Raw genomic sequence first — 144,179 nt, 5'->3', positions numbered from 1 at the left:
CCGTTTCCAATTCCACCCTTCCCGGGGGTGCCCATAGCGCAGAAGGAAACAGGGCCAACCACTCAACACTGGCTTAATCATTGGACCACAGATTTTGAATCCAGTCTACCAACTTAAGCCATACTTTCTCTTTACTGCTAGAATCACACATTAAGTCCTGCTTACTCATATATATATAACACTTGTTTTACATTTCAGGAAGTGCGGTGGAAGGTTTGCCTTCCATGATTTACAAATATCTCTTCTTCCTAATAGAATTAATTAAAAAATTAATCTTGCATCTGATCTACTAATGGTGGTAGTGTTGTCATGGCGATACAAAAGGGGATGATGGACGGAGTGTTTGAGCAAATCAAACACTCACCCCCAGTCAACTGATCTGGGTTTACTCCATCACCATTCTTTAGCCCACTCAGCCACCCCATTTCAGACATGGCCATACGTAGTGTTGTCATGCCAAATTCCAAAAAAGACCAGGGCGGGACTGACCTTCACAGGAATACCTGTAACTTTGGTTAAAAATTGGCACATCTCGAACCAAAACTTCTCAATTTCAGGGCATGTTAGAAACATATGCATGTAATCAGCTACAGGATCTTTACATCTTGGGCATTCATAATGTGTCCCTAAAAACTTTTCTAGTCGCGCCGGGGACCAATATACCCTCTATACAGTGAAGAGGTGGTTGTATTTTAAATAGGCAGGTTTCACACTTTCTCTCAGCAGTGCAAAGGAGGCCAACCATGCTTCCCTCAAATTAATATTGACAGTTCCCTCCCCCTAGAGCCTCTGAATATCTCTTTCTAAACCATCTTCTGCATTGATCCCAGATTGGTACCACAGAGCTACCTCCTTCTTAATAATGCCAGTTTTAGTTGCTTGAGATAACCAAGTGTCATCCTCCTCTTCACTCCAATTTTGATCCCCCCACCATGCAGAGAGCTGATAATATTTAAACCTGGTTAAATTGCCCCCCGTAATTCGATTCAAAGTTTCCCCATTGACTAGCTTGGTACCCATCTTCAGATCCCCCTAGCAAAAAATGCCCAAAGCCTATAATGGGAGACTAAGTAAGTCATTCAAGCATTCCGGAGTCCCTGGGGATTCCCAAATCGGGGCCCTAGACGCCTAATATGGAATACCTAACTTTTTCTGAATATGAACCCAAGCTTTCAAACCACCCAGTAAAATCTTCAACCTTACTTTTTTGAAGAACTTCGGGTCTCCAAACTTAAACAAAAAATGTTCTCTGCCCTCCCTTAGTTCTCCAAGCATGGCTCCAAATAGACTGCCAACCCTATTTAAAAGCATACTGCAATTCTTAAAGAGAAAAGCATATAAATACATCCTCAGATCCACTAAAGCCAGCCCACCCTTCTCCAATCTCCTCCTCAATCTCTTCCAAGATATGTGTGAGCCCTTGGATGCCCAAATGAAACTTCCTAGGCTTCCTTGTAGTTTAGCAATTTTCATTCTATCAAATAATAATGGTATTGAATTAAAGAGAAACGTTATCTTGGGTAGAATGATCATTTTGATAAGTTTCACCCTACCGTACAAATGTAGCAGGAGATTTGCCCATCTGACCAGCACTTTCTCTACTTCTTGCCTAATCTTTTCCCAATTTACCTTAGTGACTTCGGCCAATTTCTGCGTGATAATAACGCCAAGGAAGCGCATGCTCGATTTTGCCAGTACTTGTTGTACTGGTTGGTTCCATTCCATAATTTCAGTCTTGTTTGTATTTACTCTGTACCCTGAAACTCTTCCAAATGCTTCAGCTTTAGCCATTAATATGGGGATAGACACTTGCGGATTTAGAGTGTAGAGTAAAAGATCGTCTGCGTACAGCGCTAACTTGATCTCAAGATTCCTGTATCTAAAAGGAATAATAGCAGGGTCTTGTCTGATCCATGCTGCTAACGGTTCAATATATATATTAAACAAAAGTGAAGACAGGGAACATACCTGCCTAGTAGCTCTCCATTAACCAAAACCTTTGCTCTTGGCGATTCATACAAAAGTTGGACGGCCTTTATTAAATTTTGGGGAAAACCGAATACCCTTAAAGCTTCCCACAGATATGACCAGTGAACCTGGTCAAAAGCCTTTGCGGTATCTACTGCCACCAGTGTTACAGGAAAATTATTGGTTTCCACTAAATCTATCACTCGCAATATTTGAAAAGTTAGTTCATTGATATGCCTTCCAGGAATAAAGCCCTTCTGGTCTTTGTGTATTATACCCTTAATAATCATTGCAATTCTGGGGGCCAAAATCCCCGCAAATACCTTATAATCCGAGTTTAACAGTGATATGGCCCTATATGAGTCAACCGCAAGGGGGTCCTTATTGGGTTTCAATATCAATGTTACTGTTGCCTCAGCCCAAATTACAGGAGGATCTTCTCCCTCTCTTAGTATTAAATTAAAAAGTTCCCTGAGCTCTGGTACCACCTCATCTAAGAGTTTAAGATAAATCTCGGTTGGAAGGCCATCCGATCCTGCAGCTTTCCCTCTGGCCATTTTCCTAAACTGTTGTCGGATCTCCTCTTCTGTTATAACTGCTGATAATGTTGCCTTCTGGTCTTCACTCAAAATTGGGAGTTCGATTTCCTTAAGAAAACCTTCGATGTTATCCCTCCCAGGGGAAATATCCTCATTATACGATTTACTCATATGTCTAGAGACCTCCAGCCCAATTTTAGCATTAGTGTCCAATGTGTCCCCTGTCATATGGTTAATCAGGCATATTATTTGATTACGCACTCTATCACTCTTAGCTTTCCATGCCAACAAGGCACCACTTTTCTCCCCATAAGCGAAATGCTGCAGCTTGCTAACCTTCCATTTATCTGTCAATATTTTATCCAGAGCTCCTTGATATTTTGATTGCAACAATTCTAGTTGTTTCCTAAGAGAGGCCACATTGCTAGTGCTCTCAAGGGAAGCTTTTTGTACCTCTTGATCTTTTATCTTAATGGTTTCCAGAAGTCTTTCTTCTTGGTGCCTCGCGCTTCAATTTTTGCTCGCCATAATACCCCTACCTATGGATCTCAAAAAGACCTTAAAGGAGTCCCATACAATTTGAAGTTTAGCTGATCCCCTGTTAGCTTCAAAAAAATATCACAGCCTCCGCTTTCATTTTATTGATTTCCACTTCATCCAACAAAATTGTCCCGTCCAAAGTCCATCTGGCTATACCTCTCTTATTCAGTGTTTTTAGTGATAGGAGGAAAACCGAGTGATCCGAAAGTATAGCAGGTATGTGCTTAATCGTTTCAACCCCAGATACCAGCTCATGAGTCAGTAAAAATTAGTCGATTTGGGAATGATGCCCATACTTTTTACTAACAAAGGTGAAATCTCTCTTATCCCCCATCTTATGTCTCCAATTAGATTGAGCTCCCTAATCATGTTTTTAAGCACTGCCATAGTTTTAGGTGGCGTAACATATTTGGTTTTGGAGGTTCTATCCAAGCTTTTATTTAATATATAATTGAAATCCCCTCCAATTACCACTGGGGTATTAAACAGCTTTAAGCATAATTCCAATTTGATTAGTGCGTCCGGATTATCCTCTATGGGCCCGTACTAACTAACTACAATTACGGGTGTTCCTTGTAATTTTATCATGGCTAGGGCCCACCTCCAAGAAGAATCCGTCTGCTGACTTTCTACTATGATACCTGCATTATTTCTTATAAGTATAGCCACCCCCTCGTGTTCCTACTGTGATCTGAACAGATGTTATCTTGCACCCGAGGCCATTGTTTAGAGGCATTCACACATTGTGTTTTGTTAGGTGCGTCTCTTGCAATAATATGACGCTCGCCTCAGATCTCTTCACCAACTCCATTGCTCGACCTAACTTCTTTGCCGACCTCAAACCATTTACATTCCAGGATACAAAATGCACTAAGTCCTTCGTCATCTATCTATCCTTAAACCTCTACCAATACCTTCTAAGTCAATCTTGTGTTGACCAACCCTTTGTATGCATACACTAATACACTAATCAGAATAAGTTAATAGGGAACACCCATCAAATAGCAGAAAGAGGACTATATTTTTTATTTTTTTCCCAAATGCTCCCAGCCACCCGTGCCTCACCCACCAATACCCCTGGGGAACCTCCCCCATCCTATCTCTAAGTCAAAAGGCCTTCAAGGTCTCGCCATGCAAAAAGAGAGAGAGTCTATTACAAAATTATGAAAAAATATATAAACAAAAATCTTATACCTTGTATATTCCTATACATTTCCTATTTATTTAATAACCTTTGTGTATCTCTTACGTATGTTGTGTCTTACTACTCAGCAGTGTGGATTCTCTATATACACGTATATACATAAACTGTCACTATTTCGGGTTTTCCATCTGTTTTAGCAACCCATCAACCTCCATATGGTCTCTGATCATGTGCATTTTGTTATGCCACATTATTTTAAGCATGGCAGGAAATTTCATTTGGACTTGGCCCCCTAGAACGCAACTCATTCATTTTAGAGCCCAGCTCCCACTGTCGCTGAAAGGTTCTTTTACCCAAGTTCGAACGTATTTGATACGTAACATACCCGTTCTATTTGCTCTCGTTCCTTTAATGCTCGCCCCAACACCATCTCCTTGATTGAAAAAGTTAAGAAGTTTACTAAAATTCTCCTTGGGCCCTTTCTCCCTGGGTGCAGTCAATAGTGGTCTCCCTGAACCCTTTGGAGTTCTTTATCCCAGTCAATGTCGCTCCTATCCTGAAGCAGATCTCCCAGGAGTTTGCATACAAAGCCCTTGATGTCCGAGACTTCTGTGTTTCGTACACCCCCACAATACGAACGTTGTTTCATCTATCATGGAGTTCCAACCATTCCAGATCTTTTTGTAAGGACATATTTTCTTCTCTAAGGCTATTTCTTTAGAATTCCCTGCTATGGCTTCGCCCAGCCCCTTCACGTCCTCCACCAATGCTGTCGTACAGAACGCAATCCCGTCCACCTTTTGCTCAAGGATCCCACATTTATCCTGTACAGCCATCTGGTTATGTTCTGAGGTTTCAAACTTAGACAACATATCCTGTCTTAAACTCAGTAGGAGATCTGTCCATGAGTTGTGAAAGGGGCCCCTCCCAAGACACCATGCTCCAACCTCACCCCTTCTTCATTGATTTCGGGGGGTCCCTCCCTGCTTGGGCCCTCCTCTAGCACAAGTTGTGGTGCAGGCGTTAACGTAGGCATAGGTTTAGGCCCAGGCTTAGGCATCAATCAATCAGAGTACTTGCAGAGCGCGCTACTTACCCGTGAGGGTCTCAAGGCGCTGAGGGGAGGGGGTGCTGCTGCTGCTCGAAGAGCAGGTCTTGAGGAGTGTTCTGAAGGTGAGTAGGTCTTGGGTCTGCCGTATGTGGGTAGGGAGGGTGTTCCACGTCTTGGGGGCGAGGTAGGAGAAGAATCTGCCGCCGGAGGTAGTTCGTTGGATGCGGGGGACAGCGGCGAGGGCGAGACTGGCGGAGCGGAGCTAGCGCGTGGGGGTGTAGAAGCTGAGTCTGCAGTTAAGGTAGGCTGGTCCGGCGTTGTGGAGTCCTTTTTGTGCATGGGTGAGGAGCTTGAAGGTGATCCTCTTGTCGACGGGGAGCCAGTGTAGGTCTCTCAGGTGTGGGGTGATGTGGCTGCGGCAGAGGACGTTGACGATTAGTCGGGAGGAGGCGTTTTGGATGCGTTGTAGTCGTTGTAGGTGTTTGACTTGGATTCCTGCATAGAGTGCGTTGCCATAGTCCAGTCTGCTGCTGACGAGGACCTGTGTCACAGTTTTTCTTTTTTTGGTCGGGATCCACTTGTAAATCCTTCAGAGCATGCGGAGGGTGTTGTAGCAGGAGGAGGAGATGGCGTTGACCTGCTTGGCCATGGAGAGGGAGGAGTCGAGGATGAATCCCAGGTTGCGTGCATGGTCGGTGGGTGTTGGTGCTGTTCCCAGTGTGGTCGGCCACCAGGAGTCCTCCCAGGCTGAGGGGGTGGGTCCGAGGATGAGTACCTCTGTCTTGTAAGATTTCAGCTTCAGACGGTTGCTCCTCCTCCAGTTGGCAACAGCCTTCATTCCCTCGCGGAGGTTGGTTTTGGCGTTGTGTGGGTCCTTGGTGAGGGAGAGGATGAGCTGGGTGTCGTCGGCGTAGGAGATGATGTTGAGGTCGTGTTGGCGGGCCACTTGTGAGAGGGGGGCCATGTAGATGTTGAACAGCGTCGGGCTCAGGGATGAGCCCTGAGGGAAGCCGCAGATGATGTTGGTGGCCTCGGATCGGAAGGGCGGGAGGCGGACGCTCTGGGTTCTGCCGAAGAGGAAGGACGTGGTCCAGTCAAGGGCCTTCTCTTTGATTCCGGCTTCTCGGAGGCGTGTCTTTAGAGTGCGATGGCAGACCGTGTCGAAGGCGGCTGACAGGTCCAGGAGGATGAGGGCTGATGTGCCGCTGTTGTCTAGTTGGCGCCTGATGTCATCTGTGGCAGCGATGAGGGCTGTCTCATAGGAATAGACGTGGGAAGAATTTGTGCAGGAGTACTCATAGTCCCTGGGGTGCCGGATATAATTTCTTCTAAGCTCTCTGCCACAATCCCCGTAAGAGGAAAGAACCGATTCTCCAAGCTCAGTGACTCACTCAAATTTTTCTGCCCTGTCTATAAAACTGGAGTGCCTGCCTCCTTCCCTGTATCCTGGAGACACTTCTCAGTCCTTGCTGGGCCGGCCACTTGCTCCATGATTTTACAGTATGACCTGAGCGAGGGTGGTGGTTTAGAGAATAAGGCTACTGCTTCTTTTTCCCACTTTCTCACTCTACCTCCCTTTGAAGGTTTCTTAACTGGAGTTATAGCTTGGGAAGTACTAACTTGTTTTACAGTGGGACTCTTCCTTTCCAGGACAGAACGCGAAAGATATCGACTCCTTCCTGTTGAGAGGGGCTGTATACGGACTTCCTCCAAGGCTCCAGAATTCTAAAGGTGTCTGAGAGTGTTTGGCCCCTCTAATGCAAGCTGCTCCTGCCCCCGAACTTGTTCCGTCTCAGACCCCCCTATTCCTTTTACTGCCTCTGGTCCTCCAGTCCTCAAAATATTCAGAGGTAGGTCTCTTGATGCAGGGTCCTTCTCCTTCTCCATCCACTCCTGGATAGCAATAGACATTAAAGTCTGCTCTTGTGGTGTTATTAAGGGGAAAGAAACTCCGAGAGCTCCCTGATCCAGCTTCTTTCAACATTCTTTTCAGCACCCTGTGCTTGCCCTGTACGATCACAAACAATGGAGACACAAGCCTTCCCCTCCTCCCCTCTATATATACATTGTACCCTTGTTATTGCCTTCCGAGCAGTCCTCACATAGGCTGCTGCCCGAACCCAGCTTCCTTGGGGGCGGAGTCGCTTCCTGCTAGAATTGAACCAGCATTAAGGCCCATAGGTGAAAGGACACCCGATTATGCAGAGAATGAAATTCAACCCAGAAAGTCCGGGGAATGAGCCCATGGAAGATGCAAACACAGGGAACACAAGATTTTCCTCACGGCGATCCTCACAAAGCCGCTGCTAGGACCGGCATCCCTAAGGGGGGTGGAGTCGCAACCTGGAGTCCGACTAGTGCCGAGGCTTAACGGTAAACACACACGATAAAGCATGGAAAACCACTTTAATCACTGATGTCCCAAACAGAGATAACCATCACACCCGCCACCTTGCCTAACTTAGTCACAGCATGATTCCGAAAAGTCCGCGAAGTTCGCAATAATTCACTCTCCTGCCACACGGCGCTCCTCCGACCAGCGTTAGCCAGCCGCCATGTTCCCCAACGGCGCAAAGGCATGCCAAAGGAAAGCCCGTCTCCGCCCGTCCTTGCCAAACGGGCCTAGGGGCCATAAACCCCGGCCAAACCATTGTCTATTCTTCTCTGGCACTGAGATCGTTCGCGCAACCGCAAGTCCCGTTAGCTCACGCTGTATATAACCGTATCCTGACCAACGGAATCCTACAAGATCAAGTGGGTCACTCCACTCCATAACCCAAGAGATAGCCATGTGACTCGAGCATTAAAAAGGGTAACCCATAACTTCCCAAATAAAGATGAAATTAAAATCGCCCTAAAAGAGGTAAATAAAAAATTAAGGAAGTTAATTTGGAGTGAAAAAACTGAAGATAATAACATTCTCTGGACTCAGATTTTTTACGCTAGTAACCAAGGAATCTCAAGGGAATTCTGTAAGATGATAAATAGCCTAACCAGGCAAGGTAAAGCGGTAGTCTCATCAGTATTGACTGAAATAGAATGGGTGAGTCACCATCTAATTCCACACTCAACAAAACTTGGAACCAAAGAGCATAGCCCTTGGAAGGAAATTGTGATGACAAAGCACGAACTAGTCCAGGAAATAACGCAAGAACAGATTGTTAAGCTAATAAAGAAACAGAAAGATGGAGCACCAGGACTGAAGGGTATACCCTTTGCTCTATATGAAGAGGATTCTGACGCATGGGCAGAACTTCTTGTAAAGGTCTTTAAAGAAGTAGTTAGTAAAGGAGAGATATCGGAAAGCTGGAGAGGATCTTTAATATCCCCCGTATTTAAAAAAGGAAATTGGGCGCTCCCGGAAAACTATTGATTAATAACTCTTCAGGACTCCGATGCAAAACTATTTGCAGCCTATCTGCTAACAATATTATCTGACTGGGTAAAGAAGAACAGCATTCTTCCACCGAACCAAACCGGCTTCATTAAAGGACTAGGTACAACTTCCAACATTCTGGCACTATCTGTTTTAATTGAAAAAGCAAATACAAACAATGAATCATTATTCTTATGTTTTGTTGATTTCAAATCAGCTTTTGACTGTGTCGATAGAGAACGCTTATGGGGAAAGTTACATCCACCTTGAACAAGGTGGTGGCAGCGCTTTGCGATATCGCTTGGGAAAGGCGAGCAGACTGCGAGTGATTCTCTTCTGCTCTCCCACTCTGCGCAGTATAGTCTCATTAGCCTTTTTAACCTTTTAAAAACGAATACGTTTTTATCACCCAATTGATTTAAAAATTGTGTTGATCTGCTTATTAATTGTAAGGCTTTTAAAATTACTTGTGTGCTGCTTTCCGGTCCCCCTGTGCCCTGGTCCACCGCGGCTTGCTTGTGCCGATTGTGTGGAGGGACAGGTCGGGCACCATCTTTGGAGCCCCGGACCCCTACTGGACTCGAGTTAGCGGTCCAGTTCGGGGAGGGGCTTGGGCCTCAAATAGCGATGCCTCCTAGAACGCGCAGCAGTCTCGCGCAGCGGGCACGCCGACGGAGCACCAAAGGAGGGCCCGTCTGTGCCCGTCCGTGCCTCGGACGGGCCCAGGGCCAGCCACCCTGCCCTTCTTCCTCATGGTCGATCCGGGCCCCACAGGATCACTTTTTCTCGCGGCGAACTTCTGAGGCTGCTTCCCCCCGCTGAAAAAAGTTGCTGTGTGCGGGTGAGACCAGAGTGTGTTATGGCAGTGTGCCCTAGCTGCGGCTTTCTCCCCCAGCCTATTCTACCCCCGCGCTCAGGCGCTGGTGCTGGTCATACAACGATCAGAGCCGGCCTAATCCACGCCACGTCTGTGGTGCAACACGCAGCTGACATCTTTGATGTACTGGCGGATGGCCAGCTTGAGCCCCTTTTTATCACAGAGACATGGCTTACTGATTCGTGTGCTCCGACCATTGAACTTGCTGTCCCCAGAGGCTTTAAGATTGTTAGAGCTGATAGACCTTTAGGTAGAGGGGGGGGGGTCTAGCGGTGGTTTTTAAGGAAGAGTGGCACTTTACCTCTGAGCAATTAGCGGCAGGGGTGGAGGGTGAAGTTCTTCATTTCTCCCTCATTATTAGTCCCCACTTCACTCTGAGGGGGTCTCTGATCTATAGGCCACTTTATTGAGACTTTGGAGGAATGTATAGTGCCACGGGCCCTGAGTTATCCCAAATTCCTTCTGGTCGGCGATTTCAACATTCACGTTGATGACACTGATTCTTTGGAAACGCGCCGATTGGGGGAAGTTTTGGATTTATCACAGCTCAAACAATGGGTGATGTCTCCGACTCATGTCGGAGGTCATCTCTTAGATCTGGTGTGTTCTAATTTTCCCATCGAGGTGCTAGGCGTAGAAAAGGTCACTTGGTCGGATCATAACCTCGTCAGATTCTCATGGGAGGTGGAAAACGTCGGCAGATCAGCCCTGGCACTGCCCGTTGGCCACTCCCAGAGAATCAACCGGGCTGTGTTCGGCCAGGAGCTATCAAAAACCCACCTGATGCTTACACCTGAGTTGGATAAGGCGGTTGATGAGTTTAATGGGAGGGTGCTGCAGACGGCGAATGCGTCCATTAAACACGCTACTACACCTAGGTTTCGACACAGCCCCTCTCAGCCATGGTTCTCGCCTGAGCTGAGGGAGTTAAAATTGGGTTGTAAAAAGTTAGAGCGAGTTTGGAGGCGTGGGTATAGTCCTGACGCAAAGGCCGCCCTGCGCACAGCCCAAAATAATTATTATGCTGCTATTAAAACTGCCAAAGGGATTTATTATGCGGGGAGAATTGCTAAAGCGGAAAATAACAGCAGAGAAATGTTCTCGATTGTTAAAAGTTTTGTTTCCCCAGCCGCAGAAACCACCATACTCCCGTCCACTGCGGAATGGTGTGAAGTTCTGTCTAACTTCTTTATAGACAAAATAGCAAAGATTCAGCAGGACCTGGTCTCTGCGCTACCGGCTGATAGTTTAGGAAATGATCCTTCTATTAGGCCATACCTCTCTGATACACAACAGCTTACCAACTTCTCGCTGGTGGCAGAGTGTGACATCTTGCCGCTTCTTCAGTCCCTTAAATCAGGCTCTCCCTCAGATCCGTGCCCTGCTCGGGTACTTTCGGAGGTAGCCAGCATTGTCTGTAGGGATGTCACCCAGATAGTCAACCTTTCTCTTTCTTCGGCAGTGGTTCCTGTTAAATTGAAGCAGGCAAAGCTTCTGCCGCTTCTGAAGAAACCAGGCCTTGATGCTAATGTTCCCGGAAACTACCGGCCCATTTCCCTTTTGCCTGCATTGGCTAAAATATGCGAGAAAGAGACTTTGTAGAGACCTCCAATGCCTTGCATCCAGTCCAATCTGGCCTCAGGGCGGCCTATAGTACGGAAACGGCGTTGGTAGAGATGACGGAGTCGATCCGGGAGTGTCTGGACGGGGGCGGCATAGCGGTCCTGATTTTATTGGATCTCTCTGCCGCCTGATACAGTCCCCCATGCGCTCCTCACTGCCAGGCTATCCACAATTGGCGTTGGCGGCAATGCCCTCGCCTGGTTGTCCTCATTCCTTTCGGGGAGGACACAACAGGTCTGGATGCCACCTCATGCCTCCGAGCCTAAACCTCTCCTTATTGGGGTTCCACAGGGATCTACTCTTAGTCCCCTACTGTTCAATATTTACATCACCCCCCTTGTTTATCTAGCGGAACAGTATGGGGCTAAGATTATAGGGTATGCTGACGATACGCAGCTACTATTTACCTGGCCAGACGACCATCTGGACACTGCAACGGTCCAGCGTTGTCTATCTTCAGTGTTCAGTTGGCTAACCTTGGCCCAGTTAAAATGTAACGAGGATAAATCGGAGGTCCTCTTTTATGGCTCTTTCCCTCTCAGTTTCAAGAATTCATTGTGGCCCCCGAATATTCCCTGTCCTAAGGTGATGGGTGGCCCTGCGAAAAACCTTGGGATCTGGTTTGGGGAGGATCTCAGATTTAAGGACCATATAAAGAAACTAACCGGGACATGCTTCGCTACCTTAAGAATGCTCAGAAAATTTTTTCCACTGCTTCCGAGAGAGGCTAGGGAGACTGTTGCTCGAGCACTCATTTTATCAAGGTTGGACTATGCAAACTCCCTGTTCAGCGGCATCTCTGCCTATTTGGTCAAGCGTCTGCTGGTCATTCAGAATGCTGCTGTCCGTCTCCTTTTTAACGTTCCGAGATGGAAGAGCGTTCGGTCTCATATGTCTAGCCTACACTGGCTCCCAGTCTCACAACGCATCCTTTTCAAAGCTCTAGTACTCTCCTTCAGAGCCACTCATGACCAAGGTCCGGCCTATCTGAAGAAGAGATTTACTCTCTACGCCCCCACTAGAGTACTTAGATCATCTTCACTGTTTAAAATGACCCTTCCCCGGTTCAAGCGAACCAGGTTAGGTGGCCAGTCCATTGCAGTTGTAGCGGCTCGAGCCTGGAACGCCCTCCCCTTTCACCTGCGTTCCAGTCAATGTGCAGCCCAGTTCAAGACAAAATCTAAAAACCCATCTGTTTAGAAGTGTAATATAAGATGATCCTTGTATGTTCTCCTCTGTTCGTTTCCACCACGCCAGGATACTCCCAAGTAACAGTGCGCGTTACAAAACAATTTATACATATTATACATATTCCTCACTTTTAATATATCTGATCAGTCTTCTGCATACAAAAACTTGGGCTAGACTACGCATTGGGAACGGCCGTTCATTAACTGAGGAAATACCAACGCTATGTGGAGTGAAGCAAGGGTGTGTATTGGCATTGTTATTATTTGATGTGAAGATAGAGAGGAACCCCTTGGTACGAGCAAGGGAATTGGGGTTTTAGACCTACGTAAGAAACAGATTGATTCCCTTGGGTTTGTGTACAAGAAAAGCTAGAAAATTAGCTATAACACAGTGTAATAATGCTCCTTAAATTAAAAATGTGCACAACATAAAGAGTACATAACAATTTATTCAAATATTAAAATAGCATACAGTACATTTGTAAAATAGTATGAACACACAATTAAAAACAAATATATATTTTTGTGACCTGCACAAAAGTGTGGGACAGACAAACCTAAATTGTAAAACATAAGACTTGAAAATTTACAAGGCGTACATTCTCAGATAAAGTTTCAAACTGCCCTGGTGTTATAACCTCACAATCTTATATACATCAGAGAGGAACAGCGTGAATTGTACTTGTATTGTATTGCGTATACGCAAATAACAGTCTTGATAAAGGTGGCACCGAATCACACGTAAAACCACCGAAACGCGTCGACGCAAGTTCAAGTACAATTCACGCTGTTCCTCTCTGATGTATATAAGATTGTGAGGTTATAACACCAGGGCAGTTTGAAACTTTATCTGAGAATGTACGCCTTGTAAATTTTCAAGTCTTATGTTTTACAATTTAGGTTTGTCTGTCCCACACTTTTGTGCAGGTCACAAAAATATATATTTGTTTTTAATTGTGTGTTCATACTATTTTACAAATGTACTGTATGCTATTTTAATATTTGAATAAATTGTTATGTACTCTTTATGTTGTGCACATTTTTAATTTAAGGAGCATTATTACACTGTGTTATAGCTAATTTTCTAGCTTTTCTTGTACACAAACCCAAGGGAATCAATCTGTTTCTTACATTGTTATTATTTGACCTGTTTTTAGCTGATCTAACTGAGGCCTTGAACAATATAAATGCACACCCACCCAAGCTTGCAGACAAACATATATCGAATCTGCTATATGCAGACGATGTCATCCTTTTAAGTAGAACAAAGGTCGGTTTGCAAAGGTTAATAACATGCATACAGGAGTACGCGATAGAAAATAAAATGGTAATAAATTAATCCAAATCCAAAGTTATGGTTATCTCTAAAAACTTAAGAAGGAAGTACAACTCAAAATGGTTCTTAGGAAAGGAAAACGTGGAGCAAATTAAAACCTATAGATACCTGGGAGTTGTTTTTTATGATAATGGTAACTTTAACCCTCAGAAATTGGATATCGCCAGGAAAGCGAACGCCCTAACAGGTGCATTTGGGATAATAAAAAAGTCTACCAGTAATTTAACTTATCAACCTCTACTTAAAGTCATATCTGCAAAATTGTTACCTTCCTTAACCTACGGTAGTGAGGCGTTAAACGGAAAAGATCAATCAATCAATCAATGACATTTATAGAGCGCACTACCTACCCGTAGGGTCTCAAGGCGCTTAGGGGGAGGGGGGTGCCGTTACTGCTCGAACAGCCAGGTCTTGAGCTTCTTCCTGAAGGAGAGGTGGTCTTGGGTCAGGCGCAGGTCGGCCGGGAGGGAGTTCCAGGTCTTGGCGGCCAGGTAGGAGAAGGACCTTCCTCCTGTTGTGGCTCTACGGATGCGTGGAACGGCGGCGAGGGCGTGGCTGGCAGATCGGAGGTGGCGTTTGGGAGCGTAGAAGTTGATTCGGTTGTTGAGGTAGCTCGGGCCTTGATCGTGTAGGGCTTTGTGTGCGTGGGTGAGGAGCCGGAAGGTGATTCTTTTGTTGACGGGGAGCCAGTGCAGGTCTCTCAGGTGTCCGGAGATGTGGCTGTTCTGTGGGATGTCGAGGATGAGTCTGGCTGAGGCGTTCTGGATCCGCTGGAGTCTCTTCTGGAGCTTGGCGGTGGTTCCGGCGTAGAGTGCGTTGCCGTAGTCCAGTCGGCTGGTGACGAGGGCCTGGGTGACGGTCTTCCTGGTCTCCGTGGGGATCCACCAGAAGATCTTCCGAAGCATGCGCAGGATGTTGAAGCACGACGAGGAGACGGCGTGGACTTGCCTGGTCATGGAGAGGGAGGGGTCCAGGATGAAGCCCAGGTTGCGTGCGTGGTTCGTCGGTTTGGGTGCGGTGCCCAGGGCGGGGGGCCACCAGGAGTCGTCCCAGGCGGAGGGCGAGGAGCCCACGATGAGGACCTCCGTCTTGTCTGAGTTCAGTTTCAGGCGGCTCGTCGTCATCCACTCGGCTACCTCTTTCATCCCTTCGTGCAGGTTGGCTCTGGTGGCGGCGGGGTCGTTGGTCAGGGAGAGGATCAGCTGGGTGTCGTCGGCGTAGGAGATAATGTTGAGGTTGTGTTGGCGTGCGATGGCCGCGAGGGGGCTCATGTAGACGTTGAAGAGGGTAGGGCTCAGCGAGGATCCTTGAGGGACGCCGCAGATGACTTCTGTGGCCTCTGACTTGCACGGTGGTAGGCGGACTCTCTGTGTTCTTCCGTCGAGGAAGGAGACGATCCATTCCAGTGCCTTCTCCTGGATTCCGACGTTGCTGAGGCGCTGCACTAGGGTGCGGTGGCAGACCGTGTCGAAAGCCGCGGAGAGGTCTAGGAGGATGAGGGCCGCTGTTTCTCCGTTGTCCATCAGGGCTCGGATGTCGTCGGTGGCGGCGATGAGGGCGGTCTCGGTGCTGTGGTTGGCACGGAAGCCGGACTGCGAGGGGTCGAGGGAACCATTCGTCTCAAGGAAGGCGGCCAGCTGTTTGTTGACGGTCTTCTCGATGACTTTGGCTGGAAACGGGAGTAGTGAGATGGGGCGGTAATTCTTGAGTTCGGTGGGGTCTGCCGTAGGTTTCTTGAGTAGAGCGCTGAGTTCGGCGTGCTTCCAGCTCTCGGGGAAGGTGGCGGTGTCGAATGAGGTGTTGATAATGTCCCGCAGGTGGGGTGCGATGACAGCGTCGGCTTTGTTGAAGACGTGGTGAGGGCAGGGGTCGGTCGGAGATCCGGAGTGGACGGAGTTCATCATGCGGACGGTGTCTTCGGTGCTGATCGGGGTCCAGGCTCGGAGGGTGGTGGTGGGCGGCGTTGCTGTGGTCTTGGCGTGGGTCGGATGGGTGCTGAAGCTGTTGTGTATGTCCGCGATCTTGTTGTGGAAGTAGGAGGCGAGGAAGTTGCAGAGGTCTTGCGATGGGGTGATGTCGTTGTTTCCGGCGTTGGGGTTGGAGAGCTCTTTCACGATGTTGAAGAGTTCCTTGCAGTTGTGTGCGTTGTTGTCCAGTCGGTTCTTGAAAGCCGTTTTCTTGGCGGTGTGGATCAGTTGGTGGTGTTTCCGGGTGGCGAGCTTGAGGGTGGTCCTGTTGTCCGGTGTGGGTTCCTTTCTCCAGACATTCTCGAGGGCTCGGCAGTTCTTCTTGGAGCTCTTGAGTTCGTCGGTGAACCATGGGGCTTTCTTACTGCCGGGTCTGCTGGGCGGGGTCCTCAGAGGGGCGAGTTCGTCCGCGCAGTTGCTAATCCACTTCGTGAGGTTGTCGGCGGCCTGGCTGGGGTTCGCTGAGCTGGCCGGAGGGTGCTGGCTCAGGGAAGCGGCGAGCTGGTCGGCTGTGATCTTGTTCCAGCTTCTTCGAGCAACCTGTTGCTGGTGGTGGTGGATCGTCGTTCTTCTGAAGGTGAAGTGGACGCATCTGTGGTCCTTCCAGTGGAGTTCTGTGGCGTGGCTGAAAGCGATGTCTTTGCTGGATGAGAAGATGGCGTCGAGTGTGTGTCCGGCGAGGTGGGTGGGGGTGCTCACCAGTTGCTTGAGTCCAAGGTTGGCGAGGTTGTCGAGCAGGGTGCTGGTGTTGCAGTCGTTGTTGTTCTCCAGGTGGAAGTTGAAGTCCCCCAGGAGGATGTAGTCAGCGGAGGGGAGGGCATGCGGGCTGACGAAGTCGGCGATGTCCTTGCTGAATTGAGTGCGTGGTCCCAGAGGTCGGTAGATCAGGGTGCCTCTGAGGGTGGTCTTCGGGTCGGTGTGGATCTGGAAATGCAGGTGTTCGGCGGAGGGTGGGGTGTTGTCGGTGCTGGTCGTGATACGGATGGTGTTCCTGTGGATGATGGCGATGCCTCCTCCCACCTGGATGGCGTTGCGGTCCCTCCGGGTGATCTTGTAGCCCTCTGGGATGGCGATGGCGATGTCGGGCGCTGAGGAGGCGTTCATCCAGGTCTCCGTGAGGAAGGCAACGTCAGGTGCTGTGGTGTCGAGGAGGTTCCAGAGTTCGATGGCGTGTCTGTGGACGGAGCGGGTGTTGAGCAGGATGCACTTGAGGTGGTTGCTGCTGGTGTTTGGCTTGGCGGGTGCTGGTGCCGGGCAGGTCCGGATGCAGGTGAACTTGCAGGCGTGGCAGCTGAAGGGTCCGTGGGAGCGTCGTGGGGTGGCTCGGTAGCATCCTGGGATTCGGCCGGTGTTGAGTGCGATGAGTGTTGCGGCGTCGTAGGTCCGGTGGGTCGTCTTGCTTCGGCGGGGGCCAGGGGTCCTGGCACTGGGCGCGGTCCAGGCGCGGACGGGCATAGACGGGCTTACCTTTGGCGTGCCTTCGGCGCACAATCGGCGCGCCCGCTGCGCGTGACCGCTGCGCGTTCGCACGGTCGCCATATATGGCGAAGTGCGCGGGGGGGCGGAGCAGCTGGGAGGCGGGAGCGGGGAGGGTACAGAAGGAAAAAAGGGGCGGGGTTAGCGGCGGTGGCGGGAAGCGGGGAGGGAGGGCGAGGGTCAGAGAAAAAGGCTAAACAGGAAGGAAATTACGTGTTACAGGGAGAAAAAATAAACAAGCAATACAGAAAGGCAAAAACACAATGCAAAACCGGCAAAAACAACAGGGGCAGGTCGAGCAAGCACGGACCACGCCGCTCTAAGGCAGGGGGCGTGGTCACGCGGCGGCAGCTAGGCAAACAGGCAAGGGAGGCACACGCAGCAGCTGGTGGCCGTGCGGCGCGGGGGTGTCCTAGAACTGGGTCACACTCACCTGCGTCGCAAGCCAAGATGCAATAATAATTAACAAAGAAATCTCAAAAACTTTTCGATCTCTTTTCTGTTTACCAAAATATGCTTCACAAACCCAAATTAGACTGGGATTTGGCTTGAATAACCAACTATATGCACGAATGGGTCACATAATTAAAGTATGGAACAGAGTAAAAAATTATAAGGAGAATTTCATTTAATTAATTAATTATGGAAAGAAATTGAGGGCAATAACAAATCATCTGCCTGGAAATATCTTGATAAGGCTTTGGATGAATTTGGGCTTAAGGGGATTTGGTCTACTACTATTACCCAGGAATCTTTTTAAAAAATTGTGAATAAAACAACCCATCTTCTATCGCTGATAAGTGATAAAGAGACCTTTGTTAAAAGGAAGCATGCTTGGTCCATAATAAACTGTTAGAAAAAAAAGAGGCTTCAACAATATTTGAATACAGCATGGTCGTGGAAAAATAAAAATATATTCATGAAAGCACTATTCGGAATATTACCTGGAGATTCCCATGCATTACCGTGGAAAAAACTCGAAAATAACATATCATGTCGGTTGTGTAACACAGGAGAAGAAAACATTATACATCTACGGTGCCTCTGTCCAGAACTAAAATACGAAAGACTAACATTGTTAAAAAGGCTATTCAACAAAAGAGCGATAAGGACTTGCAGACAAGCACTGCTGCAGTGTCTTTGCCCAGATGATGTATTCATTGATTCTGCTTTTATAAAATTTGTAATATTTGCATGGAAAAAACTTGAATTTTTATAATATTAATTGTCATACTGATTATATTATTCTCTCCCGAATTTTTAAATATATGAACTTATTTATTTAAAACAGTTTTATAATGCATGTGTACTATCTTAAAGGTTTATCACTTTTCTAATAGAAGGAAATCAATTTTACTGAATTATCATAATCGAATTGTTAATACTGTGCATTCACTCTTTGTAAAGATTTTAAATAATCAATCAATAAACTATACCATACCATATGACTCCACTCCATCTTCCCCGGCTCCCCATTCCTCCCCCACCATTTGCACCCTCTCAGTTAACCCAATCACTCTTCGTGTCCTCTACCTCAACACTCGTTCCCTGGTTAAGTACCAGCTAGACATTTTCATGCTACTAAGCTTAGAAAAACCAGATGTATTGCTGATCACTGAGACCTGGCTTACCAAGGACTCCACACCAGATATTTTAGCGGCTCTCCCCTCAGATTATTATATTCTGAATGTCACTAGCATTCCCCCCGCTGTTAACATGGAACCACTCCAGAAATTCAGTCACTATGAAACATTTTTCAGCTATATGTCCTAACACACTTTCAGATCTCATGACCCATTTAAAGTCGGGGTTTCCCAATGACTGCTGCCCACCTCCTGCCCTTAGGGACACTTTCTCTGCGTTACCGCATAGCATTCTCCCTTTCCTGAATGAATCTCTCAGCAAGGGGTTGGTACCCAGTGCCTTCAAGAATGCCACGATAGTTCATCTTTTAAAAAATCCCGGGGCAGATCCCCTGATTCCCTCCAACTGTCGCCCTATATCCCTTCTTCCCTTCTTGGCTAAGATCACGGAGGCCCATGTGGCCAGGTGCCTTTCGAACTTTATGGAACAATCGGAATATTTGGAGGCAAATCAAGCCGGCTTTCGGCCAGCTCACTCAATGGAGTCTGTAATTCTTGCAGTTAAGAGCAAATGCTGACATGGGGGTCCCCCAGGATCTTGTGCTCCTGGTTCTGTCGGCTGCGTCCGACACGGTTGATCATAACATCTTGTTGAACCGTGCCGAACACGCATGTATTCAAAGTCCTGCATACAACTGGATCAAGTCTTTTCTTACAGGCATAACTCAAGCAGTACGTCTTGGTGCCTTTACTGCCCCTAAAGTGTCCACTTTGTGCGGGGTCCTGCAGGGTTCATTCCTTTCCCCACTGTTATGCAATCTCTACCTTAGGCCCTTGATCCACTCACTATAAAACAGGAAAATAACCATCTTCAATTACGCCGACGACCTCCAGTTGGTCTTCCCCCTGGACTCTCCCAACTCCGCCGCGGAATTTCAAACTACCATGCTCCACATCCAGCCTTGGATGTATCTCAACCATTTGAAGCTCAACTCAGGCAAGACGGAACTTGTGCTGCCCGGGAAGAGCGATATCTGCTGGGGAGCGCATTTCTGGCCGAGCGAATTAGGCCCTCCTCCTACCCCTTCCCCCTCCGTGAAAAGTTTAGGGGTTACAATAAACGCCGATCTCTCACTCAAAGGACAAGTGGGTGCAGTGATTTACACCAGTTTCTTCCAATTGCGTAAAATCAGGAAGTGATATGATCATAAAGCACGTCCCTCTGCACAATTTACGTTCAGCCCACCTTCACCTTCTCACTGTCCCGGCCATCAAACTCAAACATCAGGGAGGCTGCACATTCTCTTACCTTGCCTCCAGATTCTGGAACTCTCTCCCATTGACAACCAGGAGCTGCGACAACCTATTGGGATTCAGAAGGGCCCTGAAAACATGCCTATTTGGGCTAGCCTATTAAAAGGTCTTCACGCAACAACATTATGCATGATTAGCACCATGAACCTTCGGTGACCGTGCGCTTTATAAGCTTTTGTTAACATAACATAACATAACCATGTGACCCCACAAATCAATACTGGTTCTGTACTATCACTGGGTTCCTCAACATTTTTAACAGGAACATGCATTTAGAAATCAAAGCCTTCAGTTACGACACTAGTGAGAGATTTCCGTCGATGACAAGCCCTAAGCTCTTCGCAAAGGGAGATGGAATCGGAGGTGAGCCCAGTTTACAAAGCCAGTACCGATGGTTCCAGGCGCAGTCCTTGTTGATCACCAGAACTATCTTCGTCTCATGTGCATTCACATAACACGTGTATTTGTAAAGTGCACATATCACCCAAGGGTATCAAGGCACTGAATAATAGATGTTTATTATTACCAAACTCAATGGTACTCATTAGCATTCAATTCTAATTGGTGAGCTCCATCCAACTGACAATACATCTCTTATAATAAGAAAAGGTGCATGTGGGAAGGAGTTCTGTCTAAGTCGGCTACCACCAGTTGAGAGTCACCTAGGCCTTGGCGGCAAATTTCTCTCCGTTCACAGAGTTTGCGATGTTTTCTGCACTTAGCACTCTGCAGAGTTTGCAGAGTGCAGAAAACTCCACTTCACGATGTGCAGTAGAGTTTTTTCCCTGCTCGCTATCATGAATGGTAAGTTCGCAATCGCGAATGGTAAGTTTGTGAGCGCGAGCTGCCGCTCAAGTAGAATTTCCACCCAAGCGGCAGGAATAACAGCACAAACTGCAGTTCGCACTGCACTCCGCCACTCACGGAACTTCTCAGAGTTTTTTGTAACTTCGTAGCAAAACTCTGCGAACTACGCCCAGGCCTGGAGTCATCAGCATAATTATGTACATAGTAGCCACTGGAGGCTACCTCCAGAAGAAGAGGTTTAATGCAAATTTTAAAAAGATGTGTGGACAGCAAGGACCCTTGATGGACCCCACATTCCAACATAGATGAAAATTACTTCAGCCTAACAGACTGAGTTCACACTTCTCCGAAGGATAGAATCCACTGCAGTGCTTTATCTTACACCCCGCTGCCTCCACACAGTCGATCAAGAACTTGTAATCCACTGTGTCAAAGGCTGCAGATGAATCCAGCAGAACCAGTGAGATATCTTTCCCCAAATCGTTTTCCATCTTAATTCATGCAGCTCAGTCACAATTACAGACTCTCCGCTGTGTAGTGGATGGAAAACAGTTTGAGCTGGATGGAGAATACGGATGTGTCCTGTAGATGGCTACACAGGTCTTGGACCACAAGGGCCTCTAGCAATTTTGCTGGAAAAGGAAGCAATGATGATGGTCTTTATTTTTTAAGACCATTGCATCCGCCCCTTGTTTTTTCAACAGGGGGATTACTTCCACATGTTTGAAAGTGTGTGGCACTATGTCTTCATTAAAGGGATTGGTTGATAATAGTCATCAGTGGAAGATGTGTAACAGCCATAAATTCTTTCAAAAAGGCAGGCGGGCAAGGGTCCTTTTGGGAACTAGATTTTACTTTGGTGTGAAGGGCATCTATTGACCTTTCATCAATTTCCTATAAGTTAGATAATAATAGACTGGTGCCCTCCCTACGGGCATCCCCAAGTCGCGAGTGACCAGAGGTGATACTGTCTTTAATCACCTGTATTTTATTGATGATGAAATCATTTAGGTTATCACAAAGTTCCAGAGAGGTGTTCACTTTATGCCTCACCACTTATGTGGAGGTCTGCTTGTGAAGTATCCCATTGTACTCATTGCATTGTAGTGTTGAAGGGAAATTTCCTTTGAGAGAGGTTCCTGGTCTCCTGCATCAAATGGGACGACTTACATCCGTGTGCCATGGAGAAGACATTATTTATAGGCTTTTAAGAAAGATTTTCCAAAACTGAAAGTAGATCCAGAGAAATGGTATTCAAACGTTGATAGGATTTGTGGTTTGAATGCAAGACAGTGAGTAAATGACCAGAAAGGGGACTTTTAAGCAATGCACCGAGTAATAAGCCAGAGGTTATAAAGCAATATAATGTGGTTATTGATTATTTGAAAACAAGGTAACCTGAAGAAGGTGAATTGATCAAAAATAATGAGACGAATCCAGAGCACAGATGAGTCAGTTCAAGCACATTATGAGAGACCGGTGCAGGTTTACAGAACATGTAGTGGGGTGAAAGATCCTATTAAGAGGGATTTTGTGTCAGATTTTATTATTAATATTGAAACCAGAGCTGAGCACACAACTTCAACAAAGTGTGATATGCTGGCTAGCAAAGGCAATCAATGAGATTTGAGTTTATTATGAAAAATACTGTAGTGATTCTTGTGAGTCTAATAAGATGTTGCCAAAGGAAAAATTGATGGCAGCGGTGATTGGGCTTTTTTCAGAAAAGAGGGCAAGTGACGTTATCCCATGGGAATGCAATGACATCACATCCCATGGTGTCTTGTGGTGTTCAGGTTCCCAGTACTCCAAGAGGTGGAGTGAGAGATTAAGGTCTAAGTAAAGGAAGAGCATTCAACTATAGGGGTAACAATTGACTGATGAAGCCTAGATTGTGCTACGTATGTGGTAAAGGCGGGCACTGGGAAGGAGACTGTAGATTAGAGTGAATATACTAGTTGATAATGGTGCTACCCGTTCCACAATTAGACTGTGGGAAGTTCCAAACCTACCCCTCTTGGGAAGAGAAGTACGAACTGTAGGCATTGCAAAGAAACAAGTGGATCATACAATTACAGCTTCTGTTCCAGGGGAGCTAGGAACAGGGACAGAGTTCAGGATTATTGATACAAGCCCTGAATACTTGCTAGGTAGAGATTAAGGGCCAGATGCATCAAAGGGGTTTACTCAGTCTGAGTCTATGAGAAGATTCTTTAGTGCATATAGCCCTTACTTTACAAATTAAATCCTGTCATTTATTGTGCACCGGATGGTGTCTACATTCAGAGAAAGTACCCAGATGTTGGGTTTAAATTGAAATCAGAGTCAGAGAAAGTCAATGTTTTTAATAAGAATATGTAAAGCAAATGGAAATTGGAGGATAGTCAAGATTTAAGCTCAATTAATGGTATATTTGTCCCATGTTGTCCAGAAGTCCCAAAACCAGCAGTGATATTGTTTCAAATTCCAGATGAAGCAGAGTGGCTCACAGTAACTGGTGTACATTCAGCTTTCTTTTCTATTCCATTTCATGGGGATAGAAAGAAGCCTTTTGCCTTCAAACTGAAAAATAAAGTACAAAGGTAAAGATTAGCTCATGGGTATACGGGGTCCCCATCAATCTTTACACAAGTTCTCAAGAAAGATCTAGAGGCCCTGAATTACAGTGTGAGGCAGTCCAGATGCATGATACTATGGCCACTATGAAAATAAGAGAGGCTTCTAAATTAGACAAGTCTGCATTGTTAAATAATTTTATCATGAGGGGCACAAAGTCTCACCTACACAATTTCAGTAGTGTCAGACAGAAGGTACTTATTTGGGACCTCTGGTTCGGAAATGAGTGAGGAAGTTGTCCAAAGAGCTCTAATTCTGAGAATGAAGAACCCACCTCATACCAGAGAGATGGGGTATGTTCCTGGTAAAGGTGGCAACTGTCATCAGTGGAGTCCCAGTTTTTCTTTTGCTGCTGAGCCTTTGCGGAGACTGACTCATAGTCACACATAGAATTCAGTGCCCTGGGATGGGGAATGCATAAAAGCCTCCTGGAGCTGAGACATGCCTTGTGTACCGCGTCCGTTATGGGAATGTCAGATTCTGAGAGAGACCTCATTTTATATTGTCATGAAAGAGAGGAGGGCACTGCACATTAAAAGGACCCGTCACATATATTTCTGGAACCCTGGATCAAGTTGCGATTGTTTTTCCTGGATGTTGGAGGACGGTTGCAGCTACTGGTGCATATTACAAAAACATGAAAAGGGCCGTTCCCAATGCATGAAGCACCATAGGAATGAGATCGACCAAAGTCACCGACAGAGTAGCTGAAATATTTTTTGAAAAATGTATTTATTTTTAGATGATCATTTCTTTGATAAGATTCTCAGAACCAAAATAAATTTGGATCAACTTCTAGTACATAAAGGTTCATAAAGTTATACGGTCATGGAAAAGACATCAGCCCAAAGACTAATAAAACATTAAAAACGTATCACAAAGTTCAGTCATTATAATCATTCATCCACACAACTCTCTCTCAAACAAACCATATAGTCATACTCAATCAGAACATCAGAACATAATACAATAGGAGGAAAAAAAGCGCCAACGCGCGTTTCAGAAGTAAAGAATACTTTAAGAAAGTCCTTCATCAGGGCGCATATGTTCAATCCAGAGATCTGCGCGGTCCTTAAGATCCAATTTGATAAATCATGATCAGTGTAGGTTTTTATTCACATTCTCTATTTAGGGCTGACGAAGCATATCTGTGGGTAAGAACGGGAAACTGTCGAAGAGAATAGAATAATATAGAAAAACATTCTGCAACAGTTCTAGATCACAAATGCGGGCAAGGCAGTATATGAGCATACATAATCAGGAGCATGAGTATACATCATTCATACTAAATCAAAACAAAAAATCTAAAGAAAAACCACCTGGTCTAAAAATAATGAAGAAAAAAGACATTGAGATAAATCAAAACATGAATTAACCTGAGTTTTTAAATAAGGTTGAAGCAAAAACTGTTTATCAGAAGGGCATTCCAGGAGGTAAATGGGTTCTAGAGAAGGTTGATGAGAAACCAACAGTATTAAATGTATTAGTTCATTTGGAGTAATGACCAGAGGGTTAACCCATAATGGATCCTAAAAAGGAACAAATTATATCTTCAAATTATACGGAAGGTGGACTAAGGAGAGAGAGCTGGCTCCTATCTAATGGTCCAAAGCCTTCCATCTTAGAGATTTACATGACATACCTGTAGATGATGTAAACACAGGTACGAGGAGATCAGCTTGGTGTACAGCGTTATGGAAATAGAAATGCAAGATGGAATGAATTCCAAGAGTGTCCTCCTAAAGCAGAAAGAGGGAACAATGTATTGCTGTAGATAGATACCCATTTGGACGCTAAAGACTCATAAAGCAAGCGGGGGTACTGACAAATCCATAAGGGCGGTTGAACAAAAGGCACAAAATGTGGGGTTTTCTCTTTAGAAGGTAAACTACGATTAAAAGGGGTAACTACACAAAAAAAGTATATTCTATTTGGTAGATTGCATCGAATACCTGTTTATAAGTGAAGGGACAGATATAGAGGATTCAGTTAAAGGTGCATCGTAGTCCTAGACGTACGTAGAATTCAAAATGTAACATGGAAGAATTCATCAGTAATTCTCCTAGGATGGAAAAAAGGAACAGCGTGTTAATGCGAAATATCCCCGTTTTTGCTGCTAGTGACTAATCGATTCAAAGATAATCATAAACACGGTTGTATAATTTCATAACTAAAGAACTGCGTGAGTTCCAAAAGGTTAATGACCCCACAGTAATTCTCCTGCGATGTAAGGAAGGAGCAGCGTATTAGTGAAAAATGTCCAGCTACTGGTGCAGCCATGACTCAAAGTGGATGTGTGCCACACTCAGCGGACACGCATCTGACCCAAAGCAGGACCGGATATCTAACAAGTGCAAGTAAAACTAAATATGAGCCAATAATTCTGGAAGCCCCAAATCTGTCAATCAGAAGATTTGTTACTCTTTTTCCACCACTAGAAGTGAAGAATGAGTTTGACAATGATGATGAAGAACATAGTGGTTTGGAAGTAGCAGAATTGTGCATAAAGCCAAGACCCGACATATAGGGTGAGCCGTCGATTCAAGCTGATTTGGTTCTATTCGCCAATGGCTCTTGTTTAAGAGGCATCGAAGGAAATTTGCCTGCAGTGAATGCTGTTTGTACCTTACCATATATTGGTGAAGCATCATCTTTGTGAAATGGGTTTCCTTTACAGGTGGCCTAGCTGATTGCTCTCACTAGAGCTTGTTGCATTGCTTGTGTACTGAACCTTACAATTTACATTTATATTCTGTAAACCTTTAGAGCTGTGCATGGTTTTGGCCAGTTGTAGTCACAGTGTAGTCATGACCTCTGCTGAGACACCACTTTGGAGAAGATTCATAATTCTTGGTTTAGTGCATTTTTTAAGATTGCCATCTAAAATTGTAGTTGTGAAATGTTCAGCATATGGACATGGGAGTGAGGATGTTACTAATGGAAATACCTATACCGATGCGGAACTGGGCACTGCAAGATCAGCTCAGGTTGATAATCACCTGCCACCTGGTCTTACTTGTCTGTCAAGACAAACATTGGATGAGTAGAGGGAAGTACAAGATGCAACGTCAGATGAAAAAAGAGAGAGTGTGAAAAAGAAGGATGTAAAAAAGGACCGTCTAGTTTCTGGAAAACTAACAATGGAAGATTTATCTTGCCAAATTCACTTTTACCATCGATGGTCAGGTTATTATTTCATGGTCCCACGCGTGTGGGAACAGATGAGATATTGAATACATTGTATTCCCACTGCTTCGAGCCTCACTTTAGGAACAATTCAAAAATCCAGTATCAGAGGTATACAGTGTATTAGCAAAATAATGTTGGAAAGAGAAATCATGTAGTCGTGAGACATCTGGAAAAGGCACTTGGCTCTTTTACAATGTTACATGTTGATTTTGTGGAAATGCCACCATGTAATAATCTAAGGAACATCCTGAGGGTGATGGAGATGATTTCAAGGCGCTTGAGGCGTGGCCTACAATGAGCTGTGAGGTACTGGCAGTTGCAAAAGAACTACTCTGGAATTTAATCCATAGATAATGAATGCAATCTATAACTGAGTTGGAAAAGGGTGGACACTGCAAGAATGACATAATGAAGGTCATCTGTGATGCATTGGGGAATGATCAAATATTTCACTGCACTTACCATCCACAATCATCAGACGCTCTGAAAGAATGAATGGGGTTATAAAGAACAGGTTGGTGAACGTGCGAGCATCTATCGCTTTGAACTGGCCAGATGCACTCCCTCTGGTACTGCTGAGTATGAGGTGGACTCCGACCAATAGATTGGGTCTAAGCCCTCATGGGATTGTTCGGCAGATCCATGGGGATTTCTGGTATTCCGTCATCAATCCTGCTCAGAATTACTGATAATTTGATCCTGGATTATTGCAAACGTATGACTGATCCATTTTATCTCTCACCGGGTGCCGCTTGCTACCGCCTTTGTACTCCCAGTTGCATGTCATGATCTAAAAGCAGGTGGATGGCTAGCATCAGAAGCATGAAAGGAAGGGACAATACTCTGTACGGGTTCTGCTCCACACATAAATCATACGCGTCTACTTCAGAACAACATTTAATTCAGAATCCTGCGTTGTGCCGTGACCCACTCACCGGTCTTGTGCTAACGATTGGGGGTGTAGGGTACAAAACACCCTTTGTTCATATCACTCCCTTGACACATTGCCTCAATCAAATCATTCAATAAAAAAACATAAACCGGGCTTTGAGGGCACCATATGTCCTGGTGCCAACACTCCTCCCAGGGCAGGCATGTCATTAATGATGTTCATGTTTAGATGGCTTTAATTATCAAGTATAATGCAGGCCATTTATAGGATTTATTTTAGTTTACAAGATGCGGCTTTGAAGTGTGGGCACAGGCCCTGCTCCTAATTGGACAGAAACTGACAGATTAGATTATTAGTGACATGCTAAGATTTACTATTGATCGATAAGCAGGTCTCTCCCATGATTGGTTTTACCCTAATCCTGCTGGCCATGTTCAGCAAGACTGTCCTGCTCTTCAGACTTATATTTTAGATATTTGGAAAATATGTTTGTCATGTTTTTTTCTTCTCCTTAATGCCCTATCTGCTGAATCTTTGGGGCATCTGGAGGGGGCAGAGGGCAGGTATGGGCTCATAGGCTCCTGCCCCCTACATACTCATATGAGAAACAAAGTTTATTATTAACAAGGTCAAAATGATTTGATTTGATTTGATTGTAAGATTTATATAGCGCACGAATGCCTGTGGGCGTCTAGGCGCTTTTGCGGAGGAGAATGCCAGAGTTCCAGCTGAGGATGATTTAGGTTAATTTGATAAAAGCCAGGTCTTTATTAGCTTTTTTAATCCAAGCAAAGTTGGGCAACTTTTAATGTTTATCTGAAGCGAGTTCCATAGTTTCACTGTGCCCAGGACAAAGCTTCTTCCACCCCTGTTGTTTTTTAGAATTTTGGTGTCTGACGAGTCCATGTGAACATGTCTTGTGCTATATTTAAGCAGGTTTCAGGGCTGACAACTTCTTTAGGGAACAAAGGGCTCATTTATGGGAAAGTCACACAGTGCAGCACAGCGAGTCTGACCTGCCTCACCGGTAAAGGGTAGGAATGTGCTGTATTTAAGGGAATATGGCGCATTCCTGCCTGTTCCCCAGCGCAACGGCAATTTAGGCACCCATGTACCATGCTGCCAGGTGGTCTGTGGTGCATGCAGGATTGTTTTTGTGCAGGAAGGGCGCCTTCCGGCACAAATACAATCCTGAGAGGCAAATTCCTCTTTCTATGCATGCAGCGGAATGCAGAACGCATAGCAAGAGGAAGAAGGGAGAAGAAATGGAGATATTTTTCCTTATTACAGCTCCCCTGGGAAGATGTAAAATGTTGGCATATCCCCAGGTTTACAAGTTCTTCTAAACCCGGGGATGCGTCAAAATCCAAGAGAGTTGCATGGGAACACCCGCACTACGCCCATTGAATGCCTTCTTAGGGCAGAGTAACACAGCAATTTGCACTGCGTTGCGTTACTCTAGAAAGTGGCCTTGCGTGGCTTCAAAAATCTATCTTAAGGTTTGCATTGCTCTTGTCCCGCATTGCGTGGTGCAAGAGTAACGCAAGCGGCCTCATAGATAGGCCCAAATTTCTTAAAGCAATAGACAGGAGCTGGCAGACCGCAGCGAGACTGTCAGTGACTCCTCCCTCCTGACGTGGCGTCTGACCCCCCTCTTCCCCAGCACTGTGGGGGGGGTCTCAGTCTTTTACGTGAAGGTGGGCACTGACACCTTCTTCCTCTCCCCTTGGGAATCTACTGGTATTGAAGCGATGAGAGAGGCTTGTTCCTCTTCCCCTATAGTATCTGTGGGATCCCACACCCCAACCCTCCGGGGTATTAATGCTGCAAGTACAGCCGCTTTGGGCGAAATGTCTCCGGTTAGTTTCCTATGAACTGAAATGCGTGAGTACCAATCGATTGGTATACGGGGTTACATTATATGGGACGTGAACCTTGTGGTCCACTAGGCAGAACCCATACGGTGCTTATGTCACAACTCGGTGACTGACGTTGAAACTTCTTTTTTACAACCAGAAGTTCAAACAAGCTTGACGTCACTAATGAGAATCTCAAAGCAGCCCGAATGCGCATGGACAGGGCCGCGGGGTCACCCCACTCTGTAATGGCCGGTCCAATGTAACGAGGAGCTACAGAGAACTTCAACCAGAGTATGGTGAGTGAGTCTCCAGTCAAGCAAAGACCAACTACCGAACTGGCCATAATCCGAGTCTTCTAGTCTCAGAAGCCACGCCTTGCCTCATGGTCCTACCAGGGCAGGCCGTCCCGACAAGTAACTGCAGCTCACTTTAGTGAGTTGACTCAGACCAGGTCACCAGTTCTACCAGGATCCGTGGGTGGTCGCTTGTGTAGACTGGTCTCCCAAACCTAAACCGTTGCAGAAAGTAGCAGCAGAACCAACCCAACATGCCTCGAATCTCCCAAAGTGGATGGGGACCGCAGACCTGTGTGGCACATGCCGTCTTTCTAGCCCGCTCAATGCCTCTACCTACTGACCACACTTTACATAAGATTTTTAGTCACCAGACCAGAGCTCATGCTGTCTGCATCACTGTCCATTCAGCCAGACTCAAACCAAGGCAACACCTGGCCAAGGGGGCATCTGCCAGCGACAGCCAGAAGTGACTATCTAGCGACACAATCCTGTTAGACTCACACTGCTGACGCTTGTGTTTGCAATGTCTGTAAGTCCAGATGTCAGTCCGTGGGGTGCCGTGTCCAGATGTCAGTCAGTGGGGTGCCGTGTCCAGATGTCAGTCTGTGGGGTGCCGTGTCCAGATGTCAGTCCGTGGGGGGCCGTGTCCAGATGTCAGTCCGTGGGGGGCCGTGTCCAGATGTCAGTCCGTGGGACACGTGCTGTGTCCAGATGTCAGTCTGTGGGGTGCCATGTCCAGATGTCAGTCCGTGGGGTGCCGTGTCCAGATGTCAGTCCGTGGGGTGCCATGTCCAGGGTACACAGTCAAAATATCGAGTTGTAAATATCGACCTACCATAATATCGAGTCTGAAATATCGAAGGTGCATAATATCGAAGGCAAGAATATCGTAGGACAGAATATCGACCCAAGGTAAGTAATATCGAAATACTTAATATCGATGTAAGTAATATCGAAGTAAGTAATATCGATAGCATATATATCGATGTTACTAATTTCGATGACACTAATATCGATATTTGTATTATTGTATAGTTTTTTATTATGTATGTGTTATATGTTTAATTTAACTATTTAAAATAATTACTATTATATGTGTATAAATTTTATTTAATAATAAATAATTTCATAAGTAACTTTTATGTTTTTGTACATGAGCGGGTTGTGGGTTTATAGGGGAATAGGGTGGGAAGTAATTTAATTATGGTAAATTGTTTAGTAATTAGTAGGATTTATTAATAAATTATAATTAATTGGTAATTATGTGAAAATAATAGGAAAATAATTTTAATTAATTTATTAATTGATATATATGTTCTGTAGCGGGTTGTGGGTTTATAGGGGAATAGGGTGGGAAGTAATTTAATTATGGTAAGTTGATTAATAATTAGTAGGATTAATTAATTAATTATAATTAATTGCTAATTAATATTGATTAATTGGGAAAAAAATTAATTGATTAATTGATATATATTTTCTGTTGCGGGATGTGGATTTATAGGGGAATGGGGTGGGGAGTATATTAATAATAATTAATTAATTAATATATGTTTTTATAAATTTATATTTAATTTATTGGAAAATAATTAATATTAATTAGTTAATTAATTATTATTATTTTGAACATATTTAACATTATTAATTAATTGGTAATTAAATAATATTAATAAGTTACATTAATTAGAGTTATTTATTGATATATAATTTTTTATTACTGTTAATTAATTAATTGGGAAATAATAATATTAATTATTAAATTATAATAATTACAGCTAATGTGATAATATATTTACTTTATTTGTTATTGTTCATTATTAATTAATTGCTAATTAAATAATAATTATTAATTTTGGGTAAAGGAGTATTTCTAGTGTTTAGGGTCAGTTTTCAGTTCTTGGGTAAAGGAGTATTTTTTGGTTTCTGGGTCAGTTTTCAGTTTATGGGTAAAGGGGTATTTTTAGGTTTCACGGTCAGTTTTCAGTTTATGGGTAAAGGGGTATTTTTAGGGTTCAGGGTCAGTTTTCAGTTCTTGGGTAAAGGGGTATTTTTAGGGTTCAGGGTCAGTTTTCAGTTTTTGGGTAAGGGGGTATTTTTTGGTTCAGTGTCAGTTTTCAGTTCTTGGGTAAAGGGGTATTTTTAGGGTTCAGGGTCAGTTTTCAGTTTTTGGGTAAGGGGGTATTTTTTGGTTCAGTGTCAGTTTTCAGTTCGTGGGTAAAGGGGTATTTTTTGGGTTCAGGGTCAGTTTTCAGTTCTTGGGTAAAGAGATATTTTTTGGGTTCAGGGTCAGTTTTCAGTTCTTGGGTAAAGGGGTATTTTTAGGGTTCAGGGTCAGTTTTCAGTTCTTGGGTAAAGGGGTATTTTTAGGGTTCAGGGTCAGTTTTCAGTTTTTGGGTGAGGGGGTATTTTTTGGGTTGAGGGTCAGTTTTCAGTTCTTGGGTAAAGGGGTATTTTTTGGGTTCAGGGTCAGTTTTCAGTTCTTGGGTAAAGGGGTATTTTTAGGGTTCAGGGTCAGTTTTCAGTTCTTGGGTAAAGGGGTATTTTTAGGGTTCAGGGTCAGTTTTCAGTTTTTGGGTGAGGGGGTATTTTTTGGGTTGAGGGTCAGTTTTCAGTTCTTGGGTAAAGGGGTATTTTTTGGGTTCAGGGTCAGTTTTCAGTTTTTGGGTGAAGGGGTATTTTTAGGGTTCAGGGTCAGTTTCAGTTCTTGGGTAAAGGGGTATTTTTTGAGTTCAGGGTCAGTTTTCCCTACTGTTGTACTCTCTGGAGTAGGAATAGAAGTTTTTACCCTTACGCTATGCAACGTTTTATTTAATTAATTGTTAATATAGCAAATATTTATTTTATTTTTTATATTACTTACATGTTATTAATGAGCTTTTTTATGTTTGTAAATGTGTTAGTAAATTAGAATATATTTCATTAATTTATAAATTCGTAAAATAATTATTAATACTTATTGTTCAGTGTATATATATTACATATTTACTGTATATATTTAATTAATGTATTCTTAATATATGTATTATTTATTACTTTTAATTATTATTAGATACTTTTAAATATGTTTCTTTTATTTATTAGTTTTATAGACTTAATTTTACATTTCTATATTAAAAAAAAAACAATATATTTAACATCGATATTTTTAACATCAATATTTTTTTTTTGATATTTTTGTACTTACCATGTTGTAGATAGGATGTCGATATTTTTGCCCTCGATATTGTTGATTCGATATTCTTGTAGGTCGATATTTTTGAAGTCGAAATTCGGTCAGTGATTCCATGTCCAGATGTCAGTCCGTGGGGTGCCGTGTCCAGATGTCAGTCCGTGGGGTGCCGTGTCCAGATGTCAATCTGTGGGGTGCCGTGTCCAGATGTCAGTCCGTGGGGTGCCATGTCCAGATGTCAGTCCGTGGGGTGCCGTGTCCAGATGTCAGTCTGTGGGGGGCCGTGTCCAGATGTCAGTCCCTGGGGTGCAGTGTCCAGATGTCAGTCTGTGGGGTGCCATGTCCAGATGTCAGTCTGTGGGGTGCTGTGTCCAGATGTCAGTCTGTGGGGTGCCGTGTCCAGATGTCAGTCCGTGGGGTGCCGTGTCCAGATGTCAGTCTGTGGGGTGCCATGTCTAGATTTCAGTCCGTGGGGTGCCGTGTCCAGATGTCAGTCCGTGGGGTGCCGTGTCCAGATGTCAGTCCATGGGGTGCCGTGTCCAGATGTCAGTCCGTGGAGTGCCGTGTCCAGATGTCAGTCCGCGGGGTGCCATGCCCAGATGTCAGTCCGTGGGGTGCCGTGTCCAGATGTCAGTCCGTGGGATGCCGTGTCCAGATGTCAGTCCGTGGGGTGTCGTGTCCAGATGTCAGTCCGTGGGGTGCCGTGTCCAGATGTCAGTCTGTGGGTTGCCGTGTCCAGATGTCAGTCTGTGGGGTGCCTTGTCCAGATGTCAGTCTGTGGGGGGCCATGTCCAGATGTCAGTCCGTGGGGGGCCATGTCCAGATGTCAGTCCATGGGGTGCAGTGTCCGGATGTCAGTCCGTGGGGTGCCGTGTCCAGATGTGAGTCTGTGGGGGGCCATGTCCAGATGTCAGTCCGTGGGGGGCCATGTCCAGATGTCAGTCCATGGGGTGCAGTGTCCGGATGTCAGTCCGTGGGGTGCTGTGTCCAGATGTCAGTCCGTGGGGTGCCGTGTCCAGATGTCAGTCCGTGGGGTGCCATGTCCAGATGTCAGTCCGTGGGGTGCCGTGTCCAGATGTCAGTCCGTGGGGTGCCGTGTCCGGATGTCAGTCCGTGGGGGGCCGTGTCCAGATGTCAGTCCATAGGGGGCCGTGTCCAGATGTCAATCTGTGGGGGGCCATGTCCAGATGTCAGTCCGTGGGATGCCGTGTCCAGATGTCAGTCCGTGAAGTGCCGGGTCCAGATGTCAGTCCGTGGGGTGCCGTGTCCAGATGTCAGTCCGTGGGGTGCCGTGTCCAGATGTCAGTCTGTGGGGGGCCGTGTCCAGATGTCAGTCCGTGGGGGGCCATGTCCAGATGTCAGTCCGTGGGGTGCCATGCCCAGATGTCAGTCCGTGGGATGCTGTGTCCACATGTCAGTCCGTGGGGTGCCGTGTCCACATGTCAGTCCGTGGGGTGCCGTGTCCAGATGTCAGTCCGTGGGGTGCCGTGTCCAGATGTCAGTCCGTGGGGGGCGGTGTCCAGATGTCAGTCCGTGGGGGGCCGTGTCCAGACGTCAATCTGTGGGGTGCCATGTCCAGATGTCAGTCCGTGGGATGCGTGTCCAATTGTCAGTCCGTGGGGCGCCGTGTGTGAGTGGATGCAAAAACTGTCCAGGTTAAACAATAGTTCTGAGTTACAAATAGTAAAATCTAAGTAAGACTTTTTGCTTCCATTCGACCAGGTCCAGTTTGGAGGTGAATCGCTGGTTGACCTTCCATTCACTACCAGGTAGCCTGCGTTGTAGAATCTCGCCACGGAGAGCTCACCCAATGTGTTAGAGGCTTGGATCGGAGGTTTAGATTGAGTCATAGCCTCAATAATGTTAGTCAAATCGGGCCTTTCCATGTCTGCTACATTCCCCTGAAATAAGTTTGTATTGAAATCCCCCGTGACAATACGGTCCGAGTTAGGGTATTCAGTGGCAATGTCATTCATGATTTCACAAAGGCGGGCCAGATGGTCTTTTTTTGTATGGGTGCTGGGGTTAATGTACACGTTTATGAGGAAGAGCGAACGCTGCCTCCTCCACGGGTTAATTTTAACCCCTAGTAGCCAATCTTCTTTGAAAAGGAGTTGATTAAATACACCTTTTAAGTTATTAGAGATGTATATGGACAGACCGCCTTTGGGGTGGCCGAAGCGGCTGACCCTGAGTGCTGATTTCCGAAATTCAATGTATCCTTCTATGGGGCGGCCCTCTAACGCCCAGGTTTCCTGTAGGGCAATAGCTGCATGTTTGCACAAGAAGGCCATAGTGTCATCTTTTGAGAGTTTTTGATGGAGTCCACTAATGTTCCATGAACAGAATGAGAAGGGCGACCGCCCTTGTCTGTTATCTGTTTTTAGCTGTGGACACTGAGAGGGGTTTTCCAGAGGGATTGTGTTTTTCTACATGCGTTTCAGCCACAGACGGTCAATTTGAGTGTTTGGAAGACAGGATCGCTGGCAGCCACCCCCAACAGTGGTTTAGTTCTACATTGTCACCAACTTTTTCGGGACATTTAGATTCAACATCTGACCCTGACGCATTTTTTAAGACAGAGTAGGGTCTCACACGTTCTGTTCTTTTAATTGTTGCCAACTGACTGGGTGAAGTCGGTCTGGTTAGCAGGGAAATTGGATACCCTGGAGTAGAGTAAGGGTTCACTCTGATTCCCCAAGTTTCGCAGAGTGGACTTCTGTTCAAGAAAAGCTCCTACCCAGCTGGCCGATGAAAAAGTCGCCACAGTAACCTCAGAAGGTTGGTTACCTCTGGGTGGAGAAATTCGATGGATTTAATGTTGTTCATGGCCAATTGTGCTAGCCCCGGGATGCCTTCCACTAGTTTTAACAGGTTGGATCTATTAAGAATGTCATGCGGCCCCTTAGATTTGTATTCAGGGACCAGAAAAATCTGATGACACGATGGGTCCTTATTGCTCGACTCCGGTGCACTTATGGACGTGATGTCGGATTTTTCGACTGCCATATCTGATTTGATTTCGTCTAACTGTTGTGTCAGTCGTTGCGAAACCCTCTTCAAAAGTGGGCTGTGGCTGGTCAGGATTATCGGATCGTTACAGATAGTTTTGGAATAATTTAGTCTTAACTTTGCATTTTCCTTTCCAGAAGGAGTTAGGGCCATCGATGGCCTGGGTTTTCCTGATACCATCTGGGGCCCGGCTTTGCTTGCCTTATCTGAACTCACCCTTGTGTTTTCTGTGGAAGCGCTGCACTCAACTGTTTCTGGGACCATAGTTTGTTTGCTTTGGTCCTGATGGCTCCTCACTGGTTCTTGGGTGAGTGTTTCTGGGGTATCTCCGTTGGGGTTTGTCATAGGCTCTGATGCACTGGTTTTAGTAGAGGGTTTTTTGTTTTCTGCTTTTATAAAGATAGGAAAGAGTTCCTGGTGGGCCACGTTGGAATTGCCCTAAGTTTGTTTCTAGCTTTACGCTGGCGTTTACTCTCTCTCTTACTGCATGGTGGAAAAAGCCCTAGGGGAGCCTCCACTCTTGGAGGGATCTGAGGTGCTGGGCTGTCTTTTCGCCCAGGCTCAGGTTGGTCTAGCCTGGTTACAGGCCCAGTTGGTGTCAGTGGGGGACCGTTTTCGACCGTCAGATTTGATTGTGATTGAACGCACTGAGAGTGTCCATTCAGCTCCGTTGAGCCGGTGATTATTCCTGCATTTGGTGCCACTCCTTCATTTATGTTTGTATTCTGCTTAACAGGAGCTTCAGTGGGTTTTTGATGTTCTTGCTGTAAGGGGGAAGGCGGTATAGTGAGGACATTTCCTCCCCTCGTCAACTTGACTTCCCTTATTACAGTAGTTAGACATTCTGGAAGCAGAGAAAGAGAATCTATAATTGGGGAACAACAGCAAGTTGATTGGGCAAGCTTCGTAGAGGCTTGCGCCCTTAGAATTAAAGAGTTTAATTTGTCTAATTTGCTGTCGATCCCAGAAGTGAATCATGCCAAGGTGTATAGTAAATCGACCTGCACCTCCAGTTTTACCGAATGGTAATTTAGTGCATTAACAGTTTGTTGGAGGGTCTGTAGGAGTTGTGGCCAAGCACTGGTCTCAGTATTTTCTTCGATGTTTAATTTTTCGTTTAGGTTGGGACTGGGCCTGGGGGAACTTTGGGTGGTCTTGAAAAAAAGAGACAAATCTGACATAGGTTGATCATTCAAGACAGACGGTACTGGCTGGTTTTGCAATGGGTCCTTTATTTGTCCGGGTGGTGAAAATAACATGTACAGGGGACTCAGAGCTGGTGGTACTGTTGAAGTGGTTATTGTTTGTGGAGTTGAGGGTGGTTGACTACTGTTAAAATGCACAGGGTTGGCTTGCCCATGAATTTGTGCCATCGTTGTTTGCTGAGGAGGGGCCACAGGAGGCTTAGTCGGGGTCACCAGGCGAATGACGGTGGATTGTGTCGGCGCTGAGCGGGCCTCTGTTGAGCACATGGTGTCCTCCAACTGGGTTTGCAGTAAGTGAGGGGAACCCTTGTCATCTGCTGGAGACACGAAAAACTTGCCCGATTGGAAGTGGGCAGATTGAGGATTTTTACTGTTATGGTTAATGTAAGTTGACCCAAAAATGTAGACTTCTGATGACTCAATTGCCGTCTTGGTTTCAGGTGCCCAATGTTGCGATGGGGCCAAGTAAGTCGACCCTGATTGAACCGGGGTTGTGGTGGTAATTACCTCCGGAGATTGCACGTGTGGTTGTGGCAGTTCAGCAGTCTTTGATGGCATTTTTCTAAAAAAGTCCCGCAGGGTTAAGGGTTTTTGAGGTTTTAATCTGTGTTTAGCGTGGTCTGAAGCCTCAGCAACGTCAGGTTGATTGGATTTCCTTCGCTTGGGTGCTGTATACTTCCTTTCTTTTCCTGATCTCATTGTTCCAGGATGGACTTGGGCTCTTCTGATTGCTCTCAGGTCCAACACCACAAGTGCTTTATTACAACGGCGAAGTTATTAGGATTCAGGTGCTGTGTGCAATGACTGTGCGCTCTGTGGCTATATGAGTGTATAGCTAATGGCACCCCCCTGCTCACCTGATCCAACCTGCTCAAGGCCCCCCAACACTGACCAAACCAGCTGTCACCGCCACCTCGCCTCTCCAGGTCAGACCGAAGGTCCAAGAACGACTGGGGCTGCGTGCTATCCGGACTCTGGAAGCGAGTGCAAGCACCTCGAGGCCTGTGGGTGGGGTGGAGCCAGCAGGGTGAGATAATCGGGGCCTGGGCTAGCTCAAGAATGGGGAGCAAAGGGAGCAGCCCCAGAGCTGGTGAGTTTCCGTCAGCAAGCCAGGCAACGGGCAGCGAGTGAGGGGATGGCCAAAGGCCGTGGGTGCTAGGAGGTTAGGGCGCCCGCCGAGAGCCCCTGCAGGAGCACAGAGAGCTGTGAGGGCTACAGGAGATTAACTAACACGGAGAACTCGGGAAAGAACTCAGGAGAGTTCTAAACGCGTGGGGCTGCGAGCGCCATGCAGTCTACGCGTTTTGGGGGGGGGAGGACAAGAGAGAAATCCGCCCACTCACCAGAGTGTGTTAGGGGAATGGCGGTGGTACAAAAATTTGCCTCCCAGTCAGCCCCTACACCCCCTTGCGTGTACTGGTTGCGCACTACCGCACTGCCACCTTACCGCGAATCAACCGGTCTCAGCTGCAGGACAAGTGCAGAATTATCTTTCTACCTGTGCTTGGTACTCATGTGTAACTTGCACCCGTCACTTTCTCTTGTAACACACTGTTTTCTACCTCCTACATTTGTTTATTTTCGATACCTGCACAAGTGCCACCATTGCCTACGTAACGTTTGTTCTTGTGCTTGAGTGCCCTCCATATATTGCAGTATTATACCTCTATGTTTACTTTGTACACTTTTGTAACTTGCACACGTCACTTTTTCCTCCTGCAATGCACCGTTTGCTCCTCTTGTATTTTGTTGGCTCACGATTGTCATTTTTGCTTCATTCAATGTAACATTTGCCTATTTATTTGGTTCACTTGTAATGTTCTCATGTCTCAGTTCTGTTCCTATTGTGAAGCGCTCTGACACCTTCGGGTAAAGTCCGCGCTATATAAAAACGCACAAATAAATAAATGCGTCCTTCTCACTGTGCCCTCGCTTAGTTCGGCTCGGCTCCCCGCTCATCTCAAACACAGCAGCCCTCATGCACCGTGCACCCACCGCCGACAGCCTCTCCACTCTCCTACGTCACCACGCCTACCTGGCGAGCCTCGGTAATCACGCTGGTGGGACGCGGCCAGACACAAAGCACTGTTAGCATATGCCAGTGAGACGAGTAGAAGGATCACAATGGTGAAGCGCGACTCATCTGCATTCTGCATACCGAACAAAAATGAGGGTGGTTTCTCTCCCTTGTCCGTCTGGGTGCCCGTGGCACGTGGTTCATCCATCGTCTTCTGCTTCACTTACTCTTTTTGTTTCCAGAAAAAGGTGAACCCTCAATGATTAAAAGTTGTAAAGAGGACGCTGCTTGGATTACAGGGTGGCTGATCCCCAAAGGCACTTGTAAGAGTGTGTAGGAGTACCCCGGAGTACTCTTTGACATACTCCTGCATTCCTTCGTGAACGTCTTCAATGAGGAGTAAATCTGATTATCCAGGAGTGTGCGGTGCCTCAGAGGGATCCTCACCCCCCCCCCCCCCCCCTGGCTGACCCTTTCAATGATAACCATAGACCATAAAAGCACAGATAAAATATGTACATACACAAGATAAAAAAGAAAAATAATTGAGAATACATGGTTAAAAAATTATTAAACAGTAAGTTATCAGAGAAAGGTAGTAGAACATCACAATTAATCACGATTTATCACAATTCATTAGAGTGAGCCTTCTGCGCCACATACCATGTAAAAACCGTGAAACCGCAAACACAATAAAAGGGGAGGTGTCATATCTTAAAATTCTAGCAGCTTGTACACATCGCCTTAGGCCAAAGCTTCTGCATAACGGTGCCAACCAGCATCTCCGTGTTATACTATAAGCTGGGCAGAGGAATAAAACGTGGACTGTGTCCTCTTTAATATTGTTACAGACTGGGCAAGTTCCCTCCTCTCGTCCATCCCATTTAGAAGTCAATGCCCCAATAGGTAGGCAGCCATGTCTTCATTGTGTATAGAGTTTTCTTGCAAGGGGAGGCTGTATTAAGTCCAAAAACTCCTCCCTCTTGGACACGAGTTTTACCTGCAAAAATTCTGTGGACAATCTGCCCAAAGTTGTCGAGGTATGCAGCAGACTTAGGTTGAAATGTCTCAGGGAGGCCAAGAGCTCTGACCCTTCCCCCATCTTTGTCCCCCTCGGTCTCGCTGCCTCTTACTTCTGTGCAGGGATTTAAACTCTGACATCACTGGTCGATGAGTCCCCTGCTGTGTGACGTCATAACACTATAGATTATATGTCATCCCACCTGCGCCATTGCCAGTGACGTCACTACCTCTTAAAGTGTTTGGATTGAAGCTGAAGCCTTACAAAGAGGGTCACTCACACCCACGGTTGTGGGCAGGTATTTGTTGATCTGTTTACTTTAAAAACGAACCTGAGGGCTGGGTCCGATGACGTCATCTCTTGCAAAGGCTCTGTAAAATGAATCCCGCTCACAGCGGCACCGGGAGACCTCTTTTAGCAGCTGATTTATGCAAACGTGCCCGCAAAAAAGTCAAGCTAGCCCTGGCAAAGCCAATAGGTCTGGACTTTACTTTGAGTTTAGAAAGCCTACTACACAAAACAACAAGCACTTGCAATGCAACAGGTCTCGCGTTTTTACGAGTTTGAGCAACTGGCACTCTTAATGACAATGCCTTTTATTTGTGTTTTGGTTTTTGAGACATAAATAAAAGGCGTTGACATTCACAATGCCAGTAGCTCAAACTCGCGTAAATGCGAGACCTGTTGCACTGCAAATGCTTGTTTTTCGTGTCGAGTGTGCACCTGACTTCTGCATCATGCTTGCACACTGACTGACGTCAGATGCAGCGTCTCAGCTGTGAAGGGGCGTGGCCTGATGGCATATAAGCCGCGGGGGGCCGATGCTCTGTCTGAGATCACTGCGCGCTGTTTGACCCTGGACGCGGCTGCATTTGCGAACGCGGGTAAGACGGGTGGGGTGGACTTGACTTGCAGCAGCACTTTCAAACTCTGCACCTTTTCTGTAGCGCTGCAGTGACGCTTTTAAGTGTCGATGCTAGACCCACGACCTTTCTGTGAATGGCTGGAGCTTGAGCTGGGTCAGTCTGAAATCTTTAAACTTTAGAGTTTGAGCAGCTCTTTCGGGCTGTGTTGGGGGCATTCGTAGGACTATGACTATGTAATATCCCTTATATAACCTGCTCTGTTTTACCTTTCGCAGTGCCTAGCTGCAGGTAGGATCTCTGTCATTCATCCTCTTGCTCACTGTTTAATTAGCGCCAAGATGCTCCTTCCAAAGCGATTGTTTTGCGCTTTAGAAATACATTAAATATACAAATATATATATATATATATATACCAGGGTCGAGCCCTGTGGGAGTTAAGAGGTGGCTTTCATTCAGCACTTACACGCATGGATTCTGTCCAGGGGCGTTGGGCTCCGCCCCCTTTACATACAATAAAAATCGCAAAGCTGATATCCATGGGGTGTTTTTTAAATTAAAAATCCCCCTTGCGGTAAGTTTCTAGAAGACGTGATTGGCCACGTCAACTCCTGGCTCACCACCTGACAGCACTGAAGCCCCATTGGGTGGTCAGCTTGGCGGAGACGCAGCTTCAAGGCGCGGCCTCCACCCCTGATGTGGAGGTAAAGGTAGCCCTGGGGGGGAGGGGGTTCATTCAAGCCTGGTGTTGCTCAGCGTGGAGAGCATTGCCACCCTGCCTTTCCCAACCCATTACAGGGTGTGGGACCCCACCCCACCCTGTGTCCCCACCCTGTGAGAGCTGGCAGAGGGTGAGGCGGGCGGGAAAGCGAGGACTCGACTTGTTGAGTCTGACCAGGAGTTCTCGTGGTTGGGACACTTTTTGATGAACACCGTGTTGAGGTAGTCTGTCTGTCACATGATTTCATTGATGAACGCCGTGTTGAGGCAGTCTGTCTGACACATGATTTCTTTGATGAACGCCGTTTTGAGACAGTCTGTCTGACACATGATTTCTTTGATGAACGCCGTTTTGAGACAGTCTGTCTGACTCCTGATTTCTTTGATGAACGCCGTGTTGAGTCAGTCTGTCTGACCCCTGATTTCTTTGATGAACGCCGTGTTGAGTCAGTCTGTCTGACCCCTGATTTCTTTGATGAAGGCTGTGTTGAGGCAGTCTGTCTGATGCCTTATTTGTTTGAACGCCGTGTTGAGGCTGTCTGTCTGACTCCTGATTTCTTTGATGCAGGCTGTGTTGAGGCAGTCTGTCTGACGCCTGATTTCTTTGGTGAACGCTGTGTTGAGGCAGTCTGTCTGACGCCTGATTTCTTTGAACGCCGTGTTGAGGCAGTCTGTCTGACTCCTGATTTCTTTGATGCAGGCTGTGTTGAGGCAGTCTGTCTGACTCCTGATTTCTTTGATGGAACGCCGTGTTGAGGCAGTTTGTCTGACGCCTGATTTCTTTGAGCGCCGTGTTGAGGCAGTCTGTCTGACTCCTGATTTCTTTGATGCAGGCTGTGTTGCGGCAGTCTGTCTGACTCCTGATTTCTTTGATGAACACTGTGTTGAGGCAGTCTGACGCCTGATTTCTTTGATGAACGCTGTGTTGAGGCAGTCTGTCTGACTCCTGATTTCTTTGATGCACGCCGTGTTGAGGCAGTCTGTCTGACTCCTGATTTCTTTGATGGAACGCCGTGTTGAGGCAGTCTGTCTGACTCCTGATTTCTTTGATGCAGGCTGTGTTGCGGCAGTCTGTCTGACTCCTGATTTCTTTGATGAACACTGTGTTGAGGCAGTCTGACGTCTGATTTCTTTGATGAACGCTGTGTTGAGGCAGTCTGTCTGACTCCTGATTTCTTTGATGCACGCCGTGTTGAGGCAGTCTGTCTGACTCCTGATTTCTTTGATGGAACGCCGTGTTAAGGCAGTCTGTCTGACTCCTGATTTCTTTGATGCAGGCTGTGTTGAGGCAGTCTGTCTGACTCCTGATTTCTTTGATGAACGCTGTGTTGAGGCAGTCGGACTCATGATTTAACTGCTGGTTGCTGTTGGTATCGGGACCTGTGGACGTCACAGGTGGTGTTAACCAGGTAAGGCTCAAAATTGACAGCTGCTGGGCCCAGGCAGGCACATTTTTAAAGTTGTAATTAGGGTCGAGGTGTCTGTTAAGCGTGACTACCCACCCGTACGGGTCTCAAGGCACGGAGGGTGTTCGCAGGTTCCAGTCCATCAAGAGCGGGGTCTGTTGAAGAGCCAGGTTTTGAGGTTTCTTGTGAAGATAAGGAGCGATGTCTACCTGAGGTGGAGCGGAAGGTCGTTCCAGGTTCTGGCTGCGAGGAAGGAGCGGCCTCGCGATCTAGTCTTTCTGGTGCAAGGCACTACTGTGTAGGCAAGCTGGACTGATCGTAGGGTTCTTTGGGCTGCGTGGAATATGAGTAGTCTGTTCAGGTATGCTGGTCTGGTGTCGTGGAGGGCCTTGTGAGTGTGGGTGAGCATCTTGAAGGTGACTCTAGCCTCGATGGGGAGACAGTGGAGTGTGCACAGGTCCTGGGAGATGTGGCAGTGTCTTAGCAGGTTGAGGATCAGTCTTGCGGCGGCGTTTTGGATGTTCTGTAGCTTGCGGTGAGGTTTTTGTTTGTTCCGGTATAGAGTGCGTTGCCGTAGTAGATTCTGCTGGTGAACAGGGCGTGAGTGACTGTCTTCCTGTGTTCGAGGGAGATCCATTTGAAGGTCTTACGTAGGAGGCGGAGGATATGGAAGCAGGAGGACGAGCCGGAGTTGATTTAGCGGTCCATTTTGAGCTCTGAGTCCAGGATGACTGACAGGTTTAGTGCGAGGTTCATGGGGGTGGGCGGGCTTCTGAGGACGGGGGGCCACCAGGTGTCACTCCAGGCGTCGGGGTTTGGGCCCATGATGAGTACTTCTGTTTTGTTGGTGTTTAGTTGTGGAAAGCTGTTTCTCATCCAGGGTCTTGTCGCATGGATGCATGTCAGAGAGGAGGACCGTCAGGGCATGTGTTAATTTAAATTATGCATATTATAAGCGAGTGTCACTACTTATCTGATGTGGTATATATCCCTGGATTCTGAGACGCTTGAATAGTAGGAATAGAAATATTCATTGCCTGTAATTTCTGCATTTTGTCTCACTTCACATGTCCATGTCACAGTTGTCAAATCAACCACATGGACCCGTTTCCTTCACTGCTAATGTCCTTGTGTAGTGTGGTCACATCATGTCCAGGCAGCGGCCAATGGGATGAAAGTGAGCAAAGCCACGTCACACAATCCTCTTGTCCTATGGGATGGAACAAAAGTGACAATCACACGTCATGAGATGCAATGAAAGAGTCACCCCCAAGAAAGTCATGTATGTTAATCTCACGTAATTTGTTGAAAGTGAAGCACTTCACGTAAGGCAACACACGTGACAGAAGCCATGTCACGCACTGCCATCAGTACTCTCCATGGGGGGTGGGGGGGGGCAGTAATATTCGAGCCTTAATGTGCCTCCTCACAGAAACCCATCTTTGGACTCTCGTTTGTTGACGTCAGTGAGTGACTGACATTTCTCTGCCCTTTTCCCAACAGGAAGAAGACGCCGATAGCAGAGCACCACAGAGCATCATGGGAAGTAAGTGACCTGATACAGAGGACAACAGTAAAGGGGAGGAGTGGGGGGCATGATCCGGGGGGCCATGGTGGGGGTTACTGATCAGCACATTTCTAATGTAGTGTCACTGTGACGAGCAGTAGGAGAACCTAAATAACAGGAGAAGTACTGGATGGAGTAGAGAGACGTAGCTCAATGAAATCCCTCTGAAAGGCTGGCACTGGGAGTACAGGGGGGTACCCAAAGGAGCCCCCTAGTACTTAGGGTCATACTTCTAGCACCATAATCGGTGTAGAGGTATGATTACAACAGGTTTGATAACAGATATGACTGGGTTCGATGAAGCCCTATATAGTTACACATCTCGTATTGACTGATGTCCAATATATGTCTAAAATGGCTGCCCACACTTACAATGCCTGGAGAATCGACTCTGGGGTTTGTCGGGGTGATCTACTCATGCAGGGGCACCCTCATATTTCTAACCAAGCACCCTGCCCTCAGGACTGAAGAGCCAGACATAGGGGTGACTTAAAGGTTTTAAGTGCAGGGACCTCCGATATAAGGAAACATATCTGTTGTGAGAGTTGCAAGCACCAGCTCACACAGGGTGCAATGGATTCCCATGAGTGGCACAATACATGCTGCAGCCCATGGGAGACCCCAGGTGTACCTATGTTCTGGTACCTCAGTACCATATACTAGGGACTTACAAGGGTACAGCAGTAGCCAATTGTAGAGGTACCAAAGTACTTGTCAATTTAGGGGAAAAAGCACAATTGCTGGGGTCCTGTTTAGCAGGGTCCCAGCAGACCAGGTCAAAAACACACTGACACCAAGCAAAACGTGGGGGTAACCATGAAAGCAGATCCTACTCTCCTACAATGACTTTTGTAAAGAGAAAGCCCTCACCATTAATTGTGGTACGGCTAAGGTTATTTTTTTTGTAAACAAATTGTATTCAATAGCATCCAAGCATTCAGGAGCAATACAATGGGAATCTAGAGTTTACATCGTACTTTCGACAATAATTATTGACGGCTATATCCGATCTCACAGCACCAGTTTCAGATTCCTGCCATGTGTGGTCCAATGCTCCAGTTCTGCTGAGTTTTGGGGAATTCCATGTGCTGCACTCTGCAGCAAACCTAGGAAGAGGAAATTGCTGCTGAGGATTGTTTTTGTGCAGGAAGGTGCCCCTTCCGGAACAAAACCAATCCTGACAGCAATGCAGGCACCGTTGCGAAAGGGGGCTTGTGTTGGCACTAGGCAGCCAAAGGGCACCAGCACAAGTACAGGACAGGAATGCGCTGCATAATGATAAATATAGAATATTCTTGTCCTTTCATGCAACACACCACAGCAAGGTGACTCGCTGCACTGTGGAAAAGTTTAATACATATTCCCCAAAGTTTAGAATGTGGAGTATCCCCACTAGAGAATATATCGTTAGATATTCAAGGCTCCAAAGGTGGGATTGAATGCAGTGATTGCTTGACTGGTGGGAAGGACAATATTTTGCAGTTTTTGCTTTTTTACACAATGTGCTACGGACTGCAAAAGATGGCAGGTACACAAGCCGTGTGTGAAGGGAGTCTGCCTGAGCTCTGCTCAGTTTTTTTTATCCAACTATTTTCATCTGTACTATTCTACTTTTGTCTGGGCTACTCCTGTGGCTTCAGAAAGAGAAATACAGAAAAAAAAGTCTGGAAAAGATAATGACACCTCTTCTAGGTCTCTCAAAAGGTCAAGATTTTATGAAGAAATGTCAGAGGAGTCAAGAAAATCCTTGGTCTTCTCATCAGCCTCACATTTCCAAGCAAAAGAAGCAAATCATTCTCCTCAAACATCCTTACCTGGCCCATCAATGCCATCTGACCAGGATAGGGATCACCCTCATGCCTCCTCTGATGATCTGACCATGAGGCATAAATATTCTTCCAAGTCCCTCTTGATGACGCCTTGAACTCCGACACCAAGGTTGTCGATGACCACCAGTACTACCATCAATCGTCGGGACCATTGAAGGCAAAAAGGACTACAACCTCCATTACCACTCCCATCTCTTCTACAAAGATTCAGGTGTCTATGAACTTCTTGTTGCTTGCCCCCTTCGACGACGAGTCCATCGACACTACCATCGACGGTGGTCCCAGCGAAGCTCCATTGGCGGTAGAATTATTGATGGGGTTCCCATCAACGACGTCTACCACAATGCCAAAGAAGGATGCTTACATCCCTCTGATGATGACACCGTCATTGCAGTGGCGGCTGGCACGGATCGTGCCAGTAAAAAAGAAATTAAACTTACCACCTTGCAGCAGCTTCCACGTCTCTTCTCATCATCTCTCCTCATCGTTGCTGTGCTCCGCCCGGAACCAGGAAGCACCCAGGCTCCACTGAGGCAATCACAATGCTGCAGAGCAGCATTGTGATTGGCCTGAGCACTTAGGTTCGGTGCTCAGCCAGGGACTGGAAGCCTGGGCATGTTCTCCAACCAGTCTGTAATGCAGCCTGCTTCGACAACATGCAAAGTGCGCATGACGGTTTGGCCGACCTAGGTTGGCAGTCCAAACTGTCAAGCACACTGATAACAGTGCTTACCACTCCTTGTGGGTGCTGTATCCCACTAGCTCGCACACAAGACTCCGGGACACAAAATAAAACAAAAATAAAATAAACCACGTTTTTTAATCTTTTTATTATCTTTACGCTGCTGGAAGGGGGGGTATGTTCCTCCGCCGTAGCAGAGGAGCCTCTGCTGAATCGATTAAGGTTTCTAAGGTCACCAGAACATTTTTTTACATCCTGAAGTCACCTCACCCAGCAAGGTCTCACCTCTGATTCCAAGTCACCTGCTGGACAGTGAGGAATCTGATGATGGCAGCCTTTTTGGTCCAGCCCATAGCCCTTCAGAACTGAATGTTAAATGCCAGGAGGAAGATGAGGATTATGAGGAGGAAGGGCATTACTATTAGCTTTACTATCCTCCGCCTCCGAGACATAAGCCTTGCGAATATTATTCCGACCCTCTACCTACACGGGATCCTGCACATCTTTCTGCTTCCTTGGTACAGGACATCCAGGCGATGCTCACAGATTATCTGAGGCGTTTTCTGCAACCCCCTGAACAGCAGCCTGGTGCGCCACCACAACCAGTCCCCCCTCTTGCTCCAGCACCTTTCCCTCCGCCAGCGACTCCTAGAATGACGCCTGCCTCCCATGTAGTAGTGCCTCTGAGATGATGATGATGATGGATGATGAAAGAGACAAGGGTGAGATCCCCGACACATAGCCACCTTTGGATCAATGGGATGATTGCGTTCTACCAACACCATCCGTAACTCCGCAGCACCCTGCTGATTCACCTCCAGAAGATATCAGAGGCTTCCATAACCTCATGTTGAGGGCGGCTGCAGGAAAGTAGGATCTTTCTGCCCCCACTTTTTGCCTGGTGTCAGTGTGTTTTGACTATAGTTCACTGGGATCCTGCGAACCAGGACCCCAGTGGCAGTGCTCTCTTTTCCAAATTCCTTGGTAAGTACATTGTACACCCCACAATTTGCATACTAGGGTACAATTGTAAGTCCCTATTATATGGCACTGGGTTACCCAGGGCATTAGTACACTAGGGGGCTCCTATCGGCTGCAGTATATTTTATGCCACCCATGGGAGCCCATGCAAACTGTCTGCAGAGCTGCCATTGCGCCTGCGTGAAGTGCTGCTTGTTCCTTTCACTTTGGATATAAGGTTTCCCATATAGCCCCGTAAATGCACTGGTAACCTATAAGTCACCCCTAAAGTAGGACCTTCGGTCCAAGGTCAGGGTGCATGGTTTTAAGTGTGTGGGTACCCCTGCATGAGCAGAGGTACCCCTACAAACCCAGGACTCGATTCTCTGGACTTTGTGAGTGTGGGACAGCCATTATCATGTATGTAATGAGAACTGGCAAGTCGAGATGGCCAGCTACATAATGGCATGTCCCAAGCCTAGTCATGTTTGGTATCACACATGTTGGACTCGTGCAACTACAGCAATTCCAGTGTTAGTTGCATGATACCATGTACTGGGGGGTTCCTTAGAGGACCCCACAAGACATACTCGTGTAGCCTTACAGGGTTTAACTGCCAGCCTGTGTTGCACCGACCCTAGACAGTGTTCTGCCCCCCGCTGATCTGCTTAGCTCGAGCAGAGGAAGCTGTAGGAAAGGTGTGACCACCTCTCCTTTAGAATTGGGTAGGGTGGGGGCCCTTCAGAGCACCACCAGGCTGCATTAAAGGGCACATTTGGTACCCTCCCTGCGTAAACCACTTTTGCTCAGTTCAGAAGCCCTTGGCTCCCACTCTGGCATGAAAATACGCAAAAGATAGAGCAGTGTCCACCCACCTGTCCCTGTCCACCTCCTCCCTAGGGAGGTGCCCAGAGCTCATCTGAGACCACTTGGATTCTGCCATGTTGAAGTTTGGCCCTTGGGAGCATCTGATTGGGTAGGCCAGCTGAGTAGTGTCCCTGACGCCCTCTGATAGGCGGGCCGCCACAGAAAATGTCCTTTCCCTTTTTAGTATTACTTAAGAGCCCCCCTAAGGTTAGGTCCTCAGATTTGTCCCAACAACAACTTCAAGATCCGACTGCTTGTTGTCTGAAGACTGTCCAAAGAGTCGTCTGCTGGTAGACACTGGAACTCTGCTGTTCTTCAAGCCAGGACCAAAGAGAAGACTGCTTTCGTGGGAAAATTCCTACTGCGTCTTCGTCCATGTGCTTCTTCAAGTTCTGCAACTCCATGGTTGTGCATCCTCTGAGTCACCAAGAGCTTCACCTGCACCCAAGCCAGAAGGAATCTCCCTTGAAGTGAAGGAGCTACTTCCCCGCATCCACTGGCACCTCTACGATGACTGGTTTGCTAATCCTTTTGTCCCATGGATATCACCCGGCTCTGCAATACATGTGGTGTTTTTTTGGTTCTCCAGAGGCCTGACCAGTCTTCCCTGCAACTGTGGTGACTGTAATCCCTTTCCAGCAGATGTGAACCGCCTCTGTGTGCACGACATCTGTTTGCTGTTGCCAAGGCTTTGTGGTTCTCGTCACAAAAGATCTTCAAGCATCAGCCTCCAGCATTGTCCAGCTCCAAGAACGACATTCTGCCTGCATCCTCTGCATTGTGGGCCTTCATCTCCTGTGATGTGTTGACGTTTCCCTGTGCCGGCAGCTAGAGGGTCCTGAAAGGGGCTCCATCTATTCTTAATGGCTCTCCTGCATGCTGAGAGCTTGCCCAGACTTACCTTTAATGGGTTAGTTCCACAGACCTTGTTGGTCTGCAACACAGCATATTCTTCTGTGAACCATTGTTTGCCAAGGCTTGTTGGTGGTCCTGACGGACAGTAATCTTCCTGCACTCATCGACTGGTGTGGGACAGCTTGAAGGCTCCTGTGCTCCGGTACCATCACCTGGTCTCCACAGCCGCCCCTTCATCCTCGCCGTTCTACAAGAAAAACTAAAGGCAAGGGCTGGTATTGTGCTATTATGCTGCCTCGTTACCTGCGGATGGCTTGGACTCTGTCCTCTCTGCTCTCAGGTTCTTCTCATTTGGATTCCACATCCTGGTTCCACTGGCCTTGTCCATGAGACTCTGTAGCTGCTGAGTTCCCATGAATCTCCATGGGCATTTACGGGCGGTTCCGACACCACTTCATTCCTTTGCACCAGGGACCTGTTGAAAGGGAAGATGTGCAAAGCAGTCCGGGCTTATTCAGGAGGATGTAAAGCAAGTGCATTTACCACTATAGTCAGTAAGCTTTTCACACAGGAAATGACCACACCAGGTGAGTACAAACACTATCCCTAAGGGTTGTGTGCACAGTGCCTCACCATAGGGAGACACTTTATCCTGAGCCCGCCTCCTACAGCGTCTACAAGATTTAATCTCCCCATGTCAGTGAAACAGTCCCACTGTTAACTCTAAGATTTTCAAGAGCAGGAAAGAAAATCAGCATACTGTATACCGATCGCTGTTTACATCTGGGAAGGAGTCCAGCTGATGAAGAACCTCGCCACAGTAGCGGCCGTCCTCCCTCACATTGATTAATAATACAGGGCCCCGAGAATTCCCCTTCATGTTTGACAGGACACCCCAAGCCTGACCCAGTGATTTCTCAGGCCCACAACATAGGTCTAAGAACCCATCTACTCCTATTTCGGAGCCACCTGACAAAGAGGAACGCCAATCAGACCATATCGGCAAAAGGTTTTCCACTATGTCTGCAATTACAGGGTGTGCAGCCAACTCCCTCGTGATTCTAGGCCGTTATGACTGCCAAATGTGGTCTGATGTCGGCTCCATCATCGACCTTGTCCCAGAGGATGGACAGCGGCAAGGCAAGATCATCCTGGAGGGCAAGCGCACTTCATCAGAAATCATGGATTGCGCCATCAACGTTGCGTCGACAGGCCAGTCAACTAGTCAAAGCAGCTGTGTTAAGGCACCAAGGATGGCTCAGAGCAACCTCCTTTAGACCCGAGGTCCAATCTAAGATATTGGGCATTGCGTATGGCAGAGACTAGCTATTTGGCAAGTATACTGACTATGCTCAACTTGCCATTTGATACCTCGAAGTCCCTCGGCACCCTCCAATATTGCAATGTGCCCTTTCGAGGAGTGCATGGGCATGGCTTTTTTACCTGCAGGGGTGGATTCCAGCGCTTCCAGCAGTATCTGTCCTATCAGCCCCAATACAGGCAGGGGTATCGGCAACAGTAATTCCATCGCGGATTTCTCTAAGCAAGGGCCTGGAAGAAGACCGTCACCTCAGCTGTAACACAGAACGCAAACAGTGACCCTGTCCAGGTCCCAGCTACGCCACCTTCACATCCTGTAGGTGCGAAGATATCCATTTACCTCCATCATTGGTAAACCCTTACCTCAAACCTATAGGTATTAGATCTGGTCACTTGTGGCCATTGCCTGGAGTTTACGGAAAAAACAGCAACCACTCTGCCAAAGGGAGCGCACCCCTCCTGCCTTCAATTACTATGGAAGGAAGCTTTCTTAATGCTTTCCAAAGGAGCAATAGAAAATGTCGCAGTCACTCAAAAAAGGAAAGGCTTCAACTCCAGTTTTTTCCTTATGGGCATGTAATCAGGAGAGGGAGACCTATCCTTGATCTCAGGATCTCAACAAATACCTCCGCAAGCAATCCTTATGGATGATGACTCTCTCCCAACATTCTCCATCGTCTCAACAGCCGAGATTCCATGACCTCTCTAGACATGGAAGGCATGAACTTCCATATCCCTGCCCATCCCAAACACAGCAACTATCTTCAATTCACAGTAGCCGGTACCCATTACCAATTCAAGGTCCAGTCTGGCTGCAGACTGCTGATTTGCACGGCGAACACGCCACAGCCTGGAGATCCAAGGGGTTCTACCTAATACTGCCGGTAAGGAAAAATAAAACTGACTTACTAGAGTCTCAATACGGGTCAGAAGAATAAGGGATAAAAATGCTAATACAATGTTACTTTTACCTTCGGATGTGACATCTCTTCTAAAAGAAACTCCCTTACATTTGGAAGCATATTTAGCTTTCGGAACACAAAACTAATTGGTCTACCTCTCCAGGAGCACAACTTATAGGAACCTCTTCCAGGTTGGAATTATCACCGGAACTAAGGTAGGGGGATCCTTCATGTACACTTCATTAGAATGTGCCGACTGCTACTCTTTAGGTGTTGTGCCCTTTCTGTTACTTAGAGGCTACTTGAAACTGACCTTTGGTATCGTATCATAGCAAAAGACGTTCTATTATACATGTTCGAGTACACAATATAGTCTGCATGTATTTAATATTTAGTGACCACATGAGGAAGCACTCCTTCACCACAAATATAACAAAATAGATTATAAAACTAAAACAGGTTGATTGCATGCCCGCACCTTGCCAACCACAGGATTACTCCTATAAGGGAGTCTCAAACACCAACTCTACCAGTATGTTTTATAGCAATAACAAACGATTGGGGGCTTTGCTTGTTCTTTGTTTCCCCCATTGATATATGGCTGCACAGAGAAGCTGTACACGAAGTATGTACCACATCAGTTTCACATGGATTTCCACACAGTTCTATTGACTTTTTTGAAATTCATACAAGTCACCGAAGTCACCTTGTCAATAATTTGAAAAGTAAAGTGTTCTTACTACCGTTGCATACACGAATAAGTACCTGTTTATTTATTCCCTTAGCCCTGAAGAAATCGCAGGGTAATCCCCCGTAAAAGTGACGAAACACATGCTGGCTAAGAAGTCTTAAGATCTTCAATTAAAGACATCTGAAAATACAAAGACAAACATAATTGTGATATTTTATGTAACTTTAGGTATTTACTTTTGAACGTGTGCAGAGCATTTGTGTATATATAGCATAAGTGGTCTGTTGGCCACACACGTGGGGATCTGGTGGTTTTTCCCTACCTTATGCACCGTGACAGATTACCTGCCTTAACTTATTTGTACTTGTGATAGACCTTAGAGCGCAATTTTGCCTATTGCTGACCACCGACTGTATAACTAAGGTACCTTAGCCGCACTCAGGAAACAAGGTACCTTAGCCGCACTCAGGAAACAAGGTCCTCAAGTGTTCCTTTACCTAGATGACTGGCTGCTAAGAGCTTCACCCCAGGGCTGCCAGAGTGACAAAGCCTGTCTCACTGTTTCTCACTGGCCCTCACTGTAAAATAGCAAAAGTCCTCCACGAATCTCAGTCAGACTATGACATTTCTCTGAGCAGATCTAGACACGATACAGAACAAGGCCTTCCTCTCCCAGGACAGACAAGGAAGGCTAATGTACTTGGCTAAAAAATTTTTTGAAAGAAAGCAGTACGTTTCTGTGAGACCAGTCGCTCCTAGGCCTGATCGCTTCTGCAATAATCTTGCTCCTGTTGGCGCACCGCAAAACGAGCAGCCACTAGTACCGGATTTCAACATTATCATAGAGGCTTCCATGGAGGGCTGGGGAGGCCGTTTACAAGACCTTTAGTCTTAGGATTTATATGTATACTTTTTCCCCCTTCCCACTGATTTCCAAGGTCTTCGCCAAGCTGAAGACGGATGCTGTTGTCTCCAATTGATCGCTCACAGGTGTTCCAGCCTGCACTGGTTTTCAGAGACCAAGCCCATTCACCTTCCACCAGTGAGCTCTTTCCGGACATTGAATCACAGTCAAACATGCTTCCCGAAGCAAGCCTCTCTCCATTTGCATGCAAGGCTCCCAAGTTCTTTGAGTTTAGGAACTTACATATCACTCAAGAATGCAGAGATTCTTTCTAAATCTAGAGCAGAAGGCACGGCCAAAACTTACAAGTTAAAGTGGAAAAGATTCTGTCACTGTTCGAAATGGAATTTCTGCCAAGATAACCCCTGCTCACCCTCTAGGTAGCGTGACGAGAGCAGTCGAGGCTTATCCCGGAGGCATTGTAAGTTAAGCATTTGCACATGCACCCACCGGCAACATCCCAGGCCCCCCACAAAAGGAACTCCACACAAGGTTATATCAAAAATAGCCTTTGTATTATCAATACACATCAGATAGTAATCACACCATATACATTGTGACAACCAGCACGGGCAGTATTTACAAGGGATTATATATACAGGACAGGGCCACGTGGACCACTGTCAGAATCAGCACTTAGTAGAGCTAGCATTTAGCACATAGAATAATTGTAGCCCAAATAACAAGTGTAGAACTTAGGTACACTACGCAATACTAATCTCCTTAGGCATAGATCACGCAGGGACACATAACCTTACTAGCATAACCATACTAGGTAAGAACAACCTTCTAAGAAAAAGCACATTTAGAAGTAGGAAACAAGCATAAACGCAAAGCAAATTATGCAGGAATACACATTAGGCAATTATCATAAACACAGGAGGTAATCACTATGCGCAAGAATCACATTTACTGACCCCTAGACCAACTTGGCCTCTCCGGGGCTCACACGCCCATTGTCCAGCAGAGTCGGGGCTACAAGCTGCCAATGCAGCAGGGCGCGGGGGCACCACCTAAACGTTGCAGCTGCCCACTAAGTGCTGGGCAGCTGTAGAAACTGATCCTGGCACCAGCGTGCCTTCTGGATCTCCTCTGGGGCCCTTAAATGACAAAATGCGGCCAAACACGACGTGGGAGCCACGTAGGCTCTAAACACAGAATGCCCCCACACATTGGAGCCTCGTGGGTTCTGATTGCAAATGCTCAATGGTGCAGCCCCAAAGTAAGTATGGGCCAAACTGTGCCTTGGAGCCCCTCTCAACAATTGTGGGCTCGTAGGAGCGGCCCACTGGCAAACGGGCGGCTCTATCTCAGGGCACTCCAAGGGGGGGTTTCTCCAATCACTAGACCTCTCCCCTCACGTTGGAGCGGCCCACGCCGGACATGAGCCGGCTTGGACGTGGCTGCACTGGCACACTCGTGGAAGCCCCACCAGCCCTCTTTCACTCACCGGGCGGTGTCGGGTGTCTCTTGTGTTGGAAACCCGCAGGGCCCTCCTATCTGTGGACACGGGGCTCTCCTCTTCACATGGGAGCCCGTCACCTTACAGACGGCCACTGCCTCTTCTGTCAGTGTTGCGGTGGCTGCCTGCGGGACTCCCTCTTCCCTACGGGGGTCCCGCCAGCAAGATCCCGGGGTTGTGTGGCGGCCTCCCTCTTCCAGCCAGGCTCAACTTCCCACCCTCGGCTTGCCTCACAAAACTTCCTTCTTTCTTGGCCAGGCCCGCCTACGTTTCGGTGCAGGTTGCCTGGCTTCCGGCTAAGTCCAGGCTGCGGCGGTGATGTGTCACACCACGGGGTAGGCTCCCTGTTTAGAAGCAAAGTCCCTGGTGGGGTGGGCAACCGCTAGGGATATATATCACACCACAAGGTCCCTTGCGGGGTGGGCACCCGCTAGGGATGTCGACAGCACAGCAAAAGGTCAAGTCGCAGGGTGGGCACCTGCGCAATATCAAAAAGTACGGCAAATAAGCGGGGTGGGCACCCGCGCCGAAAATCAAAGGATATGGGGATCCCCACGCCGGGAAATCCCTCATAGGCGATCGCAGCTCCGGGCTGTAGTTAAAAGTAGAAGTGCTCCTAGCACTCAGGATGTAGCGCTCCCCAGGCACTTTAAGAGGCAAAGTCCAGGAAAAGTCCTTAGAAAAACAGGGGGGGCAAAGGCTGGGCCCAGGGGTAAGCTCACAGGGCCCTTCAGCAGGGAGGCAGCACCCAGTTGCGGTAACCTCCTGGCGCCCAGCAACAGCAGGCCCCCCTTTCTGGCCAGGAACAAGAGAACATTTTCATGGGGTCACAGCCCCTCTTTCATACACATATTCCCTTTGTCGCAGGATGGGGGAAAAACCAGATGCAACTGGTTTTGGAGCACTCTGTTGTGCTCAGCCCCTCTCCCTATTCAGAGGACAAGCTAAGGACATCAGTCACACCACAGGGGGCGGAGCCAGCATTGTGTAGGGAAGGCCCAGCCCTATTCAGGTCCCAGGTACACTCTTCCCTCCCATCAACATGCAGATCTCTCCTCTCACCACCGGGCAGACCCATCCTGACTCCTGGAGCAAGGCACACCAGCCAGACAGTCAATTCACATTTATTACACAGACATGCCAACTTCTAGAAGTGGCACTTCCACACCAGACACAATAAATCTGCGCACGTCATCGCGCAACATTTAATCAAACGAGTCCGCACATACCAAACTCTACCCTGCACTCCCCACACATCAGGTACCACCACTGACACTCCCCATGCACTCCTATGGGAGGCAGGCCAATCTCACCACACGCACTCAGGGAGCGCACGCACGTTACACTGCGCCACAGTGCTAAAGTGCTCAAAGACCAGAAATCACTATAATTCTGTCATAAAAGCAGGCAAAAAGTTCACGGGTGAACCTGCCAAAAGGGCCAAGTCCAACAGTCACTTGTGTCAACAAAACGACTTGCACCCATCCCACGCTTCTCTGGAACAGATCTTACCTTATCTGCTTTCTATGGCCAATTCAGCCTGGTTTACTCATCAGTCACTGTTCACCGTGCATCTATTTCAAGGTACATACATTTGGCACAGACTCTCTCTCTGTTCTATAAGGCTCATACAGCAATTCATGAAAGGATTCTTGGGAGCTTCTCGACCGGTGCGAGCTCCTCCTCCGAATGACATCTCAATGTGGGCCTCTCCAACTGATGAGGCAGCCCTTTGAACCCGTTCATAACGCTGACTTAAAGTTTCTCACATGAAAGGGAGGCTTTTCTCCTCGCTCTTACATCTACCAGAAAGGTTAGTGACATGCAAGCCTTTACCACTCAAGAACCTTTCCTTCGTTTAAAAGATTAGTTTGTACTTCTCAGAACAAACCTGAAGTTCATCACAAAGGTCTTAATTCCACCTCAATGAGCCTTTCATCCTTCAAACTCTTTTCCTCAACCCAGCCTCACCGGCTGAGCAGGCTCTTCATACTTTGGACATCAAGTGGTGTCTCAACTTTTACCTTCACAGAGCTTAGCATGTTCGCAAGAAGACCAGCTACTTGTAGCTTATGACCAAGGTTGTCCCAGCTATCCCAGCACCCACTACTAAACCACACCTAAACACCCTTCTATCCCAGCTACCACACATTTCTACCATCCCCTACAAACAGTACACACCACTAGCTGATCCACTCATGACTAACACAACCTAATTCCACACCACAATGAACTATAAAGTGCGTGCACTCTGAGTGCATGTGGGGAGATTGGCCTGCCCTTCCATAGGAATGCAGGGGGCATGATTGTCCATGGTAATTCCTGATGTGAGAGGAGTGGAGGGGCGAGTTTGGTATGTGCTAACTTGTGAGATTAAATGCCATGCCATGGTGTGCGCAGATTTATTGTGACTAGTGGAGAAGTGCCACTTTTAGAAGTTGGCATTTCTGTGTGCAGTGTCTGCATGCCTGATGTGAATTGCATGTCTGGCTTGTTATTGACTGGGGATGGCTGGTGTGCTTGGCTCCAGGAGTTAGGATGGGTGCCCCAGTGGTGAATAGGAGATCTACATGTTGATGGCCGGGGAGGAGTGCACCTGGGACCCGAATAGGGCTGGGCTTTCCCTCCACAATGCTGGCTACACCCCCTGTGGTGCGTCTGTCCCTGGCCTGTCCTGTGAATAGAGGAGCTGAGCAAAAAAAGTGCTCAAGTGCTCCTAAACCAGTTGAATCTGGTTCTCGCCTAGCCCTGTGCTGGGTCACAAAGTGATTTAGCTGTATAAATAAGGGGCTGTGACCCCATGAAGATGTTCTTTGACTTGAAACTACCAGGGGCGTGCTGCTGCTGGGGCCCAGGGGATGGCTTGCCTCCCTGGGCCCTGCCCTGCCCCTGGAGGACTTCTTGGGACCCTTCTACTTTGCTTAATTTTTCCCAGGACCTTAGAGACTTTTGGGGGCTGCCCCAGTACCTTGTGGGTGCTGGTTTTGTTTTTGGGGCACCTGGCTCCTCCTGCGCTGCATTTTCCCTCTGGAGCGCTCTGTTTTGGCCCTGCAGCAATGGGCTGCAATTGTCTGCAAGGGATTTCCGACATGGGGACTCCCCTCGCCTGTGCTGCCTTCCTTGTGGGTGCCCACCCCGATTATTCTGCTTATTGTGGATTTAATTAGGCAGGTGCCCATCCTGCATTATGGCCGCTTATTTAATTTTGTATGCGCGGGTGCCCACCCCGCGACTTTGCCAATATTCCTACACAGAGGGAGCCTACCCCTCACTTTCTGCCCGAGATTGCCGCTGCTGCCGCCCAGCCGCTGCTGCCTGGAAGTCAGGCAAGTTTGCCTGCGACTTGGACAGGTGCCTGCATCTGGGCCGGCGGAAGCCAGAAGCGGCGCAAGCGTTGCGCGGCTCCCATTAGCTTGGGGGAGCCCCTGAAGTGGAGTTAGCTCGGAGCCTTGAGGGGTCCACATCCCAAGTCCCGGTCCCGAGACAGGGGACCGGGTGAAGCCTGGCGCATTGAAATGAAATGAAATGAAATGAAACTGTTCTTATATTGCGCAAACGTAGCCCAGTGGGCGTCAAGGCGCCTAAGTAACATGCAGAAGCTAGCACCCCCCCACAGTCCTATTCTCTCATAGGTAGGCCCTCTTAAAGAAGCAGGTTTTGAGAGCCTTTTTCAACAACTCGATAGAAGGGAGAGTTTTTATTTCAATGGGGATGGAATTCCAAAGCTGCGGGGCAACCACAGAGAAAGCTCTGGCTCCCCATCTAACAAGTTTGACACGGGGAACCACCAGTTGACATAATCCCGCAGAGCGAAGGCTTCTTGTAGGGATATAGCGCATTAGAAGAGAACCGATAGCACTAGAGGGACCTTTCTTCAATGCTCTGTAGGCTAGACACAGAATTTTAAAGGAGATTCTGTGCTGCACAGGGAGCCAATGGAGGACCTTCCTGGCTGAGGTGGCGGAAGAGGCTTTCGGAAGATCCAAGACAAAGCGTGCTGCAGCATTATGCACAGTCTGCAGTCGGTGTATCAGGCTTTTATTGGCTTCCATGTATGTACAGGGAGTTGCAGTAATCTAGCCACGAGCCCACCAGGTCGACTGCAACCTGTTTGCGCTCCTGGGGGGAGAGATACCCGCGGATTTTATTGAGTATCCTGATCACACCCCAGCAGGTGGCCACGGTCCTGTTAACTTGTAGGGACATAGAAAGCGAGGTGTCAAATATTACATCAAGATTTCTGGCAGATTGGGAGGGAGTGGGGCAGATGCCAAGAGAGGAGGGCCACCACTCACTAGACCACACATCTTGGTCCTTCCCAAAGATCAACACCTCCGTTTTTTTGCCGTTCAGTTTGAGGGAATTTATAGTCATCCAGTCTGCCACATACTGCATGCAGACCCTGAAACTGGCGGCAGATGTACTAACAGAGGTGTGGGCTAGTGACACCATGATCTGAGTGTCATCTGCGTAGGACACCACCTCCATCCCCTGAGATCTAACTAGTCTTGCCAGGGGAGCCACGTAGATGTTAAACAGGGTCGGACTTAAGGAGTTGAGAAGGTGGGGTTCTTGTGAGGAGAGAGAGAGCCCCGCAAGCGCCGCCGCCTATTTCATGCAGAGGGGGGGCGAGAAGCACATTGCCGGTGCCTGCCCCCCTGTCGCATCCAGAAGAGAGGAGCTCCCAGGTGAAGGGAGTCCCCGCGAGGCTCTCGTGAGAGAGAGTGAGCCCAGCTCACTGCCCCGCTGAGCGAAGACTGCTGCTTGTGCCTGGTGAGACAGGTAAGTGTGGACATCTCCGTTGTGGTGGTGCCGGTGGGAGACGGAGTCAGAGCGGCCCGCGTGCTCAGTGGGCTGCTCCGATGATGGGGCAGTAATTGTTTCAAAAAGCCCCATGAGGTGCCAGTGAGGGTACTGTCGTTTTTCCTGAACGGCCCTGTCCTTCAGCGGGCCACTCCAATGTGGCTAGATTGTTTGGCGGGACCCCGTGGGGGTCCCACAGCTCCGTGGGCCCGTGCCGCCCCTGATGGGCATTATTCTCCAGCTGCCCCACTTTTGCAGGGGTCAGCTGCGACGAGGGGGCATCTTAGGTTATAGAGCCCAAGTAGCCCTAGTGAGGAGCATAATTTTTTCCGGAGCCTGTACGCTCCTTGGACATGTTTATTTTCAGAGCCAGATGGTTCCAACGTGGGGCACATTGATTTCAAGGGCTACCGAGAGCCCAAGCCCCATTTGCATATTTACAGCTGCCCAGCAAGTAGTGGGCAGCTGCACCATTTAGGCACAACTCTAGAGAAAGTCCCTGAGAGGGACAGAAGTGGCGCAGAGGTGCCAGGCCTTCCACAGCTGCGCATCAATTGGTGCCAGCTGCATCGTTTAGGCCCCCAGGTTATGGTTCTCAGCTGCTCAGCAAGTAGTGGGCAGCTGCAATGTTTAGTTTTTGCGCAGTGGCGCACCCTTGACTTTCGCTGCCTAGGCAGCAGCCCTGACTTTGTGGAACTAGGGTATTTGAGCCCCCTATTTGAGATGGCCAGTTGGCCAGGGGGATTATTACATTTATAGGGCTCCAGGCCCTAATGTGTTATGTTCTAATGTGAGTGGTGCTAGGAAATGTATTGTGTATAGTATGTTTTACGCACCCTGTTTTGTAGTCTAGTTCCTATATTCCCAATATGCTCTGCGCATTGGAATAATATATCCTTTAGATGTGACGTAGGACTTAGGTCAACTAGGCCTCTATCGAATATATTAGACTTAATTGTGAGTGCCAGCTGGCTCAGAGGTCACTAGAAACTTTCTCGAATAAACAAGAAGGGATTAGTTTTTGACAACCGCATAAACATAAACTTTGTTTCCCCAAGATAAAATGTATCTTCAGTCATTGAAACAATAGATAGATATTTTACTCAGTCAATCGTGCATCCTTCGTTTCACCAGAGGTGCAGAGAAAGTAAAGAGAAAGGCGTTTTCAATAAAAGGTATTTTATTCAACAGTCTTCTTTCTCATGCAGAAGAAATGAACTGCTACAATCGTAATACTTCTTGTAAGGTATAATGTGTACAGCAAGAAGAGTATTATAAAATAATACTGTAAAATCATGGTATGGTTTCAAAGCCATAAGATACATACATAAATAACAATGACTAAAATACTCTACTGGTGCATCTAAAATACGCCTACCCTGATGTACCTAACCTAAGTCTAGTACAAGGGAAGTGTGGTTTAGCATAGGTTTAGCATTCTTTACCAAGAATCTATCCAAGATTTCTCACAGGGTCTAATCAGCTCCGTACCTTGGTTTAGAATGAAGGAGGTCTGGTATCTCTCTGTCTCAGGACTCGATTACTCAACACCCCGCAAGGGGAGGCTGGAAACACTGGAGCTGGATTTCTCGGCCAGAGAAAAGACAGCGTCTCTCCCAGTGCATCTGCTGGAGGGTCGGCTTCCTTCGGCACTTGCTGCAGCGAGATGCGTCGGGCAAGTAGATAGTCAAACTGCTCCAAACCACCGTATGTTTGCTAGGGCAAGTGTGGGCATATTTATACCTTGAAGGTGCCGAGTTTCACGTAAGGCTAGACATAGTAACGTCAAAGACTAGAGTTCTTTGAAAACTCCATGAGTTCTTGGATAAATCAATATTCAAGCAGGGGGAAGTTCCTGACTGCTGAAGGTGGGTTTTTCCAAGAAATCGTTGTGAATTTTCGGAACTAGTGGAAGTAGCCATGCCGTATTTGGACTGCATGAGTTGTCTAAATATGGTTATGATTTCTATGGCTATATAAGGAGAAGGTGATTTATACCTATATATGGGCATGAATCTGGAAAATTACACTAGTGTCCTAAAATACTATACAACACCCACTCCACTTTAATATGTTCGACATTACTAAATTATAAGCACTTAAAACATATCTAAAGCATGTGTTTACAATCCCACCCAAAATGCATTTGAAATGGTTGCACACGAAAAATGAGCATTTGAATTGCATGCATTTGACAGTAATGATTTCATTTTAAGCATATAGTGTGATATTCTTAATTCTAACTGAATGAATCATGAAATTTATATTTATAAAATGGCTCTGAATTACAAAAGAAAAGGTTGAGACCATTTCATAGCAGAGTATAAACTGTTTTGGTTTGAGGACCAGGTCAAGTATTGTCTATAGGAAGTATAAAAATAATTCTTGTTCTCTAAGAATAGTTCTACTTTAAGCAGATTACTTTGTGCCAAAAAGAAGAAACCAAAAAAGTTAAATTTTTGGAAAAAGTTCAAATCAGATTTGTAGAAAAATAGAATTTCCAAGTTAGAAGTATGTTTTGAAAAGTGAAGGTCGAATTCAGTTGATAGAACGCTCTGCGCTAATTTCAAAAGTTATTCTCGCTGTCAGGAGAAAACATTCACAGCCAGATTCATCAACCGAAAATCGGCTCGCAAAGGGCCAGATTCTGAGAATCTGGCCCTTTGCGAGAGCAATTTTTGCATTTGGGATTCATCATCCCAAATGCAAAAATCGCATTTGTAGAAATCGCAAATTTGCGAATAATTGCATTTAAGGAATCTCAATTGGAGATTCCTTAAATGCAATTCATGAACCATTTAAAAATTGCGATTTCGCAATCTGGGGCCGCTATTTACCGCGAAGTCTGACTTTGTGGTAAATAGCGAAAACTTAGAAAAATGCTCTTTTTTGCATTTTTCTAAGTTTTATGTTACACACACATGTCCTTTGGACATGTGTGTGTGCACAACACAGTGTACAAGAGCATTTCAGGGGTGCTACAGGGTGTCCTTTGGACACCCTGGCCCCTTGAAATCGCTTCCTTATTTGTGATTCGCTAATTGCTAATCGCAAATAAGGAATGACTCCCCGTTCATTCCTATGGGCCTCTAGGCCCATAGGAATGAATGGGAATGCCATTCTTTATTTGCGATTAGCGAATCACAAATGAGGCAGTAGAAATCGCTATAATTCTAGCGATTTGTACATGAATCCTGTTTTGCGAGTCTTTAATAGCGATTCCTTAATAATCGCTATTAAGGACTCGCAAAACGGGACTTTGATGAATCTGGGGGTCGATCTTCTAAGCTGGCAAAGAAATTGTCAACCCCAGTAGGTGAAAGTTGGACTACTTCATTAAGTAGATAATTCGTACACAGATATGAAGCATCGCCGTCAGCGTCAGTCGCATTAGCAATGTTCTCAGTAGATGGTACCTGTGTGCCTGTTGGTCCACGTATCTCACCTTCAGCTGGAATTGCCAGTGAGGCCTCAATGAATGCCGTCATCAGGATTGGTAGCCGTTGGGGACAACACGATTCATGAGCCGTTACCAAGCAAAGCGTCAACATCCGTTGGCAGTGCTGATGGAAGTATAAGAAAAACGTCCAACATGCATTCGTCTCCACAAAGCAGGCAAATTAGAACAGGTAAGGTGCAATCTTGCCAGATTGGTCTGAACGACAGGAACCATGTGGTATTCAGATCTCTCAAACGAGCCAAGCCAAGCCAAGAATCTGTGTTATACGATCACGATACTGCATTGCCAGAAGGGTGTTCTGCATGGAAATTTGGGTCTCGCTGGTGACTGGTCCTGCCATATCGGGGCGGAAGGAACAAAAATAGAATTCCTGCCTCGAGTCCCAAAATGAGAGGCAGTCCGCCGAAGACAGAGTGCATGAAGTTTGGAAAAATGCCTAGGACTGCTTTAAAGGGTGCTAACAGTCCAGAAAAAACTGCCTTAAATACATATACAATACCACTCGTATCAGACATGTTTAAGATACGACCTAACATTTCTACGAAATGTATGGGGCAGTTTGTTGATAATAGGGTATGTATCTCCACAGAGGACCTTGCAACTTGCAGATCATACGTCTCTTTGGACGAGATCAGTGGCACCGTTTTTTTGTAAAAGAATGTCTTTCATTCTGCTTAAAGTATCAATTAGTATAGAAGAGATGTTCAGTGAATGCCATAGCGGCGACTCCCCATCTGTCTTAGTTTTACGAAACAATACTTGCATAAAACAAGTGACCCTGGCTGACACACTAACGAGATAGGCTATTCCTGGCATCATTCCACAACAGCTGTGATCATTCAACATTCTGTAGCTACCATTGGACAGCTGCCTAAAAACTGGATCTATCACTGCTGCCGGGGAACCTTGCAGGTGGCAAGGTAGGTTAGTCAAAGAACCATCACAGGCTCCGTGTAAATTAATACCCTGACATAAAAGTGTACCACTTAGTGTGTTTCTGCAACTTTTACCACTAAAATACTTCCTTTCCCCCAGTCCAACATTTGTGTGCATGGTAAATCCCAGGTCGACTTAATGTAATCTTTACCCAGTCTTTCATATAGGCCTGCTGGTATGTAATTTAAGCAATACTGGAACTGGAAAGACGTGGTGTTGATTAGACGCCAAGGCACGTAGCCTGAACGAGGATTTTGTCATGTCCAGCCTAGCAGCATTATAGAATGTAATTGAGACTGGCCATGTTGCAACATGAGCAGGTCTTGTTCTATTATATCTATGCCAGAGGATACCATGCTGTCCAAAGAATAAATTCTGGAGGAGAGAGTCGTTAACCCATTGTCCACCACAGAGAGTGCTTTCTCTAAATTGATACGATCAATTTCTCATATTCTTTCTGCCGTTTCCATTTGCGAGACTTTCCATGCTTCATTGTAAGCAGCGTATATACCGGCGTATATGAAACGATTATGACGTGGTTTGAGAGGTCCTAGTAAGAAGTCTCTTAAATCAACGCCATCTTTAAGTAAAGTTAAGTGTTTTAATTTCTGGAAGTGTGGATTTCTGTAGCCACTCAAGGCATAGTTTTCCTACACTGTATGTTACTATCCCTGGACGTTGTCTCTGGACATATCTTGGATCTGGCCTGGTTACTGTAAACCCTTGTCTTGTTCAGGAATCTATCTTGATAGTTATTGATGTCTGTGGGCCAGATTTTTTTTCCAATCTGGATTTGTTCTGTTCTGTTGTAAAATTTGTTTTACGTCAACCTCATCTGTAGTTCTATTACCATCAGGTGAGGGTTTAGGTATAGACGGTTTGTTTAAATCTTTTCTTAGCCAGGCCAAGACAAGATGTCTGAACGGTGTCATTTAAAAACATTATTTGTTCTGGGATGATTCAGACTCTGAATAAGGCTTCTAATCCTTGCACTTGCCAGTCCTTTGTGCCCCAAACAGTTTTTGTCTCAATGTTGTCTTTCCAAAAGTCAAAACCTAATGTAGACAGCTGAGCATAAAAGGCCGCAGAATAAATTTGTTTGGTATTAGTCAACATACTTTTCATTCCTGTCTTAACATTTTAAAGTAAAACATTACTGGATTTGAGACATTGAAACCTGAAAATACATAAATTTTTCATAGAATGTTTTTGAGCTACCCTTTGGTGGCGTTTGACAATGTTCCCATTCATTATAAGAAAAAACAATCTCTGGTTTGCAGATTTGTGCAAATAATGTTGACCATAGTGAGTATAACAAAACATTTGTTCATGATCTAATGAACCTTCTAAGTATTCATGTTTTGTAAATTTTGCTGACATTTCTAAGTCTGCCATCATGTTATTAACAGTCTCGAAGTCCCAATCATCAAAAAATGTGCTGGGTGAAACAAAGTCACTCAAGGAGACCTTAAATTGGTGTAGAATCTTCAATAGCTCAACTGGACCATAAATGTCATAATCAGTTCTGTACCATGCTATAGCACCTGGTATAGGAACCGCTGTGATGTTTACTGATGAAAGGTCTCTTTGCTCACAATGGGATGATTTGTGTGGCTTTAGGAGCAAGTTGATGATCTTACTTGCTGTGTCCATTTTACTATATTTTCCTTCTATCAGTTTTCCCAAACCTAAAACAAGAATGAGCCAAAGCAGAAGAAAAGGTACACCTAACACAATCCAAAATTCAACCCATGGTGAAACCAGGTATGTTTTTTCAAGTTGATGAAGAGTTCTGTTATTTTTTCTTTAAAAGCTTTATTTGCTGGCTTTGTTTCTGGCTCTCTGGGATCCTCCCAGAGAGCCAGTTCTGTCAATTGTTGGAATCGCATCCGGATTACTCTATCGCTGGAGGTACTTGAACCCTTGTCATATTGGTAGTGTCCGGTGCTAGATCATTGTAGACAGGAGTGTCTTGACAAACTGTTATTTGGGTTTTAAGAAGTACATGTTCCATGCCTTTATTGCATAGTCCTTTTTTTCTTGCTGTAGGTTTATCAAAAGTGATGAGTCTCTCAGTTTGGACCTCTTGAATTGTAGCAAGATTTGGCCTTCTGCTACTTGTTCAGAGCCGGCTGGGCCTACTACTTATTATTGGCCACATGATGTGAATGTGAATCATCTTTAGAGGCATCAGAACACAGGGTGCGCAAAACATACTACACAGTACATTTCCTAAATCCCAAAGAAGCACATAAATCACAATAGCACATAACTCACATTAGGGTCCAGGTTGTGCCACTGTGCCAAAACCTAAACGTAGCAGCTGCCCACTACTTGCTGGGCAGCTGAGGACAAGAACAGGGCTTAAGCGCTGCAGCTGGCACGAAGTGCTGCGCAGCTGTGCAAGGCCAAAGTAGGGGTGAAGGAGTGCGACTCACTCCTGAGTCCAGAGACATGTCCCAAACAAGGAAAACAAAAACGGTGCAGCTGCCCACTACTTGCTGGGCAGCTGGGAACTCAAAACTGCGACTGGGGCCCTCACTGGCCCTTAGGAACAAAGACTGCGCCAAATGGGGGAGCCATCTAGGCTCTGGAACAATACTGCGGCACAGGCTGGAGCCATCTAGGCTCTGGACGCATGAAGTGCATTTGTGGGAGCCCTCCAGGCTCCAACAGAAACATGTCCATTTTGGGGGAGCCCTCTAGGCTCTGAACAATACATGCCAACTGGGGGGAGTGGCCCGCTGCCAGCCGGGTCCGCTCTACCTCCCGAAATGCCCCCTTGGTTGGAGTCCCCCCTCCGGGGACTCGGAAATTGACAACGACTCTGGCGTTGAAGTCCTGCTCTGGGGACTCGTGAAACAATGGCCCCAGAGCCCTCATGGGCTCAGAACAAATGCTGCCAATCTGGGGGAGCGGCCCTCTGTCAACCGGGGCCGCTCTACCCCTACAGAGACTGGCCCTGAAACGTAGATAGCGCTACTGGGGGGGATGGGCACCAGCAATGTGCCCAGACGCACCCCCTCTCCCCAAAGGAACACAATGGGCCCCACTCACTGGCTCGGCCGGACTCCTCTGGTCGGCAGTGCGGGCGGGGCTCTCTGTCTTCGGGGCTCCCTCCAACGCATGGGAACCCCGCAACACTGGTGCTGCGTTGCTGGCGGCCCCGGGGTTCTCCCTACCTCATGGGAGGCCATACGCCAGGCGGCTTCTATTCCTTCGGCGTGGGGCTCTCCCAGGCTCACGGGTGCCCCGTGCTGACTTCCGGCGGCACTTCTCCCTTCTTGGCGGTGGCGGCGGCTGGGACTTCCTGGGAGCAAGCGGAAGTCCCGCCCCGCTCCAGGCCGCCGGACTTCCTGTTTTGCCACGGCGGCGCCATTACAGTTTCGGGGCAATAACGAGGGGTAGGCACCATCTAAGTATAAAATAAAAGTAGAAACGGGGTGGGCACCCGTTATTAGCAATACCAATATGGGCACAATGCAGAGTAGGCTCCTGCAAATAAAAATGGCCTAATAAGCGGGGGGCACCGGCGATGTGCACACAAGGGCAGGAGTGCTTCCCTGTGGGAAAACAACAGCGCTCTGCCCAGAAATACAAATAAAGCGCTCATGAGGCGCTGGGGGGCACAGAAACCCTAGCCCAACAAAGTAACTGGGGCAAAAGGGCTCCAAGAAGTCCTGGGCATCAGGGAGGTCAATGCAGGGCCCAGGGGCCAGCACACAGGGCACTCCAGCAAGGAGACAGCCCCCATGGCGGTCCCTCCTGGGCCCCACCAGCAGCAGCCCCCTCCTATTAGGACCCAAGCAGGAACTCCAGGTATCCAGGCATCCAGGGGGTGGGCAGGGCCCAGGGAGGCAAGCCTTCCCCTGGGCCCCAGCAGCAGCACGCCCCTAGTAGATTCAAGTTAGGAAACAAGAACATTTAACATGAGGTCACAGCCTCTTTTTAGACACACATTTCTTTTGTCTCCAAAGGTGCAGGCAAGGGGCGAACCAGATGCAACTGGTTCTGGAGCACTTTGTTTTGCTCAGCCCCTCTCCCTATTCACAGGATGGGTCAGGGACATCAGACACACCACAGGGGGTGGAGCCAGCATTGTAGAGGGAAGGCCCAGCTCTATTCAGGTCCCATGTGCATTCTTCCCTGCCATTAACATGCAGATCCCTCCATTCACCACCGGGACAGACCCATCCTGACTCCTGGAGCCAGGCACACCAGCCAGCTCCAACCAGTTACAAGTCAGACAGTCACTGCACAGACAGGCCAACTTCTAGAAGTGGCACTTCCACACTAGACACAATAAATCTGTGCACATCATCGCACAGCATTTAATCACATGAGTCCGCACATACCAAACTCGACCCTGCAATCCCCACACATCAGGTACCACCATGGACACACACATTCCCCATGCATTCCTATGGGAGGGCGGGCCAATCTCACATGTTCTCAGAGAGCACATGCACTTTACACTGCACCACAGTGCTAAAGTGTGCAAAGACCAGAAATCACTATAATGATGTAACATTAAAAGGCAAAAAGTTCAGGGGTGAACCTGCCAGAAGGGCCAAGTCCAACACGTATGTGCCTATAAAGACTCGCAAATCGTTTATAACAGTTCGGGCATCAGCCGAGTGCTGGGGCCACATCCAAATAAATCTTGAGCATGAGTCCACTGCGACCATGATATATTTATAGTTACCATCCCTCTGTAAGGGACCACAGTGGTCCAGGTAAACGCACGCCAGTGGTTTATCTGAAATAAGAACGGGTGTCTTTACAGGACGTTTCACTGTTGAAACCTTCATTCGCTGGCATATTTCACATTCCAAAACATAGTTTCGGGTCTGTTTCCTCATGCTAGGCCACCAGTATATGTTTTAATAACGACACTGGCAGACACACCTGCGTGTGCAGAGGCGAGCCCTTCATGTGCTGCTAAGATCAGTCCTAATCTATGTTCCATGTTTGGAATGACTCTATCCCCCACTCCAGGGATTCGAGCAAAAGGAACATTATTTGCATCAGTTATATGAGTACTTGAGTGGAAAGCCTTTTGGAAGTGTTTTACCACTATTTTTAATTGAAGCAGTGACAGCTTGCATTATTTCGCTATCTATTTGTTATTGAACGAGTGATTGCAGCTACGGAAGCCGTTTGCACGGCTGCCTTCGCGGCTTCATCAGCCAATGAATTCCCTGCAGCATAAACGCCATCACGCTGAAAACTCAGTGGATCACGTGCGTCTTTTGTAGTTCTTTCTGTAATAGAACTACTTGTTCCCAAAGCATTTTGTGCTTAATTGTGCCACCTTTTGCATCTTTGAACCAGTTTTGAACCCAGTTCTGCAAATATTCATTGTATGATTGGACGCAATAATACGAATCGCACACTAGGAGTGTGGGGAATTCGCGATCAGTATTTTCAAGCACCATCTTGAAGGCCTGTAGTTCAGCTCTCGTAACGACCATTATGCGCTTTCCATGCGCGAGGGCTCTTTTGCTACTGCAGTTTGAACGACTGTCAGAATTTTCTCAGTTGAAGTAAATTTCATTTCAGCTTGTATAATTTTATAAGCTATTGGTAACTTTTCACCTTCATTAAAGGTTAGGTATGTGAATCCGTATCTCCCTGGGATGATTTGGATGACAAGGTTGCGTACGTTTATGCGTGTCTGTAAATGTTTTGTCGCTAACATGTCTGTTTGCACTGAACACAACATTTCTGTGTTTTTGAGTCCAATTAGTCCTTTTAAAATCAGGTTTGATTAGTTCGTAGAGAGGTTTAACCCTTTCTGCGTAATTTAGAACGTAAGTTCTTCCAAAATGTTTTCAGTGTTTTCAGGGGTTGGAGCAAGGCGCACTTTTCTAAAGTTGTCTGCCAGGCTTTTGCCTTCACTTGAAAGTCCGTATCCTAAGAATAGGATGTTGAGGTGGGCAATTCGTGATTTCTTAAAATTGAATTTGTACCCTTCATATGCGAAACCGAGTATTATGGTGTACACTCTGTTCAAGTGCCTGTCCAAAACATCGTCCATGAGATAGATGTCATCGACATAAGATAATGCCTCATCATACGTTTTGTAGTAACTGTTACTCTGGCTGAAAATAACCCTGGACTGTTCTTGAATCCCTGGGGGAGACAGCAAAATTGTTGCTGTGACTCCATTGTTGAGAAAGCGGTTAAGTTCCTGCTTTCGGGTGCAATATTTTTGCAGAACTAACCGTTATATCTAATGTAGTTTTATACTTCTTTCTCACGATGTTATTCATCAGTGCTGCACTGTGAATTTTGTACTGCTAATGTTTTGTAACAAGAGTTTAAATGTCTGTAGTCCAAAACTAGACGATATGTATTGTCTGGTTTGGAAACAGGAAACAAAGGATTGTTCATGGACGAGGTGAATGTTTCAATAACCCCTTGGTTTTCAAGTTGATTTAAAATCTCCCTGACTTGTTTCTTAGCTTCCTGTTTAACAGGATATTGTCTTTGCATTGTTGGTTGAGTTTCTAACTGGATTTTATGGAGAGGAGAGTCCTCATCCCATCCTACGTGATTTTTATATAATGCTTGAACCTGGGTTACAGCCTATTTTCTGGCATAAGTGTATTTTTTATGAATTGTAATGTGATTTGAGAAGGCTGGCATAATGTCTTCGCCATATGGGCACTCCCTGACAAATTCAGGTGGCCAATCTTTTTCAGCTAGAAGAATGTCATAACCCTTATAGAGCTTCTCCCAAAAGAGTGTTCTTATTTTCCAAGTTATGTCCCCCTTCATCCGGAGAGTTACTTCATATAACTTATGGGGTACACTAACCCTAGTGTCGGCAGTTTCAACTTGAATGCATTCATTCAAGTCAGCTGTCTCCAGATCCTTCAGGATCTTGCGAGCTAAGGTGACTTCTGCTGCGCTGTCTGGCACGGTCTGAGCCCACTCCCCATTCTTGAGATGTTTCCCCAAGATCCTCGGCATGTCTGATTTTTAGACTTGCTACCTTTTTTTTAAAGACTTGTTTCTTATTTTTTGGAACGTGTTGATCGTCTTTGGACTTCATGCATTCTTCCTTGTGTTCTGACCGTCCTCTCCTTTCGGATTTCTGTGAGGAAGTCTGAAAGGTACGAGAGGAACGTGTATCAGTTTCTTGATATCTATCAGGTTTTCTCAAATTATTCCTATTCCTGAGGTTATACTCTTTTCAGAGGGCTCCTTTTGAGGAGACCTACCTCTGGTCTGAACGCTTCTTTCTGGGAAGTGTTTGTTTAGTGTTTTCCCACTTCTTCTTAGGAGTAGTGAGTGTTTTAATAAATACTTTTTCAGGATTTTCTGTTAGTTCGGGTTTTACTGGTTTGCCACCCAAACTATCTCGTTCTTCGTAGGATTTTTCAATTCTAGCAAGTTCATATGGTTGCTCAGTTATATCAAGTTCTTAGTTTTTGGCGGATTGCCACGGATGCTGCTTCATCTTTAATATTAGCTAATATTATAGCGGAGACCTGTTTGAAGTCTTTAATTTCATACCGAGATTTAAAGCAGGCTCTGCCCCGTATTCATTATGAATTTGTTTAAGGATGTCTGGTATTACCGCCATGGACTGGACACCATGAGTTTTTGTGTAGATTACAGCAAAGACTGTACCCCAAGTGTCACAGTCCTCCAGATGTGGTGCGATCCCCATAGGTAAACAGATTGTCAGAATCGTGTGTTTCTCATGAGGTGGACTATCGGGAAATACTGCCTCTATTTGAGTAAGTTTTTGAGCTAACCAGAACAGGATTTGTTCTCGTTTTGCAGACATTTTTACCAATGACTGATTGTATAATCTGTGGTATAATTTTATTTGTGTTCCCCTGGTGAGGGGTGTGGTGTGGAAACCTTATAGCAAGTTGGACTGTTAAAGTCTGCATGACATATTGAACCAATTGTCTATACCTCTATAACAAAAATTACCCTACCACCTATAAGTGATAGGCCATTCGCTATAAGCTTCATAGTGATGGTTTTCCTTAGATTTTCTGGGATGATTACAACATCCTCATTGGCTTCGTTAAAGCCTGTTGTGTCAAAACCTGGTTGGTTTGCATTTACTGCCTCAGGATTGTCCTCATTGGACATTTTGTTGACTGAAAGTTTGCAGAGCAAGTTTCAAGTAAACAAAGATAAGGTGCACAATATTTTGGAACACTGTATCCTTAAACGTTGAACTAAACCAAAAACTAATGCATACCATTTTTGTCCTACTCAGTTTCGGCGGATATTTCATCCTTTCACCCACTTCCGACCGTCTTTTTGAGTATTTTACGGGAAAAATGGGTGTCCCTGAAAAGCACAACTGAGTTACTTTAGAATCTAGCTTAAATTAGTGCCTTACCAAACGTTGGGCGCAATGTAGTGTAGCTCCTATATTCCCAATAGGCTCTGTGCATTGGAATAATATATACTATAGAATTGACGTAGGACTTATGTTGTCTAGGTCTCTATCGGATATATTAAACTTAATTGTGAGTGCCAGCAAGCTCGGAGGTCACTAGAAACTTTCTCAAATTAGCAAGAAGGGATTCGTTTCTGACAACCGCATAAACATGACAACTTTGTTTCCCCAAGATAAAACGTATCTTCAGAGTCGTGGAAACAATAGATATATATTTCACTCAGTCAATTGTGCATGCTTCGTTTCACCAGAGGTGCAGAGAAAATAGAGAGACGGGCATTTTCAATAAAAGGTATTTTATTGAACAGTCTTCTTTCTCATGCAGAAGAAATTAACTGCTACAATCGTAATACTGGGTATAAGGTATAATGCGTAGAAGAGTATTATAAAATATTACTGTAAAAGCATGGTATGGTTTCTAAGCCATAAGATACATACATAAATAACAATGACTAAAATACACAACAGGTGCTTCTAAAATACGCCTACCCCGATGTACCTAACCTAAGTTTAGTACAAGGGAAGAAGTGTGGTGTAGCATAGGTTTAGCATTTGGTTGCCAAGAATCTATCCAAGATTTCTCTAAGGGTCTAATCAGCTCCGTACCTTGGTTTTAGAATGACGGAGGTCTTGTAGCTCTGTCTCAGGACTCGATTTCCCAACACCCCGCAAGGGGAGCCTGGAAACACTGGAGCTGGATTTCTCGGCAAGAGAAAAGACCGCGTCTCTCCCAGTGCGTCTGCTGGAGGGTCGGCTTCCTTCGGCACTTGCTGCAGCGGGCAAGTCGACAGTCGAACTGCTCCAAACCACTGTGTGTTTGCTAGGGCAAGTGTTGGCATATTTATACCTTGAAGGTGCCGAGTTTGACATTATTATGTCCAACCTTACGTCAAAGACTCAAGTTCTTTGAAAACTCCATGAGTTAGTGGATAAATCAATGTTCGAAAAGGGGGGAGTTCCTGACTGCTGAAGGTGGGTTTTTCCAAGACATCGTTGTGGATTTTCGGAACTAGTGGAAGTAGCCATGCCGTATTTGGACTGCATGAGATGTGTCTAAATATGGTTATGATTTCTATGCCTATAAAAGGATGAGGTGATTTATACCTATATATGGGCATGAATCTGGAAAATTACACTAGTGTCCTAAAATACTATACAACAGTTTGATACCTCTAAATATGGTTTGATTATGCGGTTGTTCTGCATATCATGGTTTATGCGAGTGAGATTATGTTCTCTGTGATTTACGCCCCTAATGTGAGTTATACTTAGGTGGGTAGGGTCTAATGTAGTTAGACTTGGGGGATACTGTGCATAATGTAGTTTGTCACAGGCTGATGCTGAGTACAGTGGTTACCAGTTTTTACTGGTTGTAAGTTTATGATCTGATTTACTTTTAATAAATTCACTCTGTGATGGTTCTGACAGTGGTCCATGTGGCCCTGTCAGGTGTATATAATCCCTTGTAAATATTGCCCAGTGCCAGTTGGCACAGTCTACATTATCTGATTACTATTCTAATGTGTTTTGAGAATACAAAGGCTATTTTTTATATAACCTTCTGTGGAGTTCCTTTTGTAGTGTGCCTGGGATGTTGTTGCTGTTGTGTGCGTGTGCAAATGCTTTACACATTGTGAGAAGTTAGCCTGGCATATGATGTCCACTATTCTAGTGGGCACCTTGCACCAGTCTAATCGACTCTTATTGATGGTGGTTGTAAAGTCAACCTTATAGAAAGCTATCCTAGTGGTAGCATGGACCAGCAGTCATAGGCTAAGACTTCAGAGAGCATGTGAAGCAAGCTGTTTGACCAATTATAATCCCTTGAATACCAAATGAAAGGACACCACACAAGGTATATAGCAAATATATATGTATTTATTCTAAACACAACACCTTTGCACTCTTTATGAGGTCAAAGTACATTACAAGAATCTCAATTAGCATACAATAGGTTGCACAGTATAAGTTTTGCCCTAGGGGCCTCACAAAACATATACTAAAATAGTGGTATAAAAACCACGTGAGGAATAGAAAGCAGGCCTAGGGCCTGTGGAATCACTGGGGCTACTCTAAACAACCAAAGGTTAGGAAGTAGGAGACCCCCCGGGAGACGCGTGCAGTGTCTAAACACAGCCTCGGGTTTGTAATGGCTGCCCTTTTCTGGCTCTTTTGAGAGGGAGAATGATGGAGAGTGACTCCAGCCTATCACCCCCATAGTATAGGGATTAGGACTATAGACAGGGCCCCTGTTTTACATATATTAGGGCATTTTCGTGTCACTTTCCTTAATGTAGGGCTTATGAATTTAAGTTAGGGGATAGATATATAAGTATTAGTCATGATTAGCCCATTTGCTAACATGCTAGGATATTTTCCATGGAGTTACGCATATTGTGGGCTCCGTAGGCCTTAAACGAGAGACTCCATTTTGCTTTCTGCCCGGTAGCTTGAGAAGGCTTTCTAGGTGAAGTGTAATGTTTAGTTTTAAGCTGTTGTTCGCTTGGAGAGAACCGGCTCAAGCTGGCCCTTATCGAAGGAATGTATTTTTCTCCACTCCGAAGACACAACTTCAGGCCGGCCGGCTGGGAACGTGTCCTTGGTACGGGGAGGTACAAGAATTTGGTGGGCGGCAGGTTACTGGCCGTAGCTTTCCATGAAGGAACGGGCTTTGATATTAGCGAAGGTGTTAGTCAGTTTGAGGGTTAGTCCGTAGGTGGCATCTAGCCGTTAGCATCTCTGCTATTAATTATCTTATGGCGGACAGTCGCCATCTTTGAAGTCCGAGAAAGATTTAAGACCGAAACTCTCTGAGAAAGACTGAAGGAGAATTAGCGCGGAGCGCACTGATACAGAGAGAGAGAGAGAGACGGTAGCTAATAACCAGCAAGGTTCCGGTGCCCTGGAGGGAAGCAGACGAGGTTGAGCCTAGCGGTGCAGACGTGTGCTTGTGACGGCTGGGTTGTGACTGCAAGGCGAGCCAGGACACAGTGACGAGAAGGGAACCTAGATGACTGCCGAGTCCAGACTTCATATTAACCAGGTGACCTCCGTCCTTTTCCCACTTTAATCTTTACCTTTTCTTTGCAGGAATTATGTTGCATAGTAATGTGATTTGTGTCTATTGTCAATAAATATCCTAATTCTTATAGAATTATCGTGTGCCTCGTGTTCCTGTTCAATCTCGGTAAATGCATCTTCTAGTCAGGAATTGTTTATGTGAACGGATGTGAAATCCCGATCAGGTAAATGGAGATCGAACAAAGAGGAAGTGAGTGGACCTTTGATGCCAAGAACAGGGGGGTACATTATATAATTTGGGAACAGCATCCAAAGTTATTATTATAGTTTTATCCCGGGTAGGTAACTGAGACTTTGTCCTGATGACTGTTCATAGGAATGTGGTCGTCGTTGATATGCGGCGTTAGTGAGAGCGCTGGGGAGGATTACCAGCGCGGATACCCACAGGATTGTGGCTTGCATAAGTGAGAGCGCCAGGGGGGACACTGGCATGTAGATCGACAGGGTTGTTGATCGTTTGGAAAAGGGAGCATTGGGTTCTGCAGGCCCATGTGTAGTCGCACCGGATTGTGCGCAATATCTGCCCTAGGGTAGACCGGTCTGGGTCGGGGTGGCCGCGAGACCAACCGATGTGAATAAGATATTGTAGAAAATCTATGCATGTGTATTGTTATTCCCCATCCTTAGGTGTGATTTTGTATATATATCTGTATATCTATCCATTGTGAATACGTTCTAAGGAGGGAAGGTGAGTACGTTTTGGCTGGGTTATAAGGGGCCCCTGGGGGCTGATCCCATCTAAGCGGAAAATCCAGCCATAACAGGGTTACCATTGACTTTCTAGGGGAAACATAAAAGTTACAAAAGTACAATTTAAGGTTCCTTCCGGATGGACTACGATGGAACCCTTTTAAATTAGGACACTTTGAGAGTTCAAGACCCATGGGAGCACCGGAGAACCAGTGTTACCTCACCCAGGGAAGCCCGGTGCATAGGTACCTTTTGGTGTCGGGTTTCGACGTCGTTTTCAATTGAGAGCTGCAAAGAAGTGCTGTAGGCGACCAGGGGAAAAGTGTCCTTGTGGATCCAAGGGTGGATCGAAGATCTGAAGAACCTGAAAGCAGAGGGGACAGGGTCTGAGTCACTTGCCAGTGACAAGGATTGCGACAGGAAGATGACAGGCGATGTCGGGTGCTTTCAGGTGAAAGAGGTGAAGCTTGTCTCTTCAGCCACGTGGTCCAGGAAGCATCGACTATGACCAGGCGCTGGATTCAAGCTGTCCCATGAAGGATCTAGTTGACTGCGGTGTTGGAATCCGGATTGGACCCAACAAGCCTTGGTAACCGTAACCCAAGCAGGATGTCGAGATTGGCTTTGTTGCAGATCAGTAAGGTCCGTGGAGCTTCTCCTTTGTAGGAAAGCTGGAGCAAACAGGAAAGCAAGTTATATGTAAAAGTTAATCTTCCATGGTTTCACCAGCCAACGGACAAGGAGCCGGGAGGACGCGTCGAGCTGAAATGCAAAAGCGGATCCCACGGGACACTCGTAGAGTGTGGGGGCTTGAGCTTGGGTGCAAATGGTGCTCGGGCTGGGGCTTTAAGTACCTCAATGCACAACTGCAAGAAACCTCAGGAGTCAATGCAGTTAGCAAAATGCAGGATGTCCAGGAGTTCTGGTCCCACATCTCTTGTCCGCCACGTGTCTCAGCTTTGCTGTGAGCGAAACTCTGGGTCAGATGTCTGAAAGTCCGTGTCCTGTGTCGCAGATTTTTTGGGATCCAGCGGGAGCCTCGAAAATGCAGACCGTCAAAGTTACTGTTGGTACCGGTTTGATCAGGGTGGTCACTCCTTGACCACAAGGGAGATATCTTCCATCTTCCAGTCGAAATGGAACGTCGAAGGTTCAGGATTTATGTATCAAAGTTTCGTCCAGGGTAATCTAAAGTCCTGGGGACACAGCTCCTATACTTATACTAAGTTTGGGGGCTGGACTACCTGTAAGGTCCCTTCTATGGGTGGACCTGGGGAGGGGGTGGTTACACCCCTTCCCCTTTGTCCAGTTTTGCACCAGAGCTAGGGCCGAGTGCTCCAGCAACCGGTTTAGACTGGACTATGCATGAAGCACCTTGTGCCCCAGGGAGTGTCTGAAAAAGCATTCCCTGAATGCAACCCACACTGCCCCAATACACTAAAGCCTGGCACCTCCCCTGACAGGAAACCTATTGTTCAAGCCTCCCCTGCCGGAGTTTCATCCAGCAGCAGGAGGTCAGACTCGTGTCTGTGGCAGCAGCATACATTTTCTGATGCCAGGGCTCTGTTTAATTTTAACCGGGTAAACCAATAACTACATGTCTTCTCTCTCTGGAAGGGTGGAATGCTATCCCTGCTACCAGGACTGGCGGAGGTGTAGTATTCCAAAGTGTTTGACACCTTACACGACATGTTTTGATGAATCCAAACCAAAGTTAGCATTAACCGTGAGGATTATAATGAATGTATGTATAGGCATTTATATAGCGCACTACTTACCCGGAGGGTCCCAAGGCGCTTCGACCGCTGCGAAACCCTTCCTGGCTTCCCTGAGAGATGGTCCCTTAATGGGTATCTCCAGGGTGAGACCAGGCATCCCCGGCGGTCTGGTGGGGCCGTTAGTGAAGATGAGGCAAGCTAATGCCCAGAGTTGCCGAGTGTGATCGTTGATCAGAGTGGGCACCGAGGCGAGAATTATCGAGTCCGCTGACCCTGGTCCAGAAACCTGCCGTGCCGGGAATCGAACCCTGGCCCCGGGCCGTCCTCTGCTCTCGGGTCTGCCGCCTCTAACCAGTGAGCCACACTACTTCACATAATGCACTTAAGAGTATATGGTATGGCTATATCATAGAACTGCTATATGGAGATGGTTCCGAAAGCTGCAGAGGGGCTCAGCTCATGCTAGGGCAACCTCTCACATAAAACCAAGCACTCTTCCTCCAGGATTGTCAAGGCCTGCCATAGGAGTGACTTATAGGTATGTGTAAAGCCTGACACACTATTCATAACTGAATCATGGTTGGGAGATGATATGGCTCCAGTCCTGCATGGAGCCTTTCTTCTAGGCTATCACACAATCGCCCAAAATTGCATAGGCAAAGAAGGAGGTGGCCTAGCTGGTGTGTTCAGACAAACATTACATATCACTAATGCTGACCGTCTCTATAAGATTGTGAGGCCCTTATCACCAGATGCAATCCTATACCATCTTTCTCCTGCAACGTCTTGCTGCTTTACAGACCTCCAACTAGCAAGGCAACATTCCCAGACACACTTCTAGACACAGCTTCAAACCTGATAACACTACACTCCAGCCTATGCGCTCTGGGTGACCTCAACATTTGGTTTGACAAACATAATTTGCACTATCAAAAAGAATCATCGCTGGCCAAACGTACTGACCCTGTATCAGATCGTCCACAGACCCACACACGTTGCTGAGCACACCCTAGATGTAATTTTTGCTAATACAGAACTAGTTATCTTTTAAACTAACTCCATTCACATGGTCAGACCCCCATTAGCTTGCCTTCGAACACAAAACACTAAGCGACGTACCTAAAACCCCCTTATATGCATCCCCCTATCAGCTGTGGAACTAACTACATTTTGAACGCTTAAAACACAGTCTGCACCCAATACAGATCTAGACATAGTCACTTAAAAAACTGTATGAGTGGCTACAGGAAGCTGTTGGTATCCTGGTACAACTAAAAAACGCACAACTGAACAAAAGAAAACAAGCACCTTGGCTAAATACAGAGATAAAAAACATAAACCAGCAAATTAAAAAGCTGCAACGTGCCTGGCTCAAAACAAACGCCAACCAAGACAAACTTCCCCTACAGATAGTACACGTCCGCTATGAAAAAAGCAAGGGGGAAATACTATATAGACAGAATTCAAAATGCTAAGGGCCCATTATATCGGGCAGATCGCCGTCGGCGGTGGCGATCCGCCCACCAAATGTTCTTGGTTCACCCCTGCCATATTAGAATGGCAGGGGGCACAGCGGCGGTCGGAAAGACCGTCCACCGCCTCTCCACCGGTCAGATTGCTGGCTGGGCAGAAAATCAATAGTAGGAGACTCCACCATGGAAAGTCATGCGGGAAATCACCTTGGGGGCACATTGCGGGCCCCCGGGGGGTTTGGGTGGCTGCACTGGTGCGGTACCCATTGTACCTCCCATCATTGCTAGGCACGTGCCTGTCACGTTGGGTATGACGATGCACTACATGGGCTTAACATTGCGGCAGGTGCTGCTTAAAGCAACGCCTGCCGCAATGTTAAAGTCGAGGATGCGCCCGCCAATGTGGCAGGCCCATCCTAATTTGCCTAGAGGGACCACCGCAACATCAGCTGTCGGTCCTGTGCTCCGTTGCAGTGTCCGCCCGCCATTATATTAGGCCCTTAAATGTGCAAATAAAGAATTCTATATAATCCAGTTCACAGACAAACTGGCAAGTCATTACAGACAAAGCAGACACCTTGGGCTTCTACTTAAAACAGAGACAAGCAGCAGCACCAACTCTTTTATGAAGCTACAATCCACAAATACTCTAACCCAGCCTCTCCGTTCCTTCAACCAATTAATTTATGGATCTGGTCAAAGCAAGCAGGCCAGCCAGCAGCCCTTCTGACCCGTGTCCACCTCAAACCTTCAAGACAATTCACATAACAACCTCTGCTGCCCCTCCAGTAAGAAGAATCATCAACTCCTTCGCTACCAGAATATTTCCAGAGGAACTCAAGAAGTCCCACATGTGGCCATTACTGCAGAAAATAAACTTGGACCAGCTGAACCCTGACAACTACGGACTGATTTCAAATGGACATTTCCTTGGCAAACTGATAGAAAGAGCAGCGTTCGCCAGATGTCACAATTCAGTGAAGAGAATGCCATACTCTCAGACTTTCAAACTGGTTCTGTTATATCCTGCCTATGTATTAATGTTTCTCCTATGTTACCTGGCCCCTAGCTGCTCAGAAAGTGTGAGTTTTCTATGTGGAATGTTGGTGTGATGGAGATGATTGGAATGTGGGGGTGCCTGTGTGGTGCGTAGTGACAGCGGGAGCATGAACTGAGCAGCAGGCGGGCTGCTCCTGTTGGGGCTTCTTTACATGGATGCGAACCTGTAACTAAGACTTAATAAAGAGTCTTCAAAGATACTCTTCGGCTCCCTGTCCTACATCACAATATAATTTAGGCGATGATCTGGAGACAGACCCTTGCTTGACAGCTGGTCTTACTGAAGATGATATGGTAAAGAAGATTTGAAAGCTGAAGGAACTCTCAGAAACGATGACATTGACATTTTATAGTGCATTGAAAGTCTGTAGATATTGAGTGAAGCGAAACGACTCTGAGCCTGCATGGTACAGATTCATCTACAGAAAGCACATGTTTTAAGGGAAATCAATGTATCGTACAGCAAAGACAGAGCATTTGCCCGGCAGTCTTTCAGCTCCACCAGCGGCCTCTACACTGGTCGGCCCATGACAGGGCATTCGGCTGTTTACATCGTGGTGACTGACTTGTGTCTGGATTAAAATTTCATTGTGTTGCCTGAGACCAGCCACTTTGTGCTTTATTTACCGAGCCCTCTCATTCTGACAAAAAAGGACTACCTGCGTCAACGTTCAGCTCAATTCCTGCACTTATGGATATTTAAAGTCCGGTCTTCTTACAAAGTATCTGGAGCAAGAACAGGCAACCGCTTTGCTTTAGGAGAATAGCTTTGTTTTACTGATCAGGGTTCAGCAAGCAGAGTGAAATATTTGTATGAGGGTTGTTAGATTTGGGGGTCTCTAGTTGGCACAGGTAGGTACTTGTGACAAATAAGGACCCTTGCCTCTAGTCAGGGTAAGGGGTACACTCCTAAAATAACCCCTGCTCACCCCCTTGGTAACTTGGCACAAGCAGACAGGCTTATCTCAGAGGCAGTGTGTAAAGCATTTGTGAACACATACAGTAACCCAGTGACATCACTACAGATGTACACCACACAGTTGTATATTAAAAATGAGTATTCTTTATATAAACTTAACACAAGACCACAAATGACAAAAATCCAATACTATATTTAAAATGGTAGTTTTAGCTTATTTCTGTTCAGTTCTGAAAATGCGACACTTTAAGTCAATGTACCTTGCAATGTGTGATGGTTCCACAACAAAAGTGTTGCAGTTATGGAAATGCGGCAAAGTTCTGGTGCAAAGAAATAAAGATGTGACGATCTTCCAGATGCGGCACGCTTCTCTGATTTGAGAAGTCTTGTTTCGCTGTGTCGAGTGCAGCGGCAACACCCTTATTCAGCGATGCGACGGCAACAGCCTCGGCAGCGGCACTCTTCTCCAACGTTTGTGAGATCCTTCCGCACAATGCGACAACTACAGCGGCGACATCCAAGATGCGACGGCAGCAGCTCCGACGATGGCACGCTTCTCCATGGATGTGTGGCGCTTTTCCCAATGCCGTGCAGTGTGACAGCGACAGCGGCGACATCCACGATGCGACGGCAACAGCAGCGGCGGTGACACGCTTCTTCCTCTTTGCGAGACGCTTCTCTTGATGCGCGCAATGCGACGGCTACAGCGGCAACATCGAAGATGCAACGGCAGCAGCAGCGATGGCGACACACTTCCTCTTTGTTGCGAGACGCTTCTCTAGATGTGGTGCAATGCGTCGGCTACAGCGGCGACACCCTCCTTCAGAGTTGCGACAGGGACGGTGACATGCTTCTTCCTCTTGAGTCGCGCTTCCAGCTCCTTGCGACACGCAGTCCCTCAGAAGGCCCAAAACAGCAGCAGGCACTTCCAAAGAACTCTGGGAGCTGGGGGTGAAGTCTGTTTTCCCTTGAGACTTCAGCAGGAGTCCACCTCTGTTCCAAGCCCTTGTAGATCCTTCACAAGTTGAAATAAAGCACAGAAAATTCTTTCTCCTTTCTTTGGCAGTCAGGCAACCACTCCAGGCCAATCCCCCAAGCAGCACTTCAGCTTAGGGATAGTCTTTCCTCAGTTTCTTCAGGTTCCTCACCTCAACAAAGGTTTCTTCTTGTAGTCCAAAAGTGATCTAATTTCTTGGGATCAGGGTCCAATATTTAAACCCCAAAATCCTTTGTCATCTGAGTCCTGAGGGACCTTTGCTCAGTCCAAACTAGTTCTGGAGCACTGTTTACATGACTCCTTCTTTCCTTTCACAGTGCAGGGCAGAAACATCAGACGCCCCACAGGAGGAGGAGCCAGCATTGTGGAGGTTTAGGGACTGGCAAGTGGGTGCACTTGCCCAGTCAACATGGCAGTACCAGACTGCATGCAGGCTCTGCAATGGCAGACATGAGTCACACTTTTACAGGCTGCTTCTGTGGGTGGCACAACCAGTGGTGCAAGCCCAACATCCCCTTTGGTATCGCTTCGTTCGCCCTAGATTTGCAGGGTATGCTCAGACGTGAGCCCTTTGCTCACTTTGCCACTGGATTTAAGCTAGCCTGGCTGATGACGTCTGAAATGCCAGAAAACTGTCCCAGGATGCTTGTTTCCTGTCCAGAGAAGACCTGGCTTGGCAGTTCAGGCTGGACTGTTCCCATCAGGCACAGGGTCAGACTAATTTGCATATGGCAATGTCTGAACTGGGGTGGTGGTGTGAGCTAAAGAATGGTGATGGATTAAACCCAGATCAGTTGACTTGGGGCGAGTGTTTGATTTTCTCAAACGCTCCGTCCATCATCCCCTTTGGTATTGCAAGCCCACCAGCAGCATTTGGATTTACAAGCCCTTGGTACCCTCGGCGCACTGTACTAGGGTCTGACAAGTAAACCAAACAAGCCAATCATGGAATCGCAAATCGATACATTAATTTACAGTAGGGAGAGCATATGCACTTTAGCACTGATCAGCAGTGGTAAAGTGCTCAGAACCAACAAATCAATCAATCTATCAATCATAGCATTTATATAGCGCACTACTCACCCGGAGGGTCTCAAGGCGCTTGGGGGGAGGGGGTGGTCCGCTACTGCTCGAACAGCCAGGTCTTGAGCTGCTTCCTGAAGGCGAGGTGGTCTTGGGTCAGGCGGAGGTGGGTCGGGAGGGAGTTCCAAGTCTTGGCGGCCAGGTGGGAGAAGGATATTCCTCCTGTTGTGGCTCTTCGGATGCGGGGGACGGCGGTGAGGGCGTGGCTGGTCGATCGAAGGTGGCGTGTGGGAGCGTAGAAGTTGAGGCGGCTGTTGAGGTAACTTGGGCCTTGGTTGTGCAGGGCTTTGTGTGCGTGGGTGAGGAGGCGGAAGGTGTTCTTGTTGACCGGGAGCCAGTGCAGGTCTCTCAGGTGTCTGGAGATGTGGCTTCGTCTGGGAATGTCGAGGATGAGTCTTGCTGAGGCGTTCTGGATTCGCTGGTGTCTCTTCTGGAGTTTGGCGGTGGTTCCGGTGTAGAGGGCGTTGCCGTAGTCCAGACGGCTGGTGACGAGGGCCTGGGTGACCGTCTTCCTGGTCTCGGTGGGGATCCACTGGAAGATCTTACGTAGCATGCGCAGGATGTTGAAACAAGACGAGGAGACGGCGTTGACTTGTTTGGTCATGGAGAGGGAGGAGTCCAGGATGAAGCCCAGGTTGCGTGCGTGGTCTGTTGGTTTGGGTGCGGAGCCCAAGGCGGGTGGCCACCAGGAGTCGTCCCAGGCGGGGGGCGAGGAGCCCAGGATGAGAACTTCCGTCTTGTCCGAGTTCAGTTTCAGGCGGCTGGTCATCATCCATTCGGCTACGTGTTTCATCCCTTCGTGTAGGTTGGCTCTGGCGGCGGCGGGGTCGTTGGTCAGGGAGAGGATCAGCTGTGTGTCGTCGGCGTAGGAGATGATGTTGAGGTTATGTTGGCGTGCGATGGCCGCAAGGGGGCTCATGTAGACATTGAAGAGGATGGGGCTGAGCGAGGAGCCCTGAGGGACGCCGCAGATGACTTCGGTGGCCTCTGACCTGAACGGGTGTAGGCGGACTCTCTGTGTTCTTCCAGCGAGGAAGGAGATGATCCATTCCAGTGCCTTCTCCTGGATTCCGACGTTCCTGAGGCGTTGCACCAGGGTGCGGTGGCAGACAGTGTTGAATGCCGTGGAGAGGTCTAGGAGGATGAGGGCCGCTGTTTCTCCGTTGTCAAGCAGGGCACGGATGTCATCGGTGGCAGCAATGAGGGCGGTCTCGGTGCTGTGGTTGGCCCTGAAGCCCGACTGTGAGGGGTCGAGGGATCCATTCGTCTCGAGGAAGGCGGCCAGCTGCTTGTTGACTGTCTTCTCGATGACTTTGGCTGGAAACGGGAGGAGCGAGATGGGGCGGTAGTTCTTGAGTTCGGTGGGGTCTGCTGTTGGTTTCTTTAGTAGAGCGCTGAGTTTGGCGTGCTTCCAGCTCTCAGGGAAGGTTGTGGTGTCGAAGGAGGCGTTGATGATGTCCCGTAGATGAGGTGCGATGGCGGCGTTGGCTTTGTTGAAGACGTGGTGAGGGCAGGGGTCGGTTGGAGATCCGGAGTGGATGGAGTTCATTGTGCGGATGGTGTCTTCGGTGTTGATTGGGGTCCAGGCGCTGAGGGTGGTGGTGGGGGGCGTTGGTGCGGTCGTGGGGAGCGTTGGTTGTGTGCTGAAGCTGTTGTGTATGTCAGCGATCTTGTTGTAGGAGGCGAGGGAGTTGCAGAGGTCTTGTGATGGGGTGATGTCGTTGATTCCGGCGTTGGGGTTGGAGAGCTCTTTCACAATGTTGAAGAGTACCTTGCTGTTGTGTGCGTTGTTGTCCAGTCTTTCCTTGAATGCTGTTTTCTTGGTGGAGCGAATCAGTTGATGGTGTTTTCGAGTGGCGAGCTTGAGGGTGGTCATGTTGTCCGGTGTTGGGTCTCTTCTCCAGGCTTTCTCGAGGGCTCGGCAGTTCTTCTTGGAGCTCTTGAGTTTGTCGGTGAACCATGGGGCCTTCTTGCTGCCGGGTCTGCTGGGCGGGGTCCTCAGTGGGGCGAGGTCGTCTGCGCAGTTGCTGATCCACTTCGTGAGGTTGTCGGCGGCCTGGCTGGGGTTCGAGGAGCTGGCGGGAGAGTGTTGGTTCAGGGCTGCGGTGAGCTGGTCGGCCGTAATCACGTGATCTTGTTCCAGCTTCTTCGTGCAACCTGTTGCTAGTGTGGTGGATCATGCTCCTTCTGAAGCTGAAGTGGACGCAGCTGTGGTCCGTCCAGTGGAGTCCGGTGGCGTGGCTGAAGGCGATGTCTTTGCTGGATGAGAAGACGGCATCGAGTGTGTGTCCGGCGTGGTGGGTGGGGGTGGTCACCAGCTGCTTGAGTCCGAGGTTGTCAAGCAGGGTGGTGGTATTGCGGTCATTTTTGTTCTCCAGGTGGAAGTTGAGGTCCCCGAGGAGGATGTAGTCAGTGGAGGGGAGGGCGTGCAGGCTGATGAAGTCGGCGATGTCTTCGCTGAATTGTGTGCGGGGTCCCGGGGGACGGTAGATCAGGGTGCCTCTGAGGGTGGTCTTGGGGTCGGTGTGGATCTGGAAGTGCAGGTGTTCGGCGGTTGTCAGGGTGTTGTCGGTGTTGGTCGTGATGCGGATGGTGTTCCTGTGGATGATGGCGATACCTCCTCCCGTCTGGTTTGTTCGGTCCCTCCGGGTGATCTTGTAGCCCTCCGGGATGGCGATGGCGATGTCGGGCGCTGAGGAGGCGTTCATCCAGGTTTCCGTGAGGAAGGCGACATCTGGAGATGTGGTGTTGAGGAGGTTCCAGAGTTGAACGGCGTGTCTGTGGACGGAGTGGGTTTTGAGCAGGATGCACTTCAGGTGGTTGCTGCTGGTGTTCGGCTTGGTGGGTGCTGGTGTAGTGCAGGTCCGGATGCAGGTGAACTTGCAGGCGTGGCAACTGAAGGGTCCGTGGGTGCATCTCGGAGTGGCTCGGTAGCATCCCGGGGCTCGGCCGGTGTTGAGTGCGTTGAGGCTGGCAACGTCGTACGTCCGGCGGGTGGGGTGGCCTCTGCGGGGGCCAGGGGTCCTGGCACTGGGCGCGGTCCAGGCGGAGACGGGCCTAGACGGGCTTACCTTTGGGGCACCTTCGGCGCTCAATCGGTGCTCCCGCTGCGCGCGTCCGCTGCGCGGTCGCTCTGGGGACGTCATAAGAAGGGATCCGGTCGGGAGGGTCTGCGGGGAGGCGGGAGCGAGAGCCAATCGGCTGACGGGGGGCGGGGCCGCGGGCTGGGGCGGCGGGAAAGCTGGAGCGGGCTCGGCGGCCCTCGGGTGGCTGGGGCGGCGGGAGCAGGCAATGGCAGGAGGAGCGTGGGGGTGACCAGGCCGGAAGGCGCAGTGGTCACTCCCAGGTTCTGGTCAGGCTCCCCTTAAGAAGGGAGCCGGTCGGGAGGGTCTGTGGGGAGGCGGGAACGAGAGCCAATCGGCTGGTGGGGGGCGGGCCGTGGGCTGGGGCGGCGGGAAAGCTGGAGCGGGCTCGGCGGCCCTCGGGTGGCTGGGGCGGCAGGAGGCTTGTGTGGGCTCGGCGGCCCTCGGGTGGCTGGGGCGGCGGGAGGCTGGTGTGGGCTCGGCGGCCCTCGGGTGGCTGGGGCGGCGGGAGGCTGGTGTGGGCTCGGCGGCCCTCGGGTGGCTGTGGCTACGGGATCAGGCACAGGCAGGATGAGCGTGGCGGTGACCAGGCTGGAAGGCGCAGTGGTCACACAAACAGGCCAGACAATACAGGAGGAAGGAAAAAAGTTCAGGGATGACCCTGCAAAAAGGGCTAAGTTCAACACGGGTATAACTTCCCAAGTTCATATCGTAACTTCATTTTTTTGTGAAGTTGGGTGAATATTGCGGTATGCCACATGTAAGTACTTGGCATGGTTTACCATACGCAGTTGTTTTCAAACCTAAATTGCACTGTCACAGCGGCACGCGCAAGGCTCACCTGATTCAGTGCCCAGGATCCTCTCACTACCAGCGTCTACGATATGCAGTTCGCGCTCAAGGCTACATGCTGCTTGGAACAGTTTGGTGCACGCACACACCGGGAGCCACTCAGCATTGTATTGTACTGCGTGCTGGCATCTTTGTCGGTGGCAGCGCGCAAATCTCGACAATAAGATTAAAGCCATTATAGTGACTCTGCGTTTCAGCCGGTTGTACTGGCTGCGCATGGAGCACATGGATGTATGGAGGAGCAGTCAATTGATAGCTTACTTTACAATTACAATGCAAGTTGCCAGGTGACTTTGGTATCACCATTCTAGTACTGAAGTGTTTTTTTCTTTGGACCCATTCTATACTATATGCTAAGTTTGATGACCAGTTTTCAACGAGCTGTTCTGCATATTTGAAATATTAAACAGTTCTGCTGGATATTTCTTCTGACAACATTCCCCTTATTTACACATGGGAGAAGTACTTAAACAAAAACATTAGATGAAATATGGGCCAGTGTGGCATGATACAGGTGTGAGGTCGCTCACCGGAGAAGGGATTCTTTGTTAATGGTTTTGGTGTTATCTTGCCATGTTCGGTAAATTTTTTTTTTTTGTCTCCTGCGCATTCTTTGTCATTCTCAGTGTTGTCAAATTATTTAATAGGATGTGCATTAGTCCCTTGGTGGGCAAGTTGTTTTTTTTTTTACCTGTGGCAGTGTTCACAAAGCCTTGTATTACACATGGTACACATTATGGCTACTCCATTTTTTTTCTTTTGTTTGGGTGATTTTGCCACATGTACCCAGCTCCATGTTCATAGTGCCGGTTAGGTTGTTACTCTTACATTATATATCTTTTCTGGCACTACATAGCACATCACATATCCTACATGGGACTGTTTCATGGGTATGGTTTGCGCATTTTCTTACGCCTTATAGGTAACCCCACATGAGTGGTCCAATAGTCTTAGTGGGTGGTCACCACTTTTTCTTCTGGACTTTACACACCCTTACATGAGGGTGGTCTTAGTGTTTTAGTGGGTGGTGGTCACTCATCTCCAGGTTTGTAGTTAAGCACCTTTACAGGAGGGATCATTAAATAGGTGGCATTGGCCTGTATTTGTATTACACGTTACCTTCCTTTACATGAGGGACAGGAATGGGTTTTAGGCCCATTCTTATACTGTACATGACTAACCCTTACACGAGGGACATCTTTATGGGTTAAAGTCCCATTCATATTATTTTCTGATCCTTGCATGAGCGGTGGCTTTATGGGCGCCAGTCCCATTTACACGGTTTGCATTAAAAACCTCTTACACGAGGGACGTCTTTATGGGTTACGGCCCCATTTCTGCAAGATTGACTCTTTCATGAGGGGTGACAAGATGGGTTTTAGTCCCAATTTCACAGCACACATTTTTTCTTACATGAGGAATGCCTGGATGGAGTACAGTTCTTTTTTTTTTTTTTGTTCCCCTTGTATAAGGGTTTGACTTCCCGGGGTGCGTGTCACCTGTTGCTACACGTTACGATTTTAGCCCTGTTTTAGGATGTATGATCGGGTGTTTTACAGCCATGTCTTCTGTGTCTTTCTGATTCAGTTTCTCATTCAGTGCTCTTGACTTTTTCTTGGTCAGCTGTCTAGTTTCTTGTGACAGTTTTGCAAACATTGTCTATATATTTCAATACCTTTTTATAATGCGGAGGGTGGGTGATATTTCTCGTCTGTCTATCATTCTCTCTGTTTTATTTATTGTTTAGTCCATCTCGAGATGTATTTTTTAACTTACATCCCTCGGTTCTGAACTATTTTCTTTATATGTACATTTTTGTATATAGTTGTTCCCACTTAGCATTGTTTTAGTTTCCATTTAAAAGGGGGAGGATATGGTATATCCTGCTTATGTAGTCATGTTTCTCCTATGTTACCTGGCACTTAGCTGCTCACAGTGTAAGTGTTCTGAGTGGAATGTTGGTGTGATGGAGATGATTGAAATGTGGGGGTGCCTGTGTGGAGTGACAGCCGGAGCAAGGGCTGAGCAGCGGGCAGGCTAACCTGTAACTAAGTCTTAATAAGGAATCTACAAAGATGCTCTTCGGCTACCTGTCTTACATCACAACTGATTCCATGCAGGAAGAGGCACAGAAACTTCCCTCGACATCTGGGATGGCCTGAAAAACACAATTGATTTCAACGGGGTTGCTGCGCTTCTTCTCTTGGACCTCTCAGCTGCCTTCGACCCGGTTGACCTTGACACTGATGCAAAGACTCTACGAAGCCGGCATAGAGGGGACTGCTCTAGACTGGATTGCTTCCTACCTTCGCAGCAAAACTAATGTAATCAATACCCCACCTTTTTCGTCCAAACTGTACTTCACAAAAGCAGGGGTCCCTCAAGGCTCTATTATCTCGCTCGTGCTTTTCAACATCTACATGAAGTCATTACTGCCACTGATCAATCCATTTCACCTCATGTGCTAGAACTATGCAGATGACACGCAAATACTCCTTCAACTGGAATGCCCGAAAGACATTGGAAGCTCGCCAATTTTCAATTGTCTCAAAGCCGTGGATCAATGGCTGACTTGGAGCCTTCTCAAATTGAATGCTTCCAAAACAGAAATACTCACGTGTAGCAATTGTAAACATTATGACCCGCTTGCCATCTGTCCTGATGAACTGGGATCACCGCCTAAAGTATTGAAGGAATTAAGAAACCTCAGAATGACCATGAACTCCACGCTATTGATGAATGCCCAAGTGGGAAAAACTAGCAAGATCACCCGTTGTTTTTATATATAACTGTTAGAAATGAGGGTCTCTAGTTGGCAAGGGTTGCCACCTTTGTCCAAGTAGGGACCCTTTCTTCTAGTCAGGATAAGGGAGTTACAGTCCTAAAAAACCCCTGCTCACCCCCTTGGTAGCTTGGCACGAGCGGTCAGGCTTATCTTGGAGGCAGTGTGTAAAGCATTTGCATCTAAACAGTAACCCAGTGCAAGCACTAAAAAGGATACCACACCAATTTAGAAAAATATCCAATATTTGTATATACTTAAGACGACCACAAACTGTAAAAATCCACAATACAGTACTTAGAAATCTTCAGTTATCAAAATAAACTTGAAGTAAAGTTCCTTGAAGTCAATAGCTCTGTCTGGGGCTATCACAGCTTTGTGAACAACAAATTCCAAACAGTGCTGGCTGATTGTGGCATCGCGGGCCAGCTACGGTGTCCGGAAGACCCTCAAAACTTTACCTTTAGAAATGCAGGAGTCGTCGGGCCCATTAAGTCACGCGCGTTGCAGATCGATATCCTTGCGGTTGAAGTCGTTCCTACTGCTGTGAGCTCCAAAACAAACAAATTCTAAATCCTTTCCCTCTACTATACTTCCCAATCCAAACAGCTGACTAACATGTTCACCACTCAAATAACGTTTATATTTCACTCTACTAATTCACCACTGATCCTTTATGGGTTCCGGAGCAGCATTCTACTCGCAGAAAAAGTGCTTCAACACCCCATCAAGGATAGCAAGAGCTATATAAATGCAAACCTTTTCCCTCTTCTATCCCCCACTATACTTTTCAATCCAAATAGCTGCCTAAAAGATCCACTATTCAAAATACTTTCATATTTTTACTATACTAATTCCCCACTATTCCTTTATGGGTTTCATAGTAGAGTGCTGCTTGCTGAAAAAACACTCCCACGCCTCGTCAGGGGTAGTAAGCCTTGTGTAAATGCAATTACAATTAAGGGTGGGTGTAAAATCCGTTTTGCGGGTGAATTTGCGAATTTTTCGCGATTCGCGAATCTCGCGAAATCACGGTAAAATCCGCGAATCAGCGGGGACGAATTTTCAGCCAAGCAAGGGTTACAGCAGCAGGTGCAAAAGTTGAACCTAATTTCTTTGTAACCTTTTACAAAAGGGTTACAAACAAATTAACTTCAACTTGGACACCTGCTGCTAATTGCTTCCTGGCGCCTCGTTGCCTACTTGCAACTATTCTCTGACCCTGCTCTGACCCTTGAAGCAGGGTCAGAGAATAGTTACAAGTAGGCAACGAGGCACCTGTCCAAGGAATTAAACCTCATCAGGAAGCACTTACAGATATAAAAAACAGGAAGAAGGGAGAGGATGGCAAATACACCCATTTTGAGTTGTCAGGAGGGGTTAAACTAAAAGAGACCTTTACAGCACAATTTTCATATGCATTTTGCTAAAAATAAAAAGCTGTACGTTCTGTAGGGGCAACTCAGGAATCTGGCCCTTCAGAGATCCGGCCTCTCTTTCTTTCTCTCGTTCTCTCTCTCCCTCTCTCTTTCTCTCTCTATCTATCTCTCTCTCTCCCTCTCCCATAAACGACTGCATGGGTAACTTCGCTATGCAAGCGGCTCGCGAAGACGCAAAAAGCCCCGCGAAAACGAAAAAACCCCGCGAACACACAAAAATCCGCAAATTGGCACAAATTCGCAAATTTTGCGGATCGCATATTCGCAAATCTGCAAATTCGCGGATCGCGAATTCGCAAAATTCGCCCATGCTAAATTACAATACAATATACATGCATTTATGCACACCAGCATACACACATACATAAATGCATATATACATACATGCACACATACATACTAGCTACATACATACAATCAAGCATGCGCACATGCATACTAGCAATACTTACAATCAAGCATACGGACATGCATACATACGTACATACGTACATACATAGGCTTCCGAAGCTGGTGCACACGTGAAGTTGGGCAGATCTTTGTGCTTCTCTTCACTACAGCTAAAACCGCATACACTTGTCACATCACACTTTCACAGCTGAATGGTCATTATGTACCACACACATACATCTATGCATAAATGTAAAGATACATGCATAAATGTGTATATATACATGCATGAATGCATATATATATACATGCATGTATATATATGCGTGAATGCATATTTATATACATACATGCTTGTGTGCATGCATAATATACATATATGCATACATAAATACATGTACACATGCGTATTACATCGATGCATACATATATGGATACATACAAACATAAATACGGTATACAGCCTTTACAACAAAACTTTTACAGCGAACTACCATTACAACGCAACTTTTACAACGCAAACTATTACAACGCATAGCGCTAGGGGGGGGCTCTAGGATAGGGAATAGGTTTAATGTACTATCCAACACCTTCCTTACTATCCAAGGGGACTGGAGTTGGAATAGTAAATTAAACTATTCACTATCTAGCGCCCAAAAGCATTATGCGTTGTAAAACTTGCGATGTAAAGGTAGGCGTTGTAAAAGTATGCGTTGTAACGTCATACATCCGTATACATACATACCTACATATATGCATACTTACATACATACATGCACATATACATACTTGCATATATACATACTTACATAGGTAAATAGGCCTTCCTAAGACAGACCTAAGAAGCTGGTCCACACCTAAGTTAGGACAGCTCTGTATTTCTCATCAGTGTAGATACAACCACATACATCCGCTACCATCACAGGTCCACAGCTGAATGGTCATTATGTACCATATACATACATGCACACATACATGCATGCATACATACATACATACATAGGTAAAGAAGCCTTCTTAAGACGCTCCTCCGAAGCTGGTGCACACGTGAAGTTGGGCAGACCTGTTTCTCATCACTACAGATGAAACCACATACACTCGTCACCATCGCACTTTCAGAGCTGAATGGTCGTTATGTATCACATACATACTTAAAGACATGCATAGATATACACACACATGACTACTTGGGGAAAGGACGATTTCTAACATTACAATTTTCTGCTCCAGATCCTAACCATATCCTGCATATGAATTTGGGGTTCAAGGGGTTTATTTATGAAATAATCACGCAGTGCGGTCCCCTTGCTGTGCTGCGTGATGGGGAACGGGCAGGAATTGAAATGGGCCGTGTTTAACATACAGCACAGTCCTGTCTTTTCCCATCTCTGGAGCACAATGTGCTGCCTAGCACCAATGAAGGCGTCCTTGTACCATGGTGCGAGGCAGCCTGCGTTGTAAGGGGCCCCTTACTGTACAAAAACAATCCTGAGGGGCATTTTTTCTCATTCTACATGTGCTGAAGAATGCAGCAAACCTAGAAAGAGGAACACCCAAGGAGAAATACAGATAGTTCTTGTTACGTCTTGCCTGAGGATGTGAAGCATTTTGAAGCGTTCCTGGGAATGGGCCAGCATCCACTGGTGGATACATGGGAACAGCCACACTCCACCCATGGAACGCCGCCCTGAGGCAGAGTAACGCAACGCAGGGACGTGCGCTGCCCTGAGTTACTCTGGATTTATCAAGCCGCGCAGAGCCATGGAAGGGGACCCTGCGTGGCTCGATCAATCAAACTTAAGAGTAGTGTCACTCTTGCGCCCCATTGCGTGTCGCAGGGGTGACGCCTCTTTTATAAATATGCCCCCATGATTCCAGGATTTGTTCTATCGCAGCTGTGCACTGTCACAAAAACAACACCTGAAAGATGTGTGACAGTTGCTGTGTTGAAACAAGAGAATCTATTCCTGCGCTACAATGTACAACACATCTCTGTGCATCCTCTTGACTTTTTTTGTTTTCTGATGAGGGCGAAAAGTATACGTTTTCCAATGTTTCATTTTCTCTGGTAAGTCGGGAGTACCAAAGGGTAAGGAATGGGTTTAACCTGCCATCCACGCAGCTGCCATCTATGACGCAATACTGTCGAAAGTATACTGTGCCAACCTCTTATCCTTCTGAGAACAAATATCAGGTGCAAATAACTCTCTCTCTCTGTTGCTTTTCAGGTCTGATCTTGTTCACTGTGGACAATCAGGGCGTCATCAGGGCGGGACCGCCCCCAGCAGCTTACGATGACAATTTCACGTCCAGAGCTCATGTTCTGGGGAAGCTGTGCGATGCGAGCCATGTGCTCTTCAGCCCATGTGGGCATCTGTATGTTGTGAAGGGCTATGAGCTATATAGCGGTCCGAAGCCTTCAGACCCATGCAAGGACTGGTTCCAAGGTCCTGGAAGGCGCATAGGGAGAGGAGGCTGGGATGGATTCAAGCACTTTTTCTTCCACCCCAATGGAGATCTTTATGCCGTCACTAATGCGGGTGAGCTCTACGCAGGCCCCCCGCCGGCCAATGAAGACCAGAATTGGAAGGGCGCACAAGGTGCCAAAGTTGGTGGTGGCGGATGGGATCAATTCAACGCCCTCTTCTTCGACCCCCACGGGATGCTGCACGCAGCGACTGCAGAGAAGTTTAAAAAAGGAAGTCCTCCAACGAGTGTAGCTGACGACTGGTGGGGAAGAAGCCAGGTCATTGGCAGTGGTGGATGGAGCGATTTAAGCCACTTCATGTCTTTTAGTCCTGACGGCAACCTATGGTGTGTCTCCAAGTCAGACGGGAAGATTTACAGGGCCTGTCCGCCAACCAGCGTGAATGACAACTGGATTAGAAGAGCCCAAAATTTGGGTTTTGGTTACTTCTTTAAATTCATGGCCTTCACAACTCGGTGAAGAGAAGAAGAGCCCAACACCCTTGTCTATGTAAGTATGACGTCATGCCCTCTTCTTGAACACAATTTCCACAAAAGCTCTTAGTTTAACTTTGCCTTTGAGTTATTCAAGCAACTTTCCAACAGGGAGTTTTCAAAATGCACAGATGCTATTGTCACTGTTGCCAACACACTCCATCCATCCTCTGTTCTCAAACCCCATTGTTTCCTCCTAATGAGTGACCAGTATCCCTTTTCACAAGCACCCCTTCACACCATTCATGGCAGCTGACTGGGGAATAGGTTGAGATGTTGGCAGAGGTGCCAGGCCTTGGGGGTCAGTTTCTCATACAAGGCAGGAGCAGTACGTCATTAAAACAGCACTCGCCGCAGTCTTTATCCTTTGATTTTCAGAAATAAAACCTGAAAGCGGGGTTCACTTTTGAAACACTAGACATAAATGTCCTGTATGAGTTGGGGGTACCGTGTACGTGACCACTAATTCTTGCATTACACACATTTAAGGATCAATCAAGGGTGAAACATTGGTGGTCAGAATGTTGAACAATGTCCAGCATTCACCACAGTACAGCGGTCCTGGCCTAAATCCATTGTTTTTGTGCTGCCCATGCCTCCCCAGGTTAGACCCTGCCAATTGTAGATCAGTCTTGACCCTGTCCTCCATGGGTACAGTCCAGCCCGAATGGTCCTCCTTTAACGTGAAACAAGCAGCCTGGGACTGGTTTGGGGGTTTCACTCCTCACCAGCCAAGCTAGCTAGACTCCAGTGTCATGGAGAGCACAGAACCCACGTCTGGGCTTACCCTTCCCCCTGGAGGTGACCAATGCGAAAAGAACATATGTTGGACAAAATGTTAAACAATATCAAACATTCACCCAACTACAGAGATCCAGGCTTAAATCCATTCTTTGTGCTTCCCATGCCTTTCCAGTTTAAACCCAGTCATATGTAATTCAGTCTTGACCCTGTTCCCCTTGGGTACAGTCCAGCACGAAAGGCCGGACCAGATCCTCCCTGGCCTGGAAACTAGCATCCTGTGACTGGTTTCGGGATTTCATCCATCATCAATCAGGCTAGCTCGACTCCAGTGGCATGGAGAATACGGGACCCATGTCTGGGCATACCCTTCTCACTCGGGGTGACACATGCAAAGAACATTTGATGGACAGAATGTCGAACATTGTCAAACATTCACCCCAGTACAGAGATGAATGTTTGCATTGTTAAGCATTCCATCCATCAATTGTTGCTTTTGTCGCTTTAAGTGGTAAGGGTATGCCCAGACGTGGGTCCCATGCTAACTGTGCCACTTGATTCAAGCTAGCCTGGCTGATGACAGGTGTTACCCTGAAACCGGTTCTAGGATGCTTGTTTCTGGTCCAGGGATGACCTGACTTGGCAGTTCAGGCTGGATTTGCTCCCAAATCTTCTCAGAATCATTTGTCTGGCCTAGTCATTCCTTTCACTCCTACCATGTGCCACGAAGTCTTCGGAAAGGCCGGATGGGTCAAGGGCAGTTTATCCACCATGATGGGGTCAGTGTGAGAGCAAGCATAGCGCCTTGAGACCCTCTGGGTGAGTAGTGCGCTATACAAATGTTAAACTTGAACTTGAACTATTGAATGGGAAACCACACACAAGGGTCAATCAATCAATCAATCAAAGCATTTATATAGCGCACTACTCATCTGGAGGGTCTTAAGGCGCTAGGGGAGGGGGATCCGCTACTGCTCAAACAGCCAGGTCTTGAGCTGCTTCCTGAAGGCAAGGTGGTCCTGGGTCAGGCGGAGGTGGGTCGGGAGGGAGTTCCATGTCTTGGCGGCGAGGTAGGAGAAGGACCGTCCCCCTGTGGTGGCTCTTCGGATTCGGGGGACAGCGGCGAGGGCGTGGCCGGTCGATCGAAGCTGGCGTTTGGGAGCGTAGAAGTTGAGGCGGCTGTTGAGGTATCCTGGTCCTTGGTTGTGTAGGGCTTTGTGAGCGTGGGTGAGGAGACGGAAGGTGATTCTCTTGTTGACCGGGAGCCAGTGCAGGTCTCTCAGGTGTTCGGAGATGTGGCTGCGACGGGGGATGTCCAGGATGAGTCGTGCAGAGGCGTTCTGGATCCGCTGAAGTCTCTTCTGGAGTTTGGCGGTGATTCCTGCGCAGAGGGAGTTGCCGTAGTCCAGACAGCTGGTGACGAGGGCCTGGGTGACCGTCTTCCTGGACTCGGTTGGGATCCACCGGAAGATCTTCCGTAGCATGCGTAGGATGTTGAAGCACGACGAGGAGACGGCGTTGACTTGTCTGGTCATGGAGAGGGAGGAGTCCAGGATGAAGGCCAGGTTGCGTGCGTGGTCTGTTGGTTTGGGTGCGCTGCCTAGGGCTGGGGGCCACCAGGAGTTGTCCCAGGCGGAGGGCGAGGATCCCAGGATGAGGACTTCCGTCTTGTCCGAGTTCAGTTTCAGGCGACTGTTCTGCATCCATTCGGCTACCTCTTTCATCCCTTCGTGGAGGTTGGCTCTGGCGGTGGTGGGGTCGTTGGTGAGGGGTGCCTCTCCGCTTGAGGAGACACCCCTTCGGTTACACGTTGATTTGGGCTATACCCTGGCAATCTGGGCACAGGGTCTGGCACACAATGATATGAGTCTTCGAGACACTTCAGGGTACACAAAGTAGAGTTGCAAACCTGTTCTTCCCTTGAAAATCAAGCACTACTTCGTGTACACCTGTGACCAAAATCATCTGATGCAACATACACCAAGGTGTAAGTTCCGCAAAGCCTCATGAGGTATAATTAGACTCTGCAATGGGTGTATCTTCTACCTACGAGGGTTGCAACCTGTGAATTGGACACCACACCCAGTGAGCATAAAGTCGGTGTGGCGAATGAGAGAAATGAATCCTAGTTAAGGAAGTGGGCCACTTTGGATCCCACAACCGTGAATCCACTCACCATCAACAAGACACTTATACGTGCCGAGGTCCCTGCAGTAAAGGAACCACTTCATAGCAAATGTAGGCAACTTCTTCAGCTCCGCACTCATCACTCCAGGCACGATTCTGTAGTTCCAAGCTCACAACGCACTGTCTTGCATTCACCAGGCAATGTGGACACTTGGAGCGCACCGCTCTCCAGATATCACCTGTAGATGGTGTAGACTCCTCCTAGGAGATCTTTGATATCCCTGAGACCTCCGAGAGAACAGGAGACAAGCCATCTGGTCACTGCAAGCCCATTTCAGGGTGCCACTAATAACAGGTTGTCGGCCCAGACTAGCCACTATTCAGGAAGGCACTCAGTCCTTTCCACAGGCAGTTATCCTCCATGCGCAAGAGTCCTCTGGCGAAGTGCACCACGCAGACCAGGTTCTCCGGTCCTGGGTCGCCACAAGGGGCTCTCCCCTTTTGGTGGGGTGGCACTGGGTAGTTATACCCTATTGGGCCTTTGAAGTTTGGGGAAGCTTCAAAGGGTATTCCCTTGAACCACAGATGTTTCCCTTAAATTTCCGTCCTGTCTGCAATAAAGTTGCAGAATGCAGATCTCTATCTTTATGGGGCCATTCTTTGGCCACAGAGGCCAAATGTCACAATCTCTGGCCCCCATTTATTTTGCCAGACCCACAAATGGCAGAGGTCGGCTATCGCAGTTGCATGCACAGTGGTTTATGACTGTCACTGGGGAATGCCCAGATGTGTTCCCATTGACTCCAGCACTAAACAATGTGGCACACAAAGTTTGGTGCATAGAAATGTCAATTTTCCATAAGTGGCACTTCCATGCAAGTTATGCCAAGCCAACCATTACCATTGAAATGATTTTGGCCTAGTGAAGCCATTGATGGGAAACTCCAAGAAGCTGCATCACTGCAATTCACTATTGCTGCTTAAAATCCAGGTGACCCTTTGCCATGCTAGCTTAAGGGAAAAGAGAGCCTCCTCTGTAGGGGAACCCTCGTGAATCTTTCTTACTACCTGGACAGTGAACACAGATAGGTACCTGCCCAGCCCTTCACCTTTCATCCTAGTTGAGGCCAAAAGCCTCCTCCGGATGGACCATGTTTGCTACGGGCCAGCCAAAGTCTGTGCACAAGAGCAGATTCACAGATCTGTTGGGGCAGGTGGGACTCATGGTTTATATCTGCAGTCCATGCACGTGCGCACATTGGCCTTAAACAGCAGGTTTGACACGTAGGTAAACCCCCCTAGCTGTGTGAGAGCACAGCCAGGCCACAAATGGCAGGCCTGACCTACGTTTACAAACATCATGTCCTCACCCCTTACAAACATGCGTTGGAAGGGTATGCACACTTTCACACTGCAGCACAGAGGGAAAGGGCCTGGAGTCGAAGGGCTCCACCTGAGAACCAGCAAAACATACAATGAAAAACCAAAAGTTTAGGGAAACTATACCTGACCGGTATGAGGCCCAACAGTCATTTTGGACAAATTTGTGTCGATCCTTGTTTTCCATGTGGAGTGCTGCAGGTGTCTTCCCTTAGCCTCACCTTTTTTAACTTGCATGTCCATCCTTTTGCCAAGCTTCTAAAATCTTTTTATTTTTTATCTTTTCCTTTCAGTAATATCGTGTGCTTATGACACCCAAATCGCAGTCTGTGTCCAGTGATCCCGATCATACCGTAGCCAGATTCCAAGACCGCATGCTACAGAAAGGCATACTGGATGAACAGGGTTGGACCTAATACTCGTTATTTAGTGTTTCCCTAAACGTTTTGCTTTTTTCTGCCTGGGTGTTGCTGATTTTCTTGTGTGGCCTTCAGGTTCCGGGAACTTTCCCACTGTAAATACAGTATGAGAGTGCACGCGCCCTTCCTACTCATGTTGGGAAGTGGCGCCGACTCTATGTTCTGAAACATGGACCAGTCGGTCGGCCATTGCAGACCGGTGGGTGCGCCCTGGCATCTATCGTGATTAAACTCATGAGTGACCACCCATTGCAGGCCGCTATATGTGCTCACCCGCACCTATGGGGCCTGCGATTGCATGTGCAGCCTGCCATCAGAGGACTTTGCTTGCACACAGACACCAGTATTAGTAAGCCTGTGTCAAGTCTGCCGCTGCAAACTCGGGTGGACGCACTTGCACTCCTAGTGCTGGGGACTCGTGCACCCACGTAGTGTGTTGTGTGTCTTTGCTATCGGAGGCTTGCTTTTTCCATAGGGTAACATGGGGAAGTGGTTGGCTTTATTTTGGCTGCTACAGTGGCTTGCAGTGGAGCAGCCCCTTGCTGTGAAGGACTGGGCTGATTTAAGGCCCAGCGGTGCCAGGGGACAACACCTGAAACCTTCGTGGATATACCTGTTCCGGCGTACAAATCACAGAGACACGGGACACTTCCTTCGGCGTCAAAGATCAGCGTTTATTTACTGCAGGGATACAGAGAGCGCTAGAAGTACAACAGAGTGTAGGTTCTGAGAGTCTGCTTCGAATTGCAAAAGTGGATCGCTCCTTTTATACACATTTTCGTCATTGCACAACATAACGAACAAAAGGTTACAACTCAGTTCCCACAGTAAACTTCAAAAGGATTGCATTCATGTTTCAGAAGCCCGGAACATAATTACAGTAACATCACCGGTTCCCAACTATAAAAGCACGTTATCCCACCATTAGGCACATTCCATCTAGGCCGTAAATGAGCTAAGAGAAGAGACAGAAACAGGTGCAAGGAAGACAAAGACAGACAACATATTGAAAAGAGTGTGGGGGCAATATCGGAAGCGTGATCACAGGATCAAGGGATTCGAGCCTAACGCATGCAAGGCTGAAACAATAGACCGGCACGGCAAGATGAGCCTCGAGCGGAGCCATCTGCCTTTGCCGTGTCATCCCCCTAGCCATAAAGGCAGATTCAAAGGAATATGCATTTTCCGCAAGAGCTTGGGAATCCCAGGGTCATTAAGCGGACATTGTCCATCCGCCGGCTACGTGAGGGCAAGAAACAAAATGGATGCTGTATCTAAAATGGTTTGGAATGCTCAAGCTGATCCCTGGGAGCTGTAGGGAAGAACTAAATACGGAATTCCCTTATCCTTGGTATGTGGCATTAACCCACACACCCTACAGTTAGTAGTGTTCATCACCAACTGATGTTGATGCAGAAGTTGGACAAAGGAATTGTTCATAAATTCCGCACGTCTGACCTGTTCATGTTGGGGCAGAAGATGAAAGGAATGTGGAGAAATAGTGGAAACGAGAACAGAATTCAGATCATGAGAAGGAGGAGTAGGTGAAGTGGAAGGCAATAGCAACTGAATCCCAAAATATACTCCACCCACCAATAACATAGAAACAGTTAGGAATAACATGAAAACCTGAAACAGAAAACATTTTGTTCGTAAAATCTTATGCAATTTGGATCTTTGCGCCGACATCCTCTCTATTTCTGACAGCTTAGAGAACTCCATCCTCTAAAGACCGTCCGTAACGTTCTTGACGCACCTGGTTCTAAGTAGCGATTATCAATTCCCAGGAGTTCCCAGAAACCGACAAAAGTAACCGACCTAGTGTCAGAAACCTGCTAAACAGAAGTAGGTACCCGCACGGCCCTACGGCCAACCCAGATGGTAGGTTTTAATGAAATAAACATTCAGTTTAATACAAGTCTCCTAGCTGCACAGAAAAAGAACACACGTGATGTGTAAAACAAAATCACAAAGCTCAAAATCAGGGAAAAATGCAAATGTCCACAATGTTCGTAGCAACAGTGAGGGGAGTAATGTATATTCAAAAACAAAAAGGGAATTTTATTTGTCCTTGTCACGCGATCAAAGAAAATATCGACATTTTCCAGGTCGAGTTTGCTCTTCAAACAACGGTTCAGATGACAAAACAGTGTCCGATCGTTCAGGTGACAGTTCAGAACTTGAATTCTCCAATGCTGAAGACGAAGGTACAGTTCCAGATGATTCAACAGGTGTAACTGACTGAACTGAATCGTTCTCTACAGGTTGAGCATCGCTGAATGGCACATAGTGTAGAATGGCATCGGTCTCAGTCGAGGCAAATCCTTTCTTTATCCAATTATCTGCTGGCAATGGAAGCGGGACTTTCTTCGTATGGGTGGCATGCACCCAATGCTTCCTGCCATCCAGCCGAACTGCAGTCCTCGTTGCCAACAAGACTTGGTAGGGGCCCACGAACCTTGGCTCAAGATTTCGTTTTCTCCCAAAATTGCGGGTTAACACCCAGTCGCCAGGTTGGAGCCGATGTCCAGGTCCTTCTGTTTGTGCCGGTAGAGCTTCAAACTCAATTTAGCAGTCAGATCGTAAAGATAGTCAATCAACATTGGATATTCAATTCTATCAAACTCCTTAGGCCTCGGAACTCCCCAAACGTTCGCAGGACGCCGAACACAATCTCATATGGGCTAAGCCCTACTCGAGAGTGCACATTCGCCCTGGTAGATAAGAGAGCTAGAGGCAATGCATCAGGCCATGATAAACCAGTCGTTGCTTGGATTTTGGCAAGTTTCAGTTTCAGAGTACCATTGTACCCTTCCACCAAACCTGCCGATTGAGGATGATTAGCACTATGAAATTTTTGGCGGATACCCAAACCCTTACACACACTCTTCATCACACTTCCCACAAACTCACTTCCATTATCCGACCATACGATCCGTGGCATGCCATATCTGGGGAAATTTTCCTTGAGTAGAACTTTTGCTGTGGACAGGGCAGTATTATCCTTAAGGGGGTAGGCCTCAATCCATCTGGAGAACGCACAAACCACAACCAATACATATTTCAAATTGTTGCATCTCTCCATATGGATGAAGTCCAACTGGATGATTTCAAAGGGACATGTAGGAGGAGCAAAATGACCAGGTGGAGTGGGGGTGCCCTTGCCAGGATTATACATCAAACATACCATACAGTTCTTGACCACTCTCTCAGCACACTTAGCAATCCCATCATTCTTCCATATAGGATACAACAATTTACATATACCTTTCGCGCTAATATGTGACATGCTGTGGGCCATAGTAACAACGGCAAGCACATACGCATCCGGTAACATCCATCTCTGATATTCTGACAAATCAACCCAACATCCATTCACGTCTAACTTCCCCGTACTTTCTTTCCACTCAGTCTTTTCAGTTTCGGTGGCCTCATTCTGAATCGCTTTCACACTCTCAACTGTGTCCTCACACATACCAGTCTCCGTTGGCCATCTCACTGAACTCGTAACATACATTCGATTCGTCAGATTCTTGGCTGTTTCCTTAGCAATCTCATCCGCGAACGCGTTACCATGACCAACATCATCTATAACCTTTCGATGCGCGCTACATTTAATGATTGCCACCTGCTTAGGCAATGTAAGTGCATCCAAAAGATCGTTCACGAGCTGTCCGTGTTGGATCTTCGTGCCATGCGACGTCATGAAACCTCTTTCTCTCCACAGTCGACCAAAACTATGCGCTACGCCAAATGCATACTGACTGTCGGTAAACACATTCACCGCTTCCCTTTAGACAAAACACACGCTCTCGTTAACGCAATCAACTTTGCCGCTTGCGCTGAATTCTGACTCAATCTCGCAGTTTCCACAACCGTACTCAACGTCACTACAGCATACGCAGTCGTCACATCACCATTCGGCAACTTGAAGCATGAACCATCAACATACAAAGTACCATCGGGATCTACCAATGGAGTGTTTTTTAGGTCAATACGGCCCTTCGTTTCTTCTTCAGTTCTTAAGTAACAGTCATGTGGTGCTACATCACCTGATTCCATATTAATCGGCAACAATGTCGCTGGATTCAACACATTACAACGTTTTATCTGTATATGACTTGCCAAAAGTGTCAACTCATAACCGGACAACCTTGCGCTCGTCAAGTGTTGAGTCTTTGTTTGATTCAAGAGAGTGTCAACTGCATGCTGAACCATCACTGTAAGCATATTATCCATGACCAGACCTGCGGACTGTCGAATGGACACCGCAGCCGCCGCTGTCGCCCTTAGACAACTCGGCAATGCTCTAGCTACTGGGTCTAAGGTCGAGGAAAAATATGCACATGGACGCTGTTTGCCGCCAAATTGTTGCGTCGAAACACTCAACGCACAACCTTCTCTCTCCTGAACGTATAGTGTAAATGGCTTACTGTAATCAGGAGTACCTAACACAGGAGCCGAACACAACGCATCACGCAATTCAGAAAAACTTTTCTGACACTCTTCAGTCCATGGCAAAGGAGTCGGAATATCCTTGCACGTGAGAGCTAACAATGGCTTCGCTAACAATGAAAAGTTTGGAATCCATTGTCTGCAGTATGATGTGATACCTAGAAAGGCACGTACATCTCTCTGAGTTGTTGGCACAGTCATTCGAGCAATCGCTGCAATTCTTTCTGGGGTCAACCTTCTTCCCTCCTTTGACAATAAGTGACCTAAATAGGTTACTTCTTGACAACAATACTGTAGCTTAGAAGGCGACACCTTGTGATGTAAGTCACAAAAATGCTTTAACAGCGATACTGTAGCAGTTTTACAAATTTGCTCAGTGTCGGCAGCCACTAACAGATCATCAACGTACTGAATCAAGGCCGCACCAGCAGGTAACACAAATGCATCAAGTTGACTCTTAAGGGCTTGACTGTAGATCGATGGACTCTCACAGTAGCCCTGAGGTGCGCGTTTAAAACTGAAGCTGCGACCACCTAATGAGAAGCCGAATAGATCTCTGCTTTCCTCAGCAATCGGAATACTAAAGAAAGCATTCTTTAGGTCGATCACCGAAAACCAGGAGGCAGAGGCTGGAATCAGGGTCAGCAAAGCTGTAATGTCAGGCACCACTGGAAACTGTGGAATCACAATTTTATTCACTTCTCTCAGATCAATTACAAAACGATACACAGGAGGCTTCGATGGGTCAGTTCGTTTCAAAATAGGTAACACAGGACTATTACACACATTTCCCCGAGTTTCTTCAACAACATCCTTTTCGATCAAGTCATAAATGATCGCCAATATCGCTCGCTCGCCATCAAGAGAGATACGATACTGGGGAATACGTGGTAATCTCACATTCGATTTCAATTGGACTACATAAGGTGGTATGTCCAGTAGGCCCACATCATTGGGACCTGTTGCCCATAAAGACTCAGGAAGGGAACTCAATTCCGGTGGGAGCTTATCAGTTGACAAATACATAGGAGAGATCACTTTCTGACCTAATGTAAGCTCCACTCCCGTAGGAGAGCAGTACAGAGTCGCATATAACCGCTTCAACAAATCCAGACCCAAGAGATTCTCACCACAACCAGTAGTTAAAATCAAAGGAGCCTCTAGCTCACATGGCCCAATCGTAAGGGACAAAGGGCTAGAAACTGGATTGCTAACCGGGGCGCCAGAGAATCCAACAGAAACGTTCGTTAAGCCAGACAAAGGTGCGCCAGGGAGTTTCGAATGCATGATGGAACTTTTTGCTGCACCAGTGTCCAACAGAAAAGGCTCAACTACGCCCGATGTGGCAACTGCAACGTAAGGCCCTCTCTGATCAACCGGAACTGATACGACTCCCTCTCTTTGTCTATGGCTGTCCTAGTAATTGTTGTCTGCACCAATCTCATGTTCAACATAATAGTCATCCACATGATACTGTGCAGATCTACCAGACGATGTATTTCGCTGATCAAAACAATTGTCCGTGTTCGATGAAGGAGCAGAACGCTCATTTTGATTTCAAGAGGTGCCACGACCTCTACCTCGAGAGGCCTGCTGATGACCACCACGACCTCCTCGAACCGAGACACCATCCGTTCGGTCACGTAAAACAGGGCAATTAAACTTTAAATGGCCCTCACCCCTACAATATGCACACTGATTATACCCAAGCATAGATCTGGATGCAGAGGAGTCAGAGCGCGACTGCATCCTAGAAGACTGCGCTTGCGGTCGATACTGCACATGCTGTTGTTATGAGTCATTCTGATTCGAGCGTGAAGGATACGCTTGCTGCAATAGAACCTTAGTTTTTAGCTCTTTCGTTTTCTTGTCTGCACGATCATTCTCCTCCTTTTCTCTATTTTCATAATATTGAGCCGTTGCTAATATTTGAGCTGTGGTTGAAACAGCCCATGCACTTTCAGAATTTTTCAATTTGTTGCATAACTCAGGCAACAGATTGAGCACAAACTTATCGACAAACAATCGCTGACCTCCCTCAGTGCTCATATCCTGACCACTATGATCGATAAATGCCTCCTCAAATCTAGTAAAGAAATCGGAGACACTCTCGTCTTTCTTTTGTTTGCAAGCAGACAATTTATCCCAGTTCATCCTCATCGCTGGCATAAGTGTTTTCATGAGCGTAATGATTCTTTGGGGCAGATCCATAATTAACTGTTCAGGCTTAGCCCCACCAACTTGCCGTCCGTCAGCCGCTACAAGTGCAGCCCAATCACCACATAACTCAGCTGCATGATTCTCTTGACGAATTTTCGCCCAAATCGGTTGCGGTACTACGTTACCAAACAACATGTCGATATCAGCAAGGTTCATAATAGAAGCATCCACGAGTTGGGATAGCTCCTTGTAATAACCTGCTGGATTCTTCCGGGTGTCAGGCAAAGATTGTTTCACCTGCAAAACTTCTGATCGCTTCCATGGGAGGTGTATCCAAACTCTCTGGAAGTGTGGCGGAATTGCAGGGTTAGCAGCAGCATCACCTGGCATCCACACTGGGGGAACCTCTCGCATGGGATACTGACCAGATTTTGCTTTCGAATCATCGGAGTCATCGTTAAATGACACTCGTGAAGGCACTGTGGATCGAAAAGCTAACAAACGCTCTAATGCACGTCGTACATCATCACCTACAATCATACCGTTCGAAAACTGATTCTGAAGTTCAGTCATATCGGGCGGTACATTATCTAACTCATCATTATCCCACTCTTCTCTCAAGGATTTGCACATCTCCTCGAACACGAATCTTTGTGTGGGCTCATTAAACTGAGAGAACGTATCGAAAACTATGCGCGAAGTGTACTTAGCAGGATGTCTAATCCACCTACGCGCCATAGTTACTAACGTCTCACTCTCCCTACCACCAGGCATTTGACTTTGTCTCTGGGAGATTTCAGAGACATCGGATTCGAATAACGATCCGAAAAGTGGAGAATAGAGAGTAGCAACAGAATTAGGTATACGATTACGAGCAGAAGGGGTAGAGGAAAGAAGAACAGGAGCAACAATATTAGGAGTGAACGTAGGAGCAGTAGGAGTAGCCAAGATAGCAGGAGTGGTAGTAAAAATAGACTGAGAAGGTACAGGCAAAGGAGCAGTAGGAAGAAGAGGAGGTAAAGAAGCAGGGCCCACTTGAGGAACAAGGGGATTCGGAGGAACAGGACCAACTACTGGCTGACCAGCAGCCGCCGGAACAACAGGTGAAAGAACAGGAGGAACTACAGGAGCTGTAGTACCCTGTACATAAGGAGGTGGTGACTTAAGTAAATAAGATAACAAAGGATCCTCTTTCGATGCTTCTTCCTTCTTTTCAGAACTCGACGGTAAAACCGGATAACATTTATCCACCGCCATGCGATGCTGTCTAGTAGAAACTTCCTTTTCCTTCTCTTCTTTGTCTCGCTGATACTGTTCTGCACTTTGCATCATCGTAATGATACCCTCGCTCTTATTTTTCTTAATCTGTTTGATTTCTTTCTGTCTGGCCTCTTTGCGCCATACCCGAAAGGAATCAAACATTGCTGGCCTAGCTTTCTTTTTAAACAATCTTGCTTCGAGATTATCTAAAATCTCAGTGTCAAAACTACCATGGGATGGCCAACTAAGGACACCATCCTTTCTAGTATAACGGATCCAACATTCATTATATACAATGGGGCCCACTCCATGTCGACTATAGAGCTCATAAATCGGAGTTCCAACTGGAGGTATCGGACATGAGTCCTCCAACCGGGAATCCGTGCTGTAACATTTAAGGAAACCAAACAAAATACTACGGCCAGGCATCGTGCACACTAACCGAGCTTCAAACTTCAAGGGTTATCGAATTACGATATCCTCGCAAAAATACGAGACCCTCGGTTTTTGGCAATTGCAATTGTCAAAGAAAAACCCAAAAAGAGAGAACCAACAACTAAGAACCACAAATGCAATGGAACCATGCAATAAACCAAGTTTCAACAACAACAACCAAGTTTCAAAGTACGAAACAAATGTCCCAAAAAGGAACCAAAGAATTAACCTAAGGACTGGGAGCGACCCACAAATACTTAACTGAAAGAACAATGGCGTCACCAGGAAGGCCCGTCTATCGTCTCGCCGTACAAAGGACTACGCCAGGGGCCAAAACAGGTCGACAGTCAGGGCATCAGTCCGTCGCAGCCGTCAGGAGGCGGGAATCTTCGCGGGAAAAATCTTCGGACCACTTATTTCGACAACAGGATCGATGAAGCGGGGTGCACCTTCCCTCTGAGATTTCACACGAAGTTCCTCACGACCGTCAGGCTTTGGACCGGTACCGCTGATGTCGCACCACGTTGGGCGCCAACTGAAGGACTGGGCTGATTTAAGGCCCAGCGGTGCCAGGGGACAACACCTGAAACCTTCGTGGATATACCTGTTCCGGCGTACAAATCACAGAGACACGGGACACTTCCTTCGGCGTCAAAGATCAGCGTTTATTTACTGCAGGGATACAGAAATCGCTAGAAGTACAACAGAGTGTAGGTTCAGAGAGTCTGCTTCGAATTGCAAAAGTGGATCGCTCCTTTTATACACATTTTCGTCATTGCACAACATGGCGAACAAAAGGTTACAACTCAGTTCCCACAGTAAACTTCAAAAGGATTGCATTCATGTTTTCAGAAGCCCGGAACATAATTACAGTAACATTGCCGGTTCCCAACTGTAAAAACACGTTATCCCACCATTAGGCACATTCCATTCTAGCTGTAAACGAGCTAAGAGAAGAGATAGAAACAGGTGCAAGGAAGACAAAGACAGACAACAGATTGAAAAGAGTGTAGGGGCAATATCGGAAGCATGATCGCAGGATCAAAGGATTCGAGCCTAACGCATGCAAGGCTGAAACAATAGACCGGCACGGCAAGATGAGCCTCGAGCGGAGCCATCTGCCTTTGCCGTGTCATCCCCCTAGTCATAAAGGCACATTCAAAGGAATATGCATCTTCCGCAAGAGCTTGGGAATCCCAGGGTCATTGAGCGGACATTGTCCATCCGCCGGCTACGTGAGGGCAAGAAACAAAATGGATGCCGTATCTAAAATGGAACGCGAAGATTCAGATGGAGAAACCCGCAAATGACGAACCCTTCCAAGCAGTGTAGCGAAAACACGTACACCTACTAAACTCATCATTTGCGGTTCGTAGATACCAAACTCGTCCATATCCGAACATGCCCAAAACGTCATTACGATTCTCACGGAAACTCAGCTGTGCCAAACACATTTTGATGGTAAAGGTTGTTTTGGCATAACTTGCGTAGAAATGCCACTTATAGAATATAATATAGAATTTCTATGCTCCAAGAGTCTTGTGTGCTGTGGTGTCTGCCTCGATTGGACACCAGGGGTCGGGGAGCACATCTGTGCATTCCCCAGTGACTGTTGTAAACCATGGTGTAGGAAACCCACCTCTCTATATAGTGCACACAATGGGGTTCACTGTGCAGATAAGTCAATGACACATATTGGTTTAAAGAGGCAAAAGTAGATAATACTAGTGCTTTATTTTGTGGTAGAGTGGGCGAGCCAGTAGGCATATCAGAGGGCACTGCTAAGCATTTGTTGTACTCGGAGGCAATAAATGAAACACGCACTCAAGAATGAAGTTGACCGATTTGTACAAAAAAAAACAACAAGCCTATTTATATATATATATATATATATATATATATATATATATATATATATATATATATATATATATATATATACTTTGAACCAAGAACTTGCAGGTAAGCATGTAATGTTTCAGCAATAGGCAAGTATGTACAGGTAATCAGTTGTGTGCTATTACGCACAATGTTATCCTATGGAAAAGAAACATAGAATGCAATAAATCACAGTGCAGCAGGACTTGGGTGTTCACTTCCTACAATTCGAACACTAGGGAGCCAGGGTCCAAAGCTCTACCAGTAGTTTCTCGGGGGCGTCCCGTATTAGGCTGAGAGCGAGGTGCTGGGGGAGGAAGTAGCTGGTGCGGTACGAAGAAGGGAGGGACACCTAAAATCAGGCTGCACAGCGGGACATGTAGCCAAGTCCAGAGGCAATCAAAAGGGTGAAGTGTTCGCACAGGCCTGGGGACCCCAGGAGCACAAAGGTTTTGGAGATTCCCTTGCCACTGGGTCGGTCTCAGTTGTTGCCTTTGGGCAATGAGTCCTATTGTGGCTGTCTATCTCAGTTGTTGCCTGAGAGTCCTGTTGTGGCTGTCTATCTCAGTTGTTGCCCGCAGGCAGTGAGTCCTATTGTGGGTGTCTGTCTCTCCTGTTGCCTGTGGGCGGTGAGTCCTATTGTGGGTGTCTGTCTCTCCTGTTGCCTGTGGGCGGTGAGTCCTATTGTGGGTGTCCGTCTCGGTTGTTGCCTGTGGGCGGTGAGTCCTATTGTGGGTGTCCGTCTCGGTTGTTGCCTGTGGGCGGTGAGTCCTATTGTGGGTGTCTGTCTCTCCTGTTGTCTGTGGGCGGTGAGTCCTATTGTGGGTGTCTGTCTCTCCTGTTGCCTGTGGGCGGTGAGTCCTATTGTGGGTGTCCGTCTCGGTTGTTGCCTGAGAGTCCTGTTGTGGCTGTCTATCTCAGTTGTTGCCCGCAGGCAGTGAGTCCTATTGTGGGTGTCTGTCTCTCCTGTTGCCTGTGGGCGGTGAGTCCTATTGTGGGTGTCCGTCTCGGTTGTTGCCTGTGGGCGGTGAGTCCTATTGTGGGTGTCCGTCTCGGTTGTTGCCTGTGGGCGGTGAGTCCTATTGTGGGTGTCCGTCTCGGTTGTTGCCTGTGGGCGGTGAGTCCTATTGTGGGTGTCTATCTCAGTTGGTGCCTGTGGGCGGTGAGTCCTATTGTGGGTGTCTGTCTCTCCTGTTGTCTGTGGGCGGTGAGTCCTATTGTGGGTGTCTGTCTCTCCTGTTGCCTGTGGGCGGTGAGTCCTATTGTGGGTGTCCGTCTCGGTTGTTGCCTGTGGGCGGTGAGTCCAATTGTGGGTGTCCGTCTCGGTTGTTGCCTGTGGGCGGTAAGTCCTATTGTGGGTGTCTGTCTCTCCTGTTGCCTGTGGGCGGTGAGTCCTATTGTGGGTGTCTGTCTCTCCTGTTGCCTGTGGGCGGTGAGTCCTATTGTGGGTGTCTGTCTCTCCTGTTGCCTGTGGGCGGTGAGTCCTATTGTGGGTGTCCGTCTCGGTTGTTGCCTGTGGGCGGTGAGTCCTATTGTGGGTGTCCATCTCGGTTGTTGCCTGTGGGCGGTGAGTCCTATTGTGGGTGTCCGTCTCAGTTGTTGCCTGTGGGCGGTGAGAGCTATTGTGGGTGTCTATCTCAGTTGGTGCCTGTGGGCGGTGAGTACTATTGTGGGTGTCTGTCTCTCCTGTTGCCTGTGGGCGGTGAGTCCTATTGTGGGTGTCCGTCTCAGTTGTTGCCTGTGGGCGGTGAGAGCTATTGTGGGTGTCTATCTCAGTTGGTGCCTGTGGGCGGTGAGTCCTATTGTGGGTGTCTGTCTCTCCTGTTGCCTGTGGGCGGTGAGTCCTATTGTGGGTGTCCGTCTCAGTTGTTGCCTGTGGGCGGTGAGAGCTATTGTGGGTGTCTATCTCAGTTGGTGCCTGTGGGCGGTGAGTCCTATTGTGGGTGTCTGTCTCTCCTGTTGCCTGTGGGCGGTGAGTCCTATTGTGGGTGTCCGTCTCAGTTGTTGCCTGTGGGCGGTGAGAGCTATTGTGGGTGTCTATCTCAGTTGTTGCCTGTGGGCGGTGAGAGCTATTGTGGGTGTCTATCTCAGTTGGTGCCTGTGGGCGGTGAGTCCTATTGTGGGTGTCTGTCTCTCCTGTTGCCTGTGGGCGGTGAGTCCTATTGTGGGTGTCCATCTCAGTTGGTGCCTGTGGGCAGTGAGAGCTATTGTGGGTGTCTATCTCAGTTGGTGCCTGTGGGCGGTGAGTCCTTTTGTGGGTGTCTGTCTCAGTTGGTGCCTGTGGGCGGTGAGAGCTATTGTGGGTGTCTGTCTCTCCTGTTGCCTGTGGGCGGTGAGTCCTATTGTGGGTGTCTGTCTCTCCTGTTGCCTGTGGGCGGTGAGTCCTATTGTGGGTGTCTGTCTCACCTGTTGCCTGTACGCGGTGCGTCTCACCGCAGGAGCCGGCTCTGCAGACATGCGTGGATTTGTAAAGCATGAACGTAGCTCCAAAGCATTGAGGCGCTGTGCAGTAAGGGGGACAGCACAGGGGGTGGGGAACAGAGGACAGAGCATGCGCAAGTTTGAGAAGGAAGAGGAAAGGGGGGCACAGAGAAGAGACCCCAATGGCACTGTCTAGTGGACTGGTTCTATAAAGTTAAACTCAACAGAGGCTTCGGAAAGGAGGGCAAGGAAAAACATTTTGTTTGCAGCTAAAGAACATATTCTACAAACCCTTAGGTTGACCATCCTATTTATGTGGAAACCTTCCTTCCTCATGATGCGGGGAGGGCAGAGGGGTTTGCAAGCTCCTGAAACGAGACCTAGGTGCGGTTCCGTCCATATTGCTGCGGTCAGCGTAGTTGTACATATACATTTTGCATTAGTTTTCATAATTTTGGAAACCCCAAATAACCCCAGGAAATATTAAATCTGTAGTTTTAGTAAAGCCTGCCTGTCATTTTGGCCCAGGAATGTCTGAATACAGACTGTTGTCATCACTTTCTGTGAACAAGACTTCTGCATTTACTGTGCCATGTGAAATGCACATTTCCTTCGTAGCCTTTATTTCCACACCACAAATATTGAATTTGTGCAGCCCTAGTCCCATTTCCATATCAGTACAACACGTGTGCCCACTCGAGAAGTGCAATACAGTTACTGCATTGACAAATGTTTGTCTGTCCCAGTCCAGTGCAACTCCAGTGAGACTCACATGGGAACCTGCATTGCATCACCCTCAGGAAAAAAGTTCCCTGCTGGCCCATGTTTCCAGAGTAATTAAATTTACCTAGTCCATGCGCGTGCAGCTAATCCCGTACATGTACTTACTGTGCATTCTGGGACTTGTAGTCCTTTAGATATAAATTACTAATGTGATTACATGAAGTGTATGGAAGCAAGGCATCACCTTTCATTGAAGGCACAAGTGCTGCTTGTAAAAGACGCCTTTCATGACGTAACTCTTCATACGTGGTAACCTAACGAGGATATAATCACTTGGAAACATACAAATGAACACATTCTTCAGGGCACCACATAATACCGAACACATTTGTCATTAAATTGTCAATTACATTAGGAAAACTACAATAAGTGCCAAGCAGCTTCTAAACTCAATAAAATCCCTTAGTTCATCTCTAACCACAATGGACACCTCACCCGCTGCATTAACCCTAAACTTATCATCACCTACCCATATCTCTCACCTTGAGGCCGACCCTAGCCCTTAAAGGTTCCTTCCAGTGGAGATATATGTGGTTCTCTCATAGGGAGCTTCCATTTATAGTCCTAAGCACTGAATACTCCGCCCACGTGCGGGGGCCCTGGAGCACTTTTTCGCAATGTATCGTCTTAAGTGTAGATGTTCGCGTTTCTTCAGGAAGACCAGCAGAGTCACTTAAGATACATATATATTCTGCAACCTGTATGACTTGGCCACAATGGCCCAGTTCTTGATCTTGTACTTAAGAAAGGGGCCAGGAGAAAAATTAAAAATACATATCATTTCATGATGATGTAATACAACAGCATAACTCTCATTCTCAAACCCTTTTTTGACAGAGCATAGAGATGGAGAGCAGGACCGTGTAGACCCAAAGGCTGTCATGATGAGTTAAAAATAGAGGCTGCGCCTTTAAGAACCCAGAGACCTCCAGCATCCCATCATGCTCAGCAGGTGGCAGTTGTTTTAGTTTTTTTTCCAGCTCCTGCTGACAGGACCCTGGAGCATTGAGCTCCGCTAAATTTTGGCTTTCCTCTGCAAAATTCTCAGCTGAATTTTGGTGACAACCTTTTCATCCGATGTCTTTGGTCTCTCCCTGACCTTTTCTATCTTTTTCTGTTAGAAATTAGAGGTTTATTGACAGAAAAACCTCATCTTTTTGGCAAATGCCCAGGCTATGGGAGAAAAAAGGCCAAGACAGACCCTTATGAGGTGTGTATATTCTGTCTCCCAGAAGATCATGTTTCTGGGACTTGCCATCACTGCTGGAGCTTTTAAAGAAGCACCCAGACTGAGAGAAGATTCGCTAATCCATGGTACAGAGGATCGAAGAAGACGACAGACGCAGTCTGAAGGTGGGACCTCAGGGCGAGGCGATGATCTGACCTCTACCAGGGCTCTGTCATCTGTTTCTGAAGAGTGTGCCAAGAAGAAACCAGCACAAAAATGCCATCGTCCCGGTCGACGCAGAGAACATTGATGCCAAGGAGAGGTATCGTGCCGACCAGTTTGCCATCTATCCATGGCCATCTATCAACGTCAAGCAAGTACCGCAGATCAGTGTCGAGGCCAGGAGTATCTACACCGATAACTACTCTGTCGACCCCAGGCCTTGCTGATGTAGAGGATTTGAACATTTACGAGGCCATCAAGACGGTCGCCGTTGAGATCCGTGTTGACGTCAAGGCACCGTCCAAGATCGATGTCGACACACTCTCAACATCGAGGCACCTTCGGCAATCACCGTCAACAGGTAGGTCGATGACAAGGTCAGTCGATGTTGAAAACTCTTTCGACATCATCTAGGCTATAGAAGGAAAGAAAGAAGAGAAGACGCATTTACTCCTCCCCAGATTCGAAGTACTCTAAATCATATTCTCCTTCAGGGATCCAAACATCTTGTCCACCATAAGCTCCATCTCCTCCTCATCTGCCACCTCCACGGCCTCCTCCACCACGGGGTCCAGCTTCACTGGCATGGTCACTCCAAGACCCAGATCTTGTTCCAGGTCACGCTATCATTCTAGATGCCATCGTCACAGACCAAGGCACACTTCTACCTCTTCCAGGTGCTTTCGCCATCATCATCATTCACGATCTCGGTCACGACATCATACGGACATATCCTCCACTTCTACTGAACGATATTCTCCAATGCTTTCAGACTCTCCACCTCCATGTATATCACCTGTGGATATCATGATATTTCAAGAGGTCCTCATGAGTAGTGCGACAAAACTTAACATTCCTAAGTCGACTCCAACACCAACAACATCATTAATTTTTTTAACTGTACAACACAGGTCAGCATCAAATACTTTGCTGCCTCTATGATCAGGTCTCCTTGAACCTGCTATCAGCCTCCTCTTGACACCAGCCTCTGTTAAGACTGCACCATCCAGGCGTTGAAAGAAATATCGCCCTCCGAAGCAAGATCCTGCTTTCCTCTGAACAGATCCTACACCAGACTCGGTGATTGTAGTAGCAGCAAAGAAGCAGCATGCCACTACTACCACTTCCACATTGCCTCCCGAAAAGGAGAGTTGAACGTTAGACTCTGTAGGTCGCAAAGGGTGCAGAACGGTAGCAACCACCATGAAAGCAGCCAGTGCCACTGTTCTCCTAGGCAAAAATGACAGGGCACTATGGAAATCCATGAACCAGTTTGTAGAGATAAGAGTGAAGACTTCATGGAAATCCTGAACGGAGTATAGATGACCTCATCAGGTTATTAGCGCTGCAGCAGAATTTTCCTTACTAGCAGCTCAGGAGTACTACCAAGGCCTCGCTACTAGAAGGCACTCTTGACTCTGCCTTACATCCCTCAAGCCAGAATCGCAGCAAAGAATATTAAGTCTGCCATTTTCTCGTGCCACTCTATTTGGAAGCCATACGGACGATGAGATGGCACGGATAAAAGCTTATTGTCCCCGAGCACAATGAAACCGATTAAATCTTTAGAGAAAAGAAAAAACAAATCAAATCCATTTTCGTATCAGAATTTCTTTGTCTGTTCCTCTTTTATTTTATTCACACATTTAAAATTTCCATCAAGTTACCAATCTTCATATAATATCCGTTAAGATTATACAGAATGTAGCCACAAGAAAGCTAAGCCGACACGTGTTTCGTCATGGGAAACAATCACCCATTGACTTCTTCAGGGCAAAAACGGGACTCCTTACGAAGTCAATTATCACAGTCCGGATCTAATCTATGTAGATATAAATGTGGGTGTACTTTTAAAGCGCACTGCGACTCCATGGAGTATCCTGGCGCTGAAGACCGCTGGGGAACCCGTCCTGGTTTTCCCTGTGAGATGGTCCCTTTCTGGGTATCTCCAAGGTGAAACCAGGCATCCCCGGCATCTGTGGGGGACCGTTGTAGAGATGAGGCAAGCTTAATGCCCAGAGTTGCCAAGTGTGTTCCCTGGTTAGAGTAGGCCCTGAGGCGAGAATTATCGAGTCCGTTTTGACCCTGGTCCACGACCCTGCCGCTTCGGGAATTGAACCCTGGTCCCGGGCCGTTCTCTGCTTACGGGTCTGCCGCCTCTAACCAGTGAGCCACACCACTCCACTGTATGGTCCAGTATTCTATAAAATCACTAGTTAAATATTTCTCTGACTAACGAGTCACCATCCATCATAAAACCATTCAATATCTCCGTATGATTCACGAGTCAGTGATGATTCATGAAAGAATTATATTGTAAGTCTCTGGGAGAGTGCTCTTGTGGTAGTCTCATCAGCTGTCTCAAATTATGGCGACTCGTGAATTTTACAGAGATATTAAATGGGTTTATGATGGATGGCGACTCGTTAGTCTGAGAAATATTTAACTCGTGATTTTATAGAATACTGGACCATACATAGGTTACATCCGGACTGTGATAATTGACTTTGTAAGGAGTCCCGTTTTTGCCCTGAAGAAGTCAATGGGTGATTGTTTCCCATGACGAAACACGTGTCGGCTTTGCTTTCTTGTGGCTACATTCTGAATAATTTTAACTGACATTATATGAAGATTGGCAGCTTGATGAAAATTTCAAATGTGTGAAGAAAATAAAATAAAATAAAAAAGGAACAGACATAGAAATTCTGATACGGAAAAGGATTTGATTTGGTTTTTCTTTTCTCTAAAGATTTGATCTGTTTCATTGGGCTCAGGGACAATAAGCTTTTTTCTGGTATTCTCTGTGTTTTTCACAGAGAAGATTAGGGGACGTTAGTGGCCGTCTACCCCTGTTCCCTGGAGCAACTTACTGCAGAGACTCACTGTTCTAGGTGGCGTTGCGCAAGGTTAACCCAGCCACGTCTTGTGCTCGAGATGGCACAGATGATGGCCAAAATGGAAGCTCTAAAGCAGAGTTCTTCAATCTGTGGGGCAAGCCCCCAACGAAGGTGTGACACCATCCCAGGGGGGGGCGCACACTCCACTCTAATCTTACCTTTGTTCCCTGCGTCCGTCCCAAGTCTGCTTGGAGAACTCCGGTATGGTTGGAGGGGGGCGGGAGGGAAAATCGATGGGGCACTACGTGCCCATTCTTTTGTCTTGTTAACTCTCCCAGGAGGGGTTAATTCATGGAGCTGAAATGCTTCAGCTGCAGTGAGAGGCAAGGAGTCTCCTCTGCTAAAACCGAAAGCAAACAGACACGCTTGCCTCCTACTGCAGCTGAAGCATTTCAGCTCTATGAATTAGATAACAGAGGCACAGCAAGTGATCCATGGACCCAATTGCAAGCAAGAGAAATAGGCATGTGATATTAGTTGGGTAGCTAACAAAGGGTAGAATTGAGGTGCAGTAACCAGCAGATATAACACAGGTTCAGAGACCAATGCAGCTGCTACACCACTGGGAGCTACACTCGTTGTAAGATACATTTTAAAAAGCCGTACATATCCCCAAAAGTCATGATGTACATTAAAAAAGGAATGTGAACACCTGTATTGGATGGAAGAGAACGTCAAATATTTGCAAATTTGAAGTTTCGGTTAAAAGTGCATTCCTGGATAGCAAAATCCCAAAATACCTCTGCCAGAACTAGGGAATAAGAGGCGGAGCAATCATTTCATAAATTGTGACAACACAAATAAATAAATACGTACATCCATGCTGTTGACAACATTTGTGTAGGTGGCTACTGCTCTATGTTGTAAATAGCGTTTTTCTATCATTCATTTTTAATGTGTAAGAGTCTGATACAGACATTTTGCAGACCAAATGTGTTTATACGTCATGCAACATCCATATTAAAAGTTTATTTTAGATCAATACATGACCTCACATATGACAAATGGAAGGGTGTGACAGATTATTTGCAGTAATATTAGTAAACTGCTGTTGTGTTACATGCTGAAAACACGCATCACTATCCCTGAATATCCGATGTACACACATTTAGTATTTGACCAAAGAAGGCATGAAAGAGCTGAGACTACATAATAAAATCAAAGCAGGTCCAAACAGAGACCCCCAAAATACATTTGGCCCACAGGCCCCAAAATCCTTAAAACGTCCCTGAAAGTTTCTTTTAAAATTACACCGGCAGGCACGCAAACTGCCAGCCAGACATGTGTTGTTTAAACAGCCTGCAAATTGCTAAATATGGTTATAAATAAGAAGTATGTATTCATTTGTAACTTTAACGAGCTCCCGGTCACCCCTTCTTTTTGTTGATTCATTTGTAATGTGACTTTTCCATCTTTGTTCCCTTTTATTATCAGTCATGGATCATTCAGGCAGCTCTAGAAAACAATTAAAAGTTCTTTCTATTTATATTTGCTGTTCAAAGTCTGCACAGACAAGTGCTGAAAATACAGCTTTAGGTGACTGCTTATTTTTATACCATCTGTGACATCAAAAGAATGAGCTGGCAACCCTAATCATAAGACTGGAAGTTTGTTGAGGGATCAGCACATTATTTATTTCCTCCACCCTGATCCCTGGTCACTGCCATAATAGCAATAGTTTAACACATTTGAAACCCTTCGCTGCCGTGAATAACATGCTGAGTTACTTCAAGTGTCTGGGAATGCACCCTGCATTCAGCCCACTCACTCCTCATTCTCGCCCTTCACTTTCACCCTCACCCAGCACTCACACTGATCCCGATGCACTCACACCATTCACCCACTTACCCTCCACTCACAGCGATCACCCTCCACTCACAGCGATCACCCTCCACTCACAGCGATCACTCTGCACTCACAGCGATCACTCTGCACTCACAGCGATCACTCCACTCACAGTGATCACAATGCGCTCACACTGATCACCCCGCACTCACACCATTCACCCACTCACCCTGCACTCACACTGATCACCCTGCACTCACACCATTCACCCACTCACCCTGCACTCACACTGATCACCGTGTACTCCCACCATTCACCCACTTACCCTCCACTCACAGCGATCACAATGCGCTCACACTGATCACCCCGCACTCACACCATTCACCCACTCACCCTGCACTCACACTGATCACCCTGCACTCACACCATTCACCCACTCACCCTGCACTCACACTGATCACTGTGTACTCCCACCATTCACCCACTTACCCTCCACTCACAGTGATCACTCTGCACTCACAATGCACTAGCGCTGTGCACTCTGTACCTCACCCTGCAGTCACACAAGCACACTACTCAACCTCCAGTCTGGACACTTTACTCACCTGTCCTCCTCACTTCTCAATCTGCAATCTCACTCCAATAAGCCCACCACTAACCATACATTCATTCATCCCACTCTGAACTAACATGCGCACCAAAATTCATATGGTCGCCTCACTCGCCCCTGTACACAAGTATGGGCTGTGGTGCCCCATTAAGGTTTTTGTCCTAAATTTCAAAAGGAGACATCTAAATGCACTGCAATCCAGCCTTCCAGGGTCCCCTTGATAGAGAGACTTCTGTTTTTGCCCTGATGGCCTGGAATAATTCTTAAACAGATTCTTGCAAATACTGTTTTGTTTAATTTCTTTTTAATGTAATTGATGTGAGGGAATGTATTACCATTTGCAGAGAAATGTCTTTGTTTCATGCAACAACCATTAACAAGCATTTACAATGCAATGGTTTTGCCTTTGTTAAAGTTAGAGCTATTGGCATTGCTCTTGACATTATTTTTATTTATGTTTTTTGTAAACATAAATAAATAATCTCTTGCCCCTCTTCATGAATGATGAGATTCTTTAAAAGATGTCGGTATTTGTCTAACAAGGTTCCTTTTAAAGTTAAACTGACTGCTTGGAGCTAAGGAGTGGGTGTTCCCCATTGAAGGCGATTCACTTCTGCGGTTCTGGGGAGAAGCCGTTCAATTACTGGTTGCAGGGCACCATTTATGTATTTTGTCATTTATGTTTCTGCTGCATGCAATGCTTAATTTGAACCAGTGGTGCCAGCGCTGCCTCGGCATTCCCCTGAGCGCGACGTGGTCTTGCCTCATGTTTGTACGATTGAAGAAGCACGGGCACACGGACAGCGGGGGCGGGAACGGGCACACGGACAGCGGGGGGCGGGAACTGTCACAGACGAAATGAGACGGGGTACAGCAACGAGACACGTAAAGACGTAAAAAAACAAAGAGCCACGGACAGCGGGGGGGCAGGAACGGGCACAGGAGACAGGAGTGTTCACTTTGTTGACTGTCCATAAAAACTGTTCCACATCTGATGGAGGTACAAAGTTGGACTTTGGACTTGGATAACTGTGGCTAGGCTCTTTTGGATTTCATCAGAAAGCACTGTCAACTCCAATCATCACATTTGTGTCGTATCAGTATATCACTATTGTGTGTCATCACCTATGCACCATGTATATAACAAGCATTAGAAATGCAATAGGTCACGCTTTTTTTAAGTTAGAGCTATTGACATTGTAAATGGCAATGTTTTTTACCTACCCAGGGAAGATGGAGGGAGCAGCGGGGGGGGGGGGCTGGCTGCCAAAATGCTCTCTTAGAGAGTGATTGGCCAAAAGTAAATCAAACAAGCAGAACCTTTAAAAACAAGAAACAGAGTTGCACTATACACATGAATAAAAACATTATCACGATTGATGACAGTTTGCAGCGTACATTACATGCCATTCTCAAGAGAGAGGAAAAAAAGTTAGAAATTGAAAAATGAACGGTTACTGAAGCTGGTTGTCAGTATGACCAGGAAAGGATGACAGAGTGAAAATGAGGAGGCTGGATTGATTTGCCACAAAATAGCACCCGCAAAGCTGTCAGTGGCAGGGATTGCACTGATTTTATAATATTAAAACCACTTCCCCACTTACTTTGCGGCACTGAAGTTCAAAGCCAATGTAAACACAGATTCTATTGCCTTTCTGAGTTGCAGTCCAAGACATGAAAGGACCGCTGTCCAAAGAAAACACACTCTGTTGAAAACATACCCTGCTTACTGCATGACTCCAAAGGATGCAAAAGAAACAAGAGGAAACAAGGCACACAGATGTGGATGGCTTGGCCTCAGGGGCACCGAAATGTGCACAAAGAACATGGGAGCCCACAAGGCTTGTCCCCCGGTGAAACGGTGGAGTGCACGCTCATTGTTTGCCTGCTTATATCAGTCTAAACTTGTATTTACAGGAAGATACTGATTGAGGGAGTGGGAAAAGTACTATATATCATGCATAGCTGCAAGGTTTCAGATTGCTGTGTGGCATTTTCATAACTTAAGTGTATTTATGAGTGACATTTCAACAACCAAGAGAGATACTTTCTTGCGAGCTAAGTCAAGCAATGAAGACGAAGGAAACATATAAATAAATATCAGAAATTACACCTATTTGAGCAACGTGAGTGCTCAAGGAAAGGCACATATTCATAGCAGAGGAAGTCAGTGTAACAGTAGGAGATCATGACTTACACCATAGCTGCCACGTTTTCAGATTGGTTATATATGACATTTCCATTGTTTCAATGGATTTATGATGAATGAAACTGGGAGTGCCATTGAAAAAGCTAAAATACAAGAAACTTCAAACTTTTGAGCAGTGAGAAGGTTTAAACATTACTTGAAACTAATGCTAAACTCCAGTAAACCGCTTTCTAAGATGACCATTATATAAAACAGTTGAGGCACCGTTGTTCATCTCATTTAAGACAGTAAGGAACTCTTTTGCACCAGCCTGTATAGACTTGCTGTGAAAACTGCACAACAGCGCTGAGAAGGCGTGTTTTGCATATGTCACACTCCGTCCATTTAAGCTTTCTGTCGGAATTATTTTATATCAGAAAAAAAAATCAGTTTAACCCTACACATCCACCTAGCCCAATAGGCCCACAAACAGACACAAATAATGATCCCATATACTGACCTGCTGTCTCGAGATCGGGTGGCACTGGCGGCAGAACAGCAACTGAAAGGAAAGCTGCAACCTGCAACATCTGTGTCTCAGGGGTCAAATCATCATGGTCTCAGCTGTCTGCTGTACCCAGTGTGCCCTAACAATACCACGTGACACTAGGGCAGTAGTTTTAGCTTCAATGAAGCTCCGGGTCGGCCGCCCGTCCAGCGCCAAATTATCTACTGACTCACTCACGGACCGGACACTACCCCTACAGGCTTTACTTCTGTGCAGTTCTGGGGTCAGGAGGTGTGAGCTGCAGCTCTCGGTTCTTCAGCATGTTCCTACTGCTGCACACACTCTTTCTGCACACGGGTCAGTACACAGAATTACTGCACACACTGTAACCGCCCCTGAGCGCTGTATCATCTCACTGCACAGGAGTGACCCGTGCAGTGCAATTAAATAATGCACGTCTCTCTAATGCGATTTCGTAGTGCACTTGCACTTTGAAGCTGCATGGTCTCTATTTGCACTGCGCCCTGGGGGAACGTTACTGCATGCGCTCTGACTCCCGCTGCACCCAAGTGCTGCACCCTGCACACCAAGCCTAGGGCTCTTGGTGCAATGCACTGATCCTGGAGGTTGGTGCCCCCGCCTCCCTGGAGACGGGGCTGCCCCTCTTAACATCAGCAGTCAAGGGGAGAGTTAGCGGCCCGGGCCAGCAGGACATTAAAATTAATAAACCCCACCTCCATTAAAAGAAGTGTAAAGAAGCCCAAGACAAGCATACAGCGATGTTAATAAAGGCGCACAGTGGGAACTGTTTGATGCTATCATTGGTGGGAGGGGTGTACTTTAGAGGTAATGCAAAAAAAGAAACATAAAGGCACCGTAAATAAATAATTAAAGGCGTACGATGAGCCTGCTCCATGCAGTTTCGGAGGTGAGAAGAGTGTTCTTTGCAGAAAAGCCTCTTGCATGAAGTGAAACTATAATGTGCTCCTCCGGCAGTGTTAAGCATTGCTCTATAGCGGCTTATCCTGTGATTGTGTTTTATTCCTGTGGGGAGTAAATTGTGTCATAACTGGATAGAAAGTATTTTAAGTTGAACAGGGGTACTTGTGGCAGCCTTTGAAGATGGTAAGAGGGCCAGGTGGAAACGTTTCTTTGAAGGTTTTGGGGGATAGGGCCATTGCAAGCTGCGCCGGTGGGAGGGGGAGAAGCGAATACATGGGTCTGTGTAGGGAATCCACGAGATGGGAAGGCCACCTCGAGTTTAGGTTTGTGTTTGCTTTCGACATGTTGCTGCAGCACCCATATACTGCCCGCGTTCACGCCGTGGTGAATGTTAGTCCCTGGAAGTGATAGTAGATATCGATGAATAACAAAAGGAGCATACCCTGCTGTTCATGAAAATTCTGACGTCGCTGTTGTGAACCTGGCCCTCTATATGGCTGCACTAGCGCTCCACCAACACAGTCCGACCCTTTTCCACCCCAAAAATTGCTTGAACGCCACAAAAAAAACAACCTAAGCAGTAGCATTTCAGGCCACGCAAAAAAATTAACACCATGCCATGAAGCCCAGGATACAAGAACGGTGTGTCCGCAAGTGGCCATTGTCAAAACAGGAGGGGGGCGGGCGGGGGTGGGGGGGTAGTGTTAGCATTGCGGTCTGGAAGTGGCATACGGGATTGGTATTGAAAACAAGGCAGCGGAACCTCGAAGGATCTCGAGGCACCTCTAGCAGAGCACCGTGACGATCGGTCTGGGAGGCGAGCAGCGACAGGCTGGGCAGCCCAGACAGAGCGGCAGGTTGGAGAGGCACTTCTCCGGTCTCCCCGCGGGCGCCGCCATAGTGCTTGCCGTCTTCCTCTCCTTCTTCCCCGGGCTGCGGGGGGCGGGCACTTCCGGCCGGCCGCGCTAGGATTGGCCGGCCGGCCAGTCACGGGGCAATGCAATCGGGGAGGAGGAGACTGGAGGCCGGCGACGGAGGAGAAGAGACGCAGTAGTGCCGGCAATGCCGGACCAGACACGGGGGCGTTCCCGGCATCCCGTGACGTCGGCAAAAGCCAAAGAATGTCGGGAACGCCCCCGTGTCTGGTCCGGCATTGACGGACAGGCCCCTCGTCCAATGGCAAGGCTCCGTTTACGGAGCCAGCCAATCAACGACGAGGGCCGAACCAAGCCACACTATTCTTCTCATCAGGTTTTCGCCTGCGCCGAAAAGATGCGCAGAGCGCATCTTTGGCGAGGCAAAACCTAAAAAGTTAACTATAACAAAGTTAGATCTAAGCGGGTCCTCACAAATGAGAAATTGAAGGATATAACAGATATTATTCACTGTAAAATTAGTGGGCTGCTGCTTTGTTACAACAGTGAAAACACATCACTATCTCTGAATATTAGATGTAAACGCTTTTAGAATTTCGACTACGGTGTCTGAGCACCGTTAGTAGCCTGGCTAAATAGAGTATGGCAGAGCTGAATGTAAATCATTTAAACTCAAACCTGTACTGAACAGGGGCCCCCAAAATAGTTTTGGCCCAGGGCACCCAAAATCCCTAACATGTTCCTGCCTTCACAAAGTCTGTCAGACAACATTACTCTGAAGTAAACTAGACAACATCATTAATTTATAATCAGTTCTATTATTTTTTACACATAAGCCTAACGTGTCCCAAACCCCCACTTCTTCAGGCGAGCAACTTATAGTACCACTACGGATTTCTCCATTAGGTGTTCGTTCAGCGCCTTCTCTGTGGACTTTCAACTGTCTTCGGATCCATAACTGGTTGGTGGGCAATTATCCCATTATAATGCTGCTTAAAACATTTGTTAATGATTTCTAGAGAAGATTTGTTTCTCGTGTACCAGCTCAGAGCTAGGCAGTGCTCAAAACATCTGACAACACTGTCTCCCTTACAGTCCCTGTCTTGGCTGAAAACAACTGCAGAATATTCAGCTTTGGGAGAAACTGCTATCAAAACTCTCTTGCTTTTCAGCTCATCCTATTTATGTGAGATTGGGTTCTCAGCACTTGCGGTATTAAAGACTAAGTACCGTTCCAGACTGAATGTGGAGCACAGCCTAAGGATGGCAGTGGCAAAAATCCACCCACAGATTGACCGTCTCTGAAAAACAGGCACACCAGTCGCTGGTGGTGTTATTATCAATCCATGTCATGTGTAAAACAAAGCATCCTAGTAAAAACAATTTGCACACATTTTCTCTTGGAAAGTGGTGTTTTGAGCTGTGTAATAATCCTCTGTCATTTCACCTCACCCACTAACAAACCTGAAGTTTACTAAACACTCTTATTGTATTGAATGTTATTTGCTGGATATGCCCGGAATGTGCGCGTGGCGGTTGATTCCAGAAATTTCTGTCAGGTGGTGGGGGGGCCCAACATCTAAAAAAAATTCAGCTGGGGGTCTCAACCTACAAAAGTTTGAAGACCTCTGCTCTAGAGGCATTCAGCTTAGAGACACCCAGGGAGCAGAGGAAATATTTCCGAATTTACTGACGTCGCTTCGGTTTCCAGAGGGTTCAAACCCCTCACTGGTATCAGAGCCACCATCAAAGTGGTGCACAACAACAGCACCATCGACGCTACCAATCATATCAAAGAAAACAGCCTAGAGGGAATTCTACCCAGCAGCCTGCTCAAGGGGGCAAACAAACATCTGGCTCAAAACCCTGAATCATTACTTTCCCCTCTTCTGTTACTGTTAGCGACTCCGGTGGGGGAAGCATCAGACATTATCTGGCAGAGTGGCAAAACATAATGCAAGAGGCCTAAGTACTTAATATTGTTTGCAATGGATATTGTCTGAGGTGCACCAGTCTGGGACAGTCAATGCCACCGAAACCATCCAGTTTCCAACTCCCACTGTTATGATTGGAGTCGACATCCTCTGGTGGTGTGACCTGTTCCTTAACAACAACGAGGTAAAAGCATTTATTCCAGGTACTTTTTCATCAAGAAAAAAAGACAAGAATGAATTCAGACCCATTCTGAACCTCAAAACAGCCATTAAGTAGATTCAGCAAGAAAAGTTCTGGATGCTGGTACTACACCAAATTTATCCCCAATTACACCAGGGGGATTGGCTCTGTTGCAACAACTTTCAAGACGCATACTTTCATATACCAATCACCAGAAAGCATCGAAGGTTCTTGAGGTTCGTGGTGGACAGGACCCTTGCCAATACCAAGTCCTCCAATTTGGTCTGAAGTCAGCACCCAGAACATTCTCCAAGTGCATGGCAGTAGGGGCTGGCCATCCCCGGAGATACAAGATATTCGTCTACCCATACCTAGACGATTGTCTAATCAAGGCGTCCATGTCCGAGGAAGCTCAGCTTCATTACAACTGGACTTGCAATCCCCTATGGAGGCTGGGCCTTCAGATCAATCACAGCAAGTCTGTCTCTATCCCAGTGCAAACCTTACATTATCTGGGAGCCTCCATCGACCGTTTAAGGGCAAAAGGGTGTCCTTCGTGGGAGAGATGCTTATCGATCCTTCAGAAGTGTCATTCTCTCATGAAAGCTTCCCATCCAACAGTGAGAACAGTATCCGCCTTCTCGGCTCGATGGCCTCCGGCATCTTTCTCACACCGAATGCCCATCTCCACATGAGGGCTCTACAGGAATGTCTTGAGGACTAATGGGACCAACTGACAGGCAAACTGAGAAGACCGGACACAATTGTCCCTCCATGTGAAGCTGTCCCTCAAATGATGGTGCTCTCCAACCAATATCCTCCAAGGCACTCAGTTTGATCAGGAGATTCCATCTCAAACCATAGTCACGGATACCTCACTGCTGGGAATGGGCAGTCCACACAGACCACCTCCAGACCCCGGGAAAGTGGTCAGCGAAGGAATCAACGTACCATATCAATCTCCTCGAGCTCCGCGCAGTCCATCTGGCGCTGAAGGCGTATCATCCATCGTTCAGGTCCCTCTCCCTGCTTGTTCAGACGGACAATACGACAACCATGTGCCATCTCAACATGCAGGAAAGGATGCCCCGGCCTCCAATCCCTATGGCGGACGGTACACGACACGCTGACAGATCTCACAGGCCTCACAACTCTAGCCTCTTGATAATCCAGCGCACTAGGTATTTTTCACATATCTAAACGGGTCCCAACACACAGACACTTTGTGTCCTTAGCGCTGCTATTAGCGAAAAGATGTATAGCTGAGCATTGGTAATCCCCGGAAGGTCCCCCCATAGCGGCATGGACAGGGGCGGTCTGTAAATGGGCAGCGGCCGAGGAAGATGCCCTCCGGGAGGAGGAGGCCAAGGGAGCACGTAAACATCCCATTTCTATGGAATGGGCCATGCTTCTCCATAGCTTCCGGCAGTCCATGCGCGCTGATGACCCGCCTACACCTACCCCCCCTTCCCCACCTCCCGCCCACTCGAGTGAGCCCATAATCCCTGACTGCTGCTGCTACCCTCTTTGCCTGAGCCGGAACCCGGTACTCCACGCCCCCCGTCGACACCGCCCCCCCCATGCCGACCGTCCCGCTGCCCCCATACACGAGACGACTCCACCATCTGACCGCTCTACCTTACTGTGAGCGAATACTGCGGACCCCCTTGCTACCCATTGCCTGACACCCGTCTCCTCCTGCTATGCTCTTGCTACCGCCTACATGCTCCCCCCCACAGTTCTGTCCCCCCAGTTACCTGGCACCACCACTTTGCGAACTGTACAGACCCTGATCCAACAACCCCCGTGGCGGGGACTCGCACATCTACTGTTCATCTCCTTCTCCCATGCGGAGTTTATTTCCTGTATCCTAGCCTGAATACTTGTTTGAATGGTCAGTGATGTTCAGTGGATGAAATGCCAAATTGATTAGATTTATATGCAGAAAAGTTGCGCGAATTGCTGACCGCGGCTGAATGTTGACGCCACGCCAGCTGATGATTCATTCTCTTTTCATGCTTGATGATGCAACAATAAAAACAAGTTAAAAAAAAAACATGCAGGAAAGGATGACGTCCAGGCCATTGTCACACGAGACCCAGGGGATCTAGAAATGTCTTCTAGCCTGGGACCGGACGATCACAGCAACACACCAGCCAGGTGTACATAACGCTCAGGGAGACTCCCTCAGCAGACTCCTGCAAGAAAACCATGAGTGGGACTTAAACGATGATGGCGTCCGAAACATCTTTCAATGGTGGGGAGCTCTGGCTATCGACTTGTTTGCCATCACAGAAAATAAAAAATGCCAAAGCTTCGCCTCGAGGTACTTCCAGCCAGGGACGCTGGGGAATGCCTTAGGGATCAATTGGTCTGGAAAATGTCTCTACGCTTTTCCACTGATTCCACTGATCCCAACAGTCCTCATCAAGTTGTATCAATCGAGAACCAAGAAGACCCTCATAGCTCCGGAGTGGCCACTTCAATGGTGGTTCACAGACCTCCTTCACCTGTCCGTCCATCCATATGTCGAGCTGTCATGCAGACCAGATCTGCTAACAACGTTCAGAGTCCAGATGTTACACATCAATTTCTCCTCTTTGAATTTGGCGACATGGCTCCTGAGCTAATACGGTATGGACAGTTGAATCTGCCACAAGACTGCATGGATATCCTGAAAGAGGTGAAGCGGCCTTCCGCCCATTCCGCATATGCCTTCATGGAAGAGATTTTGAAAACTGAGTTCCTCTAAGAGAGTGGACCCTATATCTTGCCAGGAAGATGTCCTTCTTCCGTACCTGCTCCATTTGGCATAATCTGGCTTGCAATTCTCTTCCATAAAGGTTCACCTGGCAGCTCTTACTGCCAAAAAAAAACGTCCTTCTCAAATCTTTTTTCAATATCCCCGTCATAAAGAATTTTTAGAAAGGCGGAAGAAGGTTCTTCCTCCCATTAGGCGTCCTTCTCCTCCGTGGGAGCTTAAGATAGTACTTTTGCGTCTTATGCAGGACCCCTTTGAGCCAATCCACAACGCCTCCCTTCAACACCTTGCTTGGAAGACACCTTTCCTTGTAGCAATAACATCGTCTCGCAGGGTTAGCGAGATCTAAGTGCTTTTGTTTTCACAAACCATATACAGTTTTCCACGCTAGCAAAGTGGTCATTAAAACTCACCCAAAATTCCTCCCCAAAGTTATTTAGGACTTTCATGTTAATGAAACCCTCTCCTTACCAACATTGTTTCAGAATCCCTCTACTCCAGCTGAAAGATCTTCCTTCTCTAGATCTGAGGAGAGTTTTCAAATTCTATCTCGATAAGGCAAGGGACATCCGCAGAAAGTACCAATTATTTATCAACTAAGGTCTACTGCATATGGGTTTAGTCACTTCCTTACAATCCATCTCCCAATGGATAATTTCCTGCATCCTTTTGTGCTACCAAAAAGCTGACAAGACGCTAGCAGCTAAACCTAAAGCGCACTCCACTAGAGGTAAAGCGGCTACTGCTGCTTTTTTTTAGGAATATACCTATTCCGGATATTTGCAAAGCAGCCACGTGGAGATCTGTCCATACATTTACCAAACATTACTGCCTAGGCTCGGATGCCAGAGCAGACGCTCACGTTGAACAGGCCTGTCTCAGAAATCTATTTCCTTAAATGGCTACCTTAGTTCACTCTGTCTTCTCCACTGTGCTCGGTGGGGATGGGCTTGCTACTTTATTCAGTGTTTATGACTACAAAAGGAAATCCCCTACCAGAGATGGAATAATTTCTACCTGTAACTCCAGTTCTCTCGGTGGGGAATTTCCATTATAGTCACGAGAAACCGTCCCTCCTCCTGATTAAGTAGATTGTGGTAACCATGGGACCTAAATATAATCAATCATCACTTTTAAAAAGAACTTAAGCAACTACCACATGCTGAGCATGATGGGATACTGGTGGTCTCTTGGTTCTTAAAGGCGCAGCCTCTATTTTTAATTCATATAATGACAGCATATGGGGATACTCTGTCCTGTTTCCCTTCCTCTTTATTCTCTGTAAAAAAAAAGGGGTTGTGAAAGAGATTTTTTCTGGAGCCCCCAGGAACAGCGCGTTGCTGTTCCTGGGGGCTCCAGAATCAACCCTAAATAAATTGCAACAAGTACAAAATGCAGCCGCCAGGCTTTTGATGGACCTCCCCAGGCGCCAATCAGCCCGACCCGCGCTGAAGGCGCTTCACTGGCTCCCTGTGAGAGAGAGGGTGAGGTTCAAGGCACTCTGCATGGCCCACAAGACTTTGCAGGGGAAAGGGCCACCAATCTTACGTAGTATGGTTCAGTCTTACAAGGCCCCTCGCGCCCTCCGCTCAGACCACCAACACCTCTTGCAAGTCGCGAGAGTAAAAAAAGCTAGGACTGGTGGTAGAAGATTTTCCATTAATGTGGCAGCACTGTGGAACTCTCTTCCGCTTGCCCTTCGCTCTGAAACAGGTACTTTGCGTTTTCGCAAACTCCTAAAAACCCATCTGTTCCCCGCCAAACGCTGTTTTTGCTATGATGTGTACACTGGACGAGCGCTGGGATGCCCAAGGGTAACCACGCGCTATATAAGACTCAATAATAATAATAATAATAATAATAGTCCTACAGGCTGCATAATATTTGTCTTTCTTAAGTACCTCTGCTGGCAAACATCTACACTTAAGAAGATATATTCTGAAAAAGTGCTTTGGGCCCCCTCACGTGGGTGGGACTATTCAGTGGTTATGACTATAAATAGAAATTCCCTAGGAGAGAACTGGAGTTACAGGTAAACTATTCCTTCAGGCTGTCCCTTTGTATCATGATGTCAGCTACGGTTTTGAGGTGCATTGAGACATCTTTCTCTGGGTCACCCTTTCATTTATTTAGGCGTCTCAGGATTCGTGTTAAGGATTAAACTTTGTTGAGGGTTAGAGCTTGCATTCTTTGCAAGGGTCTATCCTATGAATACAGGTCAGCCCAAAATCCCAGGGGGTGTCATCAAACAAACATTCATTCATGTGTCTTCTTGGTGATTGTTAGAGGCGAGGGACTGACCAAAGAGACCTCTTTCCTTCCTCTTCCCTGGATGACTCTTTTCATAACAACAAAATGACTTTATATTATGTTTCTTTATTATCACTCCTTGTAAGACGTCTTCATACCCAGAGAGCTCTGCTCAGGGGGAGCAGCTGAGCAGCTTATCTATGTTGCATGTTTCACTTTGGGAAGGGCAATGAAATGTATAAACTTCTTTTTTTGTATTTTGGTTTGTTGTATCTACTGATTTACTGGGGGGTGGTTAATGTTAATTTACTGCTTACACATATATCTTTTATTAATTTTACTAGAATGCCACAACAATAAGACAGATGTTTAAAGGGTCTGGAGGAAAGCCAAGCCTCGGGAATTTCAACGCTGGACACCCCTCTATCCTGAAATGTTAAAGACCATCTAAGACATTCAGTTCCTGATTGGATGACTGATTTTTACAAACCGGCTGAGACCCTCTGGGAGAAAGATCATGCTATTCTATTGCTGGCTGTATGCGCATGAATACTCTGCAGCTGTTCAATCTATGCATAATCTTTTTTATGGTTTTCTCACAGTTTCAAATAAAGGGTGATTGAAGCGTCAACATTTGTCCTCCCCAACTCTTTCTTTTTGTGTTCTGTCTTGAAAGTGCAGCCGTCACCAGATAATTATGTGCGCATCACTAGAGAGGGGCTTTGGCTCCGCCCACATGTTGTGAACCAGAAGTACATGTTTTCATTGGACAGAAGTTGTGTGCTTCCACCAAAAAAGTGCTTGCCGTCCACGCAGCTGTGTTCATTTTGTTTTTGTACCCTACTTTTGAACTTTAAAGCATATTTACATGACATTCATACTCCGACAAAGTGCAGAAACAAACTGAAAATGTGTGTAAACGTGCATTCAGGCTTCGCATTGTATCCTATATTTAAAACAACGAAGAAGAGGCGTTTAACTCTGGATTCTTGCAGTGTGGCAAAAAAAGGGCCATGAAATTGCGGTTTTATTTTTCTCTTTTTATCACACTTTTTCCACCTTCCTTACATTTAAACTTGGCTGAGGCAGCGACCGGGAAAGCCATTAAATGTAAATGTGTGTATACTTGTAAAACGCACTGCCGCTCTATCTCGGGGCACAGCCGCGTAGCTAGGGAGGGGCGGCCATGGCCGCGCGACTCTGGTGGCCCTACTGTTGTATTCGACTATTGGATGGCGGCCGCGGAAGGAACTAGCATTTACAATGCAACTGTTTCGCCTTTGAAAAAGTTAGAGCTATTGGCATTGTAAATGACAACATTTTTATGTATGTGTTGATTTTGAAAACAGATAAATAAATGGCACTGTCATTTACAATGCCAATAGCTTAATCTCTCGCAAATGCCACACACAAACACACATACCCACACACATACATACCTACAGAGCCACACACACACACAGAGCCACACACACACATACACAGAGCCACATACACAGACACATACACAGCCCCCCCCCCCCCCGTCGGGACGGACCCACCAGGGCCAGCATGGACGGGAAGTCCGTGCAGTTTGAGATGCCGGTGGAGTCGGTGATGCAGGTCTTCCACAAGTTGGACCAGAAGGTGGCCGTGGTGATGACCGTGCCGTCGATGCTCGACACCTTCTAGTAGTCGGTGGGCAGCGTGGAGCATACCAGCACCCAGCCCGACAGGTCCAGCAGGAAGGCCACGATCTCCCCCGCCATGCTGGACATGGTCACCGGCGAGGGTCACAGGGCACAGGTGTCAGAGCAGAGGGCACGGGTGAGGGCACAGGGGTAAGAGCTGAGGGCAGAGGGGTGAGAGCTGAGGGCACAGGGGTAAGAGCTGAGGGCACAGGTAAGAGCTGAGCGTACAGGAGTCAGAAGCGAGGGCCTAGGAAGAGCTGAGGGCACAGGGCAGGGTAAGAGCTGAGGGCAGAGGGGTAAGAGCTGAGGGCACAGGTAAGAGCTGAGGGCACAGGAGTCAGAAGCAAGGGCCTAGGAAGAGCTGAGGGCACAGGGCAGGGAAAGAGCTGAGGGCAGAGGGGTAAGAGCTGAGGGCACAAGTAGGAGCTGAGGGCACAGGTGTAAGAGCTGAGTAAGAGGGGTAAGAGCTGTGGGCACAGGGGTAAGAGCTGAGGGCACAGGTAAGAGATGAGAGTACAGGGGTAAGAAGTGAGTGAGGGCCCGGGGTGAGATCAGATGGCAGAGGATTTAGAGCTGAGGGCACCTGCGAGGGCAGAGAGCAACGCAGTAAAGCACCTTTACCTGCGCTCATATTTACTAAATTATCTTATCTGAATACTTTATAACACATTTTGCACAGGATGGAATTTGCTCGTCCTTCACAATATGCTTAGCCGGGGTCAAATCTGGCAAATGGTTCCGGTGCTGGGTAATTGTGCACAGACATCAGTAGCGGCCAGCGAGTATGAGAATGATATTCACACTGACCTTCCGGTGCGAAAAATACACTCATGACGTGTGTTGTACAAAACTCTATTGCACCATTTCAAACCTCCATAGCACTGACGCCATGACCGCAATCAGATCACCAGATGTTTATCACATTGGGTAAGTGCAAGAGACTTCGCACCCGTTTCCGCCTCCCTGGGTGGAAGGTATAGAGTTAATGTTTCACCTGCTCTGCACTTCACCCTTCCTGGTTGAGGAATGCGACCAGCAAGTGAGATCAGGCGAGGCCACCCTTCGCATGAGTCATATACAGCCAGAGCTCACGTGATGGAAGGGCTGCTTCTAACCAACAGGGGCCTCTCCCACGTTCTCCCACTATTATTCCCCGCAAATATACACATTCATTTCACAAGTATAAGAGACTGGGTAATACACTGGTGCCCGCAGCCACATAAAGCACAATCAATCAATCCGTATGTTTGTAGAGGGCTTATCGTCACCCGTGAGGGTATCCAGGCGCTACATTCAAAAAGTGCAAAACTATTCAAAAGAAAGTGCTAACTAACCTAGAATTGCACGCAATTACTGTTCTAGTTAATAAAGGTGAGTTTAAATGAGATAGTGTTACCCCTACCTTTCGGATTTCAACAAAGTTATCGTTGTTTTAAAAAAAAAAGAATTCCGAAAGAGATCTAAAAGTGAACCGTGTATCTAACTAAGACTTAATTTCCTGCTCGAATGGACAAACCAGCAGAAACAAGAGCAGCGCCTATTTCAACCTCACAGCCTATACACACCACCTCGTGTTCAGAGCCGACACCCGCTAATTACATACCGTTCCACCCGAAGGACGCCGGGGGCAGGGATTCATCAACCCATTCACCTTGTCTAGTGCATCTCTACTTTCTCTGCCAGGTGAGCTCTCCCATCGACCTCACACCCTGGTCTGCTCGCTCATTGTCCATGTGCTGAGGTAAGTCTGAAAGATTTCCGACCTGTTTTTAGAAAAATCTATCAAGATTACCTAAAAGAAGCCGGAGCCAGGCAATGGAGGTTTCCTGGCCACCCACTGCTTCGATGCCTTTCCTAAGCCAGCAGGTTTGGAGCTTTCACGAGGCGACTTAAGGAAGCAGCCTTAGTGAACCAATTTACAACACAAATCATTTTTTTAAAAAGTCCTATGGGAACGGGCACACGGACAGCGGGAGGGGGGGTGGGTTAGGGGGCACACGGACAGTGGGAGGGGGGGCGGGAACGTTGGAGCTTTCACGAGGCCACTTAAGGAAGCAGCCTAAGGGAACCAAATTACAACACAAATAATTCGACTTAAGGAAGCAGCCTTAGGGAACCAAATTACAACACAAATAATTTTTTTTAAAAGTCCTATGGGAACGGGCACATGGACAGTGGGAGGGGGGCGGGTTAACGGGCACACGGACAGCGGGAGGGGGCGGGAATGTTGGAGCTTTCACGAGGCGACTTAAGGAAGCAGCCTTAGGGAACCAAATTACAACACTAATAATTCGACTTAAGGAAGCAGCCTTAGGGAACCATATTGCAACACAAATAATTTTTTTTAAAAGTCATTTGGGAACGGGCACACGGACAGCGGGAGGGGGGGTGGGAACGTTGAAGCTTTCACGAGGCGACTTAAGGAAGCAGCCTTAGGGAACCAAATTGCAACACAAATATTTTTTTATTAAAAGTCCTATGGGAACGGGCACATGGACAGCGGGAGGCGGGGCAGGTTAACGGGCACACGGACAGCGGGAGGGGGGCGGGAACGGGCACACGGACAGCGGGAGGGGGGGCGGGAACGGGCACAATCAAAAGGCAGAAAGCAAGAAAAAAAAGGAGCAAAGCAACTCGGTTAAGGCAGCTCCTTCATAGCCCATGGGCCCCCCAAAATCCGGAAGGGCTTCTCCCAGCCTGCAATGGAACCATGATCCCGGAGAGCGAGCTGGATGCGAGCTTGGGGCTCCAAAAAGGGAAGACGGCGGGAACAGGCACAGGGACAGCGGGAGGGGGGGCGGGAACGGGCACACGGACAGCGGGAGGGGGGGCGGGAACGGGCACACGGACAGCGGGAAACAGAAAACAGATAGAAAACAAAGACAACAGCCATGAGCCACGGACAATAATACACGGAGACACCAGACCTAGAAAAAAAAACAGAGACGACAGCAACGAGACACGCAAAGACGTAAAACAAACAGGGAGATGACATGAGACGGGGTAGACGTACAAAGTGATAAGAAAATGATAACAAAATGCTGCTTACCTGATTGCAAATGGAAAGTACTTCCTGGCAACTTAAATCTCGCAGCCCACTCCTGCAAAAGACACTTCGAAAAAGACCAAAACATGAAGAAAAAAAAACCATCCGCCACCCGCCGCATGACATTCTAAGAGGGGCGGAGAGAGAAACAATCTACGGAACGCCTACGAATCTGCTCAGAGAATAACTGACAGATCTTCCAATAGCTAGCCTCCATTTATGGAGCTAGTCAATGGAAGAGAGAGGCAGGACAAAGCCCCGTACTGCTAAACATAAGATTTCGCCTGCGCAAACACTGCTGCGCAGTGGACGCCAGGTGAAACCTAAAAATAGTAAACAAAAGGAAATGTCTGGTTGAACAGACCCTATGGCCAAACGCCATTGAACATGCCATGCACAGTGCCATTGACTGCGAGAAGAGGTCTGGATGTACGGCTTGGTTTCTGGCCAGGCCCTGCAGCCAACCTGCACTGTGCATGACTCGTGTTGGTTGCATGCAGTGGTTGGATGCCAACCAACCCCCGCTGGGCACAGCCAAAGGCCATGCACATCAGTGTGTGACATTCCACAGAGGGTGGGTACAGGGCTTGGCTCATTCCCAATCTGTGGGTCTAGCACCAGAAAGGGAATCTTGCATGGGTCCAGGGCAACAGGGAATGGTAGCTTGAGCTAGATTTGCAGATCTCTCTTTGAAGCCACATGTCTAAAAAAAATTAAAAAGCAAATAGGCCCAGAATCGGGGCAGGTCACCATTTCACAAGGATGGGTAAAGAATTGCGCGCAGTGGGGTATGGCCACCTGCAGTGAGTAGGTGGCATGGCATGGCCAACTTTTGCTGTGCAAGGCGACAGGCTGTGCAAAGTATGCGTTTGTTGCTGGTTGAAGTTGGGGCACATGAAACCCTTGGATGTGGTAAAAAGACCTGGAAGGGGGGGCGGAGCTTGCTAGCGTCCATGCCGGACGTGTGAGCTTTGAGTTCCTCGCTGTTGCCCCAACTAAATCCTTACAAAGTATCCTAAAAGTGCCAAAACTGCCTAATTTGTGGTGGAGGTCTTCCCTGCTCTCCTCGGAGCGCCCGGACACATCGCATTCGGGCGGCTTGGCGGCCGCGAACTGCCCCGCGGAAGAAGGTCCTGGCGGTGGCGGACTAGGCCTGAAGCCGCGGCCTTTCCTGGGAGGAGCGCCCCGACGACGTCGCTCTACGTGCGGACTGAGAGGCACGGGCGACCCGGACGGGAGGCTCCGCAGCCGGAGGGGGAGCGTCCACCTTTCCGGGATTCCTTCGCACCCCGCCGGGTGACACAGCGGTTGGAGGCGGCCTACAGTGAGTCGTACCAAGACTTTTTCTAGTGATAGCCGAGTGGCGGCTGCATAGCTCCTGGGGGGCTGCTGTCGGGGGACACTGCCTCGATCCCCACAATTGCGCCGCTACTAGCGCTGGTGCTGGCCGTGGAAGCCCCCTGACCGCCGCGACCAATTGCTGGGAGCTCGGTGCCTTGTGCGCTCCGCCTTACCTGCACTGAGCCGGCGCCTTGACCTGGGGCGCCGGCGAACGGAGATTGGACCCGGGGGCGCCTAGTGGATACTGCGAAACAGGGGAGAGGCCTTGCCCCCCTCTGCCGCTCCTACTCCTTGACACTGGGCCCCCCCGAACTTCACTGGGAGCAATGGCTTCACTGGTCGCGGTATAGGGGGGCGACTTGTGGTTCCGAAGGCTGGTGTACTCCAGGACAAGCGACGACCGCAATTTTGAAACTGGGTCTGGCCCGGAGGCGGCCATTTTACACAGCCTACAGTCTTGCCCTTGGCTGCACTACAGGACTACTCGCCCAGAGGAGATTTGGACCGCCATGGTCGGTTGTGGAGGTAGTGATTGGCTTGGTGATGCATCCACCATCTTTGTGGGACTGAGAAGGTGACAAGCGCCGATAACACCTGGCTGGGGATTTGTTCTGTGCCCGCACTGGGATGTGCAGCGCGTAATAGGGACTCTCTACACAATCACGGTAGTGTGTTCACTGGCAGAGACGTGTGGTGTGCAACCGCTACAGGTGTGAGGGGGACGCACATTTCTGGAGTGACCCTCAATAATCCTGGCATTTCGAGGTGATTGAGCGCTGCTACTTGGGGAAAGAAGTCTGCGCCGACGTTGAGAAGAACACTGGTGCTCTCCGTCGTGCTGAGGTCGCCAGGGGTGTTGCATGCCTGCATGTCCACCAGACTGACCATGGGAAAGAATGATAAGACTCAACCCAAACTCGCATTTGAGCAGCGGCGGGCCAAGGGATCCGAAGTGCCTGCACCGGAGACGTCCCCCAAAGGAGCGTCCGCTGCTGGCTCCATGAGCTCAGATATTCGCGACATGCTTGTTGCAATGGAGAAAGGAATACAAGACAGCATAGCCTCGGTTGGGGCCAAAGTTGACGCCTTGTCCTATTGCATGGATCGCATGTCGGAACGAGTGGACAAGCATGCCGAGCGCCTCGACATGGCAGAGCGACGGCTGATGGAGGTGGAGGAGGCTCAGATGGAGTGGGACAAGGACCGGAAGCAATTTGGACGGCTCTTGCAGGTGATCCAAGATAAGTCGGAGGATTTGGAGGCGAGGTCACGAAGATCCAACATCTGTATTACTGGTGTGGCGGAGACTACGCAAACCGGCAAGATGGAGCTCTTTGTGGAGAAACTCCTGAAGGTCCTACTCGGGGATGACGCCTTTTCCCCCATGTTCATTGTTGAGAGGGCCCACCGCTCTCTGGGCCCCAAACCGAAGCCGGGCGCAAACCCGAGACCCATCATAGCGAAGCTCCTGAACTATCGAGACAGAGACACTGCACTTCGCTTAGCTAGAGACAAGGGCAAGCTGCAATATGAGGGGATGGACATCTCACTCTATCCGGATTTCACTGTGAAGGTCCAGGTGGAAAGGAAGCAATTTGCGCCCTACAAACATTAGCTGCGTGATCTTGGATTAGACTACGCGATGTTATACCCGGCGAAGCTTCGGATTAACAGACAGGGGCACTCGCATTTCTTCACTGACCCACGGGAGCTGCAGAAGTCACTGAAGGTGTGGGCCCGAGAGCGCAGGAATGGCCCCAGTAAGGATCAGGAAGACCTTGCTTTGTCCTCGCTGTTGAAGGAGCAGGATTGAGCGCCCTGCCCTGTATGCACCGGACGCGGCCTTGCTGTGACTGACACTATATCGCTGGGTGGATGCTGCCTGGAGTTTTGCAGCATGCGGAGTGATGATGGTGTTGTATGCACTTGACTCAACTGGCGTCCTGGCTTAGTGACTGGAACTTCCAGCTGGGTGAGATCTTACTGATTTGATTCTGCACTGTGGGGGCCCAGGGAGAGTTCCTCTTTTAGATCGGCTGGGTCACGTCACAGCTTTAGCTCTTTGAAGGGTGGGTCCGCTCTGCAACTGTTGTACGGGGGCACTGCACCGCCGGGGGCGGGGTGGAGTGCCACTGAGCGCTTGGTAGACCAATCAACATATTGGCACTGACAGTCTGCATGGGGCATGGCACTGGAGTACGGAAGCTAAGTGGTATTGAACAGTCAACTCATTGCTTTGTTGGCAACGTCTGCCCCTGTGCTTTTGACTTACAGACTCTGGAGAGAGTCACTACAGGGACTGTACTGGTTGGGTCACAGGGGTGATGGGGGGTGGTACTGAGATCTGTCTGACCAGGTTGGGGGTGGTCGGCTGTGGGTGGGGGGAGGGGGATACTTGTCTGCTCCGGTTGGGGCGGTTTGCTTTGTTGAGTTCTGGAATGCAGTTTCAAGGGGGGGGGGGGGCGTGCCAGGGGACAGGGGTGTTGTAGCGAGTTCTGTGGTCCGAACTGGGGAGCCCAGGAGGGCTAGGTATCTTATATGGGACTATCAACCAGTGCGGAACGTTAATGGAGGATAGTGAAGCTCAAAGGATGAATGGTGGCTCGGGCTGTTTGAGAGCGCTGACCTGGAATGTGAGGGGGCTGAATGATTACAGGAAGCTGCGGAAGGTTATAAGCTATCTGCACAGGCACTGCATAGATGTAGCCCTACTCCAAGAAACGCATCTCCCGCTTTCCAGTAAAATGTTACCTTCTAGAGGTCTGAGCGGCTGCAGTGTGGCGGCAGGTTTTACTACTCACTCAAGGGGGGTGGTGACGTGGGTGAACCCCGGATCGAATCTAAAGCTAACTCCGCTATCTGTGGACCCGGAGGGCAGGTACCTCATTACCCGTTGCTTGGGTATAGGGCAAGATCTGTTGTTGGTGAATGTTTACGGCCCAAATTTTGACAATCCTGCTTTCTACTCAGCGTTGGCAGATATGTGTAGAATGTATGTTGGTTCCAGAATGATGTGGGGGGGTGATTTCAATTTTGTGATGCACCCGGACCTGGACCGGTCAACGGGGTCAGTCCGCAGCCCTGCGGCGTCTGCTGCTCTCATGCACTCAGAACTAATCAAATTAGACTTGGCGGACACATGGCGACACAGGCATCCAGGGAAGGGGGGTTACACGCATTATTCAGCTTACCATGATATACACACTAGGATTGACTATTGGTTTGTGTCGACCCCGCTACTGAGAACGGTGACGAATTGCACGATTATCCCCCGTACATTGTCAGACCACTCACCACTACTTTTGACCCTCACTGCGCCTGCTAGGAAAATTCCCCTGTTCACGTGGCGGTTCCCCCCCATACTCTTTATTGGATGAGGCATTCAGAGGGGAATTAGCTGAGGACATAGACACGTTCTTTGTTACCAACTTGGGATCGGTGGATAGTTTTCAAACTGTGTGGGACACTTTTAAGGTTTATATCCGTGGGATGACGATGGCTAAGCACTCTGGGGTTCTCCGTTCCATTAGACAGAGGCTCAAACAGCTTGAGACACAATTAGCAGACTTGGAGAAGCAGCATAGGCGCACTTCGGACAAGGACACGGAGGAACAGATTAAAAAGTTAGTAAGGGAATTCCATGAGGAGGCGGACAGGGAGGTCAAACATATGGGGAAGTATGCCACAGCCCGAGCATATGGGGAGAGGGACCGCCCGGGGGCTTTGTTAGCCAGATTGATGCGGAATGGCAGACCCCAACTTGTGGTGGAGGAGCTGGTTACGTCCTCGGGTAGAGTAGTCACGGAGGAAACTGACATAGTAGCGGAATTTAAGGACTATTACTCTAAACTCTGCAGCTCTAGAGCTGGGCAAATGGAGGATGAGATTGACGACTATCTGAGTTATATCAGGATGCCCTTCCTAGAAAACTTCCAAAGAGAATTTCTCATGATGCCCTTTCAGCGTGACGAAATCCTAGAGGCGCTGGAAAGTATGAGATCATCCAGTGCGCCGGGTGCCGACGGTCTAACAGTAGCCTTTTATAAGGCCTTTAAGGATACTCTCATACCACATTTAATGTCCCTCTTTGAAGATATATGCCAGCAGGGTAGTCTGTCAAAGTCCATGCGTGAGGCCCTTCTTGTCACAATCCCCAAACCAGGGAAGTCCCTAAGGGAGTGCAGCTCTTACAGGCCGCTATCGCTACTTAATGTGGACGCCAAGCTGTATGCGAAAGTGCTAGCGGCGAGATTAGCCATAATTGTCCCGAAATGGTTGCCCCGGAACAGGCGGGATTTGTGCCTGGTAGGAACCTGACGTATAATCTCCGCACGGTTCTCGGTACCATTCAACATGTGCGGCAGGATACCAAGGCACTGGCAATCTTCCTGGACATGGAGAAAGCCTTTGACTCCGTGGAGTGGCCCTTCATGCTAAGGCTATTGCGGAAATATGGGCTGGGGGAACCCTCCTTGCAAATGTTAGGTGCCCTTTACTACAAACCCTCGGCGCGGTTAAAACTGGGAGATATTGTCACAGACCTCATTGAGATCAGCGGAGGCACCAGGCAAGGCTGTCCCCTGTCGCCGTTACTGTATGTACTAGTGGCGGAGCCCCTGGCGTGCTCGATCAGGGAATACCACGCACACGAGGGAATCAACTTCCCTACGTACAAGATCGGTATATCCACGTATGCGGATGACACCTTGCTCTATGTCAGGGACCTGGAGACTAATCTTGCTTCAGTTCTGCGGGAGGTGGTGAAATTTGGAGCGCTCTCCGGTCTGAGGGTGAACTGGGACAAATCGGAGGCACTCCCACTCACTCCAGTTACTACCCCGTTCACAATGGAATATCCGCTGCAGTGGACCTCGGATCCCATAAGGTATCTGGGAATCCGTCTACATACTGACCCCGAACTATTGGTTTGGGAGAACTACGGGAGGGCATACAGCAAACTCGAAGATGATGTGGAGACTTGGAATAGACTGCCGCTCTCCCTGATGGGGAGAATAGCGTTAATGAAAATGGTGGTGCTGCCTAGGTTTCTGTTCCTCTTTTCCAACATACCTGTGGTTCTGCCCAAATCCTTTTTTCAACGGCTTACGCAGACCCTTATTAGGCTGGCGTGGGGTGGCAAACAGCCCAGAGTCCAATGGAAGACACTCCTACTTCCCTACGAACAGGGGGGCCTGGGAGCCCCGGACTTGGAACTGTATTATCGGATAGCGCAAGCGTCGCATCTCCACACGTGGATTCAAGGGGCCCCTGACATACCACACGTAAAACTGGAAAGGACGTTTGTGGAACCGGTGCCTCTCCCGGCCACGGTGTGCCAACCGGTAGACCGCAGGACGGAGGTCTTGGATTCCATCACGGTTACGAATCATGCATGGCATGAATTACTGAAAAGACAGGAAGGTGTTAGGCTGTACTCCCCTCTTATGCTGGTGGAGTGGGCGGTGTGGATACCCCCGCTCGCGGACAAAGGGGTGGTGAAGGCGTTGCAGGAACTCGGAGTTGCAAAGCTAGGAGATCTGTTCTTAGATGGCACTCTGAAAACGCTCCCACAGATTCTCCAGTCGCAGACGGGGAAGTCGCTCCTACACTCCTTTCAATACCATAGGGTGTGCAGCGCCCTGCAGGGACTGCTTGGCCCGGAACTGGCAGAACCTCAGGAGATGCCGGAACTCACCTATGTGATTAAGAACCCTGCAACCGGCAAACTGGTGTCCATGGTCAAAAAAATGGGGGACAAACATAGGACTTGTCTGCAGCCTCCAGCTTGGGTGGCCTGGCAGACTGATCTTCAAATGCAGATCTCGGATGAGATGTGGGGCTATTGCTGCTCTAACACCAGGAAAATATCTCTGAACAATAGACATAGACTGATACATTTTAAATACTTACAGTGGGTCTACTACACCCCGGAGAGGCTGCATAGATATGGCCTGAGGGATTCCGCGGCTTGTGAGCGCTGCCGATTTCCAAACGTAGATTTCATGCACATGGCTTGGGCTTGCCCTGGCATCCACAGGTTCTGGACGGAGGTATTCACGGAATTAGGCCTGATTCTAGGCATGGACCTTCAGCCTGATCCTGCCATGGCATTGCTGGGTTATTCCAAACCCCTCCCGGTGGCGATGCGCAGAATGGCAGATTTTGCTCTACTTACTGCCAAATGAGCGGTAGCCATGTGCTGGATGAGAGGGCCCCTACCGACGAAGAGGAGATGGGAGTCCGATCTGCTGTACTGCAACACGCAGTCGATGACTTATAGCGAACTGCTTCCCCCTAAGAGTCGCCCCAGGGATTTCTGGGGGCTGTATAGGGCCTACCTTGACGCTAAAGATGAAACTGACCCAGGTACGGATCCTGAAGACGCAGAGGACGGTGATGCTCGGGAAGAGGAGACGGGGCACCTGGAGTGCGATATCGTGCCTGATTAGGGAGGTGGCCGACATATAAGGGGGGGTCTGTCCTACAGGGAGCCCGGTACTACACAAGGGGAGCTTGACCTACTGGTGAACGGGGGTATGACGCTGGGAGGG

The 144,179-nt window shown here is 47.5% G+C and overlaps 1 protein-coding gene across 2 annotated transcripts; it reads left to right on the top strand.

Moving 5' to 3' along the window:
• Positions 1–40,901: 40,901 nt before the first annotated feature.
• Positions 40,902–132,202, top strand: LOC147659114 (uncharacterized). 2 transcript variants are annotated; one of them, XM_086951964.1, is made up of 5 exons: positions 40,914–40,948; positions 44,557–44,599; positions 65,969–66,055; positions 94,519–95,267; positions 131,916–132,202. In XM_086951964.1, exons 3-4 carry the CDS (start codon positions 66,043–66,045, stop codon positions 95,235–95,237), a joined length of 732 nt encoding a protein of 243 aa, XP_086808090.1. In that variant the 5' UTR covers positions 40,914–40,948; positions 44,557–44,599; positions 65,969–66,042; the 3' UTR covers positions 95,238–95,267; positions 131,916–132,202. The 2 variants fall into 2 exon arrangements, with proteins under 2 accessions (XP_086808091.1, XP_086808090.1); XM_086951965.1 differs by lacking the exon at positions 65,969–66,055 and having other exon boundaries at positions 40,902–40,948.
• The last annotated feature ends 11,977 nt before the right edge of the window (positions 132,203–144,179 follow it).

The sequence above is a fragment of the Lissotriton vulgaris genome, unplaced genomic scaffold (assembly GCF_964263255.1).
Source record: "Lissotriton vulgaris unplaced genomic scaffold, aLisVul1.2 SCAFFOLD_2417, whole genome shotgun sequence".
Taxonomy (NCBI): Eukaryota; Metazoa; Chordata; class Amphibia; order Caudata; family Salamandridae; genus Lissotriton; species Lissotriton vulgaris.
The sequence above is the reverse complement of the archived record's forward strand: the minus strand, read 5'-3'. Positions and strand labels throughout refer to the sequence as shown.